Source organism: Oncorhynchus masou, chromosome 29, assembly GCF_036934945.1.
Source record: "Oncorhynchus masou masou isolate Uvic2021 chromosome 29, UVic_Omas_1.1, whole genome shotgun sequence".
Lineage (NCBI taxonomy): Eukaryota > Metazoa > Chordata > Actinopteri > Salmoniformes > Salmonidae > Oncorhynchus > Oncorhynchus masou.
This window is the reverse complement of record NC_088240.1, coordinates 12,943,270-13,087,448: the sequence shown is the minus strand read 5'-3', so window position 1 is coordinate 13,087,448 and position 144,179 is coordinate 12,943,270. Positions and strand designations below refer to the sequence as shown.

At 43.6% G+C, this 144,179-nt stretch overlaps 5 protein-coding genes across 5 annotated transcripts in view; 3 read left to right on the top strand and 2 right to left on the bottom strand.

Moving 5' to 3' along the window:
- Nucleotides 1-19,457, bottom strand: part of fhl2a (four and a half LIM domains 2a) — a 45,169-nt gene extending 25,712 nt beyond the window's left edge. Inside the window, exon 1 of the mRNA XM_064944055.1 lies at nucleotides 19,275-19,457. The gene's annotated coding sequence lies outside the window, so the exon portion shown is untranslated. The remainder of the gene's footprint in view (nucleotides 1-19,274) is intronic.
- A 5,582-nt stretch (nucleotides 19,458-25,039) lies between these two features.
- On the top strand, nucleotides 25,040-69,634 carry nck2a (NCK adaptor protein 2a). The gene is given in 5 exon segments (XM_064944052.1): nucleotides 25,040-25,239; nucleotides 51,858-52,102; nucleotides 67,919-68,565; nucleotides 68,568-68,717; nucleotides 69,110-69,634. Coding segments are annotated over 4 exon segments (1,245 nt in total). The 5' UTR covers nucleotides 25,040-25,239; nucleotides 51,858-51,873; the 3' UTR covers nucleotides 69,329-69,634.
- A 14,580-nt stretch (nucleotides 69,635-84,214) lies between these two features.
- On the top strand, nucleotides 84,215-85,346 carry LOC135521112 (otospiralin-like). Its single transcript, XM_064947050.1, has 3 exons — nucleotides 84,215-84,278; nucleotides 84,450-84,488; nucleotides 85,144-85,346. The coding sequence occupies exons 1-3, from the start codon at nucleotides 84,215-84,217 to the stop codon at nucleotides 85,344-85,346; spliced, it is 306 nt and encodes a 101-aa protein (XP_064803122.1).
- A 29,540-nt stretch (nucleotides 85,347-114,886) lies between these two features.
- ecrg4a (ECRG4 augurin precursor a) lies at nucleotides 114,887-128,453 on the top strand. Its single transcript, XM_064944051.1, has 4 exons — nucleotides 114,887-115,127; nucleotides 117,592-117,639; nucleotides 117,736-117,905; nucleotides 123,214-128,453. Exons 1-4 carry the CDS (start codon nucleotides 115,058-115,060, stop codon nucleotides 123,361-123,363), a joined length of 438 nt encoding a protein of 145 aa, XP_064800123.1. The 5' UTR covers nucleotides 114,887-115,057; the 3' UTR covers nucleotides 123,364-128,453.
- An 89-nt stretch (nucleotides 128,454-128,542) lies between these two features.
- The window catches only part of uxs1 (UDP-glucuronate decarboxylase 1), a 98,862-nt gene continuing 83,225 nt past the window's right edge, over nucleotides 128,543-144,179 (bottom strand). Inside the window, exons 12-15 of the mRNA XM_064944050.1 lie at nucleotides 131,199-131,259; nucleotides 130,648-130,705; nucleotides 130,380-130,483; nucleotides 128,543-129,395 (exon numbers count right to left, since the gene is read on the bottom strand). Of these exons, the coding sequence (XP_064800122.1) occupies nucleotides 129,261-129,395; nucleotides 130,380-130,483; nucleotides 130,648-130,705; nucleotides 131,199-131,259 (358 nt within the window). The 3' untranslated portion in view covers nucleotides 128,543-129,260. The remainder of the gene's footprint in view (nucleotides 129,396-130,379; nucleotides 130,484-130,647; nucleotides 130,706-131,198; nucleotides 131,260-144,179) is intronic.

The window sequence follows — 144,179 nt, the reverse complement described above, 5'->3', positions numbered from 1 at the left end:
TGTTCATGACAGTAGTTGTAAGCAGGGGTTCCAATACATCGTGTTCATGACAGTAGTTGTAAGCAGGGGTTCCAATACATCGTGTTCATGGCAGTAGTTGTAAGCAGGGGTTCCAATACATCGTGTTCATGACAGTAGTTGTAAGCAGGGGTTCCAATACATCGTGTTCATGACAGTAGTTGTGGAACTTGTATGGTCAATCCTTGGCTGCTAGAACTTTTTTTTTGTTCCAAGAAAATAGATTTGAGCACGTTCAGGAGAAGACATTTCAGACTGAACATGCTGACTATCCCCTTGAACACAAACGGGTCATTTCAACCCAAAACAATCTGTGATATCACCTTTTTTTTCACCCAACTTTCAACCTAAATCCAGTGACATGGTGACATTCTTTGTTGAATTCACAATAGTTGAAAACTCAAACCAAATGTAAATCAAAACGAGACGCTGAACTGACGTCTGTGCCCAGCAGGATGTTACTATTGTTCCCCTCCTCAGAAGGCCACATTTACTGAGCAAGTGCATCTGAATCCAGTTCTTTCAGGGGCCCAAACTAATTCAAGGTCGAGACAGGTTTGCTGAAAAATAACCCGACCACCTAACTCTCATCAGCTAAATTAGTCTTGTTTTCTTGGAGCTAAAACACCGTCACATTTTTATCAATGCCTTATCACTTTTGAAGAAAAGGTGGCCACAAGCGTGGGACAATTTATGTTCTGAAGTCATGTGTCTTTGTTTGTGTGATGCCTAGTTTGTTCAATGCCCTATTGGTGGCCTATTTAGATGATTGTCTATTTGATGGTCTCTTTGTTCGATGATCTAGTTGTTTGTTTACTTGTTTTGATGGGAAGCACTCACTCACTGACTAGGGGCAGTATTCTGACTCCAATTTTCTTAAGTCTCCCACAGATGTTGATGAATGATTTCCAAGAAAGTCCGAATCAGCCCCAGGAACATAACAACGGCTGTCTTATAGTTATACAGTTGGCTGACAATGCTTTTCCTAACTAAGTAACTTTCCTACTGAGGTCCACTCACTTTGATTTCATGCTTTTCAGATTCTTCAAGAAAGGCCTGGTCTTGATAATTATATTACAGGTCTCATGTGCTTCTCATATACAGCAGCAGTCAAACTTTTGGACACACCTACACATTCAAAGGTTGTTCTTTCTTTATACTATTTTATACATTGCAGAATAATAGTGAAGACATCAAAACTATGAAATAACACATATGGAATCATGTAGTAACCAAAAAAGTGTTAAAAAAAATCAAAATATAGTGCTTGAATTTTGTGACTACACTTGAAGAAACTTTCAAAGTTCTTGACTGACCTCCATGTGATAAAGTAATGGTGTACTGTTGTTCCTCTTGGCTTATTTGACCTGTTCTTGCAATAACATTAATGTTTTATTTTGTTTAACTAGGCATATCGTCATGTGTGATGGACAGATACGGTTTGGACATAGAAAAGACAACCACCTTAACATTATGTAAGTGGGCCAGAATCAACACAGACACATGCACAGCCAGTGAAGTATATCAACTTCCCTTCTTTTCCATTGATTGACTCCAGTCAGTCCCTTCTCGATTTATTAATGTTCTTTGCAGAAATTTTTCAATTACTGTAGTTGATAATATTGGACTTGGTGTAGTCAGATATGCAATATTATCCATCCTCGAGGACCAATTTTACATAAAAACTTCCATGAATGACTTTTGTGTGAGCGACTAGACTTTCAACAGAGCCTTTTACAGTGCACTCTAGATTCTAAATTCCTACATACTTTTATTTACATTTTATTTATCCAGGCGAGTCAATTAAGAACAAATTCTTATTTACAATGACGTACTGAAACGGACATTCACATGATCCTATTAGGTTGCTTCATATGTGTACACAGCCACACTGTATTGGCGTAGAGCCTCTGCAACCAGAGGAGCTCACTGGCATTAGAGCTCAAAATGAACCGGTATTTTCCATCTGCGCAAGGACAGCCATGGGATCCCCTCCTGATAACCCACAGAGGGGATGGAGGCAGGAGGTGATTATTTGAGGCCGTCCCTGGAGATGGGGGTTACAGAATGGGGTGAGTGGGTTGCTGATGGATGGGATTTGGAGGGTTGTGGTTTCATATTGGAGTACATTTCTAAGGAGATCTTATTAAGAGTTCCCCAGAGCAGGAATAGGACAGGGGTAGAACCATAGAACAGGAATAAGACTGGGGTAGAACCATAGACAGAACATGATAAAGACTGGGGTAGGACCATAGACCTCAGAACAGGAATAAGACTGGGGTAGACCCATAGATCTGAGAACAGGAATAAGACTGGGGTAGACCCATAGACCTGAGAACAGGAATAAGACTGGGGTAGACCAAGAGACCTGAGAACAGGAATAAGACTGGGGTAGACCCATAGACAGAACAGGAATAAGACTGGGGTAGACCAATAGACCTGAGAACAGGAATAAGACTGGGGTAGACCTATAGACAGAACAGGAATAAGACTGGGGTAGAACCATAGACCTCAGAACAGGAATAAGATTGGGGTAGACCCATAGACAGAATATGATAAAGACTGGGGTAGGACCATAGACCTCAGAACAGGAGAAAGACTGGGCTAAACCATAGTCCTCAGAACAGGAGAAAGACTGGGGTAGACCCATAGACCTCAGAACAAGAATAAGACTGGACTAGACCCATAGACCTCAGAACAAGAATAAGACTGGGGTAGACCCATAGACCTCAGAACAAGAATAAGACTGGACTAGACCCATAGACCTCAGAACAAGAATAAGACTGGGCTAGACCCATAGACCTCAGAACAGGAATAAGACTGGGGTAGACCAAGAGACCTGAGAACAGGAATAAGACTGGGGTAGACCCATAGACAGAACAGGAATAAGACTGGGGTAGACCAATAGACCTGAGAACAGGAATAAGACTGGGGTAGACCTATAGACAGAACAGGAATAAGACTGGGGTAGACCAATAGACCTGAGAACAGGAATAAGACTGGGGTAGACCCATAGACAGAACAAGAATAAGACTGGGGTAGACCAATAGACCTGAGAACAGGAATAAGACTGGGGTAGAACAAGAGACCTGAGAACAGGAATAAGACTGGGGTAGACCAAGAGACCTGAGAACAGGAATAAGACTGGGGTAGACCCATAGACAGAACAGGAATAAGACTGGGGTAGACCAATAGACCTGAGAACAGGAATAAGACTGGGGTAGACCTATAGACAGAACAGGAATAAGACTGGGGTAGACCAATAGACATGAGAACAGGAATAAGACTGGGGTAGACCAATAGACAGAACAGGAATAAGACTGGGGTAGACCCATAGACAGAACAAGAATAAGACTGGGGTAGACCAATAGACCTGAGAACAGGAATAAGACTGGGGTAGACCCATAGACAGAACAAGAATAAGACTGGGGTAGACCAATAGACCTGAGAACAGGAATAAGACTGGGGTAGACCTATAGACAGAACAGGAATAAGACTGGGGTAGACCAATAGACCTGAGAACAGGAATAAGACTGGGGTAGACACATAGACCACAGAACAGGAATAAGATTGGGGTAGACCCATAGACAGAACAAGAATAAGACTGGGGTAGACCAATAGACCTCAGAACAGGAATAAGACTGGGGTAGACCCATAGACCTCAGAACAGGAATAAGACTGGGGAAGACCAATAGACCTGAGAACAGGAATAAGACTGGGGTAGACCCATAGACCTCAGACCAAGAATAAGACTGGGGTAGACCCATAGACCTCAGACCAAGAATAAGACTGGGGTAGACCAATAGACAGAACAAGAATAAGACTGGGCTAAACCCATAGACCTGAGAACATGAATAAGACTGGGCTAGACCCATAGACCTCAGAACAGGAATAAGACTGGGGTAGACCCATAGACAGAACAAGAATAAGACTGGGGTAGACCAATAGACCTCAGAACAGGAATAAGACTGGGGTAGACCCATAGACCTCAGAACAGGAATAAGACTGGGGTAGACCAATAGACCTGAGAACAGGAATAAGACTGGGGTAGACCCATAGACAGAACAAGAATAAGACTGGGGTAGACCCATAGACCTCAGAACAGGAATAAGACTGGGGTAGAATGATAGACCTCAGAACAGGAATAAGACAGGGGAAGACCAATAGACCTGAGAACAGGAATAAGACTGGGGTCGACCCATAGACCTCAGACCAAGAATAAGACTGGGGTCGACCCATAGACCTCAGACCAAGAATAAGACTGGGGTAGACCAATAGACAGAACAAGAATAAGACTGGGCTAAACCCATAGACCTGAGAACAGGAATAAGACAGGGGAAGACCAATAGACCTGAGAACAGGAATAAGACTGGGGTCGACCCATAGACCTCAGACCAAGAATAAGACTGGGGTCGACCCATAGACGTCAGAACAGGAATAAGACTGGGGTAGACCCATAGACCTCAGAACAGGAATAAGACCGGGGTAGAATGATAGACCTCAGAACAGGAGAAAGACTGGGGTAGACCCATAGACCTCAGAACAGGAATAAGACCGGGGTAGAATGATAGACCTCAGAACAGGAATAAGACAGGGGAAGACCAATAGACCTCAGAACAGGAGAAAGACTGGGCTAGACCCATAGACCTCAGAACAAGAATAAGACTGGGCTAGACCCATAGACCTCAGAACAGGAGAAAGACTGGGCTAGACCCATAGACCTCAGAACAAGCGTAAGACTGGGGTAGACCCATAGACCTCAGAACACGAATAAGACTGGGGTAGACCCATAGACCACAGAACAGGAATAAGACAGGGGTAGACCTGAGAACAGGAATAAGACTGGGGTCGACCCATAGACCTCAGACCAAGAATAAGACTGGGGTAGACCTATAGACAGAACAAGAATAAGACTGGGCTAGACCCATAGACCTGAGAACATGAATAAGACTGGGCTAGACCCATAGACCTCAGAACAGGAATAAGACTGGGGTAGACCAAGAGACCTGAGAACAGGAATAAGACTGGGGTAGACCCATAGACAGAACAGGAATAAGACTGGGGTAGACCAATAGACCTGAGAACAGGAATAAGACTGGGGTAGACCTATAGACAGAACAGGAATAAGACTGGGGTAGACCAATAGACCTGAGAACAGGAATAAGACTGGGGTAGACCAATAGACAGAACAGGAATAAGACTGGGGTAGACCAATAGACCTGAGAACAGGAATAAGACTGGGGTAGACCCATAGACAGAACAAGAATAAGACTGGGGTAGACCAATAGACCTGAGAACAGGAATAAGACTGGGGTAGACCCATAGACAGAACAAGAATAAGACTGGGGTAGACCAATAGACCTGAGAACAGGAATAAGACTGGGGTAGACCTATAGACAGAACAGGAATAAGACTGGGGTAGACCAATAGACCTGAGAACAGGAATAAGACTGGGGTAGACCCATAGACCTCAGAACAGGAATAAGACTGGGGTAGACCAATAGACCTGAGAACAGGAATAAGACTGGGGTAGACCCATAGACAGAACAAGAATAAGACTGGGGTAGACCCATAGACCTCAGAACAGGAATAAGACTGGGGTAGAATGATAGACCTCAGAACAGGAATAAGACAGGGAAGACCAATAGACCTGAGAACAGGAATAAGACTGGGGTCGACCCATAGACCTCAGACCAAGAATAAGACTGGGGTCGACCCATAGACCTCAGACCAAGAATAAGACTGGGGTAGACCAATAGACAGAACAAGAATAAGACTGGGCTAAACCCATAGACCTGAGAACATGAATAAGACTGGGCTAGACCCATAGACCTCAGAACAGGAATAAGACTGGGGTAGACCCATAGACAGAACAAGAATAAGACTGGGGTAGACCAATAGACCTCAGAACAGGAATAAGACTGGGGTAGACCCATAGACCTCAGAACAGGAATAAGACTGGGGTAGACCAATAGACCTGAGAACAGGAATAAGACTGGGGTAGACCCATAGACAGAACAAGAATAAGACTGGGGTAGACCCATAGACCTCAGAACAGGAATAAGACTGGGGTAGAATGATAGACCTCAGAACAGGAATAAGACAGGGGAAGAACAATAGACCTGAGAACAGGAATAAGACTGGGGTCGACCCATAGACCTCAGACCAAGAATAAGACTGGGGTCGACCCATAGACCTCAGACCAAGAATAAGACTGGGGTAGACCAATAGACAGAACAAGAATAAGACTGTGCTAAACCCATAGACCTGAGAACATGAATAAGACTGGGCTAGACCCATAGACCTCAGAACAGGAATAAGACTGGGGTAGACCAATAGACCTCAGAACAGGAATAAGACTGGGGTAGACCCATAGACCTCAGAACAGGAATAAGACCGGGGTAGAATGATAGACCTCAGAACAGGAATAAGACAGGGGAAGACCAATAGACCTGAGAACAGGAATAAGACTGGGGTCGACCCATAGACCTCAGACCAAGAATAAGACTGGGGTCGACCCATAGACGTCAGAACTGGAATAAGACTGGGGTAGACCCATAGACCTCAGAACAGGAATAAGACCGGGGTAGAATGATAGAACAGGAGAAAGACTGGGGTAGACCCATAGACCTCAGAACAGGAATAAGACCGGGGTAGAATGATAGACCTCACAACAGGAATAAGACAGGGGAAGACCAATAGACCTCAGAACAGGAGAAAGACTGGGCTAGACCCATAGACCTCAGAACAAGAATAAGACTGGGCTAGACCCATAGACCTCAGAACAGGAGAAAGACTGGGCTAGACCCATAGACCTCAGAACAAGAGTAAGACTGGGGTAGACCCATAGACCTCAGAACAAGAATAAGACTGGGGTAGACCCATAGACCACAGAACAGGAATAAGACAGGGGTAGACCTGAGAACAGGAATAAGACTGGGGTCGACCCATAGACCTCAGACCAAGAATAAGACTGGGGTAGACCTATAGACAGAACAAGAATAAGACTGGGCTAGACCCATAGACCTGAGAACATGAATAAGACTGGGCTAGACCCATAGACCTGAGAACAGGAATAAGACTGGGGTAGACCAATAGACCTCAGAACAGGAGAAAGACTGGGCTAGACCCATAGACCTCAGAACAAGAGTAAGACTGGGCTAGACCCATAGACCTCAGAACAAGAGTAAGACTGGGGTAGACCCATAGACCTCAGAACAGGAGAAAGACTGGGCTAGACCCATAGACCTCAGAACAAGAGTAAGACTGGGGTAGACCCATAGACCTCAGAACAAGAATAAGACTGGGGTAGACCCATAGACCTCAGAACAGGAGAAAGACTGGGGTAACCCATAGACCTCAGAACAGGAATAAGACCGGGGTAGAATGATAGACCTCAGAACAGGAATAAGACAGGGGAAGACCAATAGACCTCAGAACAGGAGAAAGACTGGGCTAGACCCATAGACCTCAGAACAGGAATAAGACTGGGCTAGACCCATAGACCTCAGAACAAGAATAAGACTGGGCTAGACCCATAGACCTCAGAACAGGAGAAAGACTGGGCTAGACCCATAGACCTCAGAACAAGAGTAAGACTGGGGTAGACCCATAGACCTCAGAACAAGAATAAGACTGGGGTAGACCCATAGACCACAGAACAGGAATAAGACAGGGGTAGACCTGAGAACAGGAATAAGACTGGGGTCGACCCATAGACCTCAGACCAAGAATAAGACTGGGGTAGACCTATAGACAGAACAAGAATAAGACTGGGCTAGACCCATAGACCTGAGAACATGAATAAGACTGGGCTAGACCCATAGACCTCAGAACAGGAATAAGACTGGGGTAGACCAATAGACCTCAGAACAGGAATAAGACTGGGGTAGAACCATAGACCTCAGAACTGGAATAAGACTGGGGTAGAACCATAGACCTCAGAACAGGAATAAGACTGGGGTAGAACCATAGACCTCAGAACAGGAATAAGACTGGGGTAGACCAATAGACCTCAGAACAGGAATAAGACTGGGGTAGAACCATAGACCTCAGAACAGGAATAAGACTGGGGTAGACCAATAGACCTCAGAACAGGAATAAGACTGGGGTAGAACCATAGACCTCAGAACAGGAATAAGACTGGGGTAGAACCATAGACCTCAGAACAGGAATAAGACTGGGGTAGAACCATAGACCTCAGAACAGGAATAAGACTGGGTAGACCAATAGACCTCAGAACAGGAATAAGACTGGGGTAGACCATAGACCTCAGAACAGGAATAAGACTGGGGTAGAACCATAGACCTCAGAACAGGAATAAGACTGGGGTAGAACCATAGACCTCAGAACAGGAATAAGACCGGGGTAGAACGATAGACCTCAGAACAGGAGAAAGACCGGGGTAGAATGATAGACCTCAGAACAGGAATAAGACAGGGGAAGACCGATAGACCTGAGAACAGGAATAAGACTGGGGTCGACCCATAGACCTCAGAACAGGAATAAGACTGGGGTCGACCCATAGACCTCAGAACAAGAATAAGACTGGGCTAGACCCATAGACCTCAGAACAAGAATAAGACTGGGCTAGACCCATAGACGTCAGAACAGGAATAAGACTGGGGTAGACCAATAGACCTGAGAACAGGAATAAGACTGGGGTAGACCCATAGACCTCAGAACAGGAGAAAGACTGGGGTAGACCCATAGACGTCAGAACAGGAATAAGACTGGGGTAGACCAATAGACCTGAGAACAGGAATAAGACTGGGGTAGACCCATAGACCTGAGAACAGGAATAAGACTGGGGTAGACCAATAGACCTGAGAACAGGAATAAGACTGGGGTAGACCAATAGACCTCAGAACAGGAATAAGACTGGGGTAGACCAATAGACAGAACAAGAATAAGACTGGGGTAGACCCATAGACCTCAGAACAGGAATAAGACTGGGGTAGGACCATAGACCTCAGAACAGGAATAAGACTGGGGTAGACCCATAGACCTCAGAACAAGAATAAGACTGGGGTAGGACCATAGACCTCAGAACAGGAATAAGACTGGGGTAGACCCATAGACCTCAGAACAAGAATAAGACTGGGGTAGACCCATAGACGTCAGAACAGGAATAAGACTGGGGTAGACCCATAGACCTCAGAACAAGAGTAAGACTGGGGTAGACCCATAGACCTCAGAACAGGAATAAGACTGGGGTAGACCCATAGACCTCAGAACAAGAATAAGACTGGGGTAGACCCATAGACGTCAGAACAGGAATAAGACTGGGGTAGACCCATAGACCTCAGAACAAGAGTAAGACTGGGGTAGACCCATAGACCTCAGAACAAGAATAAGACAGGGGTAGACCTCAGAACAGGAACAAGACTGGGGTAGACCCATAGACCTCAGAACAGGAATAAGACTGGGGTAGACCCATAGACCTCAGAACAGGAATAAGACAGGGGTAGACCCATAGACCACAGAACAGGAATAGGACCAGGGTAGACCCATAGACCACAGAACAGGAATAGGACCGGGTAGACACATTGACCTCAGAACAGGAATAAGACAGGGGTAGACCCATAGACCTCAGAACAGGAATAAGACTGGGGTAGACCCATAGACCTCAGAACAGGAATAGGACCAGGGTAGACCCATAGACCACAGAACAGGAATAGGACCAGGGTAGACACATTGACCTCAGAACAGGAATAAGACTGGTGTAGACCCATAGACCTCAGAACAGGAATAGGACCAGGGTAGACCCATAGACCTCAGAACAGGAATAGGACCAGGGTAGACCCATAGACCTCAGAACAGGAATAGGACCAGGGTAGACACATAGACCTCAGAACAGGAATAGGACCAGGGTAGACCCATAGACCTCAGAACAGGAATAAGACTGGGGTAGACCCATAGACCTCAGAACAGGAATATGACTGGGGTAGACCCATAGACCACAGAACAGGAATATGACTGGGGTAGACCCATAGACCACAGAACAGGAATAAGACTGGGGTAGACCCATAGACCACAGAACAGGAATATGACTGGGGTAGACCCATAGACCTCAGAACAGGAATAAGACTGGGGTAGACCCATAGACCTCAGAACAGGAATATGACTGGGGTAGACCCATAGACCACAGAACAGGAATAGGACCAGGGTAGACACATTGACCTCAGAACAGGAATATGACTGGGGTGGACCCATAGACCTCAGAACAGGAATAGGACTGGGGTAGACCCATAGACCACAGAACAGGAATAAGACTGGGGTAGACCCATAGACCACAGAACAGGAATAAGACTGGGGTAGACCCATAGACCACAGAACAGGAATATGACTGGGGTAGACCCATAGACCACAGAACAGGAATAGGACCAGGGTAGACACATTGACCTCAGAAATCCCTTGCAATGGTGGTATTCTAAGATAGAGAAGAGGAGTCTGAGATGAGGGAAAGGGGGGAGAGTGGTTGATGTTTTACTCAAGGAGGTATTTCACACCATTTTATTCTCCTTCATATTAATCCCCATTCTCCATCTCTCTGTACATATAAGTGGAGTGATGACAGGTCTGAGGGTAGGTATGGAGTTACAGAATATTCTGGTCTGTTTTGATGTGTAGCTCATAGTGGATATTGTAGTCAAAGTCCAGGCTGTCATATAGGGCCACACTAATGATCCTCACCTATCTCATGACAGAATGAAACACTCTTATAGTTACAAACTGTTGACTGTATGTAGGCAAGCTCTGTTTAAGTGCAGTTTTTCAGTTCCATTTAATTACATAAACTTTATCTGCTCCTAATAGTAGCATGCTCCAATTTAGTGCACACTATCACATATCCGGACAGTCCCGAGACGTTGCATTGATCACGAGTCAAACGTTTAAAACAAAGAAAGGAACGGTTCTAAATCTCTGAATCAGAGCAATCATGTATAGTATGTTACTAGTCTAAACTTCGCCCAGTAATGTTTTTGTTGTTGAGGGATTGGAAGTATCCCCTTTCATCAATTTGGAAGTACCTATCAGATATCAGTCCTATGGTTTTGTTTCCTGAGTTGATGCGGTATGATACCTTATCCAGGAGCATTCACTTGGTGACCTGCCACAAGACATTTTTTAGTTGGAACACTATTCAATTACCAAATTAAATCTTGAGCTAAATTTAATTCCACCCAGTCCTTCCCAAACAAATGATTCAGAGAACTGCAGTACCAAGTAATTGTGAGAAGGGTTGTTCCAGGAAATGCCTGCCTTTTGCATCATTTCCATATTGTAGTCCTTTACTGCAGTCAAATGACCAAATCGCCTTCTAGTGGCCTCATGGGTGTAACGTTATTCACAATTAATGATTTCATAATTCAATTCTTTTTTTTACAAATAAATGCCCAAAATTTGGTGTTTCTATGTCAAACAGTTTTGTTATATTTCAGTTTTCTGTGATGTAAATAAAGTGTAATATTGGGATGCAAACTCAATGTATTACATGTCTTCTCTATATCTGACATGGTACAGGTCTCTTCTTTTTTGTTAAACTCATAACCATGTGTGTGAGGTGTATACTTTTGTTTCAAAGTACATTTGTTTAAGACTCCCAAGAAGCACTCTGTGAGACCCCAATTTACCCCACTGCAGTAAACCTTAAGTAGAAATTGTACACCAACACTGCATTATAAAAGCCTGTTATATTAAATGGAAGTGTCAATTAGTACCACATGGAGAATTAAATACATGTTAAATATGAATAAAGACTTGCTAAAACACATGTCCCTCCTTGCACCCTCTGTGACTTTTAGGAACATTTTAACCCACTTCAGCCACGTTCTCACCATCATTGTAAAGCTCTAGTTTTGTTGTAGGCAGCAGCATACCACCCTGCATACCACCCAGCATACCACCCAGCATACCACCCAGCATACCACCCTGCATACCACCCAACATACCACCCAGCATACCACCCTGCATACCACCCTGCATACCACCCTGCATACCACCCTGCATACCACCCAGCATACCACCCAGCATACCACCCAGCATACCACCCTGCATACCACCCTGCATACCACCCAGCATATCACCCAGCATACGACCCTGCATTTCACCCAGCATACCACCCTGCATACCACCCAGCATACGACCCTGCATACCACCCAGCATACCAGCCTGCATCCCACTGCTGGCTTGCCTCAGAAGCTAAGCAGGATTGGTTCTGGATGGGAGATCAGATGCTGCTGGAAGGGATGTTGGAGGGCCAGTAGGAGGCACTCTTTCCTCTGGTCTAAAAATATATCCCAGTGCCCCTTTAATTTTCTGTTTAATTATAACCCATTGAGATTGGAAACTTATTTTTTTTTTATGAAGTTGAACATGTGCTCTTTATGACAGGATGTTATAATTAACTGAAATCGAATTTTTTTCTGGATTTTAACTTCTTACTGGACACTTTGTGGCCTTTGTCAGTCCATTGCTCAAATGTTTTACATCAAATATTCTGCCATGTGCCGTTTGTCATTACTGGGAACTGGAGAAGGATCCTCCTCCAGTCCAGTAAATCCTATCATATTCAGTCAGTCGTTCCCATTGGGACAGGGTGTCACCACCCAAAGACATATGGGTGCCTTGGTGCCAAAACAGGTGCCCAGCCTGCCAAAGCAATATGTCTAGCTGTAGTTAACCACTGGACTCCCAGAAGTCAGTGAGGTGATTTGGAAAAGCTGCTGACTGAGTGATGGATCGTTGGTCTGAATTGGAAGACATCCTACTAGAATACAGTCATGGGAAAGCAGGTGTTGACATGGGCCAAAATAGTTATTTAACTATGATTAATTGGTTGATCCCTGACAGGTTCCTCAAGATAGAGGGCTGAGGGGGTGAGGGGGGGGCACCTTTATGACTCACACACACACCAATTACATCAATATTAATTTTTGTGTTCATGAATGTTGCATGTGTTTCAACCTGGTTCAGAGCTTGTTTGGACATTTCCACCTGCGTGTCCTGATCGCGTCTGGTGTGGACGGACAGAATCAACAGGTGTGCTATGGCGCAGGCGCGTGCCCGGCCTAGTCATCATGTAAGCACACACACCAACTACACAGGGTAGTAGTTTGGAGGTGGAGGTGCTGCAATTATTTTAGTCTGGGGGGGACGACGACTGGAAAAATAGTTTTGCCTGCACTGCAGACAGTTGTATCGGTCTACAAATACAGGACTATTAAAGGGCCAGTGCACTACTTTTGTGAAAAAAATATAAATTTAGATTTGTTTGATTTTTCAGGGGGTGCTGTAGCAACCTCTGCACCCCTACTTCCCGCGGCTATACAGCTACATCAGTATTAGTTTGATAAATCAACCAATTATTTCCTTTAGTTGTCGCTCTATGAAATTATTGTAGTACAAAGTTTTGTAATTATGCCTCATTACCTCTAAAAAATATGCAATAGGACATGGAAATTAAAGAACATAGAAACAGCCCAATGATAACAACAAGATCTAATCCTCCTAGCCTTCCCTGTCGGTGATTCTGGTATACCTGTCGGTGATTCTGGTATACCTGTCGGTGATTCTGGTATACCTGTCGGTGATTCTGGTATACCTGTCGGTGATTCTGGTATACCTGTCGGTGATTCTGGTATACCTGTCGGTGATTCTGGTATACCTGTCGGTGATTCTGGTATACCTGTCGGTGATCTCGGTATACCTGTCGGTGATTCTGGTATACCTGTCGGTGATTCTGGTATACCTGTCGGTGATTCTGGTATACCTGTCGGTGATTCTGGTATACCTGTCGGTGATTCTGGTATACCTGTCGGTGATTCTGGTATACCTGTCGGTGATTCTGGTATACCTGTCGGTGATTCTGGTATACCTGTCGGTGATGTATTGGAGTGAGCTGGTCCCAACTTTGCTTTGTTATGCTTTAATTCCATTCACTCTCTTTTCTTTTTTATACCCCTCCCTGAACAAATAAAATCTCTGCGTAGAGTTAAGAGTACAGTGCACTCTGAAGCCATTGGTTTAAATTATACCGAATATTGTAAATGCTCTTTCTAGTGTGTATGTATTATTAGTGTATTCTGCAGAGACTGAATAATTTAAAAAATCATCAGTATGTTTCAAAGGTGCTGAGTTAATTGCATTGAGGTTCAATAGAAACAGAAAAAGTGTTGTGATGTTTTCAAATCATTTGATTATGTGAATATAGCAGGTTCTGGTACGTCTCCAGCCATCGCTGGTGTAAAGATGGATTACAAGTAGGGTCCTGAGTTTTTCGCTGATCACATGACCTGACCTGCGAAAACGGCAAGTTTTTTTTTTTAAAGCAGAGGCAAGGGACTCGAAAAAGGAGACAGCGAGCATCACTGCAGGGAGGGGGGAAGGGGGGATGAGTGTGAGTATTTATTACAAACACATGGGGCCGCTTTTGGACAAGAAATATATCGGTAGGTGAGGAGCAAGGGTTGAAAACTCACCTCTTTTTCAATGTAGGCTACTGCAGTGTTATTGTATTATATTTGGTGATAATGCTATAATTTGAATAACTCCTCAGAACAACAAAAGTGTCATGTCATCCTAGTTAAAAAACCCTATAGGATCAAATCAAAATCTAATTAGAATCCGATCAGATTTTGGAGCCTATCCTTTAGGATTGTATTCTATAGGATAGAATCATATAGGATAGGACCATATAGGATAGAATCATATAGGATAGGACCATATAGGATAGGACCATATAGGATAGAATCATATAGGATAGGACCATATAGGATAGAATCATATAGGATAGGACCATATAGGATAGAATCATTACATTTAACATTTAAGTCATTTAGCAGACGCCTTATCCAGAGCGACTTACAAATTGGTGAATTCACCTTCTGACATCCAGTGGAACAGCCACTTTACAATAGTGCATCTAAATCATTAAGGGGGGGTGAGAAGGATTACTTATCCTATCCTAGGTATTCCTTGAAGAGGTGGGGTTTCAGGTGTCTCCGGAAGGTGGTGATTGACTCCGCTGTCCTGGCGTCGTGAGGGAGTTTGTTCCACCATTGGGGGGCCAGAGCAGCGAACAGTTTTGACTGGGACCATATAGGACCATATAGGATAGAATCATATAGGATAGGACAATATAGGATAGAATCATATAGGATAGGACCATATAGGATAGAATCATATAGGATTGTATTCTATAGGATAGAATCATATAGGATAGGACCATATAGGATAGAATCATATAGGATTGTATTCTATAGGATAGAATCATATAGGATAGGACCATATAGGATAGAATCATATAGGATAGCATCATATAGGATAGCATCATATAGGATAGAATCATATAGGATAGAATCATATAGGATAGAATCATATAGGATAGGACCATATAGGATAGAATCATATAGGATAGCATCATATAGGATAGCATCATATAGGATAGCATCATATAGGATAGCATCATATAGGATAGCATCATATAGGATAGGACCATATAGGATAGAATCATATAGGATAGCATCATATAGGATAGCACCATATAGGATAGCATCATATAGGATAGGACCATATAGGATAGGACCATATAGGATAGGACCATATAGGATAGAATCATATAGGATAGGACCATATAGGATAGAATCATATAGGATAGCATCATATAGGATAGCATCATATAGGATAGCATCATATAGGATAGCATCATATAGGATAGGACCATATAGGATAGAATCATATAGGATAGCATCATATAGGATAGCATCATATAGGATAGCATCATATAGGATAGCACCATATAGGATAGCATCATATAGGATAGGACCATATAGGATAGGACCATATAGGATAGGACCAAATAGGATAGGACCATATAGGATAGAATCATATAGGATAGAATCATATAGGATAGCATCATATAGGATAGGACCATATAGGATAGCATCATATAGGATAGCATCATATAGGATAGGACCATATAGGATAGAATCATATAGGATAGCATCATATAGGATAGGACCGTATAGGATAGCATCATATAGGATAGAATCATATAGGATAGGACCATATAGGATAGCATCATATAGGATAGCATCATATAGGATAGCATCATATAGGATAGCATCATATAGGATAGGACCATATAGGATAGGACCATATAGGATAGGACCATATAGGATAGGACCATATAGGATAGCATCATATAGGATAGCATCATATAGGATAGGACCATATAGGATAGGACCATATAGGATAGCATCATATAGGATAGCATCATATAGGATAGCATCATATAGGATAGGACCATATAGCATAGAATCATATAGGATAGCATCATATAGGATAGCATCATACAGGATAGGACCATATAGCATAGAATCATATCGGATAGCATCATATAGGATAGGACCATATAGGATAGCATCATATAGGATAGGACCATATAGGATAGGACCATATAGGATAGAATCATATAGGATAGAATCATGTAGGATAGGACCATATAGGATAGAATCATATAGGATAGAATCCACCGAGGATTCTACATGGAACCAAAAAGTGTTTTCCTTTTTTCTAAGAGTGTAGTTAACTTGGCTACTTAACATATGGAGCACCCATCCTCCAAACCTCTTAGCCAATTACCTATGAAGGTGGACTTTGAAATAAGATTGAAATATGACATTTACATAAGGTTTCAGACCCTTTACTTAGTACTTTGTTTAAGCAAGTTTGGCAGCGATTACAGCCTCAAGTCATCTTGGGTATAACGCTACAAGTTTGGCACACCTGTATTTTTTGGAGTTTCTCCCATTATTCTCTGCAGATCCTCTCAAGCTCTGTCAGGTTGGATGGGGATGGAGAGCGTCGCTGCACAGCTATTTTCAGGTCTCATCGGACAGGTCTCTCTGGGCTCTGCTGGGCCACTCAAGGACATTCAGAGACTTGTCCCGAAGCCACTCCTGCGTTGTCTTAGCTGTGTACTGGGACCTCGCCCCCAGTCTGAGGTCCTGAGCACTCTGGAGCAGGTTTTCATCAAGAATCTCTCTGTACTTTGCTCCATTCATCTTTCCCTTGATGTTGACTAGTCTCCCAGTACCTGCCGCTGAAAAGCATCCCACAGAATGATGCTGCCACCATCATGCTTCACTGTGGGGATGGTGCCAGGTTTTCTCCAGATGTGACGCTTGGCAATCAGGCCAAAGACTTCAATCTTGGATTCATCAGCCAAGAGAATCTTGTTTCTCATGGTGTGAGAGTCTTTCGGGGCCTTTTGGCAAACTCCCAGTGTCATGTGCCTTTTACTGAGGAGTGACTTCCGTCTGGCCACTCTACCATAAAGGCCTGATTGGTAGAGTGCTGCAGAAATGGTTGTCCTTCTAGAACATTCTCCCATCTCCACAGAGGAACGCTGTAGCTCTGTCAGAGACAACATCGGGTTCTTAGTCACCTCCCTGACCAAGGCCCTTCTCCCCCAATTGCTCAGGTTGGCCAGCTCTAGGAAGAGTCTTGGAGATTCCAAACTTCTTACATTTAAGAATGATGGAGGCCACTGTGCTCTTGGGAACCTTCAATGCTACAGAAATGTTTTGGTACCCTTCCCAAGATCTGTGCCTCAACACAATCCTGTCTCGGAGCTCTACGGACAATTCCCTCTACCTCACAGCTTGGTTTTTGCTCTGACATGCACTTTCAACTATGGGACCTTATATAAACAGGTGTGCCTTTCCAAATCATGTCCAATCAATTGAATTTACCGCAGATGGACTCCAATCAAGTTGTAGAAACATCTCAAGGACGATCAATGGAAACAGGGAGCACCTGAGCTCAATTTTGAGTCTAAGAACAATGGGTCTGAATACTTATGTATTTAAAGTATTTCTGTTTTTTTTTTTATATACATTTGTTTTCGCTGTTTCATTATGGGGTATTGTTTATAGATGGATGAGGAAAATGTTGTATTTAATCCACTTTAGAATAAGGCTGTAACGTAACAAAATGTGGAAAATGTCAAGTGGTCTGAAAACTTTCCAAATGCGCTGTATATTAAATAAAATAAATGTCAATATCTTTGATCCTATAGGATCCAATAGGATTACTTTTGACTTCCAATAGGACAAAAATGAGTCCAATAGGATTCCGATAGAGGTGACACAAAATCAAATATTGATTTTTCTTGACTGGGGCAAGTTTCTACACACTGTACAACCACTACTGAAAACAAGCTAAAAATGCAGGGTTCTGACAAATGCTCAGTGCTATTATAAGAAAACTTAAAATATGAACTGAAGATGTCAGCTGAAAAAGAAAACAGAAGGTCGGATCTGTTCATCCATGTAACAAGGGAAACAGCTACTTGTGTTTCTCAGACGGTTGAGAGTCAGCGCATGACGGTCACAGAATACATTACATTGTCATAGCAGATGCTTTTATCCAGAAAATTCCTTTGTATTAAATTATGCCTTAAAGGGATACTTCGGGAATTTGGCAATGAGGCACCTTTATCTACTTCTCCAGTATGAAATATGTTAGAGCTAGTTTCATGAGCCAATGCTAACTAGCATTAGCGCAATGACTGGAAGTCTATGGGTATCTGCTAGCAAGCTAGGCATTGTGCTAACGCTAGTTAGCATTGGTTCACAAAACTACCTCTAACTTACTGGACATACTGGACTCCAAGACATACAAATGGTATCCACAAGTTCATCCGATCCAGGGAAGTAGATAAAGGGCCTCATTGTTAAAATCCCGAAGTATCCGTTAAAGAGACCAGTTGATCAGTTACCAGTACAGATATTCTGTCTGGAAAGTAAGTAGTAAAGAGACCAGTTGATCAGTCACCAGTACAGATCAGTTATTCTGTCTGGAAAGTAACGGTAGTAAAGAGAGATCTGAAGCACTCTTCAAATCTAATAATCTCCTCAATCAATTCTTCAAAGCACTTATTATCTGTTGGCCCTATATTGCCACAATAGGGACCATTCATTAAGGGAAGAACTGGTTCAGTCTAATGAATTGTTCTCCCATTATCGGAATGGCTGCATCCACATTGTCTTCCTTGAGGAATTCACTTGTTTCCTTCCTTTTGCATTGCATCATTGTCATGTCTGTTTAAAGCTATGACGTTAAAAGGAGCATGTAATGCAATTATTTACTCTAAAGTACCAAAGTCAAACCAGAGAGAGAAATGGAAGGGCAACAGAGAGATAGAGTAGTTTGTTGTTTTGTATTTACACAGAGAAAAGTTGACTTACTGGAAGTAAGCTGGTCACAGGCAGCTACTTTGTCCCTCTAAGGTGATGTCGCTTTACCTTCCTGAGACCTGAGTCACATTCAGCGGCAAGAAAAGTAAAACACTTTGAAACACGGAGATACAACACCTGAACTTGTTGTTTTTGGTCAACATTGCAAATCAATTTGCTCAGGTACCCAAGTGCTGAAGATCACAGTGGGTTGCATTCAGTGGAAACAACCTCCCTTTAGCGGGTTTATTAAAATCAAACTTCCTCAAAATAACGACTGATAAAGGTTTCATAAGGAAACAGAATTGCAGAATAAACATTGAACAAAGGTCAGATTGGAGTGTTTGTCCTGGCTTCCAGTCAAAGGCAGCAACGTGTCCTTTACACAGCAACCTGGCAGCTCAACAACGTGTCCTTTACACAGCAACCTGGAAGCTCAACAACGTGTCCTTTACACAGCAACCTGGAAGCTCAACAATGTGTCCTTTACACAGCAACCTGGAAGCTCAACAATTGTCTTTCTGTTTAAACCTGGATGCTCAACAACGTGTCATTTACACAGCAACCTGAAGCTTCAACAACGTGTCCTTTACACAGCAACCTGGATGCTCAACAACGTGTCCTTTACACAGCAACCTGGAAGCTCAACAATGTGTCCTTTACACAGCAACCTGAAGCTCAACAACGTGTCCTTTACACAACAACCTGGATGCTCAACAACGTGTCCTTTACACAGCAACCTGAAGCTCAACAACGTGTCCTTTACACAGCAACCTGGAAGCTCAACAACGTGTCCTTTACACACAACCTGAAAGCTCAACAACGTGTTTTTACACAGCAACCTGAAAACAACGTGTCATTTACACAGCAACCTGGAAGCTCAACAATGTGTCCTTTACACAGCAACCTGGAAGCTCAACAACGTGTTTTACACAGCAACCTGGAAGCTCAACAACGTGTCCTTTACACAGCAACCAGAAACTCAACAACGTGTCCTTTACACAGCAACCTGGAAGCTCAACAACGTTTGTCCTTTACACAGCAACCTGGAAGCTGAACAACGTGTCCTTTACACAGCAACCTGGAAGCTCAACAACGTGTCCTTTACACAGCAACCTGGAAGCTGAACAACGTGTCCTTTACACAGCAACCTGGAAGCTCAACATTGTGTCCTTTACACAGCAACCTGGAAGCTCAACAATGTGTCCTTTACACAACAACCTGGAAGCTCAACAACGTGTCCTTTACACAGCAACCTGGAAGCTCAACAATGTGTCCTTTACACAGCAACCTGGATGCTCAACAACGTGTCCTTTACACAGCAACCTGGAAGCTCAACAATGTGTCCTTTACACAGCAACCTGGAAGCTCAACAATGTGTCCTTTACACAGCAACCTGGAAGCTCAACAACATGTCCTTTACACAGCAACCTGGAAGCTCAACAACGTGTCCTTTACACAGCATTCTGGAAGCTCAACAATGTGTCATGCATAAAGCAAGTTGTTATATCACTGTGTAAATTGTTTCCATTCCAGATAATACATTTAAATCTAAGTTGTTTGAGTTCTCTTTGACTCAGGTAAACTTCTGAATGAAAAAGAATCAGTCACTAGTCCAACAAGGTATGTGAGTAATAGAAGTGTCACACCACCCATTGTCCCTTGACTCTCCATCACAGCCAAGCCAAGCTGGCAACACCCGGTTTTAACTAAATGTTCAAATTTACTTAGCAGGGTAGGAGAACTTTCTGGCTAACACCTAACTCAGAGTCTGAAATGGCTCTTTGATGTTGTAGGCACAATGATCCATAATGAAGGGGGCTGTGCTCTTACTGGTTGGCTTTCTCACTCAAACACCCATACACACGCAGAGTCCCTGAGCACTACACAGGTCCATTACAATGGTTTGATTTTGAAATGCAAACAATGAGAGGTCTCAACCTCCTGAGGGAAAAAAATACATTTAAGAGAACCAATCAAACCCATCTCACAATTTCTGAGTGAATATTGCATTAATTAACAAACGGCCTCCTTTCCAGACCAGTGTGGCCACAGCTCTCCTTGTGCTGAGTCATGTGGGTCGCATCAGCCAGGCTAGAAAGTAGGCAACAGGATGGGAGAATTAACATAGTAGTTTAGGAGAATTAGGTTTAGGCTAGGAAAAGGGTTAGGGTTACATACAATAAAAAAATAATAATAATAATAATAAAAAATATATATACATATATATGCAGTAGCAGTCAACATTTTGTACACACCTACTCATTCAAGGGTTTTTCAAACTATTTTCTACATTGTAGCATATTAGAGAAGACATCAAAACTATGAAATAACACATATGGAGTCATGTAGTAACCAAGAAAGTGTTAAACAAATCAAAATATATTTTATATTTGAGATTCTTCAAAGTAGCCACTCTTTGCCTTGATAACAGCTTTGCACAGTCTTGGCATTCTCTCAACCAGCTTCACCTGGAATGGTTTTCCAACAGTCTTGAAGGAGTTCCCACATATGCTGAGCACTTGTTGGCTGCTTTTCCTGATTCACGCAGTCTCCTCTGAACAGTTGATGTTGAGATGTGTCTGTTACTTTTCTGCATTTATTTTGTCTACATTTATTTGGGCTGCAATTTCTGAGGCTGGTAAGTCTAATGGACTTATCCTCTGCTGCAAAAGTAACTGTGGGTCTTCCTTTCCTGTGGCGGTCCTCATGAGAGTCAGTTTCTTCATTGCGCTTGATCGTTTTTGCAACTGCACTTGGAGAAACTTTCAAAGTTCTTGACATTTTCCAGATTGACTGACCTTCATGCCTTAAAGTAATGATGGACTGTTGTTTCTCTTTGCTTATTTGAGTTGTTCTTGCCATAATATGGACTGAGTCTTTTACCAAATATGGGTATCTTCTGCATACCACCCCTACCTTGTCATAACTGACACAACTGATTGGCTTAAGCACATTAATTCCACATATTAACTCTTAACAAATCAAATTAAATTTCATTTTATTTGTCCCATACACGTGTTTAGCAGATTTTATTGCGGGTGTAGGGAAACACTTGTGTTTCACTAGCTCTACCAGTGCAGTAATATCTAAGAGTAATATCTAACAATTTCACAACAATACACACAATTCTAAAGTAAAGGAATGGAAATAAGAATATATAAATATTGGTTGAGCAATGTCAGAGCGGCATAGACTTAGATACAGTAGAATAGGATAGAATACAGTATATACATATGAGATGAGTAATGCAAAATGTGTAAACATTATTAAAGTGGCCAGTGATTCCAAGACTATGTATAATGTACCAGTGATGTCTATTTAACAGAATTGAATAGTCTGATGGTCTTGAGATAGATGCTGTTTTTCAGTCTCCCATCCTAGCTTTGATGCACCTGTACTGACCTTGCCTTCTGGATGATAGCGAGATGAAAAGGCAGTGGCTCGGGTGGTTGTTGTCCTAGATTATCTTTTTGGCCTTCCTGTGTCATCGGGTCCTGTAGGTGTCTTGGAGGGCAGGTAGTTTGCGTTGGGCAGTCCGCACCACCCTCTGGAGAGCCTTGCGGTTGTGGGAGGTGCAGTTGCCATACCAGGTGGTGACACAGCCCGACAGAATGCTCACAATTGTGCATCTGTAGAAGTTTGCACGATTGCGTCTTCTTCACCACACTATATGTGCGAGTGGACCATTTCAGTTTGTGGGGCCCCAGTAGTGAGTATCAGTGAAGTGGAGGTGTTTTTTCCTATCTTCACCACCTGGGGGCGGCCCGTCAGGAAGTCCAGGACCCAGTTGCACATGGTGGGGTTTAGACCCAGGGTCCTGAGCTTAATGATGAGCTTGGAGAGTACTATGGTGTTGAAGGCTGAGCTGTAGTCAATGAACAGAATTCTTACATAGCTATTCCTCTGGTCCAGGTGGGATAGGGCAGTGTGCAGTGCCGTGGTGATTGTATCGTCTGTGGATCTATTGGGCCGGTAAACGAATTGAAGTGGGTCTAGGGTGTCAGGTAAGGTAGAGGCGACTTGGCTGGTTTTCCCTTTGTAGTCCGTGATTGTCTGTAAACCCTGCCACATAAGTTTCGTGTCTGAGCCGTTAAATTGCAATTCCACTTTGTCTCTATACTGATGTTTGCCTGTTTGATTGTCTTATGGAGGGAATATCTACACTGCTTGTATTCAGCCATATTCCCAGTCACCTTTCCATGGTTAAATGTGATGGTTTGCACTTTCAGTTTTGCGCGAATGCTGCCATCTCTACACAGTTTCTGGTTAGGGTAGGTTTAAATAGTCACAGTGGGTACAACATCTCCTATACACTTCCTGATAAACTCAGTCACCGTATCAGTATATACTTCGATATTATTCTCGGAGGCTAACCGGAACATATCGCAGTCTGCATGATCAAAACAATCTTGAAGTGTGGATTCTGATTGGTCAGACCAGCGTTGAATAGTTCTTAGCACAGGTACATCCTGTTTGAGTTTCTGATTATAGGAAGGAGAAGCAAAATGGAGTCGTGGACGGATTTGCCGAAAGTAGGGCAGGGGAGGGCCTTGTAGGCATCCCGGAAGTTGGAGTAGCAGTGGTCGAGTGTTTTAGCAGCGTGAGTACTACAGTCAATATGTTGATAGAATTGCGACATTCTTTTCCTCTAATTTACTTTGTTAAAATCCCCAGCTACAGTAAATGCGGCCTTTTGAGGGCTGTCGTTGTATCGGCTTGAGGGGGGATATATACGGCTGTAACTATAACCAAAGATAATTATCTTGGGAGGTTATACGGTTAGCATTTGATTGTGAGGTATTCTAGGTTGGGTTAACAAAAGGACTTAAGTTCCTGTATGTTAGTACTATCACACCATGAGTCGTTAATCATGAAACATACACCCCTGCCCTTCTTCTTCCCGGAGAGATATTTATTCCTGTCTGTGCAATGAACTGAGAACCCAGCTGGCTGGACTTTTTCAGACAGTATATCCCGAGAGAGCAATGTTTCTGTGAAACAGAGTATGTTACAATTCCTGATGTCTCTCTGGAAAGAAATCCTTGCCCTGAGCTCGTCAACTTTATTTTCCAGAGACTGGACATTAGCGAGTAATATACTCAGAAGCAGTGGGTGGTGTGCACACCTCCTACGAACAAAGGATCCAAGTCCGGAAAGTCATATTCCTGGTCGTAATGCTGGTAGTGCTGGTGAGTTACTGTCACTCTGATATGCAATAGTTTGGCTCTATGTAATAACACCAAAAACAAATCTGGGCTAATAATGTAAGAAATAACACATATAAAACTAAATACTGCCAAGTTTCCTAAGAGATAGAAGCACTGCAGCCCTCTCTGTCGGCGCCAGTTAACACCTGTTAATTGAAATGCATTCGTGTTAATTGAAATGCATTCCAGGTGACTACCTCATGAAGATGGTTGAGAGAATGCCAAGAGTGTGCAAAGCTGTCATCAAGGCAAAAGGTGGCTATTTGAAATAAAATAAATAAAATATATTTTGATTTGTTTAACACTTTTTTGGTTACTACGTGATTCCATATGTGTTATTTCATAGTTTTGATGTCTTTACGATTATTCTACAATGAAGAAAATAATAAAAATACAGAAAAACCCTGGAATGAGTAGTTGTGTCCAAACTTTTGACTGGTAAAATGTACATATAAAATGTATTTTGTTTTTTATATATATATATATTTATATATACATAGACACAAGTTTTAAGTATCCCATCTTGCCATGAACGCAACACCCCCCACCAAGCCTGGTTTGGCAGCGGTGACGTCACTAGGTCGAGTGAATTGAGGTGGAGGCAGCAACGTGAAAGGAATTGTTTTGAGAAATCAAAGAAAGTACGTGAATTTATTATTTTGCGCTTTTGCTTACGACTCGACTGGTTTGTGGAAACGGTTTATTTTCGTTCTTGTTCGAGTGTGTGTGCTTCGTCAGTCCCCGTTCTCGTTGGAGTGAACACAAAGGTAAGAAAATAATTAACTGAGCGTAAAGTTGGTGTGGTCGCCCCGGGTGATGTTTGTGGCGTGAACTATAGCCTATAGTCGCTGCATTTTATTTTCACAAATGTAGCATTGCGAACCATGACAAGTCAGTGGTTATAAACATTATACACAGAAGTCTATTTATCGTTTGGTACAAGGCCTAGACGTGGACAATACATTCATGGACCATTTTGTCAGAACACTAAACTAAACGTCACTTTCTGATTCTTTCAGTCACTGTGTCGTCGTGTCCACACACTGACGGTACAGTTGTTAGGCTATATGTGCGTTTTTACAAGATTGTTTAGATATGGTTAACCGCAATGCATTTTTTGGTATTTTTTACATGAAATAATGCACTTATTATTAGAAGTAGGCTGCAATATGCTAGTAGAGTATATCGTGTAAATGTAACATTCGACTCATACAAATGAATCTCTTGTGTTCGACTGTTTGAAACCAAATATTGTCTGGTTTGCATTGTAGGCTGTTTTTCTTTAAGAGTTCCTCTTACTTTCAGTTTTGTCTATTTGTGGTTTTCAGGTTTCATCAAGTGGAGAACTGCTAAATGCTATCCCGTAGCCAATAACCTTTTCCCACAATTGGTCTACAATCCAATCAAAACCTAGATTCCCGCACACATCTCATATCCGTTGGTATGAACATTTTGCTTAGACAATTAAACCATCTTCATTGCAAACCTTTATCACACATTGAGGAAAATTATATTTTGTTGCCAGAAAAAAAGGAGCTTCACATTATAGGCTACGATAGCCAACAGGGATTACATACAGTAGTAACCTGTAGTGCAGTCTGGAAGAATGGTTAATGAACATCTTTCAAACACAGTCCAGACAAAAGAGCAATGACAGAAACAACTAAAGAAATATCATTTATAATACACCACTCTTTTGTCTACTAGGCTACTGTTTAGAAACCATCACTCAGCCCAAGGCTGACCTTTATGCAAATGACCTCACTCACACCACCACTCCACAGCACCAGCATGTTATTCCATCAGGCTTTCAGAGGTGTGAAGTGGTACCATCGAGAGATATTGTACTTTACAGTCAGGAATGAATCCCATTATTTTACCGGTGCTGCAAATGTCACATAAATGCCAGAACTAACACATTTAGCTCTGTGCTGTGGACAGCAATATGAACACCTTCCACTGATTAACAGACTCATAAGGAAATGTAGCTTATCAGCTTCTTTTAGTCCTTATCAGATCAGTTTTATGTGATGCGGATGAAGGTTCTGTATCTGGGACAGTCAGCGGGACAGTGGGTCAGGTGTAGTTTTGGGCCACACCTAGCAGATGCACTCCTCTGAGAGGTAGGTCACCATGGCAACCCCGTTTTTACGGGACATGGTTGGCTGCCGTTGCAATGACCGGTATGTAAAGTGCAAGTTTTGCCATTTTCTGTAGGCTTGTTGTTAAAGGTCCAATGCAGCTGTTTTTACCTCAATATCAAATAATTTCTGGGTAACAATTATGTACCTTGCTGTCATTGATTTCAAATAAAATGCACTGGGAGAAAAGGGTCAATAACAGGTGATAGCTATATTTATTCGGATACGCATGTTCTTAATTTCATATGGAGCTTGGATATTCTCCGTAATGGGACAGTTTCTACATGCATCCAATCCGGACCTTAGAAATCTCCCTGCTACCTTATGAGTCCAGGGAGCTATCTGGGATGAGCTCCCTTCAAGACAAGCACCTGATGCGCGTCCACCCACTTACCCTATTGCGAAATCAAAATATTCTACAAATACGTATGTTTCAACATGCTGACATATCTAAGCCTTTATACTTAGGCATGAACCAATCCACTTTCAGGAATGTATAATATCATGTATAATATCTGTAGTCATTATCTGATCATTTATGGATCCGTATATAAAATTAACTGATTTCAATAGATATCCTTACATGATCTTCACATCTTCAAATGTCTGTTCAAATTGACTAAATCTGACTCATGATCAGTGTCCAGCCTCCAAATTATTTAACCTTTTTATTTTTATTTAACCTTTATTTAACCAGGAAAAGCCCACTGAGACCCAGAGTCTCTTTTTCAAGGGAGACCTGGCCAAGAAGGTAGCAACAATCAATACATTACATCATTAAAACAAAACACAACATGATCCAGCCTAAAAATAAGCATTTACACTACTCTGTAAGATTTCTATCAATATTTTAAATTAATTCAGTGGCACTAACGTATCTAGATGAAGCATGGATTGTAGACTATTCTATGCCTTTGATGCACAAGAAGAGAAGGTAGTCTTGGCTAATACTGTGAATGTCCTGGGGACTTTAAGTAGCAACACCTAGCAGACCGGGTAACTGCTGGTGGTAAAGGAGACCAGACTACAGAGGGAAAGAGAGAGTTTACCTGTTGGTGTTGAAGCAGACCAGACTACAGAGGTAAAGAGAGAGTTTACCTAAAGGGCTTTGTAGATGAACGCATACAAATGTATATTTCTGCGCATATAAAGTGAGCTCCAACCTACCATTCGGTGCAATGCTGGGTGAGTGATTTGGCATTTGTAATAAAGCGCTAGGATGCATGATAAACAGAGTTCAGTCTCTGTAAGACAGTGGAGTCTGCATGCATATACAACAAGTCACCATAATCAATTGCAGAGAGAAAAGTGGCCTGAACAAGCTTCTTTCTAGTCATAAGCGGGAAGCAAGCCTTATTACAAAAATAACAATTTCTATTTAAGCTTTGTCACAAGATTATCCACATGAACTTTAAAGGACAACTTGTCATCCAACCAAATACCTAGGTATTTGTAGGATAACACTTTTTCAATGGATAAGCCACCATATGTGACAATGCGAACCTTTGGCAGAGTTCTAGCTCTGGTAAAGATCATGAATTTAGACCATAAAGGGAGGCCTGCAGTGACTGAAAAGCAGTGTGGAGCTCTTCAACAGCCTGAACCAGAGAAGGAGCACATTAATGTATGACTGTATCATATGCATATAGATGAATTTAGCTGGTTGCATCCCATTTCCCAAATCATTAATACAAATTGAGAACAACACAGGAGCTAAAATGGAACCCTGAGGCACACCTCTATTAATCTCAGCTAGACTTGTGATTGTCTGTATATACATATTGTGCTCTGTCAGAAAATGGTTTCTAAACCAATTTACTGCCCCTTCACTGAGTCCAATGTTTCAGAGTCTGTCGCTAGCAACAATTCATGGTCAACTGAATCAAAGGCCTTTGATAAATCTACCAACAGAGCAGCAAAATGTTGCTTTTTATGAAGTGCATTATTGATGTTATTTGCCACGGCCATAGCTGCAGTTGTGGTGCTGTGCCCCGATCTAAAGCCAGACTGAACCCTGCTCAGTATGTTGTTTGCCACTGCCATAGCTGCAGTTGTGGTGCTGTGTCCCGATCTAAAGCCAGACTGAACCCTGCTCAGTATGTCATTTGCCACGGCCATAGCTGCAGTTGTGGTGCTGTGCCCCGATCTAAAGCCAGACTGAACCCTGCTCAGTATGTCATTTGCCACGGCCATAGCTGCAGTTGTGGTGCTGTGTCCCGATCTAAAGCCAGACTGAACCGCGCTCAGTATGTTCTTTTCAATTACGTTTTTTAATTGTGAGTTCACAAGGGATTAATAGATTTTGGCCAGGATAGAGCATTTAGAGAGAGGACGATAGTTAGTTATTGGCATCTGAGGGTTCTCCACCCTTTAGCAGTGGGAAGACATAAGCTGATTTCCAAATGTTGGGTATGGAATTGGTCAAGAGACTCAAGTTGAAAATGTGAGCCATAGGTTCTGTAATAATACCAACTGCTATCTTTAAGAGGTAGGGATCTAGGTTGTCTGGACCTGCAGACTTTTTAGTGTCTATTGCCTTTATTTACCTTAGTATAAGAAACAGAACAGGCTCAAGGTTAAAATGGTTGACATGAGGGACTATATCATAGTTGACTGTAATAGAGCTTACATTTGAGTCCTGGGCCCCACCATGATCAAAAACGGAGCCAGCAGATATGAAGTGCTTGTTAAAAACCGCTACAATATTGGCTTTATCCTTCACTTCATTAGAATCCATTGTTAATGGTCAGGAAGGCCAGAGGATACATTACAACCTGACACTGATTTGATTTCCAGAACTTGGTAGGGTTGTTTAGGTTCTCTGTGACTGCATTTAAATAGTAATCTGATTTGACTTCCTTCAATCCTTGCATTTGTTTCTTACAGAAGGAGGCCCAGTCAACAGGAGCATTTGTATGTCTAGCTTGAGCCCAAGAGATGTCTTTCTAATTCATTCTGCCAAATTATCTGAAAACCAGGGATTGTTTGGTTTGTGAGGTGCAGACACTAGAGAAGAGAACACATGATTGAGAGGAATGGGGAGCAGTTGCTTTGTGAGCCTGATAATACATGATCTAAGTGATTTATAGTTGGTATTCAGCAGTCACAAAAGTATGCCTTATTTACTTTGAGGAACTACTAAAATAGTGGTATTGTCAGACAGCATAGGCAGCAGCCAGAGGTGAGGTGATTACTCTGACACTGATTTGATTTCTGTAGAACTTGGTAGGGTTGTTTAGGTTGACTCTGTAGACTGAGGTGATGACTCTGTAGAATCTGGTTTGGACTTCCTGAGGTCAATCCTGTGTGATTTAGAGGTGAGGTGATGACTCTGGAGGCCCAGTCAACAGATGACATTTGTAGAGGCGAGGTAGCTGTAGAGGCGAAGAGATGTCTTAGAGGCTAATTCATTCTGCCAAATTATCTGAAAACTAGGGATTGACGACTCTGTAGAGGCGAGGCGACGACTCTGTAGAGGCGAGGTGAAGACTCTGTAGAGGCGAGGTGACGACTCTGTAGAGGCGAGGTGACGACTTGGAATGAAATAAAGTCATCAGCAATGTAAATAACTGATGATTAATAAGTCATACTCAGTAATGGGCAGTCAAATTAATTACTGAAATTATTTAAAAATCATACAATGTGATTTTCTGGATTTTTGTTTTAGATTCCGTCTCTCACAGTTGAAGTGTACCTATGATAAAAATTACAGACCTCTACATGCTTTGTAAGTAGGAAAACCTGCAAAATCGGCAGTGTATCAAATACTTGTTCTCCCCACTGTATATATCTAACAGTTCCTCTCTCTTCATAACTGTTTCAGATCTCTCTATATAAGTTTCTGTCTTGATCTCAGTGTTTCAGATGTATATCTAACAGTTTCTCTCTCCATCTGTTTCAGATCTTTATATATATTTCTCTCTCTCTCCATCTCAGTGTTTCAGATCTGTGTATCTATGACAGTTTCTCTCTCCATCTGTGTTTCAGATCTTTATATATGTTTCTCTTTCTTTCTCCATCTGTGTTTCAGATCTGTGTATCTATAACAGTTTCTCTCTCCATCTCAGTGTTTCAGATCTGTATATCTATAACAGTTTCTTGTTCTCTTTGGAACACTGACCTAAATAGACTTGAATGTCTCTCTAAAAAGGCTATAATTATAGTGTTCAAGACTTGGTGGAGCCTTGCAAGCCCATCCCTTGATATTTAGTGGTTTCTCATTCCACTCAAACATATTGTTTTATCATATGTTATACGTTTGACAATTTTCTGATTGGCCAACCTGTAGAAATAGAACATGTGTAATCATCCACATTTATAGCTAGGCTACACAATAAATAGTGACTTCCACTGTAACGTGCAAAACTGACCCAGAATCACCAAGACGTCATCATTACTCATCTGTTGTGCTTGTTAGAGAAAAAGAAGCCATGTTGTAAAACCACCCATTCACAACACCATTGATTTGGTAGCACAGTAGCTGGTCCTAAACTCTGATCTTTCTCCTACTGCAAAATGTTAATCTGCCCAATAGTGGACTAGATGGACACAGACCCAGATGGTTGGAGATAATATTATGTAATGAGGGATGGTAGGTTCAAAGGTCAGCTTATTGTTATTCTCCCTCTAATCATGTTGTAATCAGGAACTGGACAGCCATTAATCGTGGCAGCAGTTACAGGGTAAATCCATTTGAATTCAATCACCTTTTTGACTGCACCCCTTTTCGATTTGAACAAAACCTTCCATACGTATTTGCCTGTTGTAGAAGAGGTCAGAAAGTGATTTTTGGACCTGAATACCAAAACATTCAATAGATAAAGGTGCTCAAAGGGAACCTATTTAGCATAACCCACCATTCCATGAGACTTTCATGTCTTCATCCCTGGAAATGATAAACAGTTGAGATTGATATAATTTAAAAGCAGACAAACAAGGTTGTCAAACATTAAAAAAAAATGTTAATAGAAAAAAAAAATCTTTATCTTAAAGGTCAATGCATATGTTGTACCTTTAGGCCCTATTTTACATCATCTGAGGTGTGACCTCCATCGGTTGAGACACAACTTCCTCTTGAATACAGGGTTGGTGTCATGTTTTGGCTGATAAGTGCTAAAATGGGAATAAAACGGACATTTAAAATGGTACCACAAAGATGGTTGGAGGTTCACACATCAGAGAACGTTGACTTGAATGTGAATCTGTTTTAAATGATACTGTCAATCCTCCGTAGGAAACCTATTGAAAGCGTATTGATGAGAATAGACATGACATCTTTATGGGGGGAGTGCCACATATATCTCCGCATACACATTGCAATCCTACTTATAACATAGTGAGAGCAAATGTTGAAGAGATGCATGTCATTTTAGGCACACAGTACATAATCATCAAAAACGTCCCTTCCAGCTTGGCACTCTTTTTAAGAGTTATCCGACACGTACAGTCCAAGGAGACTTTGTCCTCTGGCTGAACCTTCTATTTCTGCCCTCTCTCATCAGAGATGATTCTACAGCCTTTTCTTTCTCCATTTCATTACACGGTGAACCAGCTCTCCCATTTTTCCTCACTCTCTCTTTCTCACTCATTTTAAGCCTTTTATCTCACTTCTGTCTCAACGCTCCCATCCTCCCTTCACTCTCTCCACCCTCTCTCTCTCAGGTCCTCACTCCGCTTGCAGCCAACAACTGAACCAACAAACAGTCTGTCAGCTCAGCTCCAACAGACTTGTGTCACCACTGGGCACCCAGCCTAATCCTGTTCTGGGCTGCAGATACGGACAGAGAGGGGGACAGATAGAGGGGAGGGGGAGATGGCACTGGTACATTGGTATGTCTCTTTCATGGACCATCCACTCCCCGTCCACAACCCTTGACCCCAGCCCCATATGGTTCCGTAAGGCCCTTAAAACAGGCCCTTTTAAAAGACCCATCTTTCCCATGGATGCTGGGGGAGATGGAGGACGTGGGAAAGAGAAGGGTCTATGTTTCAGTGACTCTCATCCAATCAGTTAACTCAGTTCATCATGAACACATGAAATACAGCTCCAGTGTTTAGTTTTAGAGACACTCCACAGGGCTGGGACCAGGGGGCAGGATTTCTGTTGGGACTATGAGTTCACACCACTGCCACTCTCCCTCTTTCTCCCCTTCCTCACTTCACCCTCTTCACCCAGACAGACAAAAGAACCCTCAGAAGTGCTCGTTAAAGAGTAATTAAGGGTGGATGGCACTCCCACGCCATCTCCCAGTCTGCATGGCTGGCTTCAAATTACCCCGGTGAAAATTGGCACTTTGGGGCGAGGGGTGAAACACAACACCCCTCTGAGTGAGAGAACGAGAGCGGTACTGACCTCAGTTCATGACCTCGTCTGAAGCAAACACGCGCATCTGACACAAGCAGTTCAGTAATATCACTGCATCAAGGTTTGGATTCCCTTAGCTTGCTATCTGGTCACTGGAAATACAGTGGGTGGTGGGATTCTCTGTGTGTTTGCCTGCTGTCCTAGTTTTAGCCTGGATGCGAGTTGAAAATTAAATACAAAGGCATCATTTAATTCCCTACTACTTGTGCACTCTCGCTGACAACTCATTGACACTTCTGTTCTGTGAAAGTTGTCAAAGTTCCTGTCAACTTGGGGTACCAGTGTAACGCCCCCAGAGGCGTTAGTGCAAGGTTAAAGCAGCCGGTCACAGAGAGCAGGCGTGTTGCCAGCAGTAGCATGACGCCGTGATTCCCCCTCCTGGCTTCAGTCATGTTCAGAGAACCCAGATCGCCAGGGTGTTCTGAGGAGAGGTTAAACCCTCATGGAGCTGGACTGCCTTTGTGGAGAGAGAAGTAGGTTTGGGCGGTGTCTAGATTGTCTTACCGGGATATACGGTCATACCGGCTCTGAATACAAGGGGTGATTATTTTCAAACCCCGGTGAGTCTATGTGATCCGAAAGTTAGCAATGCTAACAAGCACATGTAAATCCCACACAGAATGCTAATGAGTGCATTGTGAACATTTTAATAGTCTCTGACCTAGTAAGTATTTAGGTCTCTGACCTAAGTATTTGCAGGACAGACAACCCATCTTAGTTATACAAGTAAAAAACAAAATGCTACACAGTTTTCTGTACACACTAAACAAATATTAGACAGCAAGGCTCTTGATCCAGGAGGGGATTCTCTGATGTTACCTTTTGAAGATTGATTTTGGAAGAAGTTAGTTATCTAGCTATGTGGTTAACCTCTAGCGTCGAGCAATCCCGTATCCGGGAGCGTAATCATAGCCTCAAGCTCATTAGCATAACGCAACGTTAACTATTCATCAAAATCGCAAATGAAATAAAAGAAATATAGTCACTCACAAGCTTAGCCTTTTAACAACACTGTCATCTCAGATTTTCAAAATATGCTTTTCAACCATCGCTACACAAGCAGTTGTGTAAGAGGTATTGCTAGCTAGCATAGCATTAGCCTAGCATTCAGCAGGCAACATTTTCACAAAAACAAGAAAAGCATTCAAATAAAATCATTTACCTTTGAAGAACTTCGGATGTTTTCAATGAGGAGACTCTCAGTTAGATAGCAAATGTTCAGTTTTTCCAAAAAGATTATTTGTGTAGGAGAAATCGCTCCGTTTGTTCATCACGTTTGGCTAAGAAAAAACCCTGAAAATTCAGTCATTACAACGCAAAACTTTTTTCCAAATTAACTCCATAATATCGACAGAAACATGGCAAACGTTGTTTAGAATCAATCCTCAAGGTGTTGTTCACATATCTATTTGATGATAAATCATTTGTGGCAGTTGCCTTTCTCCTCTGAACCAAATGGAAAAGTGCACGCACCTGGAGATTGACCATAAGAGACTACATTTACCAGGTGTCCGCTTGGTGTCCTCCGTCAAAATTATTGCGCAATCTTCCAATGATATGCCTACAAATACGTCACAATGCTGCAGACACCTTGGGGAAACGACAGAAAGTGTAGGCTCATTCCTGGCGCATTCACAGCCATATAAGGAGACATTGGAACACAGCACCTTCAGAATCTGGGCCATTTCCTGTTTGAAATTTCATCTTGGTTTCGCCTGTAGCATCAGTTCTGTGGCACTCACAGATAATATCTTTGCAGTTTTGGAAACGTCAGTGTTTTCTTTCCAAAGCTGTCAATTATATGCATAGTCGAGCATCTTTTCGTGACAAAATATCTTGTTTAAAACGGGAACGTTTTTTTTTATCCAAAAATTAAGAGCGCCCCCTATATCGAAGAAGTTAACTAGCTACTTAATTAGCTAATCAAATGCACATTTGCAAAGCACAACCTGAGGCGTACTTCATTAGCATCGAATAGCCCCTGCGATATTAAACTTTTCAGGGAAGTTGGGAACCAATATACACAGGCAGTTAAGGAAAGCAAAGGCTAGCTTTTTCAAACAGAAATTTACATCCTGTAGCACAAACTTCAACCGATCGCTGCCCGCACCTGCCCGCCCGTCCAGCATCACTACTCTGGACGGTTCTGACTTAGAATATGTGGACATCAACAAATACCTAGGTGTCTGGTTAGACTGTAAGCTCTCCTTCCAGACTCATATTAAACATCTCCAACCTAAAATGAAATCTAGAATTGGCTTTCTATTTCGCTGCCAATCACACCCTTGTAAAACTGACTATCCTGCCGATCCTTGACTTTGGCGATGTCATTTACAAAATAGCCTCCAACACTCTGCTCAGCAAACTGGATTCAGTCTATCACAGTGCCATCATTTTGTCACCAAAGCCCCATATACTACCCACCACTGCGACCTGTATGCTCTCGTTGGCTGGCCCTCACTTCATATTCGTTGCCAAACCCACTGGCTCCAGGTCATCTATAAGTCTTTGCTAGGTAAAGCCCCGCCTTATCTCAGCTCACTGGTCACCATAGCAACACCCACCCGTAGCACGCGCTCCAGCCGGTATATTTCACTGGTCTCCCCCAAAGCCAATTGCTGGATCAAATCCCCAGCTGACAAGGTAAAAATCTGTCATTCTGCCCCTGAACAAGGCAGTTAACCCACTGTTCCCTGGTAGGCCGTCATTGTAAATAAGAATTTGTTCTTAACTGACTTACCTAGTTAAATAAATAACTTGATCACATGTTGCGTGCTGCGCAACAGTGAGTTACTAGCAAGGCTCCGGTCTCATTGTTGTGTGCCTGGGGACTACAGGTAAGCTTCATAATGTGAAATAAAAAATCAATCTGCTTTCTCTTAACGAATTGCACAAGTTGACTGCAGGTATGTACGTAAAAAGTAGTTACAAATATTAAAATGGATAAAATAAAAAAAACGGTATGGAGAGACAGAATCAACTACTTCCCATTACTGTGTAAGATATGATCCCCTGTTCCCCTGTCCATGCATGGCTCACATAGCCCTGATGGTGACACAGCTCTCACGGTCAGGGGTTGCTGCTATATCCTAACCTATCCCTGATCTTTTCTCTGGTAAGACTGGTAGAACTACCCTATAGCACTAGATTACAGTTTTAAAATACTACCTTATATTATCAATGGAGCCCCTAGAGATTTCCACCAGTTAGGACTGTGCTTTTAACAGTTTAGAATGTGTCTCTTAGGACACTGAGAAGTTCTGACTGAACTACCCAATCACCCATCTCGCATCGCTCTAGCTAGAGGAAACCTCGAGCTGTGATGTGCAATTTAACATCACCTGTCAATCAATTCATATAATATGCCTTCTGAGTGTAATTGTTCATCATCCGAGTTCATAGTGTGTCATTGATTAAAGCAGTTACTGATTTATCACGTATCACATTTCCTCTGGATTGGTCTCAATGGGTTAGTGGCAAAGAATCCCTTTTCACCCCTTCTCCCCTCTGTTAGTGCGCACCAATAATGCAGTGTGCCGCAGTGTTAATTCTCTCACACACACAGAGGGTGCACTATGAAACTGTTTTATGTATGAGATGGATGGCTTAAGGGTGACTGGGGTCCTAACAAGATTACCAGGACCAAACAAATACATGGCTACGCACAAGCAGATGCCTGTTGAATGTTGGTGTTTTGTGTGGAAGGAGTGACATCGGCATTCTGCCTGTTTGGGAAAATAGAAACACTTCTGTTGCCTAGCGATGGGTTGTTTTGGCATCCATTTTCTGAAAGAACATATTTTATTTGGTTTTGGTGTGTGACAATGTGTCATAGTTGGTAGTGTCAGGAGGTTTGCCTGACCAAGAAAATGTCAGGCTCACACACACGCACACACTGGTTAATGCTGTGTCAGCCGGTCGTGACCGTGTGATTTTTAGTCTTGGGCCAGAGATGATCCTATTCACACAGGCTGCTTCCGTTTCTCTCCTCTGATTGTGCGTCAACCTTACTTCCTGGGGCTGGGAGCATTGTCACGACGTCAGAGCAGGGCTTATATAACACAAGCACGCTTGGGCAAGGCAAGCAGGAGAGAAGTGACTCACCCCCAGCATATACCTGCAGCACACCAGGCCAAAGGCCATGGCTGCCACATTGACTGTCTCTCTCTGTGTGTAGAGGGGGAGGGGAGAGAGAGAGAGAAATAAAGCAGTCTTGTGGCATGCCAATGGCCAGCAGGTGGATATGGTAGTGTAATGAAGTAAACTCACTTTTTTCACTCCAAATAGTTCTCTTCACATTCTGTCTTTCTCATTCTCCCTGTACTGCCACTCTGGTGCCATTGGGTTGCTCTTCATCAAAGAGAATAATTCAGCTATTCAGAGCAGCTGTGGAGGAGAGAAGAGCAGGAGGTACAAAGAGAAGGTTAAGCACACGGTGAAAGAGTCAACAGCACTTTATATTACTGGAGAAAGAAGAGGGGCAGAGTAAGAGAACAAGAGACAATTTTTACTTCCCATTATGGAGTCTCTCATTTGCATATGTAGCGATTTTGGTTAAGTTAGCATCGAGCAGTGATGTCTACTTCCTGAGACCTTGAAGTACAGGTGCCAGGACTCATGAATGCTTTGGCTTGTCAGATGTACAGAAATCAACTCCGTTCCACATGCTAATCTGAATTTCCTGAAGCCAGCCTGGGAGACAGCCAAGAGAATCTCATCCACATGTTTTTGCTCTGTGCTCTGGTTCTTGACACCTATGGTGACTGCACAACACCATGACTGTGCAGGCAAAGCTCTCCTCTCTCCTCACTCTCACTCACAATATAGTTTATGTAGTAGAGAATAGGCCCCAGAGATGTCTTCAACCCTCTCCTGTCATAGTACCAGCCCCAGGGACTTAAATTATTAATTTCATTGCAAAAGACTTTATAAGGTTAAAGATAATGATTAAATAATTCTACCCGGAAATGTAACCATTAGGGATTATAGGTTATGTAGCATATATAAGGAATAATGAAGATGTTAAATATAAGTCCAACTAGGTTGGACTGGGGAAGAGAGAAATGTATGTTTGTGCCTAAAGAAAACACAGAGAACAATTAAACTGTGTTTGTACTGACCTGGTTAGAACTCTGAGAAAAGTACGATAGGACAGGGAGTACCCCTCCAGGTTCCCCTAATCTGGGTGGGAATGGAACTGTCGGCTGGGTAGTGATCAACCGTGGTGAGAATTCTGGAGAAGATAGCTCTCCTAATGTTAGTATGCGTGTGCGTAATGTGTGTGTATGTGTGTGCGTAAGTAAGGAGAATGGTATAAAATGAATGTCTTTGTACATGAACTGAAGACCTCTCGTGAATAAACATTGATTTGACTTTTCTAAGCTGGGAATTCTGTCTTTTTCATTTAAACCAGAACTTTATCAACTCTGGGTTGCAGACTGATTAGAATAATTTAAAGTATAAAAATTGATAACACAATTCCATATAATTTGATGATAGAAGTAGCAACACAATGATATAACATCTATAGAAGAGACGGGAATGCTTATAGGGGAGGTGTTGCTGTATCTATTCAGAGCCATATCCCTGTAATGCTTAGATAATATCTTATTTCGAGTGTTATTGAAGTGTTGTGGTTGCAGGTTCACTTGGCACTACTTCTAAAGCCTTTTCTTTTGGGGTGTTGCTATAGGCCACCAAGTGCTTACAGTCAGTATCTAAATAATGTGTGAAATGCTTGACAGTGTATGTGATGTAAACAGAGGTCTACTTTCTTGGGGACCTGAATATTGACTGGTTTTCATCAAGCTGTGCACTCAAAAGGAAGCTTCTCACTGTAACCAGTGCCTTTAATCTGGATAAGTGTATTAATCAATTTACCAGCGTGTTTAAAAACACTACAGGAACAAGATTTAAATAAAGCTGATTTTTTTTTTTTTAAATAAAAAAATAAATACAAAAACCTCGTCTGGCTGCAGGGGCAGTATTGAGTCACTTGGATGAAAGGTGCCCAGAGTAAATGGCATGCTCCTCAGTCCCAGTTGCTAATATATGCATACTAATATTAGTATTGGATAGAAAACACTCTGAAGTTTCTAAAACTGTTTGAATGATGTCTGTGAGTATACAGAACTCATATGGCAGGCAAAAACCTGAGAAGAAATCCAAACGGGAAGTGAGAAATCTGAGGTTGGTCGTTTTATTTATTTATATATATATATATTTTTAACCCAGCCCCTATTCTAATTCACCGTGGTATATGGATGAAGTTGCACTTCCTAGGGCTTCCACTAGATGTCAACCGTCTTTAGAAACTTGAATGAGGCTTCTACTGTGTTGTGGGGCTGAATGGGACCTGAATGAGCCAGGTGTCTGGCAGAGAGCCAAGGCCTGGTCACACGCAATTCACATGATAGCGATCTGCGTTCCATGGCTTCTCTACACACAAAGGAATTCTCCGGTTGGAACTTTATTGAATATTTATGATAACAACACCATAAAGATTGATTCTATACTTAGTTTGACAAATTTCTCTGACCTGTAATATAACTTTTTAAAGTTTTCGTCCGACGTTCGGATGGACCTGCACAAGCGTTTGGATTTGTGTACTAAACACGCTAACAAAGGTAGCTACTTGGACACAAATAATGGACATTATCGAAGAAATCAAGCATTTATTGTGGAACTAGGATTCCTGGGTGTGCATTCTGATGAAGATCATCAAAGGTAAGGGAATATTTCTAATGTTATTTCTGATTTCTGTTGACTCCACAATGGCGGATAATTTTATTTATTTTCTGAGCGCCGTCTCAGATTATTGCATCTTTTGGTTTTTCCGTAAAGTTTTTATTTTTTTTTAATCTGACACAGCGGTTGCATTAAGGAGAGGTATATCTATAATTCCATGTGTATAACTTGTATTTTCTTCTACATTTATGATGAGTATTTCTGTTGAATTGATGTGGCTATGCAAAATCACTGGATGTTTTTGGAACTAGTGAACGTAACGCGCCAATGTAAATTTTTTTATATTAACTTTATCAAACAAAACATACATGTATTGTGTAACATGAAGTCCTATGAGTGTCATCTGATGAAGATTATCGAAGGTTAGGGATTAATTTTATCTCTTTGTGCTTTTTGTGACTCCTCTCTTTGGCTGGAAAAATGGCTGGGCTTTTCTGTGAGTCGGTCACCTAACATAATCGTTTGTGGTGCTTTCGCTGTAAAGCCTATTTGAAATCGGACACTGGTGGGATTCGCAACGAGTACCTTTTTTAAAACAGTATAAGATACTCCATATACCCATCAGCAACCACAGCTAATGAAGTCTCTGAAACCCTTAACAAATGGTTGCAGTCTGTTTTGGAATGCATCGCCAATTATTAACTGGTCCTGGACATCTCTCAAACTAAGAGTATTGTATTTGGAACAAATCACTCCATAAGTTCTAGACCTCGGCTGAATCTGGTAATGAATGAATGGTGTGGCAGAACAAGTTGAGACTAAATTACTTGGTGTTATCTTAGATTGTAAATTGTCATGGTCAAAACATATAGATTCATTGGTTGTAAAGATTAGAAGTCTGTCCGTAGAAGTGAGGCTGTGCTTTTTTGACACCACACTCAAAAGCAAGTCAGTCCGGCAGGCTCTAGTTTTGTCTTATCTTGATTATTGTCCAGTTGAGTGCTGCAAAGAAAGACCAAGTTAAGCTACAGGTGAACCAGAACAGTGGCACGTCTTGCTCTTCATTGTAATCAAAGGGATAATTTAGATACTATGCCAGTCTCTTGGCTAAGAGTTGAGGAGAGGGACTGCATCACTTGTTTTTATAAGAAACATTCATCTTTTCAGTCCTCACATCCAGAACAAATTCAAGAAAGCGTACAGTATTATATAGAGCCATTATTGTATGGAACTCCCATCTCATATTGCTCAAATGAACAGAAAACCTGGTTTAAAAAAAATCAGATAAAGCAACAACACAAGGCACAACGCCTCTCCCCAATTTGACCTACATAGTTTGTGGGTACATGTTGATATGTAGGCTAAATGTGCCTTTTTTTTAAATCGACGTAGTTCTGTCCTTGAGCTGTTCTTGTCAAATTAACTTCTGTACTTTTCTATTAATGTTCTGTATTATGTCATGTTTTGTGTGGACCCCAGAAAGAGTAGCTGCTGCTTTTGCAACATCTAATGGGGATGCTAATTAAATAACAACCCTCGCCTATCATAGTACCAGCCCGACTAGAGGCCTCTTCAACCCTCTTCCATCTATCCTCCTCCACCACTTAAAATCACCACACACACACACACACACACACTATTGCATCTGGTCTCCCAGGTGTGCACAGCACTTGGACTAGTGAGAGAAATGGGAGAAGTTCAATAACGAGTATCCTGGAGGTTTGTGTGTTTCTGTTTGCTTGTGTGATGAGTGAACGAGAGTTTGTTGCATCTGAAGCTAAATCTAAATCCACATTGATTCTGGGGTTCAGACTATGGTTTCCGCCTTCTATACACAGGTGTGTGTTCAATTCACCTGGCATTGTGGGTGTCATTTGTGTTGAGTGACATAGTTAGGAGCTCTACTGCTAAATCCGAGATCCATGCATCACGTGTTTGTTTTGACGGTTGTTTTAGCAGCCAGTCACTGTGAAAAGGACACATCCTGACCTGTAGTGAATTGGAGGTTAAACGTTAGCAGAAAGGGAACCTGCAGGCAACTGCAGACCAGTGGCATCACATTTCCCCTGTGTGCTGAGTGTGTACAGTATGAGCAGTCTGCAGCCCCCTGAGCGTAGTCCTCTGAGCTAACGGTGGTGCTTACACCAGCAGATCTGTTCTACTCCACGGTTTCTTTTCCATTCCTATATACCTGAGGAGTTTGCAGCGTGTGTGATCAACATGGCCAGTAATCTTCTCGATGTTCAAGGGATGGGTTTTCCATAGGGCATGATTTCCTCCCATGTTTCCATCATTCTCTTCTGGGTATGTGTTTGTCTTTAACTTCTTCGATATAGGGGGCGCTCTTTTAATTTTTGGATAAAAAAACATTTCTGTTTAAACCTCTTGAAGCTATGGGAGCGCTATTTCATTATGTGCCCGTTTTAAGCGCAATATTTTGTCACAAAAAGATGCTCGACTATGCATATAATTGACAGCTTTGGAAAGAAAACACTCTGACGTTTCCAAAACTGCAAAGATATCATCTGTGAGTGCCACAGAACTGATGCTACAGGCGAAACCAAGATGAAACAGGAAATGAGCAAACTTTTTGAAGCGCTGTTTTCCAATGCCTCCTTATATGGCTGTGAATGCGACAGGAATGGGCCCACAATTTCTGCCGTTTCCCCAAGGTGTCTGCAGCATTGTGACGTATTTGTAGGCATATCATTGGAAGATTGACCATAAGACACCACATTTACCAGGTGTCCGCCCGGTGTCCTGCATCGAAATTGGTGCGCAAACCTCAGCTGCAAGTATTTTTCCATGGAATTCAGAGAAGAAAGCAGGCCTTCCATGAACGATATATCAATAAAGAGATATGTGAAAAACACCTTGAGGATTGATTCTAAACAATGTTTGCCATGTTTCTGTCAATATTATGGAGTTAATTTGGAAAAAAGTTTGGCGTTGTAATGACTGAATTTTTCAGGGTTTTTTTCTTAGCCAAACGTGATGAACAAAACGGAGCGATTTCTCCTTCACAAATAATCTTTTTGGAAAAACGGAACATTTGCTATCGAACTGAGTCTCCTCATTGAAAACATCCGAAGTTCTTCAAAGGTAAGTGATTTTATTTGAATGCTTTTCTTGTTTTTGTGAAAATGTTGCCTGCTGAATGCTAGGCTAATGCTATGCTAGCTATCAATACCTCTTAAACAAATGCTTGTGTAGCGATGGTTGAAAAGCATATTTTGAAATCTGAGATGACAGTGTTGTTAACAAAAGGCTAAGCTTGTGAGTGAATATTTCTTTCATTTCATTTGCGATTTTCATGAATAGTTAACGTTGCGTTATGCCAATGATCTTGAGTCTATGATTACGTTCCCGGATACGGGATTGCTCGACGCAAGAGGTTAACTCTGGGTATATAATCAGAATAATCTCAGGGGTAATCCTGTGGTGACATGGTGCTTTGTGCAGGGATGAAAACTTTTCGGTGATATTCGCTGTTTTGATCACAATTGGTCATCCATGTGAATTGTCTGCTAAATGACTTAAATGTATGCAGATCCATAAAAAACGTGTGTGGGGTCTGACAAAGTACGCAGGCGCAGAGTGTATCACCCCATTGAGTTATATAAGAGGTGCAAACGGATTGCCTTCCTGGGACAATCTCAATACACGTGTCCTCCACACCTTCTCAAAACACATTGGAGGAGAAGGTCAGAGGGGACAGAACTCTGGTTTTCTCATCCAATGGGTTTTGAGGAGAGAGGACGCAAAGGAGTATGCCGTTGATATTCTCCCACTATATGCTCACTAACCTTACCTTCTCTGGCGGCTGTGTCATCACGCACTCAACGCAACAAACTGTTCCTGACTGGGAAATTTGGAATGCAACTCGAGGTAAGCAACCTGTTTTTGAAATAATTCTACGGTTACAGTTGATCGAAACAAAGTATAGTTGCATTTGTTTCAATAGCGCAAATTATTAACGTTAGCATCTAAACTGGCAAGCTAACATGACCTCCCGCCAATGAATAATGGTGAAGGTTTCTCATATCGAAATGAATGACCGTCCTACGCATCCTAAAAAAAGAATCTCAGAGTTGGGAACCTGATGTCAGATATGTCATATCAGTGGGAGTGCTTCCAATAATATCATGTGACAGCTGTGAGCAGCCAGCCGCATCCCCTCACCAGCCATTAGTCTACTCAGCCACTTCTCTCCAGACCCAGCGCCAGGATAAAGTTTCTAAGGGGGCAGTTGAAATCGGTGAGGGGGCACATTTTTGGGGAGTTCTTGCATTGGAATTATATTGAATTTTGCTTATGCTAGAACACAAAATTCAAAAGCCGACACTGAGACCATTGTGTTTTTGAAGTGAATCTCTGCTTCGCTGTATCAGCAGAATGGACAGTGCCCTACACACTAAATCAAGGCTGTTTTGGTAATGAATATAGGCTATAAGATAGGCTGTTTGTAATAGGTGAATTACCCTTTTTATGTGAATGCAGCTGTACACACAACTGTCTTACAAAATGCTGAAAGTAGTAGCCTAGTTATTCATGCATGTTAACAAAAACACTGAATAGCAGTTTGGCTTCGAATACTGACGACTGCGAACGCAACCAAATGAATGTGAACAGAACAAAAGAGGTACCAAGTAGATGGATAAAGACATGACACAATCTATATTTAGACCAGTGATATTAACAGTAAACACAATATCAGATGGATAGACATGACACAATCTATATTTAGACCAGTGATATCAACAGTAAACACAATATCAGATGGATAGACATGACACAATCTATATTTAGACCAGTGATATCAACAGTCCAGTGACCAGTGATATCAACAGTAAACACAATATCAGATGGATAGACATGACACAATCTATATTTAGACCAGTGATATCAACAGTAAACACAATATCAGATGGATAGACATGACACAATCTATATTTAGACCAGTGATATCAACAGTAAACACAATATCAGATGGATAGACATGACACAATCTATATTTAGACCAGTGATATCAACAGTAAACACAATATCAGATGGATAGACATGACACAATCTATATTTAGACCAGTGATATCAACAGTAAACACTATCAGATGGATAGACATGACAAAATCTATATTTAGACCAGTGATATTAACAGTAAACACAATATCAGATGGATAGGCATGACACACTCTATATTTAGACCAGTGATATTAACAGTAAACTAAAGTTGAATGGAGATCCAAATAATGAAAACACAGCCTGCTACAGTGAGATGCAGCCATGACCAGCTGTCTTTCCAAACAAATAGGCCTATAGGTCCTCCTCAGACATGGAAAATCCTGCCACCCTACACTTCAGTGGATTTAAATTTGACCCACGTAATGAATTAAACAATGTCAGCATACCATAAACATGTTTCCTGAGTATTGAGATAATACATGTTTGAATAATGTACTTGTTGTTATATGCAACTGTATTACATTTCTGGACTGTCACTAGTTATCATCCCTGCTTGTGGGAGGCACTATGATTGTTGGCGTGTTTGTCTGTGTGCCATTGATACACTTCAGAAGTTACATTCAAACACATGACCTTAAGAAATCTAAGGAAATGGGCATCTGGTGTGACAGTGGCAGATGTATTTGAGTTGGGGAGAACCCAAAATATTTTACGCTACCCCTTTTTTTTTGTGATATCAAAATATATCAATTGGTCCCATCGCTGCAACTCCCATACGGAGTTGGGAGAGGCAAAGGTCGAGCCATACGTCCCCCGAAACAACCCTGCCAAGCTGCACTGCTTCTTGACACAACCTGGAAGCCAGACTCACTAATGTGTCGGAGGAAACACCGTACAACTGGCGACCGTGTCAGCGTGCATGAACCCGGCCCGTCAAAGGAAACATGCAAGCACCCGACGGATGCTCCAGGAGCCATGTTAGCCCCAGTTGGTTGTGCCACAGAACCCTCTCCAGTTCTGCAAACTGTCCTTTATGTTGGTGTCAGTTACAGAAGTACAGTCACTGTGAATGAGGATTGTCTTGGATTTGCCTGCGTGGAGAGAGTGTAGTACAATAATCAATGATGATGTTCAGTACACTGCTTTAGCCCACAGCCATGTGTGTTGTATTTCACCCTTTGGTTGACAATATGGCTGATTTACATTGGCACTGTGACAAACACACACACACACACACAAACACACACGTACGTGTTCACCTCAGCATTACCCTCACTCTTCCAGACGGTGCTAAACAAACTGAGCTGTACATCAAAGCTCTTGTTTTCTGTGCTTTGTATTGTGTGCCCAGGGACATGGAGGGGACCATGCTGCCATCTCTCCTGGGGTAACATAGAGAGTACATGATTAGCACGGTAGTCTGGTGCACTTCCGTTGAAGTGGTGAGAAATAAACAAAGGGAAGAGAAAACATGCCAGTCACACAACGATGGTAGTACTGTAGGAACCTGAGCGAGTCAAAGTTCACATCTAGAGACTGCAGGTGCAGTAGAGATGCTCTTAATGATCGGCTATGAAAAGCCAACTGACATTTACTCCTGAGGTGCTGACCTGTTGCACCCTCAACATCCACTGTGATTTATTATTATTTGACCCTGCTGGTCATTTATGAACATTTGAACATCTTGTCCATGTTCTGTTATAATCTCCACTCGGCACAGCCAGAAGAGGACTGGCCACCCACATAGCCTGGTTCCTCTCTAGGTTTCTTCCTAGGTTTTGGTCTTCCTAGGGAGTTTTTCCTAGCCACCTTGCTTCTACACCTGCATTGATTGCAGTTTGGGTTTTAGGCTGGGTTTCTGTACAGCACTTTGAGATATCAGCTGATGTACGAAGGGCTATATAAATAAATTTGATTTGAGTAAGTTAGCCCAAGAAGAGGGAGGGGTTAAGATGGTCCTGGGAAGAACTACATTAAAATAAAATAGGACACCTACTCCAACGCCTGTACCTATTGCTTGACAACATTTTAAATCTCGACAGATTTCAAGCCAACTCCATCTTGTACTATGTGAATGTCCAGGCATTTTATTCTACTACACAATTGTACCTCACTTTGTTGTAGTCTGACCAGTGAGTAGAGGTAGAGGTAGGTGTAGGTGTGTGTGTGACCACTACGCCAACCGTAACCATGGAAACTCACTAAACGATGTCTCTCCCACTCGGGGGAAGGGAAAGAAATGACAGAACCAGAGTGAAAGTGAGAAATTGCTTGAAAATTTGGGAGTGAATGGAGTAAAGACTGAATGGAGAAAGATATAGGAATTCAGTTTGTTTTAGTGAAGCTGGACATGTGAAAGTGCTGTCCAAGGCAGCTGACCGGGACTGGGTGGCTCCAAGACGCTGCACACTCTTCTCTATGGGTGGAGAAGATGATGGAGAGGACAGTGATACTGTCTGAAAATAATGACCTCCCTACTTTCTGAAGCACTGAGGTGGAGGGCTGTCGCAGAAAGTCAACTATATATACTTTAGAAAGTTTTTACACTGCACATTCAAATGTAGTCGTTTCGCTTTGGTGTATAACATTTGTAGAAATGCCATTTTCTGGTGCTGATGAGAAGGACATGTAGAGCAGGTGTTTCTCAATCCTGGTCCTGGGGACCCAACGGGTGCATGGTTTGTCCATAGCACTACCCACCTGAATCCATGAATCAACTCCTCAAACCTTTAATTAGCGATATCAGATGTTTGTCCCCAGGACCCCGACTAAGAAACACCTGGCATAGAGTATGGTGGTTTCAGTCTTAGTCTTAGGACTTATGCTCTCAGTCCATTTTGCTGTACAGGCTTTTGTCAGCGATATGGTTTAATCACAGTAGCTTTGATCAGGACTTACAATAGCTTAATTTGATAAGTCCCTCTTCCTGCTGTATTTTATCCCCATGATGTAGCCGGCTGAATGACTGCAGGCCTGGGCCTCGTTCTGTGGTCTGAGAATTCTGTCAGTAGCTCAAGCTAACTCCTCGGGGTCTATTTTGAGCAGGCACTTGAAAGGACGGCATGATGTCTTCCTTTTGGGACCTCCCTGAGCCATCAAAGTCTTGGGTCTGTTGACAGTTTTTAGCCTGTCCTCTTTGATGACATCAAACACGGTAGTAATTTTCTGCCGCTCAAAATGAAGAGGAGCACGCACCAACCTCAGAGAGGTGGGTCTAGCCAACTGCATTACATACCACACCCCTGATGTGTGCGCACACACACACACACACACGTGTCCTGTTTAGTGTTTCAGGCCAGGCGTGAACAGAGTGGTAGGGCATGACTGTGGCAGTGGGCTCACTATAAAACACATCATTAACATTGACAGTGTCCCAATGAATTTGACCACGATGACGAGGGCTTTGACCTGCTTTCAGCACCCATTGTCAACCCGCCAAAGCAGTCTGTTGTGGGTGCTGCTAGTAGGCCCCTCCAGATCACAGTGAACCGATGGGTCTATAGGAGTACCGGGAGCTGTTTCCTTATCCTGCAGTGTATTCATTCAGGATGCTTCAAAGGCCCCAGCCACCCCGATTCCTCAGTGCTAGGAGCTGGTCACTGGCTGGAGATCAACCAGTTCCCTCTACCTCAGTTTTAGAAATGACCCGAAGAAAACACCACCAAACAAATCAAAGTGTTGGGAAAAGGGGAGACTAGTTTGTTCCCCTGGGTCTTCCTCTGACTGTGGTTTTGACCTGAATGCCAAATGTGGAGGGCTGAGCCGGTCTTGTTTCTTTTTTTTTTAATCCTCTTTTACGATCTCTTTGTGTTGTGATGAAAAGGCCTGGGAGTTTTCTCTCTCCCTGTCAGTGAAGAACTGTGAAGTGCTGGAGTAGTTCAATTCAGCACTCTGTCAATTATCTTCGTCTTTCACCTCTCAATAGAGGGATGGAGGGTCAGGGGGGAGCAGTCTCCCTCTTTCTGCTATTCTCCCTTATTTTTAACCATGTGTCTTCCCTGTTTCTTCCCAACTTTATCCTTTAAAGACAATCTGACAATAGCAGACAGGCATAAATGACAATGCAGCTGAAACTTGATGGCTGTAGGGAAAGAGTAATGAAATACATTTAGTTAGGTACTAAAGCTTTGCCTGGAGGGCGGACGTCAGCTGTGACACATCTAAACCAGAACTGAGGTGCGTCAGCACTGTGACACATCTAAATCAGAACTGAGGTGCGTCAGCACTGTGACACATCTAGATCAGAACTGAGGTGCGTCAGCACTATAACACATCTAAATCAGAACTGAGGTGCGTCAGCACTGTAACACATCTAAATCAGAACTGAGGTGCGTCAGCACTGTAACACACAGAACTGAGGTGCGTCAGCACTGTAACACACAGAACTGAGGTGCGTCAGCACTGTAACACACAGAACTGAGGTGCGTCAGCACTGTAACACACAGAACTGAGGTGCGTCAGCACTGTAACACACAGAACTGAGGTGCGTCAGCACTGTAACACACAGAACTGAGGTGCGTCAGCACTGTAACACACAGAACTGAGGTGCGTCGGCACTGTGACGCACAGAACTGAGGTGCGTGTTTAGTGAGACTGTCGGCCTGTGTGTTTAGTGGGGCTGTCGGCCTGTGTGTTTAGTGGGGCTGTCGGCCTGTGTGTTTAGTGGGGCTGTCGGCCTGTGTGTTTAGTGGGACTGTCGGCCTGTGTGTTTAGTGGGGCTGTCGGCCTGTGTGTTTAGTGAGACTGTCGGCGTGTGTGTGAATGCCCAGAGTGGAGGGTTGATCTTATTGTAAGTGGCATCCCCATCACTCTCCCTTATGAACACGGTCGTTGGGGGAGACTGAATAATCACCATGGATACAAAGGTAGCGGGGCCATCACACTCTGAGGGAGAACGAGCATCATCTATCAGAACACTGATGAACTGGGGAGGGAGGATGGATGAGACCAATACAAGAGAAGGGAGGGATGGTGGATGAGACAGGGGTGAGACAGACTACAAGAGGAGGGAGGGTGGGTGAGACAGACTACAAGAGAAGAGGGAGGGTGAGACTGAGCTGAGACAGACTACAAGAGAGGGTGGATGAGACCGACTACAAGAGAAGAGAGGGAGGGTGGATGAGACCGACTACAAGAGAAGAGTGGGAGGGTGGATGAGACCGACTACAAGAGAAGGGAGGGAGGGTGGGTGAAGACCGGTGGTTATTATCATACTCTTGTTACTGGTCTCATTCTTGTGTGTTGATGTGGGATTGGTTGTGTGTGTAATTTTGATAGCAGACACTACTGCCCAATGATCGCCTGTGGACGAGGTTAGATGTGTGTGTAACTGTGTATACAGCTGTTCTGTAAGCTACATTGGTAACACCTCACCCCTCTCACTCAACCTTCTGCATTGTTCCCAAGGCAAGGACAGGCTCACAGGCAAGATTTGGCCTGCTCCTCTCCACCTGCTCTACCTCCTCCTACCTGCTCTACCTGCTCTACCTCCTCCCTTTCTTTCAAGTCTAACCCTGTCCAGGCCTGTTGGAGAATCCTGTTAGGTAGCTTTAGTGCATGCAAGCAGGGGCACATTCACTATATTACAATGGTTCTGATGCTACACAAATGCTGGTGTGGCAGTAGCCTGTCTTGTCTCTCCAGTGACTGTGAGAAGAGACTAATGGGACAGTAAAGCGTCTGATGTACTAGAAATGAGTGGCACTGTGCTCAAACATCCATATACTTGACTGTGCATTAAGGAATGAGCCTGTCGTGGATAGTTTAATATCCTGTCTTAAAAGAAACACCATTTATGAAATACAGTGGGCTATATCCGAAGATCTAAATCTTTCCAGCTGTAATGGGATCTTTTATGTGGTGTAATCGTGTGGCTCCGCTTCTCTTGAGTTATACGGTCCTGTGTGGCAGAGCTTCATTGCCCTCTCATTAAAGAATAGTGTCGAAGACGATATGATAAAGGAAATGTGTGAACCCAAGTGTCATTCCCCCTGTGGGTCTGTCTCTAGAACACTCCAGTGTTTTGACTGCCAGCCAGCCAGCCAGCCAGCCCAGCCCAGCCCAGCCCAGCCCAGCCCAGTCCTATGTTTAACCACCGGCCCTTAGCTAAGTTTCACACAGCAAGGGTTTAGCAGTTGTCTGTCTCGCTCTCTGTCGCTCTCGCACTCTTTCACCATGAATATGTAATCAGGCCATTACTATGCAACGTGCATTTTTAAACGACGACTACCTCCTCACAGTAGAATAGTGTTACTATACTATTTACCTGCAGGTCAGGACTTCAACAGAAGGGAGACTGTGATTGATTCGGGCTCTTGTTTATTGCTCCTCCAGGTTTGGATTGAAAGAGGTAGACCTGGGCTGTCTCAACACAAGATGTAATGCATCAAAAGTAGACTGTTTTTAGTATATCACTTTTCACAAATGATCATATTTGGAGACGAGGTTGACTATTGTAGAACATTTAGTGTTATTGTGTGAATTACTTCTCTCCCTCTTGTTCTTCTGTGCGATCATCTCCGTTTCATGTTTACAAGGTGGCGCTTCCGTTGTTTATTTGACAGTTGTTTCCCAGCAGCAGTGGTTGAACTCTGGCGGAACGTTCTAAACATAGACGCTGAATTAGGATTTGTTTCATTCCACTGGCATGTGGGACCCAGAGAATTTCATTAGGCTGTTATGGGAAGACTTGATGGAACAGAACACTGATAGACTGAGCACACCTGGCCGGCTCTCATAAATATAGTCATTTAATATAGTGTTGTGTTCATAAATATAGGCATTTAATATGGTGTTCACCTCATAAATATAGACATTTAATATGGTGTTCACCTCATAAATATAGTCATTTAATATGGTGTTCACCTCAGTCACACACACAGAAACACTCCCCAACACGCAGGCAGTCAGTCACACACACAGAAACACTCCCCAACACGAAGGCAGTCAGTCACACACACAAACACTCCCCAACACGAAGGCAGTCAGTCACACACACAGAAACACTCCCCAACACGCAGGCAGTCAGTCACGCATACAATACATGTCTGAATGTACGGATACATGCTCACCCTTCCATGTACATTCAGCTGTAAAGTAGTTTGTGACTGTTCACCTGATTCCTGTCCTGCATGGTGAACTGGAGCATGCAAACTCCCTGCAGACAATCAGTCTCTCGGTCTTAGGTCTAATTTGGGGTTGATGTGTAACTTACTCTTCTCTCTCTTTCCAGGGGGACTCCATGAAAGATGACGGAGGAGGTGACAGTTGTAGCCAAGTGGGACTACACGGCCCAGCAGGACCAGGAACTTGACATCCGGAAGAATGATCGGCTTACTCTGCTGGACGACAGCAAGACTTGGTGGAGGGTGAGGAACGCCTCAAACCAGACTGGCTACGTCCCCTCCAACTACGTAGAGCGCAAGAACAGCCTGGTGAAGAAGGCCTCTCTGGTCAAGAACCTCAAAGACACACTGGGTAAGAGGGTTGGGGCTGACTTTATCAGTATGTTGGTGACAGTGGTGGTAGTTTGTCAGTGTGTTGGTGTCAGTTTGGCGGCGGGGGTTATTGGTATGGCGGGGCGGGGGTTATTGGTATGGCGGGGCGGGGGTTATTGGTACGGCGGGGCGGGGGTTATTGGTACGGCGGGGCGGGGCGGGGGGGGTTATTCGGGGGTTACGGTACGGGGCGGGGTTATCGGGGGGTTATCGGTACGGGCGGGGCGGGGTTATCGGTACGGCGGGTTATCGGCAATGCGGGGTTATCGGTACGGCGGGGTTATCGGTACGGCGGGGGGAGGGGTTATCGGTACGGCTGGGGGGGGGGGGTTTATCGGTACGGCGGGGGGGGGGGTTATCGGCGGGGGGGTTGGGTTATCGGTACGGCGGGAGGGGTTTATCGGTACGGCGGGGGGGGGGGGTTATCGGTACGGGCGGGGCGGGGTTGGGGACGGCTGGGGGGGGGTTATCGGCACGGCGGAGGCAGGGTTATGTTGGCGGCGGCAGGCGTGGTAGTATATCAGCGTTAAAAAAGAGGGTTATTCCTCCTCTATTTTGTCAATCCCCTCTACACAACCGCTAGATATTGATGAGGTCATTATTAACCCTTCTCCTGAATTGTTTGTGTGTGTCCCACTCGGGTACTGGGGCTGGATGTGAGCCTCTCTTACTTTACAGACCAGCATCTCAGGAACCGTGTTCAGCTGGCCATCTCCGAGTTGACACAGCTTGATTATCCTCACATTAATATTACAAGCACTCATTCACGTGTGACCTGTGAGTGTAAAGGTCGTCACCTGTCCCAGGTTTGTCAGCATTCCTCTTCACAGGTTTCCGGTTGGAAAAATTCCTAGTTTAGAATTAAGGGTTCAGGATAATGCGTGTAACGTCATGAAAACTGCTCCGCACGCTACAGGATTATGGTAGATTAAATGTTATCCAAGATGTTTACTGAACATCCATGGATGATCAAACTTGATCCTGTCTCTGGGCTGGTGGAGACTGAAGAGACGTTGTCCTGTTATCTCTCGCCATCTCCTTGCTCCCTTTCTCCCTTTTTTTTATACCTTTTCATATACTCATATACATTTTGCTGAACTGTGAACTCTTGCGTGCACCAGAGAGAGAGACATAGGGAGTTGAGCACACAGGGCATTAGTATGGAGTTGCCCCCCCCCCCTTGTTGCTGTAACAGCCTCCACGGTTCTCGGAAGGCTTTCACTAGATGTTGGAACATTGCTGTGGGACTTGCCGCCATTCAGCCACGAGCATTAGTGAGGTCAGGCACCGATGTTGTACGATTATCCCTGGTTTGCAGTCGGCATTACAATTCTTCCCGACGGTGTTTGATGGAGTTGAGGTCAGGGCTCTGTGCAGGCCGTTCAAGTTCTTCCACACCGATCTCAACAAACCATTTATGTATGGACCATTCTTTGTGCTCTGCGGAATTGTCATGCTGAAACCGGAAAGGGCCTTCTCCTAACTTTTGCCACAAAGTTGGAAGCACAGAATCGTCCAGAATGGTGCTGTAGCGTTAAGATTTCCCTTCACTGGAACTAAGGGGCCTAGCCCATTACAGTTGGCACTATGCATTGGGGAAGGAGGTGTTCTCCAGACATCAACTAAATCATCACTCCAGAGAATGCGTTTCCACTGCTCCAGAGACCAATGGCGGTGATCATTACACCACTCCAGCCGATGCTTAGCATTGCATATGGTGATCTTAGGCTTGTGTGCAGCTGCTCTGCCATTAAAACCCATTTCATAAAGCTCCCGATGAACAGCTCTTGTGCTTCCAGAGGCAGTTTGGAACTCAGTAGTGAGTGTTGCAACCAATGACAGATGATTTTTACGTGATACGCGCTTCAACACTCGTTCTATGAGTGTGTGGCCTACCACTTAGTGGCTCACCCGTTTTGCTCCTAGACGTTTCCACGTCACAGTAACAGCACTTACAGTTGACCGGGGCAGCTCGAGCAGGGCAGAAATTTGACGAACTGACTTGTTGGAAAGTTAGCATCCTATGACGGTGCCAAATTGAAAGTCACTGAGCTCTTCAGTAAGGCCATTCTAGTGCCAATGTTTGTCTATGGAGATTGCATGGCTGTGCGCTCGATCTCATACTTGATTTCACACTTGAAATAGACTAATCCACTCATTTTGAAGGGGTGTTTACATACTTCTGTGCATATATAGTGTACGTCTTCTCTGCTTGTGGGAGAGCGAGAGAGAAGTTTAGATCGAGAGAGAGAGGCGCACACAGACATACAGAGAGAGGGAGGGGGGAGGAGGCTATGTGAGGGGATGGGTAGTCTGTTTCAGACACAAATATTCCCCTCTGCCCGAGGGACGGCGCCATCAGACTGTGGGCCAACACTGCACAGCCTGTCACTGTCACTCGCCAGCACTGAGTCAGGACTGTGTGTGCGTGGGGAGTGCTCACAATGTGCACAGATCTTCATTCTCTTGCCATGAATCTCAAAATATTTCTAGCAATAAGAAAACTAATTCTAGAGGCACTGAACCAACACTCATCAACAAACATTCTCACCTTCTCTGCTATCCCCTACACACTGTTATTCTGACACCAATGTGAGTGTATCCATAATTAAAGGGATGTCTCTATATGCCCGTTAAAGATGTGGCTGAGTCATTGAAGTCCTGTCTGCAGGCCAGTAAACCAGCTTCAGAGTGAGGTCTCTAACAAAGCAAGGCACTTGCCCACCCACCAACCATCAGGGCATGACGCGCTAGCCTGATGGTGTTGCAGCCTGTGGTGAAACCAAGAAACGACTAGCTATCCGCGTCTGTTATTGAATTTTACATTATGGCCAGGTTCTACTTCAACCCCTAGCATTTCAAAATGTTGTATTTCATCATAAATCAATGTTTGGATGGTGAGGGTTCGGCAGTAACTTCTAATGCGTCTTATTTTGTGTGTGCGCACATGCATGCCGGCCCGCCTAGTAAAGTAAGCACTCGAAGTTACGGTTCCTCTTTTTCCAGTCAGGACTGCATGTTTCGCCGTGTCCTGGGTTGTTCTTCCTGAAGGGAGAAGCCCAGTAGCATTGATACAAAATGGCTGTGCAGGGGGCAACCATCTCCCCACTGACCCAAAATGGCAACGCCACTCATCCATTGACAGCTACTGCAGGCCAATAAAGGGCAAATGTCTCCACGCTGAGCCAAAATGGCTCCCTCACTAGTTTATTCTTGTCTTTTTTTCTTTTTTTTTGACCCATTTTTCTCATCTCTCAGACAGATATAGGGTGTACAGTACATACTGTCATCGTGCCTGTCTGCCCATAATGTTTGTGAAAACATAACTCGCTGAATGGTTATGGACTGAGCACATACAGTAGCACTGTGTGTTAATAGCATTGCTTTTACTGTAGCAATGTTTTAAATATTTGACAGGCCACAACCTTTCAATGGGGCTGGGAAATAATTTTATATATATATATATATATGTCAATTATATAGAACTTTTAGAGCCATGACATCATTTTCTGGAACAAGCTGTTGTAACACAGTCAACTTAGTGTAGCAAGTGATGTCAATTAGCCTATCAGAAGCTTTTAGAGCCATGACATCATTTTCTGGAATTTTCCAAGCTGTTGTAAGGCACAGTCAACTTAGTGTACAGAAGATTATTACACTATATATGCACTGTATACAATATATATAAAGTTTACAAACACACACACACAGTTGAAGTCAGAAGTTTACATGCACTTAGGTTGGAGTCATTAGCTTGTTTTTCAACCACTCCATCATGGGAAAATCAAAACTTCTTGTTAACAAAACTATAGTTTTGGCAAGCCGGACCGGGAGGTTAGGACCTCTAAATTGTGCATGACACAAGTCATTTTTCTTGGTTGAGTTGTGTATCGGAGGACACAACCTCTCGTCTCGATCCCGAGCCCGTAAACAATTGTTTACAGACAGATTATTTCACTTATAATTCACTGTATCACAATTCTGGTGGGTCAGAAGTTTACAAACACTAAGTTGTTCATCCTTGGGAGCAATTTCTGAAGGTTGTCTCCTAGAGATGAATGTACTTTGGTGCGAAAAGTGCAAATCAATCCCAGAACAACAGCAAAGGACCTTGTGAAGATGCTGGAGGAAACGGGTACAAAAGTATCTATATCCACATTAAAACGAGTCCTATTTCGAAATAACCTGAAAGGACGCACAGCAAGGATAAGCCACTGCTCCAAAACCACCATTAAAAATTTGCAACGATTTGCAACTGCACATGGGGACAAATATTGTACTGTTTGGAGAAATGTTTTCTGGTCTGATGAAACAAAAATAGAACTGTTTGGCCATAATGACCATCGTTATGTTTGGAGGAACATGGGGGAGGCTTGCAAGCCAAAGAACACCATCCCCACAGTGAAGCACGTGGGTGGCATCATCATGTTGTGGGGGTGCTTTGCTGCAGGAGGGACTGGTGCACTTCACAAAATAGATGGCATCATGTGGAGGGAAAGTTATATGGATATATTGAAGCAACATCTCAAGACATCAGTCAGGAAGTTAAAGCTTGGTCGCAAATAGGTCTTCCAAATGGACAATGATTCCAAGCATACTTCCAAAGTTGTGGCAAAATAGCTTAAGGACAACAAAGTCAAGGTATTGGAGTCGCCATCACAAAGCCCTGACCTCAATCCTATAGAACATTTGTGGGCAGAACTGAAACAGTGTGTGCGAGCAAGGAGGCCTACAAACCTGACTGTTACACCAGCTCTGTCAAGAGGAATGGGCCAAAATTCACCCAACTTATTGTGGGAATCTTGTGGAAGGCTAGCTGACACTTTTGACCCAAGTTAAACAATTAAAAGGCAATGCTACCAAATACTAATTGAGTGTATGTAAACTTCTGACCCACTGGGAATGTGATGAAAGAAATAAAAGCTGAAATAAATCATTCACTCTACTATTATTCTGACATTTCACATTCTTAAAATAAAGTGGTGATCCTAACTGACCTAAAACACGGAATTTTTACCAGGATTAAATGTCAGGAATCGTGACAGTTTAAATGTATTTGGCAAAGGTGTATGTAAACTTCTGACTTCAACTGTGTGCGTGTGTGGATATATTTATATATTTATTTATTTATTTATTTTATATATAAAGAACTTTTTCAATTTAAACCTCTTAACAATATGGTAACTACAATGATTATGAAAGGGAACACGTCCACTGCCTCTCAACACACTTGTGTATTTAGTATAAAAACTACTGACTCCCCTGTGTCATTGTACGAACTCCTCATGACTCTTTCCGATTGCCCTGTGCATTGGCAGGGTTGGGGAGTCATCCGTTACACAAACCAACCATCTGTTACCAGATTAGAAATCATCCTGAAAAAACAGATGACTTCTAGGCTTACCTTTAATATTGATAAAGGATGTTTACAACCAACTCTGACACTTTTTCTCAATGACATTCAAGTTTCTACGTTTGTTCTGCCTGAGCGAGTCTGACCACAAGTCCGAGACCACTACATGATGACACAGCAATGTGTTTGATCAATAATAGATCACAGGAATTAATCTTTATTTATTTTAGGCTACAGTTCAAGCTATGTCTTCCAATGCTGTGACTGCTGTCGGCATCCAAAGAAAATACATACAACTTGAATAAACGCTTGTCAGGAAAGACGACAGCAATGGTTTAGCCGACAGGCGATACTGTATGGCAATGGAGGAAGAGGAGGAAGAGGGCCATCCTCAGTGAATTTCACCAAATGATTGATTCAATGTTTTGTCAGTAGCCTCAGCAGCACTCTGTAGGGTAGCACCATGGTGTGGTCGGAACACCGCTTGCTTCCTTCCTTCTCTGGGTACATTGACTTCAATATAAAACCCAAGAGGCTCATGGTTCTCACCCCCTTCCACAGTACTTACTTACAACTTCCGGAGGACGTTCTCCAACCTATCAGAGCTCTTGCAACATGAACAGACATGTTTTCCACTCAATCAAAGGATCAGAGAATGAATCTCGTACTGAAAGAAAAGCTACAGCTAGCAGGCACTGCAGTGCATAAAGTGTGGTTAGTAGTTAACTCGGAAAGACAATAGTTGAAGAGTGAGAGGGAGAGAGCAGAGCGAGAGACCCACAAAGAATAATTTGAAAACAAATTTGTTAAACTCCAATATCTATTGGGTGATATACCACAGTGTGCCTTCACAGCAGCAAAAACAAACCTGCTCCTACTGGCTTTTGCCAGATTCTGCCTTCACTCTCCTGAAGTTGCTGGTTATAGGCTGCATGGGGAGTCAGCAACCTTTCTCACGTGGAATGCTGGTTTATCTTAAATGTCACGCAGATTGGTAGAAAGGTTATGGTTTTCATAAGCACATTTCTGTGGAAGAGTTTCATTTACTTTGTCTTTCTATCTCAATCATTGTCATGTGGTTCATCAAAATTATATCTAAACGATAAGGATACAAACCTAAAAAGTAACTTCACTTCTATTTCCATTGCCAACTATGTAAAAATAACCTACATAAAGCCAACAAATTAATACAGTGCAGCCTACAGGTAGAAAATACCCTGATTTAAAAATAAATATCATATTGGCTACGCATGGCCTATCTGCAATGAACTTGAAACATTGTATAAAATATGCTGGGCCATCAGAGTTTCCTAAGCCAGTGAGCTTGGGACAGACACAGCTGTAGGCTATTTGCGCAAGGGAAAAGAAGTCATCAGGTAGGCCTGTTCTATGATGGGCTGGAAAGATGTTTCCAATACATTGAGGAACTGTTGTCATTCTCAATGGATGTAAAAACAGACTTTGTTTTCTTGCTGTCTGAGGATACTTTGAGATGCTCCACCGCTCATTAGTAGTGCTGCATTAAGCCAATCAGAAACACTATCTGATCTCCAAATGGGCACATTTATATGCCTACATTTGCACGCAGGACAGGTCGCCTATAGGCCTACTTCTACGTATAATCCAGTGCGTGTCCTTACTCAACATTGACAGAAGCGCTCCAAACAAAAGACCATACCTAAATTGGAAAACCCCCTAAAAGGAATTAAATAAATCAACTTGTTTCTCTCCCGTATATGTTGTGTGCTCTGCAAACAGTGTGTTCACTCCAACAACGAGAACGTTAGACTGGAATAGTTATATATTGAATGCATTAACAGAAATGACTGTAATCTAACAAACATTATAGATTACAAATTATATGAATTGATGGTAAATGTACTACTGGTGACATATGTAATGGGGAATTGACACTAACAATCAAATGCAAATAATTCACACAATGAAGTTGACTGTGACTGTTCACAAATTGTCAGGAGAGAGCACATCCCCGTAGCCACCGCAATGGATTAGTATCCTGAGATGGCCGTGAATCAGACATGTCTCCTGTGCCATAACAAAATATATATTTACCTACCTCATGAAGCTGGTGGAGAGAATGCCAAGAGTATGCAAAGCTCTCAAGGCAAAGGATGGCTACTTAGAAGAATCTCAAATATGAAATATAAATTTAGATTTTAACACTTTTTTTTGGTTACTACATGATTCCATGTGTGTTATTTCATAGTTTTGATGTCTTCACTATTATTCTACAATGTAGAAAATAGTAAAAATACAGAAACCCCTCGAATGAGTAGGGTGTCCACACTTCTGACTGGTACTCGACCAACAGCCTATCGCCTAAACAATTGACCAGTCGACTAATTGGAGTCAGCCCTACTGATTACAATTGACAGGTAATTAGTAACTAACGTATTACATTTTAAGTCTCCTACCTCGGGCTGTTGCGATGACCGTATTACCGCCACACCGGCAGTCATGAGTCTTAAGGCAGTCAAATTCCATGTGACCGTTTAGTCACGGTAATTAGGCTTCTCCAAGCTCTGATGCTGACTGCCTGGTTCTCAGCACTCTATTCTCCCTCTAATCACTCCGACATCAATGCAAATCTAATCAAAAATCTAATCAAACACTTAGAGTCCATGAGCTCATGTTGCGCAACATTTCTATAGGCTATGTGCAATTGCGTGAGTGATGAAAAAACGAGGATCCCATCAGCTTTCTATAGGCTAGGCCTACTATATTTATTTATTTCTCAACTTTAGTAATATTAAGCACATTACTTATCTTTGCAACAGGAGTATAGCCTACCAGGCTGGTATGAAAATGAACCACAGGAAAAGCATCCTCCATTCGCTATTTAAGTGCATAGATGACCTTATTTTTATTTCTGCCCCTGTTTTGAGACAGGTGCATGATAATGATCCATTCTAAATCAAAACAAATTGCACACATTATTTAGTATATGTGAAGACAAGCTTAAATCAAGAATTGTCTGATGGGTGACAGCCTAGCTGGCAGACATAAGCAGCACGTGAGTTTCAAGTTTGGGGAAGATCATTTTCACCATAAAAATTCACCTTTTATAATAAATGCATTACATGGAACAATCGCATTTGGGGTCACTTGATAATGGTGTTTTTCGCTAATGGAACATTCGTGCTTAGGGTGCATTACAGCCATACAAAGGGGATGCCGCTGTGAAATCCGAGGCATTATCAAGTGCTTGTCAAATTGTGAATGAGAGACTGATGAAGTTTGTACAGCCTCCGCAAAAAAACAAAGCAGAGCTCATTCCTTTTCAAGCAACTTCTTTTCAAATCGTTAGTCTCATCATGCCACCTTACAATGTATTAAAAACAAAACATAGCCCAACATTTGCAGAACAACTAAAGTTACATTAATAACTCTAAATTAAGCTTATAGGAGTACCTATTTCTTTGTTAACCTCTCAACAAAAAATAGCCGCATGGTCACACTCCCTCAAATCGTTTGGAGAAAATGTCCTTTATTTTATTCAGCATTGTTAAATTTTATTCAGCATTGTTAAATTTCATTCAGCTTTGTTCAATTGTATTCTTCATACTATAAAATAATGCCACGGCATTCTAAGCAAATCTTGTTTGTTTGCTAAATGAACTAGTGTAGCCCACAGCCATATGGCCTAGCCAGATCAGAACCTAACATAAGGACAACTCAGAGTATGCTATTCTGTTCTTCTGAAATAGACTACATTTTCTTCATATCATGCTTCTTTAGACCTGTCTAAAATAAATAATGGATTTATTGTGAAGTTGTAGGCTATATTTAATGGATTTATTAGACATTTTTAAATATAGATGTTCCAAAGGTCTGCATCAGTGGCTTGTTGGTGATTAGTGGAAGCCAGGAGATGCTAAATGTGTTTGTTGATTAGCAATCAATTATCGTGAGACTGACAGTTATTTGCTTGACAATCACCGGCTGAGTAAATTTTGTGACCTCCACAGCCCTAATCCTACCCACCCTGTTGATATGCCAACCTCTGCGTCACTCGGGGTTGTTATTAAACATGCTGAGGTAGGGTTGTCATGGGTCAGGCTCCAGTGATGAATGAATAAGGATGGGGGGGAGGGGGGAGAAAGATGGAGTGTGGAAGGAGGGAATAGACTGTTCCACTGCCAACCAGCAGACCAGAGCCTTGAAGTGGAAATGAGGGAGATGGAGCGTGTGTGTGTTTCAGCTGAGCTGGGCTGTGTGGGTCTCGGGGGACTTTGTGTCTGCTGCCCTCGGCATATCTCTGCTCTCTACCCTGAGGCAGTCGACAGCTCAGTCTCTCCACGGGATGGCTTGAAGTAGGCCCAGGAGGAGAGGTTTCATGTTGTCACATCAAGTGGGGCAACACACACACACTAATGAGTTGTTCCACCCATTCAGTGCCTTTTGAGAAGTGTAACTTTTTTTAAACACTTTGAATGCATATGAAACTAAAAGAGAAATATCTCTGCAATTGTTAATGTCATGCCCCCCCCCTCCATTCTTGACTTTTCCTAAATAAGTATTTAACACATGTTAACATTTGCATTTTGATATCACAAACATAATTTGTGTTTATAGGCAGTTTTTAGGAGGACATTTTCCTGGAGCGCCAATAAAGGACTTTCAAATACTCCTCCAGACTCACATGCACGTAAGACGTTTTGGTATATGAGGCGGCAGGGTAGCCTAGTGGTTAGAGCGTTGGACTAGTAACTGGAAGGTTGCAAGTTCAAACCCCCTGAGCTGACAAGGTACAAATCTGTCGTTCTGCCCCTGAACAGGCAGTTAACCCACTGTTCCTAGGCCGTCATTGAAAATAAGAATTTGTTCTTGACCACTTGCCTGGTTAAATAAAGGTAAAATATATAAATAAAATATACGTGTTCTGTTCTATATAGTATCACAGAGCAGGTTCAGAGGTTTCCAAAACACTTAACTCTCAAATTGAAGAGTAACATAAATAACATTGCGTACAGTAACATAAATAATGAAAATGCTGTTGTGTTCCTTTGAAAGATATTTTTGCGTATTCTAGTGTTAGATTAGCATACAGTGCCCTTGGAAAGATATTTTTGCGTATTCTAGTGTTAGATTAGCATACAGTGCCCTTGGAAAGATATTTTTGCGTATTCTAGTGTTAGATTAGCATACAGTGCCCTTGGAAAGATATTTTTGCGTATTCTAGTGTTAGATTAGCATACAGTGCCCTTGGAAAGATATTTTTGCGTATTCTAGTGTTAGATTAGCATACAGTGCCCGTATTCTAGTGTTAGATTAGCATACAGTTTGGAAAGATAGTATTCTAGTGTTAGATTCTAGTGTGGAAAGATATTTTTGCGTATTCTAGTGTTAGATTAGCATACAGTGCCCTTGGAAAATAGTATTCTAGTGTTAGATTTACATTGGAAAGATATTTTTTTTCAAATGCCCTTGGAAAGTATTCCTCTTTACTTTTTCAAATGTGTATTACGTTACAGCCTATTTCTAAAATAAAATAAATCCTCAGCAATCTACACACAATACCCATAATGACAAAGCGAAAAATAAAATACAGAAATACCTTAATTACATAAGTATTCAGACCCTTTGCACTGATACTCGAAATTGAGCGCTGTCTGATGCATCCTGTTCAAATTGATCATCCTTGAGATCTTTCTACAACTTGATTGAAGTCCACCTGGAGTAAATTCAATTGATTGGACACGATCTGTCAACTGTTGTAACTGTCTATATAAGGCCCCACAGTTGACAGTGCATGTCAGAGCAAAAACCAAGGCATGAGGTCGAAGGAATTGTCCAGGATTGTGTCGTGGGTACAGATGTGGAGAAGGGTACTAAAACATTTGTACAGCATTGAAGGTCCCCAAGAACACAGTGGCCTCCATCATTCTTAAATTGAAGAAGTTTGGAACCACCAAGACTCTCTTGGGCTCCAGAGTGGTGCAGTGGTCTAAGACACTGCATGCCAGCTGCATCACATCCGGCCGTGACTGGGAGTCCCATAGGGCGGCACATAATTGGCCGAGCGTCGTCCGGGTTTGTCCAGGGTAGGCCGTCATTGTAAATAAGAATTTGTTCTTAACTGACTTGCCTAGTTAAATAAAAATAATTACAGCTGGCCGCCCGGCCAAATTGACCAATCAGGCTAGAAGGGCCTTGGTCACAGATTTCCTCTGGACATTGGAGAACAGGAGGACAACCATCTCTGCAGCACTTCACCAATCAGTCCTTTATGGTAGAGTAGCCAGACGGAAGCCACTCCTCAGTGGCTTGTTGTACATGGACCTTGACTCTTCTTTTAAACATTATGGTCTGTTCAATATTCCTGTCTTGTTTGCATTTGTCATCCCCTTCTGTCTGTCTTTTTTTCCCTCGATCTTGCCCTCTTTTCTGCCCTCTTTTTCTGTTTCTCTTTTGCTTTTTCTCTCTCGCTCTCTTTCTCACTCCGCCCCTCTTTTCTGTGAGTTCTGTCCTGTGATGTCTGGTCTTCTGTGTGTTAGTAACAGCTGCCAAGGGAGCCTCCTCCCTCCACCTCTCCTCACCCATTTCTCTCTCGCACAACAAAGCAGGAGGAAAGTTTAGTGCCACTCTGTGTGAACCCAATAACTTTCTGAGTGAGCTGTCATCGACAGAGCTGTGACCTGGCTCTACACTGCAACACAAACACTGACACACACAGTTGTCACTTTTCCCTGTGTTGTGACTAAACTAATTACAGCATTGGGAATGTGTGTTTGCAGTGGAATCTAATTGTACTTACTGCATAACTAACAGAAGAACTAAAGTATGTTTGGTGACTTTTATTTAAGATGTAATTGGTTTGTACAGTAAGAGCTGCTCTGATGGGGTCTGTCTGCCCAGCATCCAACCACCGGAGCCATTAGTCATCTGTATGTCAGTCACCCATCTCCCTAGGTGTGACAACTGAAAGCATCAGAACAACTTTTAGTTGGCCCTAGCTAGCGCTCAACATGAGTTACAACAGGTAAATAATCACCATGGAGGAGACAGGAGAGAGCTTGCTGTCTTCGTTGTGCAGGAGATGGAGGCAGGGAGAGGAGATGGGTAGGTGTAGAGGCAGCTTTGATCCCTTGCCTGCCTGTCAGTACCACAGCAGAGCCATGCACCAGGCTGTCTGCTCCACTTTCCTCCCGAGCTCGAATGTACTATTTTCAGCTTTTTGAGGGGACTTGGTTAGCTGAGCTAGAGCATGTCGGTGGTGCTGAATGCCTGGTTTAATGAGATGGGAGTTGTGACACACACACTGGCAGTTGTGATGTGTGTGTGTGTGTCACTGTATGCTAGTTTGAGAGAATTACTGTATGTAGTGCATGTGTGTACAATCTTGCATGTACGTGGATGTGATTGTGAACATGAGTTTGAAGCTGTTCTGGCTCATGGAGCCCTATTATAAAACACTGTTGGTGTTTCCTTTATTCTGGCAGTTACCTGTATGCGTTTGTTTTGTCCTCTATCTTAAGTGTTTACTCCCCAACTGGGCCCAGAGTGCAGCCTGAAGCCTCAATTTAGTGCCCCAACCCCTGCCTTGTCTCCCAGTGTCCTGAATCAGATTTGGCTCCTTCGGTCTTATTTACTTTCTCAGTACCACTGGAGTTATAACTTGTGTGTTTTCGGGTTGTGGATATGAAAGATGTTTATATTATGGCATTGTTGAATACTCGTTTCTGATTAGCCTGAAGGTGTTTGGCGGATATATTGGAATGTGGTTAATCGAGGTTATTATCACATCAATAGAACGGGTTACCAACATATTCAGATAATGATTGACATATTTTCATTAAATTTTTATTTAGATTAATTTATTCATACTTTCATCCTTCCACCAAATATAGTCCTGACACAGATCTAGGGTTGCTACCCAAGCCGGCTGGTCGTTCGTTCGATCAGTCTCTGGCAGCGACCCAGTCGTTCATCCTAAATGTTCTATTGTCATACTGGCTGGCAATGTTCTTATACCTTGCTTGCTAGCTAGCCAACTACGGCTAACTTAGTCACGTTAAACACCGCAGCCAGAATAACAGCAAAGTAGCTGCATGTTTAAGCTGTTTTCTAGTGACATTTATTTGGATACATTCATAAGAATGAGTTAATGATGAGCGAATTGCTGAGCAAAGAAAATGTTTTCTCTCGTCAGAACAATGTTGTTCAGAGGAGCTAGCCGACAACACAACTAACACAATCACTGTTGTTCGGAGGAGCTAGCCAACAACGCAACTAACACAATCACTGTTGTTCGGAGGAGCTAGCCAGCAACGCAACTAACACAATCACTGTTGTTCGGAGGAGCTAGCCAACAACGCAACTAACACAATCACTGTTGTTCGGAGGAGCTAGCCAACAACGCAACTAACACAATCACTGTTGTTCGGAGGAGCTAGCCAACAACACAATCACTGCGGAAGCTAACACAATCACTGTTGTTCAGAGTAGCTAGCCAACAACACAATCACTGTTGTTCGGAGGAGCTAGCCAACAACGCAACTAACACAATCAGCAACTAACACAATCACTGTTGTTCGGAGGAGCTAGCCAGCCAACAATCAACACAATCACTGTTGTTCAGAGGAGCTAGCCAACAACAACACAATCACTGTTGTTCAGCAACTAACACAATCAGTCGGAGGAGCTAGCCAGCCAACAACACAATCACTGCAACTAACACAATCACTTGTTCAGAGGAGCTAGCCAACAACGCAAATAACACAATCACTGTTGTTCAGAGTAGCTAGCCAACAACACAACTAACACAATCACTGTTGTTCAGAGGAGCTAGCCAACAACAACACAATCACTGTTGTTCAGAGCCAACAACACAATCAGTTCTAGCCATCACAACGCAACTAACACAATCACTGTTGTTCAGAGGAGCTAGCCAACAACACAATCACTGTTGTTCAGAGTAGCTAGCCAACAACACAATCACTGTTGTTCAGAGGAGCTAGCCAACAAGCTAATCACTGTTGTTCAACACAACAGATAACATAATCACTGTTGTTCAGAGGAGCTAGCCAACAACGCAGATAACACAATCACTGTTGTTCAGAGGAGCTAGCCAACAACACAACTAACACAATCACTGTTGTTCAGAGTAGCTAGCCAACAACACAACTAACACAATCACTGTTGTTCAGAGTAGCTAGCCAACAACACAATCACTGTTGTTCAGAGTAGCTAGCCAACAACACAATCACTGTTGTTCAGAGGAGCTAGCCAACAACACAATCACTGTTGTTCAGAGGAGCTAGCCAACAACACAACTAACACAATCACTTCAAACTGAAGCAGGAAAGACTGCAAACAAGCTGCATTTAGTTTCATTTGATCTGTTTTCCATTGAAATGTATTTCGTATATGTCCTTAAATGATGCCTATTCATGATTTCGACTGGCTGAGAAACTGTCCGTCCCGACTCCTGACCCCTACACGTTCATTACTGTTGGACAGCCAGAGATTGTTTCAATATTAAAATTCAATGTTGGAAATGTCAGAGACCGACAGCAAGGTTTATGCAAATCGCTATTGAAAACCAATTGCTAGTCTAAAAGAAATGGGAGAAAATGTCTAGATAGTTTTTACATTAGAGATCAAATTTATAAATTGTATGGCTGGGCTGATGAGACAGTTGATTGCACATTGAGATGGATCAGAGTAAATAGGCATAGCTTTAGCCGGTTGTCACTTCAAATCAAATTGTATTGGTCACATACACATGGTTAGCAGATGTTAATGCAAGTGTTGTAAAATGCTTATGCTTCTAGTTCTGACAATGCAGCAATATCTAACAAGTAATCTAACGATTTCACAACAGGTGGAATACAGTTTTAACCAATCAGCATCCAGGATTAGATCCACCCGTTGTTTTATTCCCTATAATGAACAATAGAATTCACTCTCTGTAGTTCATTCTTCCATGTTTGAGCTGCTTTTCAAGCAAGTCAAATTGAAAACATTGGCATTGTGGTTTAATTAGCTAAACTAGCAAGTCTGTGTTTGGTTACCAAGGCAACTACTGAGGCTTTCTAGTTAACTTGGTAGCTACTTCAATGGATGTTAAATACATTTCGAGAGGCAACTGTGTTCAATTATAGCCATGGTATAAGAGAGATAATCAGCTTGGGGATCTATGCGTTCTCTTTAAAATAATGCAACTCCTAGTTTATTATTTTCCATAAGACGCATAACCCCTTGTTAATTATTCCTTACTTAGTATCTGGTTATACAAGTGTTGTAGTACCAGTCGCTGCCAATACTGCCAACTAGAAGAAATCCACAGTACTTTTTATTCAATCCACTTGCAACACCAGACATGTTGTCTTTGACTGGTTCTCTAAAATAAAATGAAATGTCATGGTAGGTTAGCTTAACATACTGATGTAGTGATTTCTGTCTTTGTCTCTGTCTCAGGACTGGGTAAGGGCAGAAGGAAGCAGAGTGCCAGTGACGCCTCCCCCACGCCCAGCACAGATGCGGAGTACCCCTCCAATGGGAGTGGCGGAGGAGTGGCTGAGCGGGTCTACGACCTTAACATCCTGGCTGTGGTCAAGTTCTCGTACGTGGCGGAGCGCGAGGATGAGCTGACCCTAGCCAAGGGGTCACGGGTCACGGTGATGGAGAAGTGCAGTGACGGTTGGTGGCGGGGCAGCCAGGGAGGTTGCGTGGGCTGGTTCCCCTCCAACTATGTCCTGGAGGACTCCTCAGAGGGTGAAGGGGGTAGAGGTGGAAGGGACTCCCCAGGTTATCCAGGGAGGGGCAGGGAGGCCACGATGACCAACGGGCGGGCGGGAGGTGGTGGCAGCCGGGGTGGCGAGGGCGGTGGTGCGCTCCAGCTGGTCCAGACTCTGTACCCGTTCAGCTCAGTGACGGAGGAAGAGCTGAACTTTGAGAAAGGAGAGGTGATGGAGGTTGTTGAGAAACCTGAGAACGACCCAGAGTGGTGGCGCTGCCGGAACACCCGCGGTCTGGTGGGCCTGGTGCCCAAAAACTACGTGCTGGTGCTGAATGACACCAACGGGCTCCCGGGCTCCCCGCCCTTCCGCTGTCGCCACCCGGCTCCCCACAGATCGGCCACGTGGCCCCGGCGTGCGAGGGCAAGTTTGCAGGCAGGGACTGGTACTATGGAGGGGTGACCAGACACCAAGCAGAGCTGGTCCTCAACAAGAGAGGAGAGGAGGGGGATTTCCTCATACGTGACAGCGAGTCATCGGTGAGTGGGGGAGGAGAGGATGAAGGAAGGGGAGGGATTAGGGAAGGAAGTAGACCATGGTTTCCCAAACACTGCCCTGTGGGAAGGGGAAGATCTCAATTGCATACTCCTAATGCCCCTCTCTGACCACCACCTCCAATGGGTTTTGAGGAGGTGATGGGGAGAGAGGGCGTGAGGAGTATGCAATTGAGATCTTCCCAAGGATAAAATACTAAATTGGAGGATAGGAGATATACAGTATCTGCACACATGAACAGCTATTGACCTGTGATTTATAAATGAAGTCATAGTGCCCTCTGCTGGTGGATAGTTAGTAGGGTGTTTGTTGGAGATGTTTCATCTATGTTGTGTAAGTGAACTGACTCTCACTCTCTCCATCCTTCTCCCTCTAGCCCAGTGATTTCTCTGTGTCTCTGAAGGCGCCTGGGAAGAACAAGCACTTCAAGGTGCAGTGTTCAGAGGAGGTCTACTGTATCGGCCAGCGCAAGTTCAGCTCCATAGATGAACTGGTGGAACACTACAAGAAAGCCCCCATCTTCACCAGTGAACAAGGAGACAAGCTCTACCTGGTCAAACCGCTGCCCGAACCCCAGCTATCCTCAACATGCTGAACTTGGGGAGAGACCTTACTGTCTGTTTTAGCCCAGTCACATAGTTTGTATTGGTTCTGTTTCCTTTGTTAGTTAAAAAAAATTGAAATGTAAACCCTCTCCAGAGGTTCTGATGATTTCTAAAGGAAATAATAAGTCCACTAAGGGACCACTGTAAACACTCTTTAGATTTGTTCTTCTTCCTTTTGCCTAATCCTCATCTATCCATCTCTTCCTCTACCTTCATCCTCATCTATTCATATCTTCCTCCACCTTCATCCTCATCTATCCATCTCTTCCTACCTTCATCCTCATCTATCCATCTCTTCCTCTACCTTCATCCTCATCTATTCATATCTTCCTCCACCTTCATCCTCATCTATCCATCTCTTCCTCTACCTTCATCCTCATCTATTCATATCTTCCGCCACCTTCATCCTCATCTATACATATCTTCCTCCACCTTCATCCTCATCTATCCCTCTCTTCCTCCACCTTCATCCTCATCTATCCCTCTCTTCCTCCACCTTCATCCTCGTCTATCCCTCTCTTCCTCCACCTTCATCCTCATCTATCCCTCTCTTCCTCCACCTTCATCCTCGTCTATCCCTCTCTTCCTCCACCTTCATCCTCGTCTATCCCTCTCTTCCTCCACCTTCATCCTCGTCTCTACATATCTTCCTCCACCTTCATCCTCGTCTATCCCTCTCTTCTTCCACCTTCATCCTCGTCTATCCCTCTCTTCCTCCACCTTCATCCTCGTCTATCCCTCTCTTCCTCCACCTTCATCCTCGCCTTCATCCTCGTCTATCCTCTCTTCCTCTTCCTCCGCCTTCATCCTCGTCTCATCCCTCTCTTCCTCCGCCTTCATCCTTGTCTATCCCTCTCTTCCTCCGCCTTCATCCTCGTCTATCCCCCTTCCTCCGCCTCATCCTCGTCTATCCCTCTCTTCCTCCGCCTTCTCGTCTATCCATCCTCATCTATCCCTCTCTTCCTCCGCCTTCATCCTCGTCTATCCCTCTCTTCCTCCGCCTTCATCCTCATCTATCCCTCTCTTCCTCCGCCTTCATCCTCGTCTATCCCTCTCTTCCTCCGCCTTCATCCTCATCTATCCCTCTCTTCCTCCGCCTTCATCCTCGTCTATCCCTCTCTTCCTCCGCCTTCATCCTCGTCTATCCCTCTCTTCCTCCGCCTTCATCCTCGTCTATCCCTCTCTTCCTCCGCCTTCATCCTCGTCTATCCCTCTCTTCCTCCGCCTTCATCCTCGTCTATCCCTCTCTTCCTCCGCCTTCATCCTCGGAACTCAACTTCGAGAGAGAGATACTGTCAATGTGCCACCTGCTTACTGTATTGCTTTTCTATTGGCACTACACTTATTGTTCTGTTTTTCAATTGGCCCCAGCTCTACACTACTGCTATTTGATTGGCTCCTGCTGTACACTAATTGCACTGTTCTATTGGCTCCAGCTCTACACTACACTTAGTTCTCGATTCAATCTGGATGACTGAAGCATTACAGATTGAATGCTAGAGATGTAAAGGTAATTTCTGATTTGAGCTGACAGGATGCAGTGTTTACCGTGAATGCAGTCTCCGCTAATGCGAGAACATATTCTTTCAATTTAAATCACGCTTTAACGCTGAACTTCCGCTACATGAATTGAGCCCTTACTGTATTCATTGGCCCTCGTGCTGTTTTCCAATGAAATCAGGTCTTCAGGCGTTCTCCTCTCAATATGTAAATGTAGCTGATGGATGACACTAATTCGAGAGTAATATGTTCTTTTGTTTTTATATACTTCTTGCTACGTGTCGGTCATGGGGTTCTCAGCTTTTATTAGATATAATATATCTGAATGTCATTGAGCGTTGTTATTTCATTCTTGTTCCCACTGTATGTATATATTCAGAAGATGTGCATATATGAATCGTTTTGATCCAACCTATGGTACTGTACCACTGATCACGTGATGAGAATTGAAATGCGTATGTTCAATAAAAGTTTTTGCAGAATAACTCTAATCATAAGCCGTCTGCCCTTTCTGTCTCTGACGCTGTATCGTGAGACAGGTGGTAATTACTGCTGGTCTCTGGGAGTGGATGTTATTATTCTACACTATAGTTAATCATAGAACTGTGTGTTTAAATAGGGTCTGTCACGACTCCCCTCAGTCTAGTATAATCACCACATACATGGCCTTTACTCTTCCTGGCTTTTCCATTCTCAGGATCTTCTCTTGCTGAACCTGGCTACCACAAAACATGAACAATCTACCATTTTCAATGAACTGAGCTAATTTCACTTCACCTACCTCTTTCTCTATGGCTAGTTAGTTAGTCTGATAGGGGGTGAGGCCATGTGGTCTCATCAAACACTATTTCCACTCCCAACACATTACTCTTGATTCATACCTTGGCTCTCTTTATGCTTTCTTTACTAGATGCTCCACTGCTTTCTGTATCATGATCTCTCTTCTTCCTATGGCTTTCCAGTACTGACCATTCCCGTCCTTGACCCTCATTCTGCCGCTCCATACCATCAGAACTGACACCTATTGCGTTCCCATTCCAGCACAGCTGTTTCTTCACCAACTTTTCCTTCATTTCGTCTCGATCCATCATTGGTTAACACCATCTGCCACAGGTCTGATGACACCTACCTGTCAACATGCAGTTTGACAGATTGATTGAACTGGATCGACTGGCTTGTCTCAATCTGATCAGAGTATATCATGAATAGCTCCTCACAGACAGTCTGTACAAATTATTCAGATAATTGTGAAAGCGTAAACCGACGTCTGATTTGTCCTACACTGACACACACAATGACAACCTTGTCAGACATGGATTAAGGGCTCGATTCAATCAGATCCACTTTAGCCAACATCTGCATAGTGGCTGTTTTGATGGTGTTGGAGGTGGAACTGCGTTAGAGCTGTCAAATCCACAAGCGGCTCCTGTCATTATACTAAAGCTGACTGCACGATTCGCACTACAAGTTCGAACACTGGAATGTGAGATGTAATCTACACCTCCATTAAAATTATATAAATCATCATTGTTTTTGTTTTGAATGATTTTTCAATTTAAGTGTAATTATTCTATATAGCCTACATATTCTCGTTCTGAATTTCTAACACGAATGGGGTGGGTACGGCTTCTTGACAATGATCGCAAGAGCAGCAGCTCATTGTTATACAGTTATACCTCCCACACCGCCAAAACATCCGCTATGTAGGCAGGGCAGTGGCTGTTCTACCGCCCTAGGCAAGATCAAATAAATTGCTGCCCCCGACAAAACTAGAATAGTCCCAGTAAGAAAATTACGTTTAAAATAAAATACGTATTTTTGACAACGTTGAAGTTACGTTCATTTTAGGTTCTGAATAAAATCTGAAAATATGTATTTTCCCGGACATTGAAATAAGGTTCATTTTCGGTTCTGAATGAAAGCTGAAAAGATCTATTTTAAAGATGTTGAAAATACGTATTTTCTGTATGTTGAAATCGGTACATTTTTGGTTCTGAATGAATAGTTGAATAGACGTCTATGTTCTAAAAACCAACGTCCGTGGAAATCAAGGCAAAGTCAGATTTTTTTTAAAGTCCAAAAGGCTTCGGCATCATTCCGTGCTAACTGAGGTGTTGCCTCAAATAGAATTTTATGAGTGCCAATCTATGTAGTAAACATATTTCCAGCCTCGTCCAGAAATCTGTTACCAACTTTCACTGGAGACGTGTTTGTCGGTGATGTGTATGCCGAGGAACTATCCATGTGAATAGAGGCGTGCTCTCTCTGTTGTCTCCTCTAGTTCATGATCAGCTCCTTCGTTTTGTTGATGTTGAGGGAGAGGTTATTTTCCTGCCACCACTCTGCCAGGGCCCTCACCTCCCTGTAGGTTATATCATCATTGTTGGCAATCAGGCCTACTACTGTTGTGTCGTCTGGAAACGTGATGACTGAGTTGGAGGCCTGCATGGCCATGCAGTCATGGGTGAACAGGGAGTACAGGAGGGGACTGAGCATGCACCCTTGTGGGGCCCCTGTGTAGTGGAGGTGTTGTTTCCTACCTTCTCCACCTGGAGGAGGCCCGTCAGGAAGTCCATGACCCAGTTGCACAGGGCGGGGTTCAGATCCAGTGCTCCGAGCTTAATGATACGTTTGGAGGGTACTATGATGTTGAAGGCTGAGCTGTAGTCAATGAACAGCATTCTTGAATGAAGGTATTCCTCTTGTCCAGTTGGGATAGGGCAGTGTGCAGTGAGATGGCGATTGCATCATCTGTGGATCTATTGGGGCGGTAAGCAAATTGAAGTGGGTCTAGGGTGACAGGTAGGGTGGAGGTGATATGAACCTTAGTTCAGTCTCTCAAAGCAATTCATAATGACAGAAGTGAGTGCTACGGGGTGATAGTCATTTAGTTCAGTTACCTTGGTGGACATCTTGAAGCAAGTGGGGACAACAGACTGGGACAGGGAAAGATTGAATATGTCCATAAACACTCCAGCCAGTTGGTCTGTGCATGCTTTGAGGACGCAGCTAGGGTTATAGTCTGGACCTGCGGCCTTGCGAGGGTTAACACGCTTGGATGTCTTACGTCAGCCACTGAGAACGAGAGCCCACGGTGCTTGGGAGCGGACCGCATTGGTGGCACTGTGTTATCCTCAAAGCAGGCGAATTAAGGTGTTTAAGGTGTCTGTAGACCCTGCCACATACAGCCTAGTTTTAATGATTGTGAATGTTTTACCCTGACTTTATCTGCTACATGGTTTATCTTTTTGTTGATGGAACGTTGGTGGAGTGCCACAGTGGTGCCTCCGATAGAGAGGCACGCTGGGAAATGACAAGCCAAATATTGGCTTTGACAAGGTGGGCACTGTTTATCACAGGGCTGCATCAGCTCTCACCTAAAAAGCCCATATGTCACAGGTTGAGAGAAATTGTCATTGTTTTTGGGCAGAATTATGTGAGGTTTTATGTGTTGTTGGAGGTGCATCTTGGTCAGTTTAACTCAGTAAATGCCGCCCTTGTCAATCTGCAACCACAGGTGGCGGCCTAATCCTGCCTAATGAGTAGGCCAACCTTGTATGTGGGTGTCTTCTATCACCTGTTAACAATTTATCTGATTGAATCTTGGCCTAAGTGTGTGTTAGTTGTCAATAACATGGTGTGAAATTGTAGCTTTCGTTCAAAATATTTCTGGTAACAACTGTATCACTACAGCAGGTAAATCCCCCTGTTAAGAGAAAGTGGGGGAGAGGATGATGGAATCAGGAGATGTGAGCTAGGGCAGGGGGGAGAGGATGAGAGGATGGTAGAAGGAGAGCTAATAGGGGGCAGGGAAGTAGAGGATGAGTGAGATGGAAGGGGATGAGAGAAGAGGAGAGGAGGAGGGCAGGAAGGATGAACAAAGAGGGGAAGAGAGAAGAGTCTGGATGAGAAGATGGTAGAAGGCAGGAAATAAGAGCGGAAGATAGGATATATTGTCCCCGACCCCCGGATCCCCTTTAGAGGGCACTGGTCCTCTAGCTCAAAGAGATGCACTGTGAATGCATGCCTATGTAACATGTCTAAACGTCACTATTATCTTACTTAATGTCTGCTGGTGTAGAAACATGACCAATGCATTAGATAACATGGTGGTGGTGAAGGGTAAAGCACTAAGGACATTAATGACAGAAAGTCCTATACTCTAGTCTCTGAGAGACAGACAGGCTTTGATAACCCTGATGAATGTGTGATCTGTTGGTAAGGACCTGTTTAATGGAGTTAATGACAGACGTGGTTTACTGTGAGAGGTCGGAGATGTGTGTGACTATGATGCAGAGAGGAATGGGCAGTCTAGTGTTTTTGCTGCAGTGTGGAGCAGGGTCTCTGCTGAGTAAGGGAGGGTGTTAGTCCTTCCAGCTTTATCTCATGGAATGGCTTGGCCAGACACACTGTTCACATTACATTGAGTAAATCCTTCAGCCTTTTGATTGACCAGTGGCAAACATCGCACCGTGTCTGTCTGGTGAGGAGCTTAGCAGAGATGACTTACCTTAGCAGAGATGCCAACAACCGGATTCATCTGGTTTTCAAGGATACAGCTATCTTCAACCTAGCTTCCTTTTATGCTGAAAACCGGATGTGGAAACTCCACTCAGGCGCCTTTTTACACCTGTTACTTTAGATTAGGTCAGGAGGAGTGGGCTGGACACACAAACCATACAGGCCCTGACAGGCTAGTGGTAATGGCTGGAGTAGAATGAGTGACGTCATTCCCATGTGTTTGATGCCATTCCATTCGCTCCGTTCCAGCCATTATTAACCTCTCTAGGGTAGGTGAGACGCTAACGTCCCACCAGGCCAACATCCGGTGAAACTGCAGAGAGCTAACATTTTAAATATACCATTTGTTAAAGTAAACATTCTTGTAAATACATGTATCTTACATCATTTAAAAGATGAACGTCTTATTAATCCAGCCGCTGTGTCAGATTTCAAAAAGGCTTTACTGCGAAAGCAAACTCACCACGTACATGGCAAACAAATTCTGAGGACGGCGCCACACACACACAAGTATTACTAGCATTTTCCAACCAAGCATTAGCGTCATGAAAGTCAGAAATAACAATAAAATAAATTGCTTACTATTGAAGATCTTCCTCTGGTGGAAATGCCAACTGTCCTAACTACACAGTGAATGTTCGTTTTGTTTGATAAAATCAATTTTTATAGCCTAACACAAAACATTTGTAAACAGCTTGCGTCGTGATTTCCGTCTCAGTCAACTTTGGACGATGCATTCGTGGTAATTACACACACTAAACAAACGTTTATACAGTCATGGTTGGTTTCATTGCAATCCTCTGGTTGTTACTAACACAACCATACTTCATGGTACTTTCCCCTGGACGTATTGACCGAAACAAACCGATTTGAAGACGCCAATCAATGACCTCATTGCGCACCAATGGTAGGACCGGTCTATCGTTGATTGACTGTATTTTGGCCCAATGACCACTTATCATCTTGAAATCTAGCCTGGAATATAGCCAATGAGCTCAGGTAAACAGCAATATGTAATGGTTATACATTTGAAGACCAGCTTTTGTCATAAACTCTGGCGTAAAAGAGGTTCATTTGCCATTGCAAATCCTACTTGACGGAGCCACGGGTGTTATGCATAGCAGTACATATTCAATAGCATTTTCAACAAGTTTATATATTTAAATTATGGCGAATAAATCAGGAAAAGCTAGGTATACAGATTTAACCCAAATTACAGAGGAAATAGATAGATACAGAGAGACCGAGTTGCTTCAGGAGGATGAATCTTTCAGCGACGCTAGTTTTGACTCCCAGGTGGAGGACATGTTTCTGCATGGCGAGGATGCCATGCTGGATCGTTAAGTTCTAATGCTAATGTCATTGTTTGAAATTAATCATATCAAATATTATTCATTTGAGATTTTTTAAAATATTTTCTTATTTTATTTGCAATATATAAAAATATCATCTGTAATGAAATGTGTAAAGTACACTGTGTGTGTGTGTGTGTGTGTGTGTGTGTGATATATTTTTTAAATGTATTTTACATAAACATGGAATGGAACAGCCCTTCACCACTTCACCATAGTGATTATGTCCCATGTACTCTGTACATATCTGTTTATTTTACGTGTTGATACAGGGCTCATACGTGAAATTATTGTTACTGATTTTTTTTAAATCTTTCACAGTGGCAGTGATTCTTCTTGGGCACAGACACTATGGTGGTCTGCTTAAAATATGTTGGTATTACAGATTTGGACAGGGAGAGGTTGAAAATGTCAGTGAAAACACTTGCCAGTTGGTCAGTTGGGGTATGTACGTACGGTCACTCTGGGGACGACATCATTGATGCACTGATTGATGAAGCCAATGACTGATGTGGTGTACTCCTCAATGCCATCGGAGGAATCACGGAACATATTCCAGTCTGTGCCAGCAAAACAGTCCAGTATCCATTAGCATGAGATATTACGTTTTGTATGTATTAATTTATGGATGTACATCACCCATCTCGTATGATATGCTACGAATTACAAGTTGTATTATATGTTATGAATTTTAAAGCCTACAATATGTTATGAATTTGAAAAGCGTACTATATGTTTCAGATTTGCTACATAGTATGATATGTTACGATTTCTAGCTAGGTGGCTAAAATGAGCTAGCTGGCTAACGTTAGCTTGGCTAGGGGGTTAAGGTTAGGAGAAGGGCTAGCTAACATGCTAAGTAGTTGCAAGTTGCTAATTAGCTAAAATGCTATAGTTGTCCATGATGAGATTTGAACACACAACCTTTGCATTGCTAGACATTCGCGTTAAATGTACATCCATCCACCCCGAAAAACCACTCTACTTTTGTTTTTGCCTTTAAGTACCCATCTGTCTTATATACCCATACCAAACATAACATATCTCTCTAATTTGCCTAGGTACATCTAATTACGTCTAGTCTATAAGACCAGGCTGTTTAATCTCATTGTGTCTGTAAAGGTGTCAGATCATTGTGTGTGTGAAGTTGCCAGTGAGAGGACGCTTTTCATATAGAAGGGGTTCTCCGTCTCTGTACATAATTCCACTCCCCTCTCAAGGATGAAAAAGCTTTTTACACTAACACACACACACACACACACACACACACACACACACACACACACACACACACACACACACACACACACACACACACACACACACACACACACACACACACACACACACACACACACACACACACACACACACACACACACACACACACAGTACATACTCCCCATCTCTTTTACAGATATGTACAGTACACACTCTCACTCTCTTTTTCTATCTACTTTCTCACAAACACACACCTCTTGTGATGTGTCTCAAAGCCTGAATAAACAATTCAATGAAACATTAAATGGTTATTAAACACCAATTTAAACACCAGCCAAGCACTCAAAGCCTTGAATGAAGACTTGATTAGTACCATCATTAGTACTGATTGTTTAGTACGTCTTGATTAGTACTGTTTGATCAGTACTGCTTGGCTGGAGTAAAAGGCAGCAACCCACCAGCCCTGGCAGGGGACGTTTGCCCAACCTTGGTCTAAACATCAGAACAGTAGCTCAGTCTCAGTCTCAGGCTTACATCCTGGTGCTAGCCTCCCCCAAAGAGAATAACAGATGGAAGAGAGAAATGACAGGATGCTCTCTCATAACCCGTGCCAGTCTCTGTTTGTCTGTCTGGTCTCTGTGTCTCATCCACTCTGTGGGCTCTTTCTCTTTTCCCACAATAAATCTGTTAAATATTAAAATACTGCAGCCGGCTGCTGTCTGGATACAAAGTGTGAAGAGTTCTGGACTGGCTGTGTACTGGTCTCTCACAGCTCTCTCTCTCATGTCTGTCTCTATTTCCTCCCTGGCTGCCTTTTCCGCCTGTCTATATTTTGATCCCATTTTTCTCCCTCTCTCCATCTCCCTTCCTGTTCTTTCCAAACAGATATGTTTAACCCTGAGGTGGTACACTGTATTTGATGCTCAGTGCCAAATGTTTATTCTTCCCGATAGATTTCCTTGACGGTAAACCGCAGTTTGGTCAGCATTAATAGTAATGCATGGTTGATGCTGTAGTCTACCTAACTAACGCTGCAAATGCAGTGTTGTCAGCATTATGCCTAGAGTCAGGTAATAAAGAGTTTGTATCATAGATCACTGTGTGTGCGGGTGTGTAAGGTGTGTGAGAGATCCAGTGAAGTATGTTGTGGTGGAGGTCAGACATACAGAGAGGAAGTGTGAAAAACAAATATGTCTGCCCTTCTTCTGTCTCCTCCTCACCTGAAGATGGACAGAAACCCCAGAGCACAGGACAGAGACCGTTCAACGGGTGCAGACTAATGTACAATCAAAGAGGAGAAGGTAGCTGTAGTTTACTGTGATCAAATACGGACAAACTCCTTGGCTCAGTCATCTCAATCAGGTAAGGTTTTCTACCTGCTATTTAATATTTCTAGTACAAATGTATTTTTCTCTACATTGGTTGGTTAGGTAGTGTACTCTAGACTAGGGCTTAGATTCATTCTGTAGCGTGGAAGATCTACGCTGTAGCGCAATTTAGATTTAAAGGCAATGTTCCTGCGTTTGTGGATAGTGCATGTTTGTATAATTTTTTACATTTTATTTTAGGGGGTGGATCAGCTTTAATATTGCAAATAGATTGTGGCTTCTATCAATGTGATTGTCTGCATTTTTTACAATCCCCATATATGTTATTTTAAATATATACAGTGCCTTGCGAAAGTATTCGGCCCCCTTGAACTTTGCGACCTTTTGCCACATTTCAGGCTTCAAACATAAAGATATAAAACTGTATTTTTTTGTGAAGAATCAACAACAAGTGGGACACAATCATGAAGTGGAACGACATTTATTGGATATTTCAAACTTTTTTAACAAATCAAAAACTGAAAAATTGGGCGTGCAAAATTATTCAGCCCCCTTAAGTTAATACTTTGTAGCGCCACCTTTTGCTGCGATTACAGCTGTAAGTCGCTTGGGGTATGTCTCTATCAGTTTTGCACATCGAGAGACTGAAATTTTTTCCCATTCCTCCTTGCAAAACAGCTCGAGCTCAGTGAGGTTGGATGGAGAGCATTTGTGAACAGCAGTTTTCAGTTCTTTCCACAGATTCTCGATTGGATTCAGGTCTGGACTTTGACTTGGCCATTCTAACACCTGGATATGTTTATTTTTGAACCATTCCATTGTAGAATTTGCTTTATGTTTTGGATCATTGTCTTGTTGGAAGACAAATCTCCGTCCCAGTCTCAGGTCTTTTGCAGACTCCATCAGGTATTCTTCCAGAATGGTCCTGTATTTGGCTCCATCCATCTTCCCATCAATTTTAACCATCTTCCCTGTCCCTGCTGAAGAAAAGCAGGCCCAAACCATGATGCTGCCACCACCATGTTTGACAGTGGAGATGGTGTGTTCAGGGTTATGAGCTGTGTTGCTTTTACGCCAACATAATGTTTTGCATTGTTGCCAAAAAGTTCAATTTTGGTTTCATCTGACCAGAGCACCTTCTTCCACATGTTTGGTGTGTCTCCCAGGTGGCTTGTGGTAAACTTTAAACAACAGTTTTTATGGATATCTTTAAGAAATGGCTTTCTTCTTGCCACTCTTCCATAAAGGCCAGATTTGTGCAATATACGACTCATTGTTGTCCTATGGACAGAGTCTCCCACCTCAGCTGTAGATCTCTGCAGTTCATCCAGAGTGATCATGGGCCTCTTGGCTGCATCTCTGATCAGTCTTGTCCTTGTATGAGCTGAAAGTTTAGAGGGACGGCCAGGTCTTGGTATATTTGCAGTGGTCTGATACTCCTTCCATTTCAAAATTATCGCTTGCACAGTGCTCCTTGGGATGTTTAAAGCTTGGAAAATCTTTTTGTATCCAAATCCGGCTTTAAACTTCTTCACAACAGTATCTCGAACCTGCCTGGTGTGTTCCTTGTTCTTCATGATGCTCTCTGCGCTTTTAACGGAACACTGAGACTATCACAGTGCAGGTGCATTTATACGGAGACTTGATTACACACAGGTGGATTGTATTTATCATCATTAGTCATTTAGGTCAACATTGGATCATTCAGAGATCCTCACTGAACTTCTGGAGAGATCCTCAGTTTGCTGCACTGAATGTAAAGGGGCTGAATAATTTTGCACGCCCAATTTTTCAGTTTTTGATTTGTTAAAAAAGTTTGAAATATCCAATAAATGTCGTTCCACTTCATGATTGTGTCCCACTTGTTGATTCTTCACAAAAAAATACAGTTTTATATCTTTATGTTTGAAGCCTGAAATGTGGCAAAAGGTCGCAAAGTTCAAGGGGGCCGAATACTTTCGCAAGGCACTGTATATAATGTTTTGAAATATATTTTCCTTTATTATTTTCCCCTCCCCTACTTGGAGTAAACTAATGAACAACAACAATTAGGCTTTTACTTCCAGCTCATACATACTATACACATTTTACAGACAGAGTGCATTTGACAATAGTTATCTTTTGTTTGTTTTTAGTCCCATCCTTCTGCTACCCTTAACCCCTCCCATCTATCTCTAAAGACCTCCCAGTCCCATCTATCCCATCTATCTCTAAAGACCTTCCAGTCCCATCCTTCTGCTACCCTTAACCCCTCCCATCTATCTCTAAAGACCTTCCAGTCCCATCCTTCTGCTACCCTTAACCCCTCCCATCTATCTCTAAAGACCTTCCAGTCCCATCCTTCTGCTACCCTTAACCCCTCCCATCTATCTCTAAAGACCTTCCAGTCCCATCCTTCTGCTACCCCCCTCCCTTCTCTAAAGACCTTCCAGTCCCATCCTTCTGCTACCCTTAACCCCTCCCATCTATCTCTAAAGACCTTCCAGTCCCATCCTTCTGCTACCCTTAACCCCTCCCATCTATCTAAAGACCTTCCAGTCCCAACCCTTAACCCCTCCCATCTATCTCTAAAGACCTTCCAGTCCCATCCTTCTGCTACCCTTAACCCCTCCCATCTATCTCTAAAGACCTTCCAGTCCCATCCTTCTGTCCCTTAACCCCTCCCATCTATCTCTTCTGCTACCCTTAACCCCTCCCATCTATCTCTAAAGACCTTCCAGTCCCATCCTTCTACCCTTAACCCCTCCCATCTATCTCTAAAGACCTTCCAGTCCCATCCTTCTGCTACCCTTAACCCCTCCCATCTATCTCTAAAGACCTTCCAGTCCCATCCTTCTGCTACCCTTAACCCCTCCCATCTATCTCTAAAGACCTTCCAGTCCCATCCTTCTGCTACCCTTAACCCCTCCCATCTATCTCTAAAGACCTTCCAGTCCCACCTTCCAGTCCCATCCTTCTGCTACCCTTAACCCCTCCCATCTATCTCTAAAGACCTTCCAGTCCCATCCTTCTGCTACCCTTAACCCCTCCCATCTATCTCTAAAGACCTTCCAGTCCCATCCTTCTGCTACCCTTAACCCCTCCCATCTATCTCTAAAGACCTTCCAGTCCCATCCCATCTATCTCTAAAGACCTTCCAGTCCCTACCTTCTTAACCCCTCCCATCTATCTCTAAAGACCATCCAGTCCCTACCCTTAACCCCTCCCATCTATCTCTAAAGACCAAAGACCCCTCCCATCTTCCAGTCCCATCCTATCTCTAAAGACCATCCAGTCCCACCCTTAACCCCTCCCATCTATCTCTAAAGACCTTCCAGTCCCATCCTTCTGCTACCCTTAACCCCTCCCATCTATCTCTAAAGACCATCCAGTCCCAGCCTTCTGCTACCCTTAACCCCTCCCATCTATCTCTAAAGACCATCCAGTCCCAGCCTTCTGCTACCCTTAACCCCTCCCATCTATCTCTAAAGACCATCCAGTCCCAGCCTTCTGCTACCCTTAACCCCTCCCATCTGTCTCTAAAGACCATCCAGTCCCAGCCTTCTGCTACCCTTAACCCCTCCCATCTATCTCTAAAGACCATCCATCTATTTTTCAACTGTGCTGTGATGTTTCACAAAAGTTCTAAACCTTTCTATTCTCATAGTTTCTACAAATTGTAAATTAAAGATGAACATTTTTACTAAGAGTATTATTATACTATTGATTGATTGACTATTGATCGATCTGACTTTTCCGATCACCCAGCAGTGCGATTTGCAGAGTTAACTCCAGGTAAATGTTGCAATTCTTCAGCCATTCCTGAACCTGCGACCAAAAACAGCTACATATGGACAGTACCAAAACAAATGATCTAATGAGTCTCTTCGCAGTAAAATCTGCAGAGCTGGGATGGTTGTGTCCCCCATTTATATGACATCATATTGGTTGAAAGAATTTTGTATAATAATTTAAATAGAAAACAAAGTTTTGAATCAGGTGTAATTTTGTGTATCATTTCAAAAAACCATGTGCCATGGAATTGGTACATCGAAAATCTCTTCCCAACTATTTTGCAATCTGTATGTCACAGCTGTCAATGTTTTGGTCCTTAAATTAAATGGGTATACTTTTTTATTTACCACAATTTTCTTTAACCAATTTTGGCCTTTAATGCAGGGCCGGCAGGCAAGTTTCTTAGTTTCTCCACCTTCCAATTCCTTATTCTATTTTTGTGGTAATGCTGCAATCAGTTGGTTGTAATTTTGGGTAGAGCAGACACTTCCATATATTTTTTTAGGTGCATGTGTGATATAACTCCACCAGTCTTATTTATGATATCATTTACAAAGAATATATAATTTGTTTGTTTTTCCATCCAAAAAAAGTATTTTTTTTAATCAATTAGTATATTTGAGTTGAACCATAATATTTGTTGTAGTATTTGTTCTCTCTATTCTGGCGGAATAAACTGAAATCGCAACCAATTTTCTATGGCTTGTTTTAAAAATAGCGATATTTTGGAGATATAACCAAAAGCGAGAGGCTGTAATCTGTCCTCTGAATAAAGAGGAAAAGGCCATTACTGAAGGCAATGTTCCCGCATCACGTAAACGCTGCGTATGTCAGCTCAATGGGAAATTACCTTTCCATTTCAATTGTGCAACAACGTGGATCTTCTGCACTACAGACTGAATCTAGCCCTCCACTTGTTGGCTTGGTAACAACATTGGAAGCACAATAGACAGGTATTTTCCCTTTGTATTTATTTCTGCCTTTAACTTTCTTCAAGTTTCTATTTTCTCTGGGAGGAAATTAGTCCTTGATAGTTCAAGGTAAACTGAGCATTTTGTCTTGCTACTGTATCTGCCTGCATGTGTTTTTTCTGTGTCTCTTGGCCTCTCTGACTATTCAGTTTGACTGAAGAGTGTTTCTGTGTCCCTCTGTCTATCTCTGGATAGCCTTGTCTGACAGCATGCATCGCCTGCGTGTCTCAATGTTGGTCTGCTTCATACTCCTGGGATTCCTCCGTTTCACAGGTAGGTGAGCACCTTTGAGTATACCACTCATAGGCTGTGTTTTCACAGGCAACCCAGTTCTGATCTTTTGCCCAGTTATTGACAAAGGATCTGATCGGTCACCCATACTGTCCTAAAGTACTAAACTTTAGGTCTGACTCTCTCCGTTTCCCTTCACTGTATCTTATCCAGGAGCAGAAGAGACAGAGACTGCCACAAAGGAAGGCAAAGGTGAGCCAGAAAGAAGGATGGATGAATATGTTTTATTATAGGGTGGCAGGGTAACCACTAGGCTACCCTGGGGCGGCAGGGTAACCACTAGGCTACCCTGGGGCGGCAGGGTAACCACTAGGCTACCCTGGGGTGGCAGGGTAACCACTAGGCTACCCTGGGGCGGCAGGGTAACCACTAGGCTACCCTGGGGCGGCAGGGTAACCACTAGGCTACCCTGGGGAGGCAGGGTAACCACTAGGCTACCCTGGGGCGGCAGGGTAACCACTAGGCTACCCTGGGGCGGCAGGGTAACCACTAGGCTACCCTGGGGCGGCAGGGTAACCACTAGGCTACCCTGGGGCGGCAGGGTAACCACTAGGCTACCCTGGGGCGGCAGGGTAACCACTAGGCTACCATGGGGCGGCAGGGTAACCACTAGGCTACCCTGGGGCGGCAGGGTAGCCTAGTTGTTAGAGCTTTGGACTAGTAATCGAAAGGTTGCAAAATCAATTCCCGAGCTGACAAGGTAAAAATCTGTCGTCCTGCCACTGAACAAGGCAGTTATATAACTGTTCCTAGGCCATCATTGAAAATAAGAATCTGTTCTTAACTGACTTGCCTAATTAAATAAGGGTTAAAAATGTATCATTTGACTGATTGATTTTGTCCCTAGGCAGGGAAAAACGTGAAATGCCCAACTGGGCCCTGTGGTCGTCAGACTTCACAGGCTGGTTGCAGGAGCTGACTGCCCAGGCTGGTTACGACCGGATCCAGGACCTGGCCAGAACCTACTGGGCCCACTTCCCTATTGCCAGTTACCTAGGTTACGACAGCCCCGACGAAGACCCAGAAGAATCTAAGGGGGTACCGGAATGAAGTTTGGGTCAAATGAAATCTTTGGAGAAGTTTTAAAATCACTGCCTTTTAACTATTGTCTGAATATTGCATTGATCAAACTATACCCTGAACATATTTAGTAGCAGACAGGCATGCATGCACACACAGTTAATGCTATAAATCTCCTTTCAACAAATTGATGGCTTATTGCGCTTTTCTTTGTCATCTCGTCAAAGCAGGAAGTTTACAAAGGTATTATCTTTGAGCAGTTTGATTTTCATACATTCAGATTCTTGCATCAGAAACCTGACTTGATCTTGAGTGGCTTTGATCAACAATTTTGATTAAGACTGTACAGTGTTGATTGAGTTGGACAGAGAGCAATGGTGGTGGACAGAAGGGAGGGGGGGGCTGTCCTTGTTCTACGAGACATCTGTAGCTTCTGAGAGGAATGGAAAACTGAAATAAAACCTGTTGTAAATGTGCCACCTTTATCCAGCCTTTGACCAGGGATCCATTAGATAGATCAGTAGTTCAAGTAAAGTGGTGCTCAAGTGGAATGCTCAAGTGCCACCTTTATCCAGCCTTTGATCCATTTACTAGTTCAAGAATTGAGTGTTACCCGACTCGACCTCCGTTCATATATACAACAGAGCTCCTCATCAGAAGATTACTTCACAACACTCTTGTGATATGGTACCACAGCAAGAATCCTCTCTGCTCTTTGCTCATCTGCCACAACACTGAATCTCATTTCATGGTGCAGTGTACTTACGGAGCAGAATGCTCTTTCTCCTGGAGAGTAAACTGCTGTGTCCAGAAATCCCCCACACTTTGCTGATCTACTGGAGCTGTAGAAAACCTCCTGGAGCCTTCTATCTGCACAACCTGGTCTCAGAGCATTTCGTAATATTCTGTATGTAAATCCGAGACACTCCATTTAGTATTATATCCTACGTTTTGTATAGTATGTATTCATTTGTGGATGTCCATCACATTTCGTATGATATTACAAATTTGCTAAACTTATGGTATGTTATGAATACTAGCCAGGTGGCAACATTAGCTAGGCTAAGGGTTAGGTGTCAGGGTTCAACCTTTTTTGTTGTTAGAAGTTTGTGTTATATGCCAATCCATCCACCCCAACCAATCACCTTACTTTTGTTTTTGCCTTAAGTAAACATCTGTCTTATGTAACCATACCAAACGTAACATATCATGCTAATTTGAGTGTGCCAGATTTACATTTACTATGTTACATCTATTCTATGAGACCAGGTTGATCTGCATGGTAAGGGGGCTGTTACGAAGGAGGCCGGTAAGCCAGCAGAAAGAAACAGAACAGCAGGGGGAATGGTCTCAAACATCTGATTGCACATCCTTCTTTTGTGGACTAATTGCTGTGAGTTTGTGTGTGTGGGGGAACAAGGAGTGCCTGGTGAAGGAATGCAGCTACTGTAGGCTTCAGTCAGGCAGAGTGTATGATGGGTTTATGTCTGGCTCAGTGTTGTAAAGAGAGGCGGTGGCGCTTAAGCTGCTACTGAAGATGAAACAACAAAGACTGTAACATGAGTCTGAAGTCTCATGGGTCATCCATTTCTCCTCTCTGACATTTCTTCCTCCCTCTCTGCCCTCTGTCTATTCCCTCTCTTGCTTACAGTCTCTTTTTCTCGCTTTCTTTGAGTCCCTGTATTTTCTCTCTCCCTATCTGTCCCGCTTGCTTTGTCTCTCGTCTCTCTGTCTCCTCACTCACCTTCTCCCTCCTTCACACTCTAGCACTTCTCTGCTTTAGCCCTGTGCCAGTTTTCTGTGTCGCTGTCCAGCTTGGGCAAGACAAGGAGCTGCTGTTTGCTTCTCCAAAACACACACACGTTGACGCACGCACGCACTCATGTCCACTGTGTCCACTTTGTGACCAGGTTTCCTGATGCCTCCCTGTATGTAAATTATTTGACGAATATTCTTTCAAAATAAAATGTATTTATTTATTTTATTCCATATATTGATGTCATAAATCAATGTTACCACCTGTTAATTATATTAGAATGCGGGACAATTATGAATTAAATGGTTTCACTGTCCAGATCCGTTTACACTTGTGAGATATCCAGACGCAATGCGTGCCTGACTACGTCCGGAGGTGGGCAGGAAAATCTGATCACAATGCGTTTTTTGATCATGTACATCAGTGGTCACCAACCTTTTCTGAGTCAGGATCACTTTCTGAGTCAAAATGCAAGCAGGGTTCTACCTTTCAGAATTAACTTGACTTAAAAAATGCAATCATCCTATGCAACATTTAAGCTATTAAAAACAGTACTGGCAATGAAGTTTGTGCAATAAACTATAGGCCCAATACTATTATCACAACACAGCTCTTAGCTCCCTCAGTAGATGCCTACTGGATAACATATTTGTATTGCTTTTAATCTTTTTAATGAATTTATCTTATTAACACTGTTCTAGCTAGCTATTTGTGTCGGTAGCTATCAAGTAAACGCAATTACATTTCAAAATTTGAGGTGGGTTATATGATCACACCGGTAATAGATCAGTTGTTTTTGTATTACTTGTGAGGCTCAGCTGAGTGGAGAATACATTTAAATACTATGTTTTTATTTTACTGGGCTGATGGTCAGTCTCAGAGGAGAGAGAGAGCAGGAGACGGAGGGTCCGCCTCTCAATGTCCCTCTACTCTACCATTCCTCCACTGACTGACCAAAAAGGGACACCGTCTTCCAGTTGGTGAAACTCGAGTCGCACATTTCTGCCTCATGCAGTTCATATTGTTACTTTTATGAACAGAAAGGGAAGTCTCTAATCATGGTTTTAAACTGACAGTCTCTCTTTAGTCATGGTTTTAAAATGACAGTCTCTCTCTAATCATGGTTTTAAACTGACAGTCTCTCTCTAGTCATGGTTTTAAACTGACAGTCTCTCTCTAGTCATGGTTTTAAACTGACAGTCTCTCTCTAATCATGGTTTTAAACTGACAGTCTCTCTCTAGTCATGGTTTTAAACTGACAATCTCTCTCTAGTCATGGTTTTAAACTGACAGTCTCTCTCTAATCATGGTTTTAAACTGACAGTCTCTCTCTAATCATGATTTTAAACTGACAGTCTCTCTCTAGTCATGGTTTTGAACTGACAGTCTCTCTCTAGTCATGGTTTTAAACTGACAGTCTCTCTCTAGTCATGGTTTTAAACTGACAGTCTCTCTCTAGTCATGGTTTTAAACTGACAGTCTCTCTCTAGTCATGGTTTTAAACTGACAGTCTCTCTCTAGTCATGGTTTTAAACTGTCAGTCTCTCTCTAGTCATGGTTTTAAACTGACAGTCTCTCTCTAGTCATGGTTTTAAACTGTCAGTCTCTCTCTAGTCATGGTTTTAAACTGACAGTCTCTCTCTAGTCATGGTTTTAAACTGACAGTCTCTCTCTAGTCATGGTTTTAAACTGACAGTCTCTCTCTAGTCATGGTTTTAAACTGACAGTCTCTCTCTAGTCATGGTTTTAAACTGACAGTCTCTCTCTAGTCATGGTTTTAAACTGACAGTCTCTCTCTAGTCATGGTTTTAAACTGACAGTCTCTCTCTAGTCATAGTTTTAAACTGACAGTCTCTCTCTAGTCATGGTTTTAAACTGACAGTCTCTCTCTAGTCATGATTTTAAACTGACAGTCTCTCTCTAGTCATGGTTTTGAACTGACAGTCTCTCTCTAGTCATGGTTTTAAACTGACAGTCTCTCTCTAGTCATGGTTTTAAACTGACAGTCTCTCTCTAGTCATGGTTTTAAACTGACAGTCTCTCTCTAGTCATGGTTTTAAACTGACAGTCTCTCTCTAGTCATGGTTTTAAACTGTCAGTCTCTCTCTAGTCATGGTTTTAAACTGACAGTCTCTCTCTAGTCATGGTTTTAAACGGTCAGTCTCTCTCTAGTCATGGTTTTAAACTGACAGTCTCTCTCTAGTCATGGTTTTAAACTGACAGTCTCTCTCTAGTCATGGTTTTAAACTGACAGTCTCTCTCTAGTCATGGTTTTAAAAGTTTAGAAATCTCAACTTCGCTGTAGCTTTCTTTTATGCCTGATACTTTACTGCAGACACAGTAATCTGAGCCATCCGATTGGCCAGCAGTAGGCCAATAGTGCACTTGATTTGCTCTCCAGGCTTGCAGGGAGGCAGAATTTGTACCTTCAGACACATGAAATGGTTCGAAATTGGAATAATTCACCTACCTGGCGCGAAGGGCAGCTAAATCGGGTGCAGCTACAGCCAACTGCTTAAGATGAATAATAGGAACACAAGGCTTTATCGTTTGTTTTTTTACAGAAATGTTCGGTGATCAGCTAGAAATGCCTTGGAGGTTGACCAGTCAATCACAATTGACCGGTTGGTGACCACTGATCTACAAATGTGGGCACAATCAGGATGTGGACACAATCAGGACAAAGGACGTATGTTAGCAGCAGGTATAAACGTGGCTTCTGAATCTCACTTCTCAACAGGCCATTGGCCTATCATTAACATTAACCCTTCAGCTAGACAGTGGTAGCAGACAGTCTAGTGTGTGTCTGCTGTGCTTGGCATCTATGACTGACTGAAACAGCATCAGTTACCTTGGTTGACTGGAACACTTGGATTAATTAGCAGTCAGTGGCTGTGATCTTGCCCTGTACTGTTTACACCTTGAAAAGTTGGATAAGATGTAAGAATGAAATAAGTTATTTCATAGGAGAGATGAGAGCGATGTGCACGGGTCTTCACATTGGATGCCTCTGTTCTGGTGGAAAATGTTTTTGTGAAGGTGTGTGTGTGCGTGCGTGTGTGTGTGTGCGTGCGTGTCTAATGAGAAGAACAGAGACGGGGATGGAAAAATATTTATCAGAGGAGAGAGAAGGAGAGGACAATAAGATTGCATAGGTTTAGGAACTAAAGCAGCAAAGCGCTTTCTTAATGCAACTGCGTTTTCCATTTACTTATTCAATATCGCTCCCTCTTTCTGTCTCTGTTCAATTACTTGCAGCCTGTCTCCTGGGCAGTGATGTCAAGGTAAATGCTGATCTCAGACTGTGGTGAATAACCTAATGGTCCCTAGAAACTCAACGCAAAAGGAGGGTAAACGCTAGCGCAAAATAAAAAAGGTGTGTCAATGGCGTTTCAGTGCATTTACCGTCCGCTACACTATTGTTCATGGGTCTGACATAACTGTTTGGTCTCTCTCTTAACCCTTGTAGTCTTAACATTCGGGATACTCCCCTTGTCTGAAGGGTCAAAAATGACCCGCCTTCACTAAACCCCTAAAATAAAGCGGCTTCATTGAATTTTAAACCCCAAATCTGTTTGCATGAAGAAACAACCTGTTATTGATCACAAACGTTGTGAATATCTGGGTTTTTCCTCTTCACAATGCAGAAAGACTGCATTTCATCAGTGGGCAACTCTCGTTTTTATTACAACACACCTGTCAGAATTGTTTTCTTTACTAAAGTAGAGGTTTATTATTATTATGATTGCTAAAGGGACTGCATAGGTGTAAACATTTTTTTTGCAAGAGATAGCGCTTGTATAGCCTAAGAAGGTAGGAAAAATGTGCAAAAAGTAGTTTTGAATGCATTTTATTGAATCAACTCTATTTAGCACATGTAGGATTGTTTGCAAGTGTGTGTGCATGGACTTTGCCGATGTATTTCTCATGTGCAGCACATAGTATTTGTTTTACAGTCCTCCTTTGGGGGACAGAATTGGCATCTCCTCCTCTTGCCCCAGCTGCAGCCTCAGGTGGATCAGGACAAGATTCAGCCCCCTGAATAGCTTTCACAAGCGCTGCAGAGGTTGTTGTGCGGGGACGTGCTCTCTTACCTGAATGTTTGGGGTTACAAGTGCCTTTCCCAGCTGCTCCAGGAACACCATCCTCTTGTTCCGCTTATCAGGCATCCAGGTAGGGTTGATCTTGTTCCATATCAAGAAGGCGTTGTATGAGGACACATCAATGATGTTATGGAAGATGACCAGGGGCCAACGGGCAGTCATCCTCCTGCAGCTGTAAGTTCCAATCACCTTGTCCACAAAATACTATGTTGTGGTTGTAGTCCAGGATGATGGCTGGCATCCTGTCCTCACAATCACTGATCTCAGCTGTTTTGTGCAGTGTGCTCAGGAGGACCACACTCTTGTTCCTCTTTGGGAGGTAAGAAACCAGGGTGGTGGGGTGAAGGCAAACTTTGATGAGAAGGCCTCTCTCCCCCTTGTTGTGAGGAGTGCAGGGGAGAGCTCAGGCTTGTAGAAGGCCTCTCTCCCCCTTGTTGTGAGGAGTGCAGGGGAGAGCTCAGGCTTGTAGAAGGCCTCTCTCCCCCTTGTTGTGAGGAGTGCAGGGGGAGCTCAGGCTTGTAGAAGGCCTCTCTCCCCCTTGTTCTGAGGAGTGCAGGGGAGAGCTCAGGCTTGTAGAAGGCCTCTCTCCCCCTTGTTGTGAGGAGTGCAGAGGGGAGCTCAGGCTTGTTCTTTCTAACTGTGCCAACCATGGTGATCTTCCTCTTCAGGAGCTGCTGGCTGAGTGCAATCAGTAGCACACAATCGCAATTTCTTATTGTGTGTCTTTGTGGTTTTTGTGGTGTGTAAATGATTTTATAACTGCCGGGTCAAAAATGACCCTAAGACAATCTTTGTAGCCTGGTGGCGTACAGCTTTCATGGAAATATGAACAAAGGCGATGTTTCACTTTTTCTAATGTGGATGTCACTCTAGGAAAAGTCATCAAATTTCAAGTTGAAAAAATATATTTTAAGGGGTTTTCTCGGTTGTTAAACATAGTAACAAGTAATTTTTTATACGTAAGGGTTAATTCAATTCAATGGCTTTATTGGCATGGGAAATGTGTTTACATTGCAAAGGAAGTGAAATAACTAAAACAAAAAACAACCAGACATTAACAGTAAGCATTACACGGTTAAATAGTTAAGAGAATAACACAAATCAAATAAAAACAATGACAAAAACAACCAGACAATAACAAACATTACACAGATAAAAAGTTTCACAACATTTACATTTATGTTATTAGCGGATAAATGTTACATAAGTGACATTATGCAAATAGTAGAATGTATGAATAATGGGGAAATATAGGCAGATAAATATAGATTATATTTACATTGGTTGACCTTCTCTTGTGTCAGCAGGTTACACATTTTGTGGCTGGGATTGCACACAATATAGTAGCCAGATCTAGGAAAAAAGTTCCAAAGGCTGGGTATACAATCGTGGCCAAAAGTTTTGAGAATGATACAAATATTAATTTTCACAAAAGTCTGCTGCCTCAGTTTGTATGATGGCAATTTGCATATGCTCCAGAATGTAATGAATAGTGATCAGATAAATTGCAATTAATTGCAAGTAATCTTTGCCATGCAAATGAATTGAATCCCAAAAACATGTCCACTGCATTTCAGCCCTGCCACAAAAGGACCAGCTGACATCATGTCAGTGATTCTCTCGTTAACACAGGTGTGAGTGTTGACGTGGACAAGGCTGGAGATGTCACTCTGTCATGCGGATTGAGTTCGAATAACAGACTGGAAGCTTCAAAAGGAGGGTGGTGCTTGGAATCATTGTTCTTCCTCTGTCAACCATGGTTACCTATAAGGAAACACGTGCCGTCATCATTGCTTTGCACAAAAAGGGTTTCACAGGCAAGGATATTGCTGCCAGTAAGATTGCACCTAAATCAACCATTTATCAGATCATCAAGAACTTCAAGGAGAGTGGTTCAATTGTTGTGAAGAAGGCTTCAGGGCGCCCAAGAAAGTCCAGCAAGCGACAGGACCGTCTCCTAAAGTTGATTCAGCTGGGGGATCGGGACATCACCAGTACTGAGGTTACTCAGGAATGGCAGCAGGCAGGTGTGAGTGCATCTGCATGCACAGTGAGGCGAAGACTTTTGGAGAATGGCCTGGTGTCAAGAAGGGCAGAAAAGAAGCCACTTCTCTCCAGGAAAAACATCAGGGACAGACTGATATTCTGCAAAAGGTACAGGGATTGGACTGCTGAGGACTGGGGTAAAGTCATTTTCTCTGATGAATCCCCTTTCCAATTGTTTGGGGCATCCGGAAAAATCTTGTCCGGAGAAGACAAGGTGAGTGCTACCATCAGTCCTGTGTCATGCCAACAGTAAAGCATCCTGAAACCATTCATGTGTGGGGTTGCTTCTCAGCAAAGGGAGTGGACTCACAATTTTGCCTAAGAACACAGCCATGAATAAAGAATGGTGTACCAACACATCCTCTGGGAGCAACTTCTCCCAACCATCCAGGAACAGTTTGGTGACGAACAATGTCTTTTCCAGCATGATGGAACACCTTGCCATAAGGCAAAAGTGATAACTAAGTGACTCGGAGAACAAAACATCAATATTTTGGGTCCATGGCCAGGAAACTCTCCAAACCTTAATCCCATTGAGAACTTGTGGTCAATCCTCAAGAGGCGTGTGGACAAACAAAACCACACAAATTCCAAGCATTGATTATGCAAGAATGGGCTGCCATCAGTCAGGATGTGGCCCAGAAGTTAATTGACAGCATGCCAGGGTGGATTGCAGAGGTCTTGAAAAAGAAGGGTCAACACTGCAAATATTGACTCTTTGCATCAACTTCATGTAATTGTCAATAAAAGCCTTTGACACTTATGAAATGCTTGTAATTAATATTCAGTATTACATAGTAACATCTGACAAAAATATCTAAAGACACTGAAGCAGCAAACTTTGTGGAAATTAATATTTGTGTCATTCTCAAAACTTTTGGCCACGACTGTATAGTGTATAAGAGGTCATACAATACGTTTTTTTTACTGATTCATATGTTGATGATGTAAAGAATATTTGCTGGTTTGTGGTGTGTCATGAGGAGTAACAAGACACTGAACTTGACACATTTATGAAATTGCTTATTCCGGTTACTAAGAAGCCTGCATCCATTAATAAAACGACTGTAAATACTGTAACTTCTCTCAATAGCAAGGCTATGCTCACAGAGTCTGTACAGAGTCCAGGCTTTTCTTCGTTTTGGGTCAGTCACAGTGGTCAGGTATTCTGCACTGTGTACTCTCTGTTTAGAACAAGGTAGCGCTCCAACTTGCTCTGTTTAGAACAAGGTAGCGCTCCAACTTGCTCTGTTTTAACAAGGTAGAGTTCCAACTTGCTCTGTTTAGAACAAGGTAGCGCTCCAACTTGCTCTGTTTAGAACAAGGTAGCGTTCCAACTTGCTCTGTTTAGAACAAGGTAGCGTTCCAACTTGCTCTGTTTAGAACAAGGTAGCGCTCCAACTTGCTCTGTTTAGAACAAGGTAGCGTTCCAACTTGCTCTGTTTAGAACAAGGTAGCGCTCCAACTTGCTCTGTTTAGAACAAGGTAGCGCTCCAACTTGCTCTGTTTAGAACAAGGTAGCGCTCCAACTTGCTCTGTTTAGAACAAGGTAGCGCTGTTTAGAACAAGGCAGCGCCAACTTGCTCTGTTTAGAACTTGCTCAAGGTAGCGCTCCAACTTGCTCTGTTTAGAACAAGGTAGCGCTCCAACTTGCTCTGTTTAGAACAAGGTAGCGTTCCAACTTGCTCTGTTTAGAACAAGACAGCGTTCCAACTTGCTCTGTTTAGAACAAGGTAGCGCTCCAACTTGCTCTGTTTAGAACAAGGTAGCGCTCCAACTTGCTCTGTTTAGAACAAGGTAGCGTTCCAACTTGCTCTGTTTAGAACAAGGTAGCGTTCCAACTTGCTCTGTTTAGAACAAGGTAGCGCTCCAACTTGCTCTGTTTAGAACAATGTAGCGTTCCAACTTGCTCTGCTTAGAACAAGGTAGCGCTCCAACTTACTCTGTTTAGAACAAGGTAGCGCTCCAACTTGCTCTGTTTAGAACAAGGTAGCGCTCCAACTTGCTCTGTTTAGAACAAGGTAGCGTTCCAACTTGCTATGTTTAGAACAAGGTAGCGTTCCAACTTGCTCTGTTTAGAACAAGGCAGCGTTCCAACCTGTTCTGTTTAGAACAAGGTAGCGTTCCAACTTGCTCTGTTTAGAACAAGGCAGCGTTCCAACTTGCTCTGTTTAGAACAAGGTAGTGCTCCAACTTGCTCTGTTTAGAACAAGGTAGCGCTCCAACTTGCTCTGTTTAGAACAAGGTAGCGCTCCAACTTGCTCTGTTTAGAACAAGGCAGCGTTCCAACTTGCTCTGTTTAGAACAAGGCAGCGTTCCAACTTGCTCTGTTTAGAACAAGGTAGCGCTCCAACTTGCTCTGTTTAGAACAAGGTAGCGCTCCAACTTGCTCTGTTTAGAACAAGGTAGCGTTCCAACTTGCTCTGCTTAGAACAAGGTAGCGCTCCAACTTGCTCTGTTTAGAACAAGGTAGCGCTCCAACTTGCTCTGTTTAGAACAAGGTAGCGCTCCAACTTGCTCTGTTTAGAACAAGGTAGCGTTCCAACTTGCTATGTTTAGAACAAGGTAGCGTTCCAACTTGCTATGTTTAGAACAAGGCAGCGTTCCAACCTGTTCTGTTTAGAACAAGGTAGCGTTCCAACTTGCTCTGTTTAGAACAAGGCAGCGTTCCAACTTGCTCTGTTTAGAACAAGGTAGTGCTCCAACTTGCTCTGTTTAGAACAAGGTAGCGCTCCAACTTGCTCTGTTTAGAACAAGGTAGCGCTCCAACTTGCTCTGTTTAGAACAAGGCAGCGTTCCAACTTGCTCTGTTTAGAACAAGGTAGCGCTCCAACTTGCTCTGTTTAGAACAAGGTAGCGCTCCAACTTGCTCTGTTTAGAACAAGGTAGCGTTCCAACTTGCTCTGTTTAGAACAAGGTAGCGTTCCAACTTGCTCTGTTTAGAACAAGGTAGCGCTCCAACTTGCTCTGTTTAGAACAAGGTAGCGCTCCAACTTGCTCTGTTTAGAACAAGGTAGCGCTCCAACTTGCTCTGTTTAGAACAAGGTAGCGTTCCAACTTGCTCTGTTTAGAACAAGGTAGCGTTCCAACTTGCTCTGTTTAGGACAAGGCAGCGTTCCAACCTGTTCTGTTTAGAACAAGGTAGCGTTCCAACTTGCTCTGTTTAGAACAAGGCAGCGTTCCAACTTGCTCTGTTTAGAACAAGGTAGCGTTCCAACTTGCTCTGTTTAGAACAAGGTAGTGCTCCAACTTGCTCTGTTTAGAACAAGGTAGCGCTCCAACTTGCTCTGTTTAGAACAAGGTAGCGTTCCAACTTGCTCTGTTTAGAACAAGGTAGCGCTCCAACTTGCTCTGTTTAGAACAAGGTAGCGCTCCAACTTGCTCTGTTTAGAACAAGGTAGCACTCCAACTTGCTCTGTTTAGAACAAGGTAGCGTTCCAACTTGCTATGTTTAGAACAAGGTAGCGTTCCAACCTGTTCTGTTTAGAACAAGGTAGCGTTCCAACTTGCTCTGTTTAGAACAGGGTAGCGTTCCAACTTGCTCTGTTTAGAACAAGACAGCGTTCCAACTTGCTCTGTTTAGAACAAGGTAGCGCTCCAACTTGCTCTGTTTAGAACAAGGTAGCGTTCCAACTTGATCTGTTTAGAACAAGGTAGCGCTCCAACTTGCTCTGTTTAGAACAAGGTAGCGCTCCAACTTGCTCTGTTTAGAACAAGGTAGCGCTCCAACTTGCTCTGTTTAGAACAAGGTAGCGTTCCAACTTGCTATGTTTAGAACAAGGTAGCGTTCCAACTTGCTCTGTTTAGAACAAGGCAGCGTTCCAACCTGTTCTGTTTAGAACAAGGTAGCGTTCCAACTTGCTCTGTTTAGAACAAGGCAGCGTTCCAACTTGCTCTGTTTAGAACAAGGTAGTGCTCCAACTTGCTCTGTTTAGAACAAGGTAGCGCTCCAACTTGCTCTGTTTAGAACAAGGTAGCGCTCCAACTTGCTCTGTTTAGAACAAGGCAGCGTTCCAACTTGCTCTGTTTAGAACAAGGTAGCGCTCCAACTTGCTCTGTTTAGAACAAGGTAGCGCTCCAACTTGCTCTGTTTAGAACAAGGTAGCGTTCCAACTTGCTCTGTTTAGAACAAGGTAGCGTTCCAACTTGCTCTGTTTAGAACAAGGTAGCGCTCCAACTTGCTCTGTTTAGAACAAGGTAGCGCTCCAACTTGCTCTGTTTAGAACAAGGTAGCGTTCCAACTTGCTATGTTTAGAACAAGGTAGCGTTCCAACTTGCTCTGTTTAGAACAAGGCAGCGTTCCAACCTGTTCTGTTTAGAACAAGGTAGCGTTCCAACTTGCTCTGTTTAGAACAAGGCAGCGTTCCAACTTGCTCTGTTTAGAACAAGGTAGCGCTCCAACTTGCTCTGTTTAGAACAAGGTAGCGCTCCAACTTGCTCTGTTTAGAACAAGGTAGCGTTCCAACCTGTTCTGTTTAGAACAAGGTAGCGCTCCAACTTGCTCTGTTTAGAACAAGGTAGCGTTCCAACTTGCTCTGTGTAGAACAAGGTAGCGTTCCAACCTGTTCTGTTTAGAACAAGGTAGCGCTCCAACTTGCTCTGTTTAGAACAAGGTAGCGTTCCAACTTGCTCTGTTTTTTGGTTGATTTTTTTCCTATGTGTTAAGAGGTTCTCTTTTTCCCCCCATAATTTGTGTTGCTGTCCTGGGCCTCTGTCATCTATTTGTATTTGTAAACAGAGCCCCAGAACCAGCTGGCTGAGGGGACTCTTGACTCGGTTAATCTGCAGGTTAAGGCTTTGTGATGGAAGGTTTCGGCATTGCTTTCCTTATGGTGGTTGTAGTGGTTGAGTTTAACGGCTCTTTTCTGTATTTTATAATTAGTGGGTATAGTCCTAATTCTGCTCTGCACGAATTATTTTGGATTTTGCATTGTACTTTGAGTATATGTGTGTAGAATTCTACATTCAAAGTCTCAATAGGGTGTTTGTCCCATTTTGTGAATTCATGGTTGGTGAGACTTCACAACCATAGAGGGCAATGGGTTCAAAACTGATTGGATATATTTTTTAATCTAGATCCTAATTGGGATGCCAAATGTTATGTTCCTTTTGATGGCTTAGAAGGCCCTTCTTGTCTCTCAGATTGTTGTGGAAGTTACCTGTAGTTGTAACGTAAATGCAGGGAGTCAGGGAGCAGGTGCAGTTAGTGAGTTTAACATTAATGAACATAGAATGATACAAAACAAGAGAAAAATCTGAAAAGGAAACATAACCAACACTACAGCTGCAGTCGGATGTTTACATACACTTATGTTGGAGTCATTAAAACTCGTTTTTCAACCAGTCCACAAATGTCTTGTTAACAAACTATAGTTTTAGCAAGTCGGTTAGGACATCTACTTTCTGCATGACACAAGTCATGTTTCCAACAATTGTTTACAGACAGATTATTTCACTTATAATTCCCTGTATCACAAATCCAGTGGGTCAGAAATGTACATACACTAAGTTGACTGTGCCTTTAAACAGCTTGGACAATTCCAGAAAATGATGTCATGGCTTTAGGAACTTCAGAAAAAAATTTGAAGACCGAAGTCTGGTTCATCCTTGGGAGCAAATTCCAATCGCCTGAAGGAACCACGTTCATCTGTACAAGCAATAATACGCAAGTATAAACACCATGGGACCACGCAGCCGTCATACCGCTCAGGAAGGAGACACGTTCTGTCTCCTAGAGATGAACGTACTTTGGTGCAAAAAGTGCAAATCAATCCCAGAACAACAGCAAGGGACCTTGTGAAGATGCTGGAGGAAACAGGTACAAAAGTATCATATCCACAGTAAAACGAGTCCGATATCAGCATAACCTGAAAGGCCACTCAGCAAGGAAAAAGCCACTGCTCCAAAACTGCTATACAAAAGCCAGACTACGGTTTGCGACTGCAAGTGGGGACAAAGATGGTGCTTTTGGGAGAAATGTCCTCTGGTCTGATGTAACAAAAATATAACTATTTGGCCATAATGACCATCGTTATGTTTGGAGGAAAAAGGGGGGCGCTTGCGAGCCGAAGAACACCATCCCAACCGTGAAGCACGGGGGTGGCAGCATCATGCTGTCGGGGTGCTTTGCTGCAGGAGGGACTGGTGCACTTCACAAAATAGATGGCATCATGAGAACGGAAAATTATGTTGATATATGGAAGCAACATCTCAAGACGTCAGTCAGGAAGTTAAAGCTTGGTTGCAAATGGGTTTTCCAAATGGACAATGACCCCAAGCATACTTCCAAATTTGTGGCAAAATGGCCTAAGGACAACAAAGTCAAGGTATTGGAGCGGCCATCACAAAGCCCTGACCTCAATTCTATAGAACATTTGTGGTCAGAACTGAAAAAGCCAGTGCGAGCAAGGAGGCCTACAAACCTGTTGGCCAAAATTCACCCAACTTAATGTGGGAAGCTTGTGGAAGGCTACCCGAAACCTTTGACCAAAGTTAAACAATTTAAAAGACAATGCTACCAAATAGTAATTGAATGTATGTAAACTTCTGACCCTCTGAGATGTGATGAAAGAAATAAAAGCTGAAATAAAACTCTACTATTATTCTGACATTTCACATTCTTAAAATAAAGTGGTGATCCTAACTAACCGAAGACAGGGAATTAAATGGATTAAATGTCAGTGTAACGTTCGGCTGTGGGAGAAAGAGAGGAGGACCAAGGTGCAGCGTGGTAAGTATTCATTATGCCTTTTAATGAAAACGAATACTCGAGCAAAACAACAAAACGATAAACGAGAATTACACGAAACGAAACAGTCCTGCCTGGTAACATACACAAAGATAGAAAACAATCACACACGAAACACAATCGAAAACAGGCTACCTAAATATGGCTCTCAATCAGTGACAACGGTTGACAGCTGCCTCTGATTGAGAACCATACCAGGCCAAACAGAAATAGCAAATCATAGAAAAACTAACATAGACAACCCACCCAATTCACGCCCTGACCATACTAAAACAAAGACATAACAAAAGCACTAAGGTCAGAATGTGACAGTACCCCCCCAAAGGTACGGACTCCGCCGCGCAAAACCTGAACCTATAGGGGAGGGTCTGGGTGGGTGTCTGTCCGCGGTGGCGGCTCTGGTGCGGGACGTGGACCCCACTCCACCATATTTTTTGCCCGCCTCCTCAACCGCCTCCGTGGCCTTTTTCGAGCAGCAACCCTCGCCGCCGACCTCGGACTGGGGACCCGAGCAATGATTCCCAAATGGACGGGAGATTCCGGCAGCACCGGACGAACGGGAGACTGCGGCAGCTCCGGAGTGAAAGGCGATTCCGGCAGCTCCTGGCTGACTGGCGGCTCTGGCAGCTCCTGACTGACGGATGGCTCTGGCAGCTCCTGACTGACGGACGGCTCTGGCAGCTCCTGGCTGACGGACAGCTCTGGCAGCTCCTGGCTGACGGACGGCTATGGCAGCTCCTGGCTGACGGGCGGCTCTGGCAGCTCCTGGCTGACGGACTGCTCTGGCAGCTCCTGACTGACGGACGGCTCTGGCAGCTCCTGGCTGATGGACGGCTCTGGCAGCTCCTGGCTGACGGACGGCTATGGCAGCTCCTGGCTGACGGGCGGCTCTGGCAGCTCCTGGCTGACGGGCGGCTCTGGCAGCTCCTGACTGACGGACGGCTCTGGCAGCTCCTGGCTGACGGACGGCTCTGGCAGCTCCTGGCTGACGGGCGGCTCTGGCAGCTCCTGGCTGACGGGCGGCTCTGGCAGCTCCTGGCTGACGTACGGCTCTGGCAGCTCCTGACTGACGGACGGCTCTGGCAGCTCCTGACTGACGGGCGGCTCTGGCAGCTCCTGGCTGACCGGCGGCTCTGGCAGCTCCTGGCTGACGTACGGCTCTGGCAGCTCCTGACTGACGGACGGCTCTGGCAGCTCCTGACTGACGTACGGCTCTGGCAGCTCCTGGCTGACCGGCGGCTCTGACCGACAGTCAGGAATTGTGAAAAACTGAGTTTAAATGTATTTGGCTAAGGTGTATGTAAACTTGTATCTATGTAAACTTCTGACTTCTACTTGACCTTTTTATTTTAACCTTTATTTAACCAGGAAGGACTCTTTGTCAAGAGCGTCCTGGCAAAGATAGGCAGCACCAAGTCATTACAAAATTTACAGACAAACAACATGAATAACTACAAGTAATCTAGTAAAAACAATAGAATTCACAAGTGTATAGCTAAATCAAAAACAGCAAATTAAAAACATTGACAGGTCAGATCTGATCATTCATCAGTGATTTAAAAATACCAATCTGGACAAGTTCTTCCAGTTTAAAAGTATTTTGTCAGGCATTCCAAGACTATGGCGCAGAGTACATGAAAGCCCTTTTACCAAATTCAGTTCGGACATTTGGAACAATTAGCAGGATAAAGTCCAGCGAACGAAGAGAGTACCCACCACATTTCTGAACAATCAAAATGCCCAAATAAAAAGGTAGTTCCAATCACCTTGTCCACAAAATACTATGTTGTGGTTGTAGTCCAGGATGATGGCTGGCATCCTGTCCTCACAATCACTGATCTCAGCTGTTTTGTGCAGTGTGCTCAGGAGGACCACACTCTTGTTCCTCTTTGGGAGGTAAGAAACCAGGGTGGTGGGGTGAAGGCAAACTTTGATGAGAAGGCCTCTCTCCCCCTTGTTGTGAGGAGTGCAGGGGAGAGCTCAGGCTTGTAGAAGGCCTCTCTCCCCCTTGTTGTGAGGAGTGCAGGGGAGAGCTCAGGCTTGTAGAAGGCCTCTCTCCCCCTTGTTGTGAGGAGTGCAGGGGAGAGCTCAGGCTTGTAGAAGGCCTCTCTCCCCCTTGTTGTGAGGAGTGCAGGGGAGAGCTCAGGCTTGTAGAAGGCCTCTCTCCCCCTTGTTGTGAGGAGTGCAGGGGGAGCTCAGGCTTGTTCTTTCTAACTGCGCCAACCATGGTGATCTTCCTCTTCAGGAGCTGCTGGCTGAGTGCAATCAGTAGCACACAATCGCAATTTCTTATTGTGTGTCTTTGTGGTTTTTGTGGTGTGTAAATGATTTTATAACTGCCGGGTCAAAAATGACCCTAAGACAATCTTTGTAGCCTGGTGGCGTACAGCTTTCATGGAAATATGAACAAAGGCGATGTTTCACTTTTTCTAATGTGGATGTCACTCTAGGAAAAGTCATCAAATTTCAAGTTGAAAAAATATATTTTAAGGGGTTTTCTCGGTTGTTAAACATAGTAACAAGTAATTTTTTATACGTAAGGGTTAATTCAATTCAATGGCTTTATTGGCATGGGAAATGTGTTTACATTGCAAAGGAAGTGAAATAACTAAAACAAAAAACAACCAGACATTAACAGTAAGCATTACACGGTTAAATAGTTAAGAGAATAACACAAATCAAATAAAAACAATGACAAAAACAACCAGACAATAACAAACATTACACAGATAAAAAGTTTCACAACATTTACATTTATGTTATTAGCGGATAAATGTTACATAAGTGACATTATGCAAATAGTAGAATGTATGAATAATGGGGAAATATAGGCAGATAAATATAGATTATATTTACATTGGTTGACCTTCTCTTGTGTCAGCAGGTTACACATTTTGTGGCTGGGATTGCACACAATATAGTAGCCAGATCTAGGAAAAAAGTTCCAAAGGCTGGGTATACAATCGTGGCCAAAAGTTTTGAGAATGATACAAATATTAATTTTCACAAAAGTCTGCTGCCTCAGTTTGTATGATGGCAATTTGCATATGCTCCAGAATGTAATGAATAGTGATCAGATAAATTGCAATTAATTGCAAGTAATCTTTGCCATGCAAATGAATTGAATCCCAAAAAACATGTCCACTGCATTTCAGCCCTGCCACAAAAGGACCAGCTGACATCATGTCAGTGATTCTCTCGTTAACACAGGTGTGAGTGTTGACGTGGACAAGGCTGGAGATGTCACTCTGTCATGCGGATTGAGTTCGAATAACAGACTGGAAGCTTCAAAAGGAGGGTGGTGCTTGGAATCATTGTTCTTCCTCTGTCAACCATGGTTACCTATAAGGAAACACGTGCCGTCATCATTGCTTTGCACAAAAAGGGTTTCACAGGCAAGGATATTGCTGCCAGTAAGATTGCACCTAAATCAACCATTTATCAGATCATCAAGAACTTCAAGGAGAGTGGTTCAATTGTTGTGAAGAAGGCTTCAGGGCGCCCAAGAAAGTCCAGCAAGCGACAGGACCGTCTCCTAAAGTTGATTCAGCTGGGGGATCGGGACATCACCAGTACTGAGGTTACTCAGGAATGGCAGCAGGCAGGTGTGAGTGCATCTGCATGCACAGTGAGGCGAAGACTTTTGGAGAATGGCCTGGTGTCAAGAAGGGCAGAAAAGAAGCCACTTCTCTCCAGGAAAAACATCAGGGACAGACTGATATTCTGCAAAAGGTACAGGGATTGGACTGCTGAGGACTGGGGTAAAGTCATTTTCTCTGATGAATCCCCTTTCCAATTGTTTGGGGCATCCGGAAAAATCTTGTCCGGAGAAGACAAGGTGAGTGCTACCATCAGTCCTGTGTCATGCCAACAGTAAAGCATCCTGAAACCATTCATGTGTGGGGTTGCTTCTCAGCAAAGGGAGTGGACTCACAATTTTGCCTAAGAACACAGCCATGAATAAAGAATGGTGTACCAACACATCCTCTGGGAGCAACTTCTCCCAACCATCCAGGAACAGTTTGGTGACGAACAATGTCTTTTCCAGCATGATGGAACACCTTGCCATAAGGCAAAAGTGATAACTAAGTGACTCGGAGAACAAAACATCAATATTTTGGGTCCATGGCCAGGAAACTCTCCAAACCTTAATCCCATTGAGAACTTGTGGTCAATCCTCAAGAGGCGTGTGGACAAACAAAACCACACAAATTCCAAGCATTGATTATGCAAGAATGGGCTGCCATCAGTCAGGATGTGGCCCAGAAGTTAATTGACAGCATGCCAGGGTGGATTGCAGAGGTCTTGAAAAAGAAGGGTCAACACTGCAAATATTGACTCTTTGCATCAACTTCATGTAATTGTCAATAAAAGCCTTTGACACTTATGAAATGCTTGTAATTAATATTCAGTATTACATAGTAACATCTGACAAAAATATCTAAAGACACTGAAGCAGCAAACTTTGTGGAAATTAATATTTGTGTCATTCTCAAAACTTTTGGCCACGACTGTATAGTGTATAAGAGGTCATACAATACGTTTTTTTACTGATTCATATGTTGATGATGTAAAGAATATTTGCTGGTTTGTGGTGTGTCATGAGGAGTAACAAGACACTGAACTTGACACATTTATGAAATTGCTTATTCCGGTTACTAAGAAGCCTGCATCCATTAATAAAACGACTGTAAATACTGTAACTTCTCTCAATAGCAAGGCTATGCTCACAGAGTCTGTACAGAGTCCAGGCTTTTCTTCGTTTTGGGTCAGTCACAGTGGTCAGGTATTCTGCACTGTGTACTCTCTGTTTAGAACAAGGTAGCGCTCCAACTTGCTCTGTTTAGAACAAGGTAGCGCTCCAACTTGCTCTGTTTTAACAAGGTAGAGTTCCAACTTGCTCTGTTTAGAACAAGGTAGCGCTCCAACTTGCTCTGTTTAGAACAAGGTAGCGTTCCAACTTGCTCTGTTTAGAACAAGGTAGCGTTCCAACTTGCTCTGTTTAGAACAAGGTAGCGCTCCAACTTGCTCTGTTTAGAACAAGGTAGCGTTCCAACTTGCTCTGTTTAGAACAAGGTAGCGCTCCAACTTGCTCTGTTTAGAACAAGGTAGCGCTCCAACTTGCTCTGTTTAGAACAAGGTAGCGCTCCAACTTGCTCTGTTTAGAACAAGGTAGCGCTCCAACTTGCTCTGTTTAGAACAAGGTAGCGCTCCAACTTGCTCTGTTTAGAACAAGGTAGCGCTCCAACTTGCTCTGTTTAGAACAAGGTAGCGTTCCAACTTGCTCTGTTTAGAACAAGGTAGCGTTCCAACTTGCTCTGTTTAGAACAAGGTAGCGCTCCAACTTGCTCTGTTTAGAACAAGGTAGCTTGTTCCAACTTGCTCTGTTTAGAACAAGGTAGCGCTCCAACTTGCTCTGTTTAGAACAAGGTAGCGCTCCAACTTGCTCTGTTTAGAACAAGGTAGCGCTCCAACTTGCTCTGTTTAGAACAAGGTAGCGTTCCAACTTGCTCTGTTTAGAACAAGGTAGCGCTCCAACTTGCTCTGTTTAGAACAAGGTAGCGCTCCAACTTGCTCTGTTTAGAACAAGGTAGCGTTCCAACTTGCTCTGTTTAGAACAAGACAGCGTTCCAACTTGCTCTGTTTAGAACAAGGTAGCGCTCCAACTTGCTCTGTTTAGAACAAGGTAGCGCTCCAACTTGCTCTGTTTAGAACAAGGTAGCGTTCCAACTTGCTCTGTTTAGAACAAGGTAGCGTTCCAACTTGCTCTGTTTAGAACAAGGTAGCGCTCCAACTTGCTCTGTTTAGAACAATGTAGCGTTCCAACTTGCTCTGCTTAGAACAAGGTAGCGCTCCAACTTACTCTGTTTAGAACAAGGTAGCGCTCCAACTTGCTCTGTTTAGAACAAGGTAGCGCTCCAACTTGCTCTGTTTAGAACAAGGTAGCGTTCCAACTTGCTATGTTTAGAACAAGGTAGCGTTCCAACTTGCTCTGTTTAGAACAAGGCAGCGTTCCAACCTGTTCTGTTTAGAACAAGGTAGCGTTCCAACTTGCTCTGTTTAGAACAAGGCAGCGTTCCAACTTGCTCTGTTTAGAACAAGGTAGTGCTCCAACTTGCTCTGTTTAGAACAAGGTAGCGCTCCAACTTGCTCTGTTTAGAACAAGGTAGCGCTCCAACTTGCTCTGTTTAGAACAAGGCAGCGTTCCAACTTGCTCTGTTTAGAACAAGGCAGCGTTCCAACTTGCTCTGTTTAGAACAAGGTAGCGCTCCAACTTGCTCTGTTTAGAACAAGGTAGCGCTCCAACTTGCTCTGTTTAGAACAAGGTAGCGTTCCAACTTGCTCTGCTTAGAACAAGGTAGCGCTCCAACTTGCTCTGTTTAGAACAAGGTAGCGCTCCAACTTGCTCTGTTTAGAACAAGGTAGCGCTCCAACTTGCTCTGTTTAGAACAAGGTAGCGTTCCAACTTGCTATGTTTAGAACAAGGTAGCGTTCCAACTTGCTATGTTTAGAACAAGGCAGCGTTCCAACCTGTTCTGTTTAGAACAAGGTAGCGTTCCAACTTGCTCTGTTTAGAACAAGGCAGCGTTCCAACTTGCTCTGTTTAGAACAAGGTAGTGCTCCAACTTGCTCTGTTTAGAACAAGGTAGCGCTCCAACTTGCTCTGTTTAGAACAAGGTAGCGCTCCAACTTGCTCTGTTTAGAACAAGGCAGCGTTCCAACTTGCTCTGTTTAGAACAAGGTAGCGCTCCAACTTGCTCTGTTTAGAACAAGGTAGCGCTCCAACTTGCTCTGTTTAGAACAAGGTAGCGTTCCAACTTGCTCTGTTTAGAACAAGGTAGCGTTCCAACTTGCTCTGTTTAGAACAAGGTAGCGCTCCAACTTGCTCTGTTTAGAACAAGGTAGCGCTCCAACTTGCTCTGTTTAGAACAAGGTAGCGCTCCAACTTGCTCTGTTTAGAACAAGGTAGCGTTCCAACTTGCTCTGTTTAGAACAAGGTAGCGTTCCAACTTGCTCTGTTTAGGACAAGGCAGCGTTCCAACCTGTTCTGTTTAGAACAAGGTAGCGTTCCAACTTGCTCTGTTTAGAACAAGGCAGCGTTCCAACTTGCTCTGTTTAGAACAAGGTAGCGCTCCAACCTGTTCTGTTTAGAACAAGGTAGCGCTCCAACTTGCTCTGTTTAGAACAAGGTAGCGTTCCAACTTGCTCTGTGTAGAACAAGGTAGCGTTCCAACCTGTTCTGTTTAGAACAAGGTAGCGCTCCAACTTGCTCTGTTTAGAACAAGGTAGCGTTCCAACTTGCTCTGTTTTTTGGTTGATTTTTTTCCTATGTGTTAAGAGGTTCTCTTTTTCCCCCCATAATTTGTGTTGCTGTCCTGGGCCTCTGGCATCTATTTGTATTTGTAAACAGAGCCCCAGAACCAGCTGGCTGAGGGGACTCTTGACTCGGTTAATCTGCAGGTTAAGGCTTTGTGATGGAAGGTTTCGGCATTGCTTTCCTTATGGTGGTTGTAGTGGTTGAGTTTAACGGCTCTTTTCTGTATTTTATAATTAGTGGGTATAGTCCTAATTCTGCTCTGCACGAATTATTTTGGATTTTGCATTGTACTTTGAGTATATGTGTGTAGAATTCTACATTCAAAGTCTCAATAGGGTGTTTGTCCCATTTTGTGAATTCATGGTTGGTGAGACTTCACAACCATAGAGGGCAATGGGTTCAAAACTGATTGGATATATTTTTTAATCTAGATCCTAATTGGGATGCCAAATGTTATGTTCCTTTTGATGGCTTAGAAGGCCCTTCTTGTCTCTCAGATTGTTGTGGAAGTTACCTGTAGTTGTAACGTAAATGCAGGGAGTCAGGGAGCTGGTGCAGTTAGTGAGTTTAACATTAATGAACATAGAATGATACAAAACAAGAGAAAAATCTGAAAAGGAAACATAACCAACACTACAGCTGCAGTCGGATGTTTACATACACTTATGTTGGAGTCATTAAAACTCGTTTTTCAACCAGTCCACAAATGTCTTGTTAACAAACTATAGTTTTAGCAAGTCGGTTAGGACATCTACTTTCTGCATGACACAAGTCATGTTTCCAACAATTGTTTACAGACAGATTATTTCACTTATAATTCCCTGTATCACAAATCCAGTGGGTCAGAAATGTACATACACTAAGTTGACTGTGCCTTTAAACAGCTTGGACAATTCCAGAAAATGATGTCATGGCTTTAGGAACTTCAGAAAAAAATTTGAAGACCGAAGTCTGGTTCATCCTTGGGAGCAAATTCCAATCGCCTGAAGGAACCACGTTCATCTGTACAAGCAATAATACGCAAGTATAAACACCATGGGACCACGCAGCCGTCATACCGCTCAGGAAGGAGACACGTTCTGTCTCCTAGAGATGAACGTACTTTGGTGCAAAAAGTGCAAATCAATCCCAGAACAACAGCAAGGGACCTTGTGAAGATGCTGGAGGAAACAGGTACAAAAGTATCATATCCACAGTAAAACGAGTCCGATATCAGCATAACCTGAAAGGCCACTCAGCAAGGAAAAAGCCACTGCTCCAAAACTGCTATACAAAAGCCAGACTACGGTTTGCGACTGCAAGTGGGGACAAAGATGGTGCTTTTGGGAGAAATGTCCTCTGGTCTGATGTAACAAAAATATAACTATTTGGCCATAATGACCATCGTTATGTTTGGAGGAAAAAGGGGGGCGCTTGCGAGCCGAAGAACACCATCCCAACCGTGAAGCACGGGGTGGCAGCATCATGCTGTCGGGGTGCTTTGCTGCAGGAGGGACTGGTGCACTTCACAAAATAGATGGCATCATGAGAACGGAAAATTATGTTGATATATGGAAGCAACATCTCAAGACGTCAGTCAGGAAGTTAAAGCTTGGTTGCAAATGGGTTTTCCAAATGGACAATGACCCCAAGCATACTTCCAAATTTGTGGCAAAATGGCCTAAGGACAACAAAGTCAAGGTATTGGAGCGGCCATCACAAAGCCCTGACCTCAATTCTATAGAACATTTGTGGTCAGAACTGAAAAAGCCAGTGCGAGCAAGGAGGCCTACAAACCTGTTGGCCAAAATTCACCCAACTTAATGTGGGAAGCTTGTGGAAGGCTACCCGAAACCTTTGACCAAAGTTAAACAATTTAAAAGACAATGCTACCAAATAGTAATTGAATGTATGTAAACTTCTGACCCTCTGAGATGTGATGAAAGAAATAAAAGCTGAAATAAAACTCTACTATTATTCTGACATTTCACATTCTTAAAATAAAGTGGTGATCCTAACTAACCGAAGACAGGGAATTAAATGGATTAAATGTCAGTGTAACGTTCGGCTGTGGGAGAAAGAGAGGAGGACCAAGGTGCAGCGTGGTAAGTATTCATTATGCCTTTTAATGAAAACGAATACTCGAGCAAAACAACAAAACGATAAACGAGAATTACACGAAACGAAACAGTCCTGCCTGGTAACATACACAAAGATAGAAAACAATCACCCACGAAACACAATCGAAAACAGGCTACCTAAATATGGCTCTCAATCAGTGACAACGGTTGACAGCTGCCTCTGATTGAGAACCATACCAGGCCAAACAGAAATAGCAAATCATAGAAAAACTAACATAGACAACCCACCCAATTCACGCCCTGACCATACTAAAACAAAGACATAACAAAAGCACTAAGGTCAGAACGTGACAGTACCATATTTTTTGCCCGCCCTCCTCAACCCCCCCCCCCAAAGGTACGGACTCCGGCCGCAAAACCTGAACCTATAGGGGAGGGTCTGGGTGGGTGTCTGTCCGCAGTGGCGGCTCTGGTGCGGGACGTGGACCCCACTCCACCATATTTTTTGCCCGCCTCCTCAACCACCTCCGTGGCCTTTTTCGAGCAGCAACCCTCGCCGCCGACCTCGGACTGGGGACCCGAGCAATGATTCCCAAATGGACGGGAGATTCCGGCAGCACCGGACGAACGGGAGACTGCGGCAGCTCCGGAGTGAAAGGCGATTCCGGCAGCTCCTGGCTGACTGGCGGCTCTGGCAGCTCCTGACTGACGGATGGCTCTGGCAGCTCCTGACTGACGGACGGCTCTGGCAGCTCCTGGCTGACGGACAGCTCTGGCAGCTCCTGGCTGACGGACGGCTATGGCAGCTCCTGGCTGACGGGCGGCTCTGGCAGCTCCTGGCTGACGGACTGCTCTGGCAGCTCCTGACTGACGGACGGCTCTGGCAGCTCCTGGCTGATGGACGGATCTGGCAGCTCCTGGCTGACGGACGGCTATGGCAGCTCCTGGCTGACGGGCGGCTCTGGCAGCTCCTGGCTGACGGGCGGCTCTGGCAGCTCCTGACTGACGGACGGCTCTGGCAGCTCCTGGCTGACGGACGGCTCTGGCAGCTCCTGGCTGACGGGCGGCTCTGGCAGCTCCTGGCTGACGGGCGGCTCTGGCAGCTCCTGACAGACGTACGGCTCTGGCAGCTCCTGACAGACGTACGGCTCTGGCAGCTCCTGACTGACGGGCGGCTCTGGCAGCTCCTGGCTGACCGGCGGCTCTGGCAGCTCCTGGCTGACGTACGGCTCTGGCAGCTCCTGACTGACGGACGGCTCCTGGCAGCTCCTGACTGACGTGACGGGCGGCTCTGGCAGCTCCTGGCTGACCGGCGGCTCTGACCGACAGTCAGGAATTGTGAAAAACTGAGTTTAAATGTATTTGGCTAAGGTGTATGTAAACTTGTATGTATGTAAACTTCTGACTTCAACTTGACCTTTTTATTTTAACCTTTATTTAACCAGGAAGGGCTCTTTGTCAAGAGCGTCCTGGCAAAGATAGGCAGCACCAAGTCATTACAAAATTTACAGACAAACAACATGAAAAACTACAAGTAATCTAGTAAAAACAATAGAATTCACAAGTGTATAGCTAAATCAAAAACAGCAAATTAAAAACATTGACAGGTCAGATCTGATCATTCATCAGTGATTTAAAAATACCAATCTGGACAAGTTCTTCCAGTTTAAAAGTATTTTGTCAGGCATTCCAAGACTATGGCGCAGAGTACATGAAAGCCCTTTTACCAAATTCAGTTCGGACATTTGGAACAATTAGCAGGATAAAGTCCAGCGAACGAAGAGAGTACCCACCACATTTCTGAACAATCAAAATGCCCAAATAAAAAGGTAGTAAACCCAAAATGGCTTTGTAAATAAAAGTATACCAGTGACTGAGCCTACGAGTGACTAGAGAGAAGGCCAGCCAACCCTGGTATACAAAGTGCAGTGGTGCATAAGGGTTTTGCAGTTTAAAATAAATCCCAAAGTGCCATGGTAAAGGGTTTCAATTGATCTCAAACACTGAGCGGAAGCATTCATATATAAAATATCCCCATAGTCTAGTAAAGGCATAAATGTAGCTGATACTCGCCTCCTTCTGGCTTCAAAAGAAAAACAGGCCTTATTCCTCAAATAAAATCCCAATAGGTGAAAGGTTCAGAGGTCTATTTCTTGCTTTAGAAAACACCATTAGTTTAGTTTTGTCAGTATTGAGGATAAGCTTCAATTGACACAAGGTATGTTGAACAGTATAAAAAGCAGTTTGCAAGTCCTGGAAAGCATTTGTAAGAGACGAGGCACAACAGTAAATAACAGTAACATCAGCATAAAAATGAAGTTGCGCATTTTGGACATTTCTGTCTAAATTATTTATATAAATAGTGAAGAAGAGAGGACCAAATACAGAGCCTTGGGGCACACCATTAAAGACCAACAGACATAAGCCCATCAAATTGAGTTCTATCAGACAGATAGTTACACTCGACAATCTCTGCCTTTAGTATAGCATGATCAACTGTATCAAAAGAGAGATAAATAAATAAAAAGTGAGACAGAGTGCTGTTTTTTGTCAAGGGCTTCAGTGTTATCATTTAAAACCTTCATGGCTGCTGTAATTGTGCTATGCTTCTTCCTGAAGCCCGACTGGTACATTGATAAAACTCTTTTAGCTGTTCACTCACAAGGGTTTCAAGTATTTTCACCAGGGTGACAGCTTTGAGATTGGCCTATAATTATTTCAAAGAGTTGGATCTCCCCCTTTTAAAAGTGGTAGAACAAATGCTGATTTCCAGATTTTCAGGATTTCATTACATTCCAGGGTTAGATTGAACAGATATGTAAGTGGTTCAGCTATGAAATCAGCTGCCAGATTTAAGAAACAGGGTTCCAAAAGATCAGGAGCTGCAGGCTTTCTCTGATCTAAGGATTTAAGGGCTTTATGTACCACCTGCACTGAGAATGGCAAAAAGCTCAAAGTTTGACCAGCTCTCACTGGTTCATCCACACAGGGTTGTACAGAGATAGAGGACACTGAATCAAACAGCCTACAAGATGATACAAAGTGCTCATTGAAACAATTCAGCATTTCAGTGTTGTCATATACGGCAACAGAGTCCTTCAAAACACATGACGGTAATTCATTAACATTACTGTTACCAGACATAGACTTAATAGCCTTCCAAAACTTTCCAGGGTCATTCTGGTTATCAGTGGTAACAGACATAAAATATTCAGACTTGGCCTTCATGAGAAGAAAAGACTTGTTTCGTAACTGCCTACAAATAAGCCAATCAGCATCAGAACCTGATTTCCTTGCTTTAGCCCAGGCTAGATTACGGTCATGAATAATACAAGACAGCTCAGAAGAAAACCATGGATTATCCCGCCCTTTAACCCTGAACCTGCAGAATGAGGCATGTTTGTTTACTATTTGGAAAAATCCATAATGAAAGAATTTCTAGGCAGTTTCCACATCAGGGATAAGCTCAATCTTGCTCCAGTCAAAATAAAACAAATCTTGAAAGAAAGCCTGCTCATTAAAACACTTCAAACTTCTCTTACGTATAAAACATGGGTTTGTCTTAGGAACCTTAGTATTTCTAACAGCAACAAGAGCACAATGGTCACTTAAATCATTACAAAAAACAGCAACCGCAGAATATTTATGTGGAACATTTGTCAATATCAAATCAATCAGGGTAGATTTATCTGGGCATTTAAGATTTGGGTAATCAACTGGGTAAGATTCATAGAATTACAAAACATTGTTTACCTGATAACTGATAACAAAATAGTGCTATATGAAGGGTAAGTAATCAGGAATGAATGAAGTCCAGGTGTGGCTGGTGATGAGACACAGGTGTGCGTAAAGATGGGTTGCCAGGACCAGTGCTTAGTAGACCGGTGACGTCGAGCGCCAGGGAGCGGGACTAGACGTGATGGTGGTGTTGATGTTTAGGCCAAGGTAGGTATAATTACTTGTGTGCTCCAGGGCATCGGTGTCGAGATAGAATTTGTATTTGTTGTCCTGGCAACTGGAACTTTTTTTGGAACACCATTACTTTTGTTTGACTGAGATTTACTGGCCCAGGTCTGACAGAATCTTGTAAGGAAGATTTAGATGCTGCTGTAGGCCCTCCTTGGTTGGTGACAGAAGCATCAGATCATCTGCAAACAGTAGACATTAGACGGTAGACACTTGATTTCAGTCTAGTAGGGTGAGGCCGGGTGCTGCAGAATGTTCTAGTGCTCTAGCCAAATCATTGATAGAAATGTTGAATAGGGTGGGGTTCAAGATGCATTCCTGTAGAACCCACACCGTTCGGGAAGAAATCTGTGTTTTTATTGCCAATTCTGATTGCACACGTATTGTTTGTTTAGATTTCATAATGTCGTAGGTTTCCTCCCCAACACCGCTTTCCATCAGTTTATACAGCAGGCCCTCCGCAAAATTGAGTCAAATACTTTTTTGAAATCAATAAAGCATGAGAAGACTTTGCTTTGGTTTTGGTTTGTTTGTCAGTTAGATTCTGCAAGATGGTGGTCTGTTTTACAGTATTTTAGTAAGAAGACAATTTGACATTTGCTCAGGACATTGTTTTCACTGAGGAAATGTTGGAGTCTGCTGTTGATGATACTGTAGAGGATTTTACATTTGACACAGATCCTGCAGTAATTATTTGAGTCAAATTTGTCTCGACTTTTCTGGATTGGGGTGATCAGACCTTGGATCCAAATATTGAGCAAGATGCCAGAGCTGAGGATAATATTGAAGAGTTTGAGTATATCCAAGTTGAATTTGTGGTCTGTATATATTTTAAATTTCATTTAGGATACCATCAACACCACAGGGCTTTTTGGGTTGGACAGTTTGTGTTTTGTCCTGTCGTTCAGTCAATGTAATTGGAGAATCCAAGGGTTTCTGGTAGTCTTTAATAGCTGATTCTAAGATGCGTTATTGATCCGTCAAATGTTTTAGAAGAACTACTCATTCAAGGGTTTTTCTTTATTTTTACTATTTTATACATTATAGAATAATAGTGAAGACATCAAAACTATGAAATAACACATATAGAATCATGTAGTAACCAAAAAGTGTTAAACAAATCAAAATATATTTTATTTGAGATTCTTCAAATAGCCACCATTTGCCTTGATGACAGCTTTGCACACTCTATCATGTATAGGCTTCTGCTCTTGTCCAAAAAGGTTGGAGAAGTGGTTTATCCATAGATCTCCATGTTGCATAGCTAGTTCTTTATGCTGATATTCTCTCTCTCTCTCTTTTCACACTGCTGGGTGCACTTACTCATTCCACCACTACAGCCTCCATTTTGACACTCTCAGCAAAGTTAATTCAGTCGACTTAATTGGGTGGTAATAATTCAGAGGTTTATCGTTGGCTCAAGTTTGCAAGTTCACCTTTGGTATACACTGTATAGGGAGAACAGCAGCTATACGGTTAAAATTCCTCTCTCACTGCTGCTGCTGTACTTACTGGATGGAAAAGAACCCCAGGCACACATTAACATTCCATTAGAAGAAAAAACACTCCTTCAGTCAGGCCTGTTTCTGTGGGTTGGATTTTGGGATAAACGACATTAAGCCACTACGGGCCAGTTTCCGATCGGAACGTTTGGCTCGCGGCCCCAACTGCGCCCCCTGTATCTGTGTGTTTGTGGTGTGTGTTGCCATTAGACGGGTCAGAACGCGAGAGCGAAGGGGACACCATGGCTTCTCAGCGGCTTTATCTGAGGTTGGTAGGGCTCACCGCTCTGCTCACATTGCTGGCCCTCGCAGGTGAGGTAACTCTCGCTTTCTCTTCCTGTCTACCTCTCTCTCAAGCTCCTTTCTTTCAACAATCTTTCTGTCTCCATCTCCTCCCATCTATCACTCTGTCCCACCAAACCTCATACTATGCTAGATAATTTGATTTCACCCATATGGAACCAAACTTAGATTAACAAAGATTCTGAAGCAACATCTGAAGCACTGAATTGTTTATTCATATAGTTATTTAAGAACTTCAAGTTTGAAGGTTGATGGCATGTTTTATGAAGTTTTATTGGGTATTTGAATTATCTAAGGTGAGTTATTTTTGCATAATGCATTTCTTTCTCTTGTGTGGTTGTGGAATCTAGCTAGTTTACATGTTAAAACATGGTGTTGTTAAATCTCATGTCTCCTGGGGGGGCGGCGGGGGGGCAGGCAAAGGGCAACAGTGTGGTTCTAGTCACTGATAGTGTAGGACAGCCAGTGTAGTTGGGAGGAATTCATCCAGGTCAGTTCAGGTCAGATGAAGTGGGAAGGAACATTCCTATGACACACATATAGGAGGCAGGACCATGACTACACCAATGAGAGGAACCAATTCATTTCCTGACTTAGCAGCAGAGATGGATTGGCTGTCTAGATGTGCAAGGAGTTGACTCCTCCTAGTAGGAGGGTATAAATATAGGTGCTTGTGTAAACATTTCTTTGTCTTTGCAGTTGTTTGACCCAGTGGGGAATAAACTTTCCTGCTGAAAGGTGAATTTGTCTCCCAGTGTCTGTTGGAAAGCAGACTGAACCAGGTCTTCCTCTAGGATTTTGCCTGTGTTTGGCTCTATTCCATTTATTTTTTATCTTAAACAAACTCCCTAGTCCTTGCCGATGAGGAGCATACTCATAACATGATGCAGCCACCGCCATGCTTGGACATATGAAGAGTGGTACTCAGTAACGTGCTGTGTTGGATTTGCCCAAAACATAATGCTTTGTATTCAGGATAAAAAGTGTAATTCTTTGCAGTTTTACTTCAGTGCCTTGTTGCAAACAGGATGCATGTTTTTGAATGTTTTTATTCTGTACAGACTTCCTTCTTTTCACTCTGTCATTTAGGTTAGTATTGTGGAGTAACTACAAGGTTGATCCATCCTCAATTTTCTCATATCATAGCCATCGAACTCTGTAACTGTTTTAAAATCAACATTGGCCTCGTGGTGAAATCCCAGAGCTGTTTCCTTCCCCTCCCGGAACTGAGTTAGGAAGGACGCCTGTATTTTGAACTGAGTTAGGAAGGACGCCTGTATTTTGAACTGAGTTAGGAAGGACGCCTGTATTTTGAACTGAGTTATGAAGGACGCCTGTATTTTGAACTGAGTTAGGAAGGACGCATGTATTTTGTAGTGACTGGGTGTATTGATACACCATCCAAAGCGTAATTAACACCATGCTCAAAGGGATATTCAGTGTCTGCTTTTTTTTGTTATCTAATAGGTGTTCTTCTTTGCGAGGTATTGAAAACCTCCCTGGTCTTCATTCACAGCTCGACTGAGGGACCTTACAGATAATTATATGTGTGGGGTACTGAGATGGGATAGTAATTTAAAAATCATGTTAACCACAATTATTGCACACAGTGAGTCCACTTCTGTGACTTGTTAAGCACATTTTTACTCCTGACTGTATTTAGGCTTGCCATAACAAAGGGTGTGAATACTTATTGACTGAAGACATTTTGTATTAATTTCTAAAAATTCTAAAAACTAAATTCCACTTTGGCATTGTGGGACCTTGTGTGTAGATCAGTGGAACAAAGTCTAAATGTAATCCATATTAAATTCAGGCTGTAACACAACAAAATATGGAAAAAGTTAGTGAGTGAATACTTTCTGAAGACTCTGTATATTCTAAAATGGGAGACAAGTGACAATGGACTTAATGTGTCACTGAAAACTAGCTGGTCATGGAAATACCATGAATCCCTTTCACCTCAAAAGGCTTTTCTAGCTATCTCTTTACCACCATTTTCATGAGCGAGACGGGTTGCCTAGACAGGGAAGAAGAGAGAAAGAGGGAGAGCGAGATAGGGAAAGAAAGCAGACCAGGCAGATCTCTTAGTGGAAAGTCTCATTCATCATTCATGTAAATGTGAGGCAGCAAATAGCAAACACCCCTCCTCCTCTCTAGACAGACTACTACTGTCGGCAGATTGAAAAAAAGTTTAGTGGGGAAATTGCTCATTTGCAACTTAGACTCCTGCAAACCATTTCCTATAACCTCATCCATGTGCTCCACTTCTGGCTGTTTGTGTGTGTGTGTGCGCGTGTGTATGTGTGCTAAGCCTCTACTGAATGAGCTGGGATTTATCACACCACAATCTAACTTTATAATCACAATGGACTTACACTACAGTAGTCTCCTCTCCCTTGCTAAAGAGATTCTAGGCTAAACATTAACCCACATTAACCCCACTAAGTGTTCTATTGACTCTCTTTATCAGATGTTTCCAGTGAGAGCAGCCTTCACAAGATCCTGAAGAAAAGAGATGGTAATATTCACAGATAGTTTTTACATACACACATTTAACACTGCACCTACTTTACATTCTACTGCCATTACAAGTCTCCTCTCTGCCTCCCCCCAGTGGTGGGTGACGGTAGCGCTTCACCTAAGTACAGGGTGGCTGTTGCTCCCGCCAAGGCCAAAGAGTTCCTGGCCAAGCTACGGCGGCCCAAGAGGAACATTTGGGACCGCAGCAGGCCAGATGTGCAGCAGTGGATCATGCAGTTCATGTACATGGGCTTCGATGAGACGGTGAGCGGGCCAAGAGGGTTGAATAATAAATAATAATAATCATTTGGCAGGTGCTTACATTTACCATATTCCACACATTTACAAGTGTGTACCTGTGTGAAATGGGAATGTGTTTTTTTTGCATATTCCATCCCCCTGAAACAGCAAAGAGAGGGGTCACGGAATGGGGTAAGGCCTTGAGTTTAATCTGACACTGTGACCTAACCCTACTATGGGCCATTATCATAGTATTGCATATATTATATGATTAGGTCACAAGGTTGTAAAAACTCCTGGCCCCAGATATGGGATAGGGTAAACAGTACTACGATCCGTAGAAGAATAGGCCTATGAGAAACAGTCCACTGCACAACACATTAGTAGCCACCCACAGCTTCATGGGGGAGAACAGACATTATACAAAGCACTAAGATCTAAAGTAACTGTGTGAGAAAAACTCATATTATGGCAAAATGCCAGTGTACTAAGTCAAATCTATTCATCTCATACACGGTTTACCGCTGGTAATGAAGGCCCAGCAAAGTGCCTATGTGCCTACGCCCTCAACAATGCAGTATATTAATCAATGACAAGTAGTAGAAGAGGTAGCATAGTAATAATGGACTGTACTTACACACACAGGCAACAGTGCTGTTCTATTCTATTCTATTGACTCTACTACTGTGTGTGTGTGTGTGTGTGTGTGTGTGTGTGTGTGTGTGTGTGTGTGTGTGTGTGTGTGTGTGTGTGTGTGTGTGTGTGTGTGTGTGTGTGTGTGTGTGTGTGTGTGTGTGAGCAAGAGGGTTGGATGTTTGGTTAGTCAGTGCAAATCATTTCTAAGGTGCAAATTGTCTCTTAAGGTACAGGTCTGTGCAGTAAATGAACGACCTGTGCAATGGAACACGTTCAACAACTAGGCAACACTGCAAACACAAACTACATAGCTACGTCACATGAGATGACGCTGGAGAGGCGAAGGTACGGGTAGTAAAACATTTAATAAAGACGGACATAGAAAGAGACAGGAACAGCATCAGCAAACTAATATTAAAGACAAAAACAATACAATGCAGCAGCGGGGGAACAGAGCTGGGAACTGACAAATATCGGGGAGGAAATGAACAGGTGATAAGTGAGTCCATGTGAGTCCAATAACGCTGATGCGTGTGACGAGGGAAGGCAGGAGTGCGTGATGGATGGCAGGAGTGCGTGATGGATGGCAGGAGTGCGTGACGGATGGCAGGAGTGCGTGACGGATGGCAGGAGTGCGTGACGGATGGCAGGAGTGCGTGACGGATGGCAGGAGTGCGTGACGGATGGCAGGAGTGCGTGACGCAGGGCAGGAGTGCGTGACGCAGGGCAGGAGTGCGTGACGGATGGCAGGAGTGCGTGACGGATGGCAGGAGTGCGTGACGGATGGCAGGAGTGCGTGACGGATGGCAGGAGTGCGTGACGGATGGCAGGAGTGCGTGACGGATGGCAGGAGTGCGTGACGGATGGCAGGAGTGCGTGACGGATGGCAGGAGTGCGTGACGGATGGCAGGAGTGCGTGATGGATGGCAGGAGTGCGTGATGCAGGGCAGGAGTGCGTGACGGATGGCAGGAGTGCGTGATGGATGGCAGGAGTGCATGATTAAGGGCAGGAGTGCGTGACGGGTGGCAGGAGTGCGTGACGGATGGCAGGAGTGCGTGATGCAGGGCAGGAGTGCGTGACGGGTGGCAGGAGTGCGTGACGGGTGGCAGGAGTGCGTGACGGATGGCAGGAGTGCGTGACGGATGGCAGGAGTGCGTGACGGATGGCAGGAGTGCGTGACGCAGGGCAGGAGTGCGTGCGGGTGGCAGGAGTGCGTGACGGATGGCAGGAGTGCGTGACGCAGGGCAGGAGTGCGTGACGGATGGCAGGAGTGCGTGACGGATGGCAGGAGTGCGTGACGGATGGCAGGAGTGCGTGATGCAGGGCAGGAGTGCGTGATGGATGGCAGGAGTGCGTGATGGATGGCAGGAGTGCGTGATGGATGGCGGAGTGCGTGATGGATGGCAGGAGTGCGTGATGGATGGCAGGAGTGCGTGATGGATGGCAGGAGTGCGTGATGCAGGGCAGGAGTGCGTGACGGATGGCAGGAGTGCGTGACGGGTGGCAGGAGTGCGTGACGGATGGCAGGAGTGCGTGATGCAGGGCAGGAGTGCGTGACGGATGGCAGGAGTGCGTGACGGATGGCAGGAGTGCGTGATGCAGGGCAGGAGTGCGTGACGGATGGCAGGAGTGCGTGACGCAGGGCAGGAGTGCGTGACGGATGGCAGGAGTGCGTGACGGATGGCAGGAGTGCGTGACGGGTGGCAGGAGTGCGTGACGGATGGCAGGAGTGCGTGATGCAGGGCAGGAGTGCGTGACGGATGGCAGGAGTGCGTGACGGATGGCAGGAGTGCGTGATGCAGGGCAGGAGTGCGTGATGGATGGCAGGAGTGCGTGATGGATGGCAGGAGTGCGTGATGCAGGGCAACCTGGCGCCCTCAAGCGCCAGGAGGAGGGAAGAGCGGGAGCAGACATGACAAGCTATACAAAACATAAAAAAGGGCGGGTGGGTGGGAGGGAGGGAGGGTGGGAGGGAGGGAGGGAGGGTGGGTGGGAGGGAGGGTGGGAGGGAGGGTGGGTGGGAGGGAGGGAGGGAGGGAGGGTGGGTGGGAGGGAGGGAGGGTGGGAGGGAGGGAGGGAGGGTGGGAGGGAGGGGGGTGGGAGGGTGGAGGGAGGGAGGGAGGGAGGGAGGGAGGGAGGGAGGGTGGGAGGGAGGGAGGGAGGGAGGGAGGGAGGGAGGGAGGGAGGGGGGAGGGGGGAGGGAGGGAGGGAGGGAGGGAGGGGGGGGGGGAGGGAGGGAGGGAGGGAGGGTGGGAGGGTGGGAGGGAGGGAGGGAGGGAGGGAGGGAGGGAGGGTGGGAGGGAGGGAGGGAGGGAGGGAGGGAGGGAGGGTGGGAGGGAGGGTGGGAGGGAGGGAGGGAGGGAGGGAGGGTGGGAGGGAGGGAGGGAGGGAGGGAGGGAGGGAGGGAGGGATAATGCCCAGGCAAATTTGTTGTCGTTATCAGACTAGATAAAAGCAGATGGATGTTTCTGTCACAGTGGGACCTAGAGACTATTCAAAGAAGATAATTATTCTCCACCACTATGAACATCACTGGGCCTGACACACCTTGAATACACACACGCACGTAAACACTTTCAAGCTTTTTTCCCTCTCTAGCTATGTTTCTTCCAGATCAATGATTCCAATGGAGATCTTTAGAAACACCAGGACCAGGGAGAAAATCTTTGGCAAAAACAAGTCAGAAAGAATGACAGAGAGTGGGGGAGACGAAACAGAGAGACAGACCGAGAGAGAGAGGTATTGAGAAGTAGAGGTTATGAATAAAGTAAAGGAAGGAGAAAGTTGTTTGCTCCTCAGTTTTGTAGACAGTTGACAGCTCCTGTAGACAGTTGACAGATCCTGTAGACAGTTGACAGCTCCTGTAGACAGTTGACAGCTCCTGTAGACAGTTGACAGCTCCTGTAGACAGTTGACAGCTCCTGTAGACAGTTGACAGCTCCTGTTGACAGCTCCTGTTGACAGTTGACAGCTCCTGTAGACAGTTGACAGCTCCTGTTGACAGCTCCTGTAGACAGTTGACAGCTCCTGTTGACAGCTCCTGTAGACAGTTGACAGCTCCTGTAGACAGTTGACAGCTCCTATAGACAGTTGACAGCTCCTGTAGACAGTTGACAGCTCCTGTTGACAGCTCCTGTAGACAGTTGACAGCTCCTGTAGACAGTTGACAGCTCCTGTGGACAGCTTCTGCAGACAGTTGACAGCTCCTGTAGACAGTTGACAGCTCCTGTAGACAGTTGACAGCTCCTGTAGACAGTTGACAGCTCCTGTAGACAGTTGACAGCTCCTGTGGACAGCTCCCGTAGACAGTTGACATCTCCTGTAGACAGTTGACAGCTCCTGTAGACAATTGACAGCTCCTGTTGACAGCTCCTGTAGACAGTTGACAGCTCCCCAGTAGACAGTTGACAGCTCCCGTAGACAGTTGACAGCTCCTGTAGACAGTTGACAGCTCCTGTGGACAGCTTCTGCAGACAGTTGACAGCTCCCGTAGACAGTTGACATCTCCTGTAGACAGTTGACAGCTCCTGTTGACAGCTCCTGTAGACAGTTGACAGCTCCCCAGTAGACAGTTGACAGCTCCTGCAGACAGTTGACAGCTCCTGTTGTCAGTTGACAGCTCCTGCAGACAGTTGACAGCTCCCGTAGACAGTTGACAGCTCCCGTAGACAGTTGACAGCTCCCGTAGACAGTTGACAGCTCCCGTAGACAGTTGACAGCTCCTGTAGACAGTTGACAGCTCCTGTTGACAGCTCCTGTTGACAGCTCCTGTAGACAGTTGACAGCTCCTGTAGACAGCTGACAGCTCCTGTTGACAGCTCCTGCAGACAGTTGACAGCTCCCGTAGACAGTTGACAGCTCCCGTAGACAGTTGACAGCTCCCGTAGACAGTTGACAGCTCCCGTAGACAGTTGACAGCTCCTGTAGACAGCTGACAGCTCCAGTTGACAGCTCCTGCAGACAGTTGACAGCTCCCGTAGACAGTTGACAGCTCCCGTAGACAGTTGACAGCTCCCGTAGACAGTTGACAGCTCCCGTAGACAGTTGACAGCTCCTGTAGACAATTGACAGCTCCTGTTGACAGCTCCTGTAGACAGCTGACAGCTCCAGTTGACAGCTCCTGTAGACAGCTGACAGCTCCTGTAGACAGTTGACAGCTCCTGTAGACAGCTGACAGCTCCTGTAGACAGTTGACAGCTCCCCAGTAGACAGTTGACAGCTCCTGTAGGTCAATCAGTAGGACTGCTTTAATGACTTCCTGGGTATGTGTGATTTCCTGTTGCCTGAACCGGCCTCTCTTGCTGTTGGATCCGACAGCCTCTGCATTTTAAACCATGTTGGTCTATACTCTATGCATAGCAGCTGTCCTGTTCTAGTCATCTCCAAAACATCTGCTGACTAGCAAATCAAACCCATAGTCCCTTACCCCCTATCTCCTTACCCCCTAGATCCTAGCTCCTACCCCCTTACCCCCTAGCTCCTACTCCCTTACACCCTAGCTCCTACTCCCTTACCCGCTAAGCAATCAAGTAGATCTGAAAGGATCTGATGGGTATGAGCAACAAGTTGATTGCATAACCCTGCTCTCTAATGAGTGGAATGGAAATGTTACAATATTTTTTGCACATTTCCAATGTTTCAGATCTTTTGAGTTGGGCTAAAGTTGAGAGGTTGTGGTCGTGTTTCCCCCCCCAGAGACTGGAGGCGGACCTGTCCTACTGGATGGACCACGCGCGGTCCAGCGATCAGGGTCGCCAGCACCATTATGACGAGAACTCTCCCATTGGACCCAGAGACAGAGGGGCACACCGTCACGGAGCTGACGTCAACTACGACTACTACTAACTCAACATGCTGTCTCACTCCCTCTCTCAAAACGCAAGACGAACCTCTGTCTTCCTTCACTACTTCTCACCCCCTCTCTATTTCTCCCTCATACAGTGTGCAGCTTCTTTTCTTTCTTTGTAGACAGTTTACTGTCCGTTAGACAACACCTCGACAAACATTTCTGGGTGTCCATCAACCCTGCGTGCCACAGGGTTGGATAATGGGACCTTTGTTATTCCTAATCTATATCAATGACCTTGCTTCTGTGTCTTCTACAGTACTTCCCATTCTCTTTGCTGAGGATACCAAGTAGATTTTATCACACAATAATTTGTATTCACTAATTAACGAAGCCAACTCAGGCATGGACACATTTTCTGAATGGTTCCAGATAAACAAATGATCTTTAAATGTAAAAAAAACTCTAACTTTATTTTATTCACTAGTAAGGATAAGAAATGTGGTTCAAAAAAATAGCCAGAATCTCAATTGTTGGGAATGAAATGGAGCAAGTCATATCCACTAGATTCCTCTGAGTTATAATTGATTAACAGTTGTCCTGGAAACGTCATTTTCAGTTTGTCTGCAGCAAAGTGGTGAAATCTGTTGGTATTAGTGGTTTGGTTCATCAGGCTTGCTTCCTTACTCTATACTATATCGTAGCTTCATTTACCATATCTTATTTACTGTAATATTGTCTGGGCCAGCACATATGCCTCCTTTCCACACAAATTACTCATCATACAAAATACATTTGCAAGACTAGCCTCCTCCTCTAATTACCTGGCTCCATTTGCACCTTTGTTTAAGAAACTCTAGAACTTGTATATTTACAACATTAACGTACGCAAAACATGCACTTTTATCTACAAATACTCAATCAAATTCAATCAAACGTATTTATAAAGCCCTTTTTACATCAGCCGATGTCACAAAGTGCTGTACAGAAACTCAGCCTAAAACAGCAAACAGCAAGTAATGCAGGTGTAGAAGCATGGTGGCTAGGAAAAACTCCCTAGAAAGGCAGGAACCTAGGAAGAAACCTAGAGAGGAACCAGGCTCTGAGGGGTGGCCAGTCCTCTTTTGGCTGTGCTGGTTGAGATTATAACAGTAAATGGCCAAGATGTTCAAACGTTCATAGATGACCAGCAGGGTCAAATAATAATAATAATCACAGTGGATGTAGAGGGTGCAACAGATCAGCATCTCAGGAGTAAATGTCAGTTGGCTTTTCATAGCTGAGCATTCAGAGTTAGAGACAGCAGGTGCGGTACAGAGAGAGTCGAAGACAGCAGGTCCGGGACAAGGGAGCACATCCAGTGAACAGGTCAGGGTTGAAACAGTTGGGGGAGCAGCAACACGACCAGGTGGATTGGGGACAGCAAGGAGTCATCAGGCCAGGTCGTCCTGCGGCATGGTCCCAGGGCTCAGGACCTCTGGGAGGAGAGGGAGAGAGAGAGAATTACAGGGAGGATACTTAAATTCACACAGGACACTGGATAAGAAATACTCCAGACATAACAGACTGATCCTAGCCCCCCGACAAACTATTGCACCATAAATACTGGAGGCTGGTACAGGAGGGGTTGGGAGACACTGTGGCCCCGTCCGACGATACCCTCGGACAGGGCCAACCAGGCAGGATATAACCCCACCCACTTTGCCAAAGCACAGCCCCCACAGCACTAGAGGGATATCTTCAAACCACCAACTCACTACCCTGAGACAAGGCTGAGTATAGCCCACGAAGATCACATCCACGGCACAAACCCAAGGAGGGCGCCAATCCCGGACAAGATGATCACGTCAGTGACTCAACCCACTCAAGACATGCACCCCTCCTAGCGATGGGATGGAAGCGCACCAGTTAGCCAGGGACTTAGTAATAGGGTTAGAGGCAGAGAATCCCAGTGGAGATTAGGGCACCGGCCAGGCAGACAGCAAGGGCAGTTCACCTTCACACCCCTGGGCCAGACTACTCAGTCTAGCACTGGAATAATATGATACATTTTTTGGGTTCTAGTCAAGATTCTAGCAGCCATGTTTAGCACTAACTGAAGTTTATTTAGTGCTGTATCCGCGTATTCAGAAAGTAGAGCATTGTGTCTAATCTAGAAGTGATAAAAGCATTGATTAACTTCTCTGCATCATTTTTTGATAAAAAGTTTGATTTTTGCAATGTTACGAAGATGGAACAAAAACTGTCCTTGAAATAGTCTTGATATGTTTTATCAAAAGAGTGATCAGGGTCCAGAGTAACGCTGAGGTCCTTCACGGTTTTATTTCAGATGACTGTACAACCATCAATATTAATTATCAGATCCAACAGAAGATCTCTTTGTTTATTGGGATCTAAAACAAGCATCTTTGTTTTGTCCGAGTTTAAAAGTAAAACATTTGCCGCCATCCACTTCCTTGTGTCTGAAACACAGGCTTCCAGGGAGGGCAATTTTTGGGCTTCACCATGTTTCATTGAAATGCACAGCTGTGTATCGTCCGCATAGGAGCGAAAGTTAACATTATGTTTCCGAGTGACATCACCAAGAGGTAAAATATATTGTGAAAACAATAGTGGTCCTAAATCCAAACACCAGAACTTACAGTTGACTTTTCAGAGGACATCCACAGAGACAAACTGATATCTTTCCGACAGTTAAGATCTAAACCAGGCCAGAACTTGTCCATGTAGACCAATTTGGGTTTCCAATCTCTCCAAAAGAATGTCATGATCGATGGTATCAAAAGCAGCACTAAGATCTAGGAGCACGAGGACAGATGTAGAGCCTCGGTCTGATGCCATTAAAAGGTCATTTACCACCTTCACAAGTGCAGTTTCAGTGCTATAATGGGGTCTAAAACCAGACTGAAGTGTTTCATATACACTGTGCCTTCAGGAAGGCAGTGAGTTGCTGCGCAACAGCTTTTTCTAACATTTTTGAGAGGAATACCGCTCGGACAGTTTATCTAAACCCTTCAATGGATAATTCCAGGTTAATTACTGAGATCCATCTATAGTCAGGTCCATAAGTATTTGCATCATTTTGGCTGTGTACACCACCACAAAGGATTTGAAAGGAAACAGTTAATATGTGCTTTAAGTGTAGACTTTCATCTGTAATTTAAGGGTTTTGTCAAAATGATTATGAACTGTGTAGGAATTAAAAAACATTCATACATAGCCCCCAATTTTATGGGCTCAAAAGTAATTGAACATATTAACATAATTAAATAAATTGTGAGTTTTAATACTTGGTTCCAAATCCTTTGCAGTCAATGACTGCCTGAAGTCTGGAACCCATAGACATCATCAGATGCTGGGTTTCTTCCCTGGTGATGCTCTGCCAGGCCTTTACTACAGCTGTCTTCACTTCCTGCTTATTCTTGGGGCGTTTTGAGTTCAGCAAGTGAAATGCATGCTCAATTGGATTCAGGTCAGGTGATTAACTTGGCCATTGCAGAACATTCCACTTCTTTGCCTTAAAAAGGTATTGGGTTGCTTTGCAGTATGCTTCAGGTCATTGTCCATCTGCACTGTGAAGCACCGTCCAATGAGTTTTGAAGCATTTGGCTGAATCTGAACAGATAATATAACCCTAAGCACTTCAGAATTCATCCTGCTGCTTTTGTCAGCAGTCCCATCATCAATATATACAAGGGAACAAGTTCCATTGGCAACCACACATGCCAATGCAATAACACCACCTCCTCCATGCTTCACAGATGAGGTGGTATGCTTCGGATCATGAGCAGTTAATTCCCTTCTCCACACTCTTCTCTTCCCATCATTCTGGTACAAGTTGATCTTTGTCTCATCTATCCACAGGATGTTGTTCCAGAACTGTACAGGTGTTTTAGATGTTTTTTTTGGCAAGCTCTAATCTGGTCTTCCTGTTTTTTGAGGCTTACCAATGGTTAACATCTTGTGGTAAACCCTCTGTATTTACTCTGGTGAAGTCTTCTCCTGATTGTTGACTTTGACACAGATACACCTGCCTCCTGGATGGTGTTCCTGATCTGGCCAACTGTTGTGAAGGGGTTTTTCTTCACCAGGGAAATCATTATTCTGTCATCCACCACAGTTGTTTTCTGTGGTCTTCTGGGCCTTTTGGTGTCCCGGAGCTCCCCAGTGCATTCTTTCTTTTTAAGAATGTACCAAATAATTGATTTGACCACAACTAAGGTTTTTGCTATCTCTCTGTTGGGTTTGTTTAGATTTTTCCTGCCTAATGATGGCTTGCTTCACTGGCAGGGACACCTCTTTGTACTTCATATTGAGGATTAACAGCAACAGATTCCAAATGCACACTTGAAATCAACTCCAGAACTTTTGTCTGCTTACTTGTAAATGAACTAATGAGGGAACAACACACACCTAGCCATGGAACAACCAATTGTCCAATTACTTTTGGTCCCTTTAAAAGGGGGGGCAAATATTTGCAGTGCTGTAATTCCTACACCATTCACCCTCAAATTAAAGCTGAACGTCTGCACTTTCAGCTCATATTCATTATTTCATTTCAACTCCAATATGTTGTGGTAGACAGCTAAAATAATAAGGACTGTATATAACACAAGACACTGCAATAACCTTTACCACCTCCACTGCTACATCTCACAGTCAATTCTGTCAGATACAGAGGTACCATACTCTGTAAAAATAAAAGTTTCATTGCCAAAACATCATCTCTCAATAACTTCAAGTGAAGACTGGGGGTCAGCCTGATGAACCAAACTACACAGTAATCTCCATGTATGCTAACTCTCACATTTAAACAAAACACGTTTTTTGTGTGTGATTACTGCACAATTCATTTATAATTAGGTTTTGTTATGTTTTAACAAACTATTTTTATTTTTGTACTTCTGTCTTGTAAAACAATGTGTAAGGGTATGGTTTTCAAATAAACCCTCGGGCTTCCAACAACACCTGCACACCGTTTGTATTAAACTAAACTGTCTCCTCTCTCACACTTCTCCCCAGTCTAATCTAATGGCCCCCGGCTCCTGCTCCAGATCTGGCTTTTCTCTTCCTATCGCTTTACACCAGCTGCTGTTCTGTTTGTATTGTTTGTTTGTCGAGGATCAGTATAAATAATGACTGACTCATTGCTCAGCCTCACATTATTGACTAACCTCCCCACCTCCAGAATAGTAACACCAAGGTTTTTAGAAGTGACACACACACACACACACGGGAGACATTTATTGGAAATATTTTATTAAAATACCATTTTCACCTAAAATTGATTATATAAGATTTCTGGATTTCCGATTTGACAGTAGAGCTTTCACAAAGGTTATCCCAAAAGTTACTCAGAACCACAAGACACACACACAGTGACACAGAAACACACTCTTGAGTGGCGTGTGTGTGTCCAGGCTTACAGCTCACTGCACAGCACCAGAGCAAGTGTAGAAGGGGGTGGGGCCTAGCACACCCATCTGAGGCTTTGAACAAACCAACTCACTCTCCTCTCACTGCTTCTCCTCTCCGCCAATGCTGCAATGGTTGGAATACAAAGCAGTCTTACGTAAGAACCAGGAATCAATGCAGGTAATAAAATAGACCACGTCAACCGAGCAAAACAAATGACAAACTGCACAGTGTAAACAACGCAACAAAACACTTCTCTCAAGCCTGATCTTAAATAACAGCCTGTATTGACAAAAAAAAACCCAGAGTGCAAGACTGGGTTCTGATCGTTGTCAGTTTTTTTTATTATCTGTTTGTGATTCTATTCTTGCTTTCAGGCACGTTTGTGTCTGAAAAGCATCGCCCCGCGGGAGTGTAAAAACCACAGCAGACACAGGGACATTTCTTCTTTGCGCCAAACTCAAGAGAGTTCTCTGAGGGTCCTGGGTCCTCCGGTGTCCCAGCAGCCTTTGGGGATGGTGTGACCCTTGACCCCTTGAGCTCAGTTGTGTTGTCTTGGTCGTCCTTTCTTCTGGCGGGCTGCCTTGGGCTTGGGGATGTACTGGTTGTTGGCCTGGTGCTCCAGCTCCCGGCTGAAGTACTGGATGGTCTTGTTCAGGCCCTCCTCTAACGGCACCTGGTAACACAACAACACACACGTCTTACAGAACATCATCGTATGTGTAGTAGACGTATGATTAAATGCATTAGGAGTGTGTGTCTGTCTTGCCACGTGTGTATTTGGCTAAGGTGTATGTAAACTTCCGAATATATATATCTGAAGTCGGAAGTTTAGGCACGTTTGCCAAATACATTTAAACTCAGTTACACAATTCCTGACATTTAATCCCAGCAAAAATTTAATTTGGCCTTTTAATTGTTTAAATTGGGTCAAACTTTTTGGGTAGTCTTCCACAAGCTTCCCACAGTAAGTTAGGTGAATTTTGACCCATTTCTCCTGACAGAGCTGGTGTAACTAAGTCAGGTTTGTAGGCCTCCTTGCTCGCACATGCTTTTTCAGTTCTGACCACAAATGTTCTATGGGATTGAGGTCAGGGCTTTGTGATGGCCACTCCAATACCTTGACTTTGTTATCCATTTGGAAGATCCATTTGCAACCAAGCTATAACTTCCTGACTGATGTCTTGATGTTGCTTCAATATATCCACATCATTTCCCTTCCACATGATGTCATCTATTGTGTGACGTGCACCAGTCCCTCCTGCAGCAAAGCACCCCCACAACATGATGTCGCCATCCCCGTGCTTCACGGTTGGGATGGTGTTCTTCGGCTTGCAAGCCTCCTTTGTCCTCTAAACATAACGATGATCACTATGCCCAAACAGTTATATTTTTGTTTCATCAGACCAGAGGACATTTCTCCAAAAAGTATGATCTTTGTCCCCATGTACAGTTGCAAACTGTCGTATGTCTTTTTTAATGGCGGTTTTGGAGCAGTGGCTTCATCCTTGCTGAGCGGCCTATCAGATTATGTTGATATAGGACTCGTTTTACTGTGGATATAGATACTGTGGTACTGTAAATATGAAGTTGTGTATGTACGCGCGTTTGTGTCTAGCACGTGTGTGTGAGTATCTAGTGTGTGCGATTTTATACTGACCACAGGTTCCCAGCCCAGCATCATCTTGGCTTTGCGAATGTCGGGACGGCGTCTCCGAGGGTCGTCCTGCGCCTCTGGAAGGAATTGGATCTGACTGCGGCTCACTAAGTGTGTGAGGAAGAGAGGAAGAAAGGGGGCAGAAAAAGGGTACAGTTAGGTACAATCCAGACAGAGAACAGCAGCGATCTGGTATATTTGAAGAGAAATAGTGAAAGAGTAAGAAAGCAAAGGAAGAAGTGGATGAGTGGTCTGTTGATCTGACACTCACCCACCAGACTCCTGATGAGCTCAGCAAACTCCAATATGGTGTGTTCTTCCGGGTTCCCCTGTAGGCAGATTACATGAACCAACACAGAAGATCAATACACACACAGGAAGACGAAAGCACACACACATCCTTTCAGAAGCAATTTAGCCGAGTGTTGCAAACAAAAAAAAGAGTTTGTGTGTGTGTGTGCGTGTGTGTGTGTGTTGAAAGCAGGACAATGTGGTGGATCAGAGCCACAGTGTGTGTCAGCCCTCTACAAGACCTCTCCTACTGCTCTGAGATCTCCACCCATTCCATTTCCAGACAGGTACTACAGAAAACTGGTTGGTTGTACTGCTACAGCATGAAAAACAACTATTATACTCTGGCCTAGCTAGTTGTGTGTGTGGAGAGGTCTTAGGTTACCATATAGTGTATTCAATATAAAACATGGATAAAAGTAGTACTATAATATGGTATTGTTTTTTTAGCCAATCATCAGACATGTATCAGTTCTTTTTGACAATCTGAAATACACGTAATGACAGAGGATACCGGTTGGTTGGATTTACCAGGTTGACTGGGCTGCTAATGTTACTGTTCATCAACGACACCAGACCATTCACTAGATCACTGGAGGGAGAGGGAGAGAGAGGGAGAGGGAGAGAGAGAGAAAGAAAGAGAGAGAGAGAGGGGGAGAGAGAGGGGAGAGAGAGAGAGAGGGAGAGAGAGAGGGAAATAATCAGTTATAGAACCCATTGCCCATTATGGTTGTGAGGTCTGGGGTCCGCTCACCAACCAAGAATTCACAAAATGGGGAAAAACACCAAAGTGAGACTCCGCATGCAGATTTCTCCAAAACACCAAATAATGCATGCAGAGCAGAATTAGGCCGATATCCGCTAATGATCCAAATCCAGAAAAAATAGCCATTAAATTCTACAACCACCTAAAAGGAAGCAATTCCAAAACCTTCCATAGCAAAGCCATCACCTACAGAGAGATTAACCTGGAGAAGAGTCCCTAAGCAAGCTGGTTCTGGGGCTGGGGTTCACAAACACAAACACACCCCACAGAGCCCCTGGACAGCAACACAATTAGAACCAATCAAATCATGATAAAACAAAAAGATAATTATTTCCAATGTGTCAGTAATTAACAAAAAAACAGAGCAAACTAGAATGCTATTTGGCCCTAAACAGAGAGTACACAGTGACAGAATACCTGACCACTGTGACTGACCCTAAACAGAGAGTACACAGTGACAGAATACCTGACTACTGTGACTGACCCTAAACAGAATAGAGACTGACCCTAAACAGTACACAGTGACAGAAATGACCACCTGACCCTAAACCACTGGCAGTGACTGACCCTAAACAGAGAGTACACAGTGGCAGAATACCTGACCACTGTGACTGACCCTAAACAGAGAGTACACAGTGGCAGAATGCCTGACCACAGTGACTGACCCAAAATTAAGGAAATCTTTGACTATGTATAGACTCAGTGAGCATTGCCTTGCTATTGAGAAAGTCAACCGTAGGCAGACCTGGCTCTCAAGAGAAGACAGGCTATGTGCACAGTGCCCACAAAATTATGTGGAAACTCAGCTGCACTTCCTAACCTCCTGCCAAATGTATGACCATATTAGAGACACATATTTCCCTCACATTACACAGGCCAAACACAGAATTCGAAACAAATTCAATTTTGATAAACTCCCATATCTATTGGGTGAAATACCACAGTGTCGAATTACAGCAGCAACATTTGTGACCTGTTGCCACAAGAAAAGGGCAACCAGTGAAGAACAAACACCACTGTAAATTCAACCCATATTTATGTTTATTTATTTTCCCTTTTGCACTTGAACCATTTACACATATATAGACATATGACATTTCAAATGTCTTTATTCTTTTGGATCTTTTGTAAGTGTAATGTTTACTGTTAATATTTATTATCTATTTCACTTTCTTTGGCAATGTAAGCATATGTTTCCCATGCCAATAAAGCCTGTTAAATTGTAATTGAATTGAAAGAGAAGTGAGAGGTGTGACAGAAAGATTAATACCCCCAGGCTGTGGTGTGAAAACAGAGATCACACTCAGTACAATGTTACATCAACTGCCATGGTGCTAGGATGAATACCCAGTCACTGTTTCAACGCTCCTAAACGTCATTGGCTTCGCTTTGACCAAAACGAATCTGACAAGGCCGGTAAGAGCTTTTCATTTATCTCCAGATAAAACATTCAGCCATTAGCAGGTATGTAGATGGCACACAGTACATTCAGCCATTAGCAGGTATGTAGATGGCACATAGTACATTCAGCCATTAGCAGGTATGTAGATGGCACACAGTACATTCAGCCATTAGCAGGTATGTAGTTGGCACACAGTACATTCAGCCATTGGCAGGTATGTAGATGGCACACAGTACATTCAGCCATTGGCAGGTATGTACATTCAGATGGCACACAGTACATTCAGCCATTAGCAGGTATGTAGATGGCACACAGTACATTCAGCCATTGGCAGGTATGTAGATGGCACACAGTACATTCAGCCATTGGCAGGTATGTAGATGGCACACAGTACATTCAGCCATTAGCAGGTATGTAGATGGCACACAGTACATTCAGCCATTAGCAGGTATGTAGATGGCACACAGTACATTCAGCCATTAGCAGGTATGTAGATGGCACACAGTACATTCAGCCATTAGCAGGTATGGTATGTAGATGGCACACAGTACATTCAGCCATTGGCAGGTATGTAGATGGCACACAGTACATTCAGCCATTAGCAGGTATCACACAGTACATTCAGCCACTTATATGAAAACACTACATTAAAAAGGCCCATCATTTTTTTAAATATCAATATTAAACTATTTGTGTGTAACAATTAAGTACCTTACTGTAATACATTTCCATTCAAATGGGTAGATAAAAATGGACCTTTTAGCAAAAAAATAAATCCTTTTGGACTGTCTGGGAGTGGTCTGAGTGGGGAGGGGGAAAGTGGAAACTAGCGGTTATTGGCAGAGGTTTGGAACTCTCTCTGTTATTGGTCTATTAACCACCATGATGTCACCATGGAAAGCCGAAACTCCCGCCCATGCAAACCTGCTGATGAGAAGGTTCTATGTAGATTGTATTTTCAACCAACAACTATCAGGAAATAACACTGACCAACACTTTTCACACTTTTACAGTGTTGGTTTCATCATCTGTTGTACAATATGATACAAAACAATTTTGACTGGACTGGGTTTTCAATGGCGTCCTAATGATACAATGCCTTCAGAAATATTCACACCCCTTGACTTATTCCGCGTGTTGTTGTTTTACAGCGTTCAGAATGTACTATCTACAAAAAAAATACCCCATAATGACAAAGTGAAAACATGTTTTTAGACATTTTTGCATCTTACTACATTGTACAGTCTGAACATTACCCCACCACCCCTCTCCGTTCTCTCACCTCCCCCCTCTCACCCCCTGTTCCTGTGCCGGTGAAGGATAAAGGAAGATGCTATAGAAAAGCCTCACACTCCGTCTCTTTGCTTTGTCCACAGTAGAGATGAGAGAAACGCAGAAAAGCACAAAGACAGACAGGAAATACACCGAGAAAGAGTGTGTGTGTGTTGTCAAGGACAGTGCAGTGGTACAGTATGTCAGGAGGAGCCAAGAGACACAAAGACACACTATTGATTTATGAGAGTCATTAGTCTGGTTCCATTTTCACCCTGAGCTGCTCATTACCCTTAAAGGGATAATCCACCCTCTAAAATCAGAAACTCCTGTCAATTTTGTGAAAGCCCATGTTCTATCTGTGGGTAAAATAAAATGTCGCCGTATGATTTAACTTCTAAGAGGTCCATCTGTGAAATCAGGAAATGGTGTAGGAATGCGTCATAGCTACATTGCTTTCATTACTGGAGATAGTGTATTATCATAACGCTTTTAAAACAATTGCCGACACTCCAGATTGCCAAATCAGTCAATAGATGGTATGGACATACTTGTCTAGAACACATCAAATCAGTTTATATCATTGTGACAAAGTATATATTTTGCTTTGATGTGCTCAATCTAAACAGTGTACCGAATTATTCAATTCAGTTTCTGCTACAGGTACCATCTTGCAATGCTCCAAGTGTGTAAAGGGGCCATTGTTGCCATAGCAATATAGTCTGCACTGGCTCTGGGCAGAGGGGAACTGCAAGCTGAACTCGGTGATATAGACTCCTAAATCGATAGCTGTAAAACCGCCTAAACAAATTGCACTAACTAGCTACTTCAGATACTGATATTGACTTTGGTATTATTGTGTGTGACTAGCTAGCTACCCAGCCCAGAGAGAAAGCATTGCATTGAGTTTTGCAGTCGACTTTGAGCTGCAACAGATTTCCAATGATTTTCACGTTGGTTCAAATCTTGTTAAAACGACACAATGAAACATTTGTTGACCAAAAATACACAATATTTACAAGAGTATGTGGACAAACTAGTGGATTTGTCCATTTCAGCTAAACTTGTTGCCGATAGGCATATAAAATCCAGCACACAGCCATGCGATCTCCATAGACAAACATTGGCAGTAGAATGGCCTTACCGAAGAGCTCCGTGACTTTCAACAAGGCACCGTCATAGGATGCCACCTTTCCAACAAAGTCAGTTGGTCAGATTTCTGCCCTGCTAGAGCTGCCCCGGTCAACTGTAAGTGTTGTTATTGTGACATGGAAACATCTAAGAGCAATAACGGCTCAGCCAGGAAGTGGTAGGCCACACAAGCTCACCGCCAAGTGGGTACAATGTAAAAATCGTCTGTCCCTCGGTTGCAACACTCGGTAGTGAGTTCCAAACTGTCTCTGGAAGCAACGTCGGGATTATTGAAATGGGATTCCATGGCCAAGCATCCGCACATAAGCCTAAAATCACCATGCACAATGCCAAGCGCCGGCTGCACAATGCCAAGCGCCGGCGGGAGTGGTGTGAAGCTCGCCGGCATTGGACTCTGGAGAAGTGGAAATGCCTTCTCTGGAGTGATGAATCACGCATCACCATGTGGCAGTCCAACGGACAAAGGTGGGTTTGGTAAATTCTAGGAGAATGCTACATGCCCCAATGCATATTGCCGGCTGTAAAGTTTGGTGGAGGAGAAATAACGGTCTGGGGCTGTTTTCATGGTTCCAGTGAAGGGAAATCTTAATGCTACAGCATACAATGGCATTCGAGACAATTCTGTGCTTCCAACTTTGTGGCACCAGTTTGGGGAAGGCCCTTTCCTGTTTCAGCATGACAATGCCCACGTGCACAAAGCGAGGTACATACAGAAATGGTCCCCTCAGCAATGTTCGAACATCTAGTGGAAAGCCTTCCCAGAAGAGTGGAGCCTGTTATACAGTCCCTTCAGAAAGTATTCAGACCCATTGACTATTTCCACATTTTATTAAGTTACAGCTTTATTCTAAAATGTATTAAATTGCTTTTCCCCTCATCAATCTACACACAATACCACATAATGACAAAGCAAAAACTGTTTAAACACCCCCCAGAAATATCACATTTAACTAAATATTTAGACCCTTTACTCAGGACTTTGTTAAAGCACCTTTGACAGCAATTACAGCCTCAAGTCTTCTTGGGTATGACGCTACAAGCTTGGCACACCTGTATTTGGTGATTTTCACCCATTCTTCTCAGCATATCCTCTCAAGCTCTGTCAAGTTCGATGTGGAGCATTGCTGCACAGCTATTTTCAGGTCTCTCCAGAGATGTTTGATCGGGTTCAAGTACGGACTCTGGCTGGGCCACTCAAGGACATTCAGAGACTTGTCCCGAAGCCACTCCTGCAATGTCTTGGCTGTGTGCTTAGGGTCGTTGTCCTGTTGGAAGGTGAACCATCGTCTAAGTCTGAGGTCATGAGCGCTCTAGAGCAGGTTATCAAGGATCTCTCTGTACTTTGCTCCATTCATGCTGCTGCCACCACCATGCTTCACCGTAGGGATGGTGCCAGGTTTCCTCCATACGTGACGCTTGGAATTCAGGCCAAAGTGTTGAATCTTGGTTTCAACAGACCAGAGAATCTTGTTTCTCATGGTCTGAGTCTTTAGGTGCCTTATGGCAAACTCCAAGCAGGCTGTCGTGACTTTTACTGAGGAGTGGCATCCGTCTGGCCAATACCGTAAAGGACTGATTGGTGGAGTGCTGCAGAGATGGTTGTCCTTCTGGAAGGTTCTCCCATCTCCACAGAGGAACTCTAGAGCTCTTTTAGATTGACCATCTGATCACCTCCCTGACTATGGCCCTTCTCCCCTGATTGCTCAGTTTGGCCAGGCGGCCAGCTCTAGGAACAGTCTTGGTGGTTCCAAACATCTTCCATTTAAGAATGACGGAGGCCACTATGTTCTTACTATTGGTCGACCGATTATGTATTTTCAACGCCGATACCGATTATTGGAGGACCAAAAAAGGTAGACACCGATTAATCGGCCGATTTTTAAAAATGTATTTGTAATAATGACAATTACAACAATACTGAATGAACACTTATTTTAACTTAATATAATACATCAATAAAATCAATTTAGCCTCAAACAAATAATGAACATGTTCAATTTGGTTTAAATAATGCAAAAACAGTGTTGGAGAAGAAAGGAAAAGTGCAATATGTACCATGTAAGGAAGCTAACGTTTGTAGTTATTATAGGAATTATAGGACTATTTCTCTCTATACGATTTGTATTTCATATACCTTTGACTATTGGATGTTCTTATAGGCACTTTAGTATTGCCAGTGTAACAGTATAGCTTCCGTCCCTCTCCTCGCTCCTACCTGGGCTCGAACCAGGAACACATCGACAACAGCCACCCTTGAAGCAGCGTTACCCATGCAGAGCAAGTGGAACAACTACTCCAAGTCTCAGAGCGAGTGACGTTTGAAACGCTATTAGTGCGCACCTCGCTAACTAGCTAGCCATTTCACATCGGTTACACCAGCCTAATCTCGGGAGTTGATAGGCTTGAAGTCATAAACAGAGCAATGCTTTAAAAGAGCTGCTGGCAAAACGCACTAAATGAATGCTTACGAGCATGCTGGTGCCTACCATCGCTCAGTCAGACTGCTCTATCAAATCATAGACTTAGTTATAACGTAACACACAGAAATATGAGCCATATGGTCGAATTCGGAAACTATCATCTCGAAAACAAAACATTTATTCTTTCAGTGAAATACGGAACCGTTCTGTATTTTATCTAAGGGGTGGCATCCATAAGTCTAAATATTCCTGTTACATTGCACAACCTTCAATGTTATGTCATAATTACGTAAAATTCTGGCAAATTAGTTCACAACGAGCCAGGCAGCCCAAACTGTTGTATATACCCTGACTCTGTTGCAAGAGAGGTGACACAATTTCACCAGGTTAATATTGCCTGCTAACCTGGATTTCTTTTAGCTAAATATGCAGGTTTAAAAATATATACTTCTGTGTATTGATTTTAAGAAAGGCATTGATGTTTATGGTTAGGTACAGTTGTGCAACGATTGTTCTTTTTTTTGCAAATGCGCTTTTGTTAAATCATCCCCCGTTTGGCGAAGTTGGCTGTCTTTGTTAGGAAGAAATAGTCTTCACACAGTTCACAACGAGCAAGGTGGCCCAAACTGCTGCATATACCCTGACTCTGTTGCAAGAGAGGCGACACAATTTCCCTAGTTAAAAGAAAATCATGTTAGCAGGCAATATTAACTAAATATGCAGGTTTAAAAATATATACTTGTGTATTGATTTTAAGAAATGCATTGATGTTTATGGTTAGGTACACGGAGCAACGACAGTTCTTTTTTGTGAATGACGATTGTTATGAAAACTTGAAATCGGCCTGAATTAAATCGGCCATTCCGATTAAATCGGTCGACCTCTAGTTGTTACCATAAATGTTGCATACATTTTTTGGTATCCTTCTCCAGATCTGTACCTCGACACAATCCTGTCGCGGAGCTCTAGGGACAACTCCTTCGACCTCATGGCTTGATGTTTGCTCTGACATGCACTGTCAACTGTGGGACCTTATATAGACAGGTCTGTGCCTTTCCAAATCATGTCCAGTCAATTGAATTTACCACAAGTGGACTCCTGTCAAATCATAAGAAATAGTGGTTTGGGGTGGATTATCCCTTTAACTCTTTCCCTGAGGCCTGGACAGCCCCGCCTCTTTCCCTGAGGCCTGGACAGCCCCGCCTCTTTCCCTGAGGCCTGGACAGCCCCGCCTCTTTCCCTGAGGCCTGGACAGCCCCGCCTCTTTCCTTAGATCACACATATTGATTACTACAACCATGGCGACTCAGAATAACTGCTTTACGTTCCTTCACGTTGTGTGTGTTTGCGCGTGTGTGTGTGTACCGATTATGCTGAACAGACTGGTGATGAGGTAACTGATATGTCAAGGAGACGGAAGTGGAAACCAACGCGAGTTTAACACACGTCTCAGAGTAATTAAGATTGATGAACGCATTAGGCACAGCTCGTTAAGGACACTGGTTTGCATATGGATAGAGCAGATTATGGTGACCCCTCACTTCCCCTCCATCACTCCTTTATTCATTAGGTGACTTCCTCCCCTGCTCCAGGTGCAGTTTGTCATAGTGTGACATCGTTGACAGCGGTGACAGAGGCGGCCTAGTGGAGCTGTGATGCCGTTTCGGCATATTGACACTGATTGTGTCTCTCTCTGCCTCTCCAGACCCAGACGGGCGGCAGGGTAGCCTAGTGGTTAGAGCGTTGGACTAGTAACCGAAAGGTTGCAAGTTCAAATCCCCAAGCTGACAAGGTACAAATCTGTCGCCCTGCCCCTGAACAGGCAGTTAACCCACTGTTCCCAGGCCGTCATTGAAAATAAGAATTTGTTCTTAACTGACTTGCCTAGTTAAATAAAGGTAAAAAAAGAAAGAAAAAAAAGACAGCTAACCTCCGATGACAGTGTGTGTGTGTCCCCGTGCACAGGAGTCATGTGATTCTTTTTAAACTAAGCTGCTTCTGTCTTCTCCTCCTCTCAGCTCTCACGGGTCAGAGAACCTGTCTTGGTCTGGCTCAGGTATCTGGGGCTTCAGTGGTCCAACAACACAGCAGTCCACTGGCTGTTATGCCAGAATAGTCACAAGATGAGCTGAGTGCATCAGGGGGAAGTAACTCAGGCTTATTACTGAACTCTATAACACACTCTCTTAATTTAGTTGACACTTACACCATTCTAGAACACACACAGACACAGTGACCCACACAAGTGCAAGCATGTGCTAACACACAAGTTCACAATGCACACACACGTTAGTCATTTAGCAGATGCTCTTATCCAGAGACTTACAGTTAGTGTATTCATCATAAGCTAGCTAGGTGGGACAATCACATCTCAGAGTCATAACCAGCAAGTTAAGAATTTCACAGTACTTGTGCATGTGATAAATTAATAAAACGCACGCACGCACACTCAGTCTCTCTTCCAACACATGGGGAAAAATGTGGACATCCTCTGAGGGGACAGTTTTGAATACAAATATCTGTCATTAAAGCGAGATGTATTATTCTGATTTGTGAAGGTCTACTGAGAGATATAAAACAGGATGGACCAGAGAAGCTAACAAAATACAGAGATAATAAACAGACACGTCCATCACAGAGATCCAACACAACACAGACAAGTCCATCACAGGGATCCAGCACAACACAGACACGTCCATCAGAGAGATTCAACACAACACAGACACATCCATCAGAGAGGTCCAACACAAACACACACAGACAAAAGTACCAAAGGACCATAGGTGTGAGAAGTGTGTGTGTGTAGATGTGTTTGATGTGATTGAGTGTGTGTAGATGTGTTTGATGTGATTGAGTGTGTGTGTGTGTGTATGTGTGTGTGTGTGTGTGTGTGTGTGTGTGTGTGTATGTGTGTGTATGTGTGTGTGTGTATATATATATGCGCCCAAGGCCTGCTTCAGATATCACACGTGGCCAAACACATGGTGTTGTGTCAGTGAGTTAGAAGACCCATGTGGCAGACAGGCCCTAAAGCACCAAGAGGCTTTGGGTGGAATTAGAACTCAGGGAACACACACTCTGTCGACGGGAGATAAAAACACACCAAGCAACACGCAATCTAGACAACAATTTTCTTTTGTCTGCTTCTCGATCCCAGGGATCCCAGGGCAAGAAAAGTACTGTCTGGAAACAAAGCTCACGATATGCTATAACACCTTGGAGCTGGAGGAAGAACCAACACCAGACAATATACCATAACACCTTGGAGCTGGAGGAAGAACCAACACCAGACAATATACCATAACACCTTGGAGCTGGAGGAAGAACCAACACCAGACAATATACCATAACACCTTGGAGCTGGAGGAAGAACCAACACCAGACAATATACCATAACACCTTGGAGCTGGAGGAAGAACCAACACCAGACAATATACAATAACACCCGGGTGGCGCAGTGGTTAAGGGCGCTGTACTGCAGCGCCAGCTGTGCCATCAGAGTCCCTGGGTTCGCGCCCAGGCTCTGTCGTAACCGGCCGCGACCGGGAGGTCCGTGGGGCGACGCACAATAGGCCTAGCGTCGCCCGGGTTAGGGAGGGCTTGGTCGGTAGGGGTGTCCTTGTCTCATCACGCACCAGCGACTCCTGTGGCGGGCTGGGCGCAGTGTGCGCTAACCAAGGTGGCCGGGTGCATGGTGTTTCCTCCGGCGCATTGGTGCGGCTGGCTTCCGGGTTGGATGCACGCTGTGTTAAGAAGCAGTGCGGCTTGGTTGGGTTGTGTATCGGAGGACGCATGACTTTCAACCTTCGTCTCTCCCGAGCACGTACGGGAGTTGTAGCGATGAGACAAGATAGTAGCTACTACAAAAATGGGATACCACGAAATTGGGGAGAAAAGGGGGTAAAAAAAAAGTGGGGTGGCTGGGGTCTTGGACAATTTTTAGGGCCTACAGCTCCATGTCATTTCAAAGACGCCCTCTGGTGGTCAAACTAGTATTAAATGGCAACAATGGCTGACAGTAAAATACTATGACGTCGTGCCATTCCATACCGCAGCACCCTGCAAGCTGCGCTACAGTATGACGCAACTTTTAAAGGAAGAACCACTGTACAATATGTGCATGTTTGCACAAGTGAGTGTTGCCGTGCCTGTGAGTGAGTGTGTGTGCGCACCTGTGCACTCGTGCGTGTCTGCTCGCACATACAGTACCAATCAAACATTTGGACACCAACTCATTCAATGTTTTTTAAAATTATTTTGAATATTTTCTACATAGTAGAATCATAGTCAAGACATCAACACTACGAAATAACACTTATGGAATCATGTTGTAACAAAAAAGTGTAAAACAGAACAAAATATATTACTTCAAAGTAGCCACCCTTTGCCTTGACAGCTTTGCTCACTCTTGGCATTCTCTCAACCAGCTTCACCTGAAAAGCTTTTCCAACCATCTTGAAAGAGTTCCCACATATGCTGAGCACTTGTTGGCTGCTTTTACTTCACTCTGCGGTCCAATTCATCCCAAACTATCTTAATTGGGTTGAGGTCGGGTGATTGTGGAGGCCAGGTCATCTGATGCAGCACTCCTTCACTCTCCTTATTGGTCAAATAGTCCTGATACAACCTGGAGGTGTGTTGGGTCATTGTTCCGTTGAAAAACAAATGATAGTCCCACTAAACGCAAACCACATGGGATGGAGTATTGCTGCAGACTGCTATGGTAGCCATGCTGGTTAAGTGAGCCTTGAATTCTAAATAAATCACAGACAGTGTCACCAGCAAAGCCCCCCAACACCATCACACCTCTTCCTCCATGCTTTACGGGGGAAAAGGCATGCGGAGATCATCTGTTTACCAACTCTGCGTCTCACAAAGACACGGCGGTTGGAACCAAGGAACTAAAATTTGGATTCATCGGACCAAAGGACAGATTTCCACCGGTCTAATGTCTATTGCTTGTGGCCCAAGCAAGTCTCTTCTTCTTATTGGTGTCCTTTAGTAGTGGTTCCTATGCAGCAATTCGACCATGAAAGCCTGATTCACGCAGTCTCCTCTGAACAGTTGATGTTGAGATAGGTCTGTTACTTGAACTCTGTGAGCATTTATTTGGGCTGCAATTTCTGAGGCTGGTAACTCTAATGAACTTGTCCTCTTTAGCAGAGGTAACTCTGGGTCTTTCTTTCCTGTGGCGGTCCTAATGAGAGCCAGTTTCATCATAGTGCTTGAGGGTTTTTGCGACTGCACTTGAATAAACTTTAAAAGTTCTTGAAATGTTCCGTATTGACTGACTTTCATGTCTTAAAGTAATGATGAACTGTCATTTCTCTTTATTTATTTGTACTGTTCTTTCCATAATATGGACTTGGTCTTTTACCAAATAGGGCTATCTTCTGTGTACCACCCCTACCTTGTCACAACACAACCTGCATTCCAGGTGACTACCTCATGAAGATGGTTGAGAGAATGCCAAGAGTGTGCAAAGCTGTCATCAAGCTGTCCATCATCATCATTAACACTTTTTGGTTACTACATCAATCCATATGTGTTATTTCATAGTTTTGGTGTTTTCACTATTATTCTACAATGTAGAAAATAGTAAATATAAAGAAAAACCTTGGAATGAGTAGGTGGGTCCAGACTTTTGACTGGTACTGTATTTGCGTCTCAGCCACTGTAGCATAATTAGCGGCGGTAGGTCCAAGTGGCTTGCTGCATGGAAAGGAATGCAGTGGCCTTTGAAAAGCCACTGAAGTTTACCAGGCTGCATGTTTGATCACATTAACAACCACGATGCTCGTACTGGGAACAGGCCCAAACTGGTCTGATCACATTAACAACCACTATGCTCCTACTGGGAACAGGCCCAAACTGGTCTGATCACATTAACAACCACTATGCTCCTACTGGGAACAGGCCCAAACTGGTCTGATCACATTAACAACCACTATGCTCCCACTGGGAACAGGCCCAAACTGGTCTGATCACATTAACAACCACTATGCTCCTATTGGGAACAGGCCCAAACTGGTCTGATCACATTAACAACCACTATGCTCCTACTGGGAACAGGCCCAAACTGGTCTGATCACATTAACAACCACTATGCTCCCACTGGGAACAGGCTCTAACTGGTCTGATCACATTAACAACCACTATGCTCCTACTGGGAACAGGCTCTAACTGGTCTGATCACATTAACAACCACTATGCTCCCACTGGGAACAGGCCCAAACTGGTCTGATCACATTAACAACCACTATGCTCCTACTGGGAACAGGCTCTAACTGGTCTGATCACATTAACAACCACTATGCTCCCACTGGGAACAGGCCCAAACTGGTCTGATCACATTAACAACCACTATGCTCCCACTGGGAACAGGCCCAAACTGGTCTGATCACATTAACAACCACTATGCTCCTATTGGGAACAGGCCCAAACTGGTCTGATCACATTAACAACCACTATGCTCCTATTGGGAACAGGCCCAAACTGGT

What these genes read in the sequence shown, in the direction of transcription:
- ecrg4a (XM_064944051.1), top strand. Translation starts at nt 115,058, where the DNA reads ATGGCTTCTCAGCGGCTTTATCTGAGGTTGGTAGGGCTCACCGCTCTG. An exon ending in CACATTGCTGGCCCTCGCAG is followed by an intron (nt 115,128 to 117,591) that starts GTGAGGTAACTC and finishes TCTCTTTATCAG; the next exon opens with ATGTTTCCAGTGAGAGCAGC. An exon ending in GATCCTGAAGAAAAGAGATG is followed by an intron (nt 117,640 to 117,735) that starts GTAATATTCACA and finishes GCCTCCCCCCAG; the next exon opens with TGGTGGGTGACGGTAGCGCT.
- LOC135521112 (XM_064947050.1), top strand. Translation starts at nt 84,215, where the DNA reads ATGCATCGCCTGCGTGTCTCAATGTTGGTCTGCTTCATACTCCTGGGA. An exon ending in GGGATTCCTCCGTTTCACAG is followed by an intron (nt 84,279 to 84,449) that starts GTAGGTGAGCAC and finishes TATCTTATCCAG; the next exon opens with GAGCAGAAGAGACAGAGACT. An exon ending in TGCCACAAAGGAAGGCAAAG is followed by an intron (nt 84,489 to 85,143) that starts GTGAGCCAGAAA and finishes TTTTGTCCCTAG; the next exon opens with GCAGGGAAAAACGTGAAATG.